The 124100-nt window shown below is 39.3% G+C and overlaps 3 protein-coding genes across 8 annotated transcripts; 2 read left to right on the top strand and 1 right to left on the bottom strand.

Annotated features, from left to right (window-relative positions):
• The first annotated feature begins 8892 nt into the window (after positions 1–8892).
• On the top strand, positions 8893–24939 carry TMEM233 (transmembrane protein 233). 5 transcript variants are annotated; one of them, XR_014618933.1, is made up of 5 exons: positions 8893–9144; positions 16934–17068; positions 21905–21977; positions 23066–23130; positions 24633–24939. XR_014618933.1 is itself a non-coding variant. In XM_084297365.1 (4 exons), exons 1-3 carry the CDS (start codon positions 8956–8958, stop codon positions 21974–21976), a joined length of 396 nt encoding a protein of 131 aa, XP_084153491.1. In that variant the 5' UTR covers positions 8893–8955; the 3' UTR covers position 21977; positions 23066–24939. The 5 variants fall into 5 exon arrangements, 2 of the variants coding, with proteins under 2 accessions (XP_084153491.1, XP_084153492.1); XR_014618934.1 differs by having other exon boundaries at positions 23066–23195; XR_014618932.1 differs by lacking the exon at positions 21905–21977.
• A 7116-nt stretch (positions 24940–32055) lies between these two features.
• PRKAB1 (protein kinase AMP-activated non-catalytic subunit beta 1) lies at positions 32056–40471 on the top strand. The gene is made up of 8 exons (XM_084297169.1): positions 32056–32214; positions 33062–33236; positions 34090–34256; positions 35688–35781; positions 36764–36878; positions 38135–38268; positions 38752–38820; positions 38903–40471. The coding sequence occupies exons 2-8, from the start codon at positions 33072–33074 to the stop codon at positions 38978–38980; spliced, it is 822 nt and encodes a 273-aa protein (XP_084153295.1). The 5' UTR covers positions 32056–32214; positions 33062–33071; the 3' UTR covers positions 38981–40471.
• Positions 40472–45375: 4904 nt separating this feature from the next.
• On the bottom strand, positions 45376–116150 carry CIT (citron rho-interacting serine/threonine kinase; the record flags this gene model as incomplete). Of its 2 annotated transcripts, XM_084297024.1 has the most annotated exons (47): positions 45376–45399; positions 45895–46198; positions 46806–46985; positions 47107–47185; positions 47805–47885; positions 48609–48737; positions 48862–48970; positions 51260–51352; positions 52208–52347; positions 53745–53880; positions 54090–54170; positions 55137–55306; positions 56171–56275; positions 56555–56646; positions 56853–57033; positions 57307–57444; positions 58527–58691; positions 58935–59097; positions 59789–59896; positions 60078–60218; positions 61579–61683; positions 62888–63023; positions 63499–63692; positions 64167–64364; positions 72249–72302; positions 74490–74687; positions 76043–76217; positions 79151–79260; positions 79697–79813; positions 81616–81711; positions 84597–84722; positions 85057–85197; positions 86362–86415; positions 87049–87102; positions 87373–87543; positions 90968–91087; positions 92408–92551; positions 93429–93534; positions 100748–100928; positions 108125–108278; positions 109450–109653; positions 110851–110944; positions 111992–112134; positions 112342–112443; positions 113787–113962; positions 115156–115297; positions 116055–116150. In XM_084297024.1, the coding sequence occupies 47 exons, from the start codon at positions 116148–116150 to the stop codon at positions 45376–45378; spliced, it is 6210 nt and encodes a 2069-aa protein (XP_084153150.1). The 2 variants fall into 2 exon arrangements, with proteins under 2 accessions (XP_084153150.1, XP_084153151.1); XM_084297025.1 differs by lacking the exon at positions 84597–84722.
• Positions 116151–124100: the final 7950 nt, after the last annotated feature.

The raw sequence follows: 124100 nt of genomic DNA, 5'->3' as shown, positions 1-124100 counted from the left end.
AATCTTTTATTCAAGGCACTGAGTGTCTGTAGCCATACTTTTTGTTATGCAGCAAGCCTACACAAAATAAAAGACACTTCCCAGTAGAAAAACTGGCAGACCACCAAAAGAAAGGGATCAAAGAAAATAAAAAAGATGTCACAGAAGGAATGCAGCTAGAAAGGATTCTCAGAAACCCCAACCTTAATTTCCTGTCTCTGGTGAGATTTCTTCTCACGTGCCTGTAAACAGCTTCCAAAGAAAGACCAGTGCTGAACTCATAGCAAAGGCAAGAGGTCATTGATCTGGACAAATCCTTTAGCTGTTCATTGGCACTGAGGTTTCTGTACAGACCCATTCTTGCTGAAGTCTCCATCCTATTTCTCTGACTATAGACTTCCAAACATTCTGTGTGTGCTAAAAGGCTCAGAGACCCCTTCATAATGCATTTTACTGGAAGCCTTTAAGAGTGCTATTAAAGGCTGGTTTATGGAAAATAAAATCAGAGCTATTTTGAATCATCAGAGAAGAAATACTGATGCAAATGTATGTGTAGATAGGATTGTTCTCCATCCAGAGCCTGGAAATTGGTGAGTGGAAGTAAAGCTTAATCTTTCGTACTTTGTCTGGAACTGAATTGCACCTTTGAAGGTAATAGCCTTCCCTGATATGGAGTCTGCTACCTTAGCCAGCCTATCAGGCTCATCACGTAGAGAACCTGGAAGAAAAGATTTCAGAAGCAGACATTTTACCCTTCTGTTCTCCTACAACCAACGCAAGGGTTAATTAACATGGCTTGTTCCATCTCACTCTTCATTTGTTCTAGGTAAGAAACACATTTCCTTCTACTTTTAAATTTATGGTCCTGTATTTGAGGTATTTACCAAAGGTAAGGTTGTAAAGGTGTTTACCTTTACCAAAACCTTTGCTTCTGTAATTTAACTGACTACTGGCTGAAATAAATCAATGTCTAACCTCCTCCTTGAAAAGTCCATAACCAGCTGATTGCAGGAAGCTGGAAGGACGTGGTGGGGCCAGAAGCACCATGTGACTTGTTTCTTGTATTCTACTTAATCATCTGTTAGTGGTCCATGTCAAAAATGGAACATAGATGGATTTTGATCTACCCAGTGCTTGTGTTTTATAACAGTATTGGAGAGGGAGGGTAAAGTTGAGCCTGTTGGGTAAAAGTCCAATATAGCAGTGTCACTGTAGCATGTTTCTTGTTGTATTTGTCTATTCACCAGGGTAACAGTAAGCAGGAAGGATGTTCATTCAGGAGACCTTTTGACAGTGAGAAGAGGGGAATGCTCTTTTGTTGCTGTGCCAGAAGGGCAGGAAAGCAATGGCATTTATCACATTAAACCAGCTACTGAGTTCCATGTTTCGAGCAAGACACCACAGCTGGTAGTGACTCTTACTCTTCAAGGTAAGTGGTCTTTTCCATACTAAAAGACAATTCTGGGGAAGAAAAGTCAGATTCTAAATTATTCTGCAGTTGGGCAGAAGGGAAATAAAAGACGTATTCCACCAGAAAAGAAAGAATGTCACAAGAATCTCTGCACAAACCAGAGCAAGCTCAAAGGTAACTCTTTCTCATGATAATATGAATTCCAAAGGAGCTGCATGCTGTAGCTACGCAAATGTCCTGCAGGTTTTGGTCTGGTTACTGCAGCATCCGCACACAATTACATTATTTTCAACTGTGTCAGTCCTGATTAACAACAGTTAACAATGTCAGCTTTCAAGATTCCAATTTTCCATTGTTGAACTGGACTTTTGCAGTTCAGTTTGCAAGAATACGAATAAAATTCTGAAGGAGGGAAAGGCTGAGAAAGAGTTTTTTCTTGTTGACATTTCTTTCCTTTTTTTCTGACAAAGAATTGTTCATTTTCTGTATGATTTTTGTTAGGGTGGCTGTGCTTTAGTACACAGCATTGTAAGTTGCACCTAACTATATATGATGGATTTAGTCATTGTACTATAAATTGTAGTTGACAAATGTGGCATTTAATTTATTTCCAGTGCTAGATTACTGTAACAGTCATTGAAACATTGTCTTTTGTAGATAATTTATTAGAATGTTTCCCAGAATGTTCTAAAAAATGTTTGCCTTTAACAGGCTATTTCCTACCTATGGTTCTTTAAACCATATTTACAAAGTAGGTCAGGTTACAGCTAAGGGAAATACGTATGGTCTATAATGGAAACTCCACACAAAAAGCGTGGAGGAAAGATTACAATGCCCAACTGTTCCCATTTGTTGTAGGAAAAGAGGAACAACTATGACCCATATAATATAAGAGGCTGAGATAAAAATTACAAAAAGCGATCTTTTGCTTTTGGAAAAAAAAAAAAAAAAGAAAAGAAAAAAAAAGACTTTATTACTGCAGGCTTGCAGTGCATCCTGCTACAACCTTGCAAAAAGAATTCAGAAGATGAGGAAGGACAGAATGTTGTTCAGCTTTCTGAGAAGCCCTCTCCAAATCCTTCAAGAGGATTACCAGATTTTTTCAAGCATGAAGTGTAAAGAGAAAACACTGTAATTTTTAAACAAAACAGTCACTTAGCATGAGAAGCTGCATGGGGATGAGCAGTGGACAGTCAGACTCCTCCTTCACAGGCTAGGAACATTAACTAGCTAGTCCTTCTCTACAGTTACAGCTCCCTCTATAGTCAAAGGGGATGAGAAGCCCTTCTCAAGGGTACCCACACAAGTTAGTGTAAGTACTCTGTATTCCAGTCACGTTTGGAGAAGCAGTTATGTCTCTTAGCTGTGGAGGGGGCTAAGATAAGTTACCTGAGTAGAGGCATACAGCTAAAGCTCAGTTTTCCAAGTACCCTTCAAGGTGCATTCTGAGACATCTTTTCTGAGATAGTTTTGTACCAGGATTTTTGACATCCATAGAGAGTAGTGTGGCAATTCTGTCCCTAAATGGAGTATTTGCATATTTATCAACCTGATGTACTCGAGTCAACACAGTTGTTTTATCAGTGCTACAACTTGACTTTACATCACAGGACAAAAGCGAACACTGAGTTTATACACTTGAACAGATTTTTTAAATAGTCATCCAATGTAATGTATAAATAAGGAAAAAGAATAATGTCCTGTTACCTGTACATCCAGACTATTTCCTGGTGGGTTACACATCGCATTGTCTTGGTTGCCATTTTTACCTGTTAAATGATCTCTCAATGAGTTCTGGGCTGTGTTCACCAGTGTGTTCTAGGACACTGCAATTTCATTGAAGTAAAGCTGCAGGGGTGTTGATCAGTCAGATCCAAATTAGATGACTGTTCTAATTACTCTATTTCTCCTTAATGAAAGGGGAGTACGTGAGTATATGTGTGAGAAAAGGAGAGATGGTTCTTCGGGATGCTACACAGCAGAAAAGTGCTAAATATATTAATAATTTATAGAACGATTGGTATTCAGCTTATTCCACAAGTTCAGATCTGAATCCAGATCCAGACTTTCCCTACTGGGTGCATTTAGCCTTTTGGTTTAACCCCTACTCTATTTGTTGGTAACGTTACTGACCTAGTCCAGCCATAGAACAATATGCAGAGCCATGCCTGTGTCTTGCTCTTGTTTGTTCCTGTGTGAAGCTGGAGCTGGTTCAGAGTAGTCAGTGAAAAGATTACAGACTCACCCTGTGGTGAGTGAGAACTAATTTAATTCATTGTCTGCATCAAAAGCCTTAATTAACAGAATGAGATGAAACAATAAATAATCTTAAAACACTTTCATAAAGCGCTTTCAGAGAATTTATGAAAATTATTCAAAACAGCAATTTTCTGTTATTTGCTAAGTAAGAATTAGACAGCAAATTACCATTGCCGTTTCTTTGATAACACAAATACCTCACAAATTGCAGAATTGCTCAAGTTCTGCTATGAACACTTATTAGCATGGTAATGGATTCAAAATGTGCTTTACAAGTGACTTATAAGCAAAATTCCTGGCTGGAATTTCTCTCCCCTAACATTAATCATAATACACACAGAGTCTCTTTGGGTGCTGCCTTCTCCATGGATTCTAAAAGAAGTCAGACTTCGGTGAGCTTTGATGCTCAGCTTTGAGATGTTTACAGTGAGGTAAGATAAATCGTGCCATTTCAGTGCTTCAAGGGGACTGCTACAACAGACTGTCTTGTCAATCATAAGGAGAAAAACTTCCAAGAATATGAACTCATTTCCAGGAAAATGGAACAGTGAGATAAAATAAGGACTTCTCACAGCACAACGCAGGTCACCCACAGCACTGAGCAGATGCCCGTTGCTGTCTGAGCTGCGTTAACAGATTCTTTGATGCTGATGTGCGATGAGATCAGGCACGTCAGAAGCTGAGAGATGGAATAGAAGAAGGATAGATCATGACAAACATGTAAAGACGTCTTCACATGTGTTTAGGCACTAGCGGGTTTGTACAAACAACTTATTTATTGGCTTCAACTTATGATAGTATTTCAGAAGTTTAACAATGAATGAAAAAAGTCTCAGACTGCAAAGGAAACTTTAGTTTTTATCTGGACATTTCCCTGATCACACATTAATTTACCATGAATAATTTACCAAAGCAACAGCCCATCAGGGATGTTTGATGTTTGCAAAGCCACAGCCTACTGTTACAATCCACAGTGAAAAGTAAGAGTATATAGCTGCAAGGGTAAAATAGGAAAGTTATGTTTAAGCTAAGAAAAGCATTTCTCTCGTGATACCTATTAGAACATCAGCAGAAACTAGTCCCAGTGGTAGAATAATGCATCAGCCCCTCAGGCACTGCTGACTCAGTAACACCCACAAAATACAATAGCAAAAAAAAGTCCTGATCCACGTTTTTAAGGAAGAGAACATGCATACTTCCAGCTAGTACACTTCCAGCTATTAAATATGACACGTATTAAACCTTGCCCACTTCAAAAGCAGAAAAGATGAGACATGCCCCCGTTGTGACCTAACTGGTTATATACTAGAAGAAATAATGACAGTGATATGAACAGACTTCGGGAAAGGTCTGAATTGATTCTTGAAGTGCAGGGTAATGCAAATATATGCAAGTTGGCCAAAAATAAAGCAAGTTGTTTTTTGGCCTTTGATTCCTGAATGTTCTAATTTGTTTATGACAAAGAGTTAAAGGGCAGATATACCTCTTGACTCAACACCTTGTGCCATGCACAGATGTTGACTCTTTCTGTTTTTCAAGGAAAATAAGTAATTTTCAGACAAGTTGTCTCTATCTTCTTTATAAGCCCACCCACTACTGTCATGATGAGAAATCACCATCAAAATTATTCTTGTAACATCTTGACTACCGTATTCAGTTAAATAATACGGCAGTTCTCTGTCTAAGGAAAAGTATAACTGTGTGAATATTTAATATGTATGAAAACCAATGAGCTCAACCTATCTGATTCAACATCATAAATTAATAACACCTTTGCTAGGCTCCCACTAAATCAATGGGAATGTAAGGGCCCTCAAGAAAGCTTAGTTTCAGTCTCCTGGATAAAGGGTTATTAGTTTGTCATTATCCTGGATGCTACATTCTCTTAAAAACCTTCAGTTTCTCTTTTTTTTTTCTAAGAGCAGTTGGAAAAGGGCAGTGTGCTCATCTTTGCCATCGTGAGTGCAGATAGCATGATCTAGGCCCTCACCAGCTCTGCTGTTGTAGGGATTGAGTGTGCCATGTAAGGTCAGTTTGATGGTGATGCATCACCATGCTGTCCCAGAAAGAACTACATTGCTAGAAATGCCTCCTTTACCTTACACTGAGCTAGGGAAGCCCAGCTTATCTGACCAGCCTCTCAGGCCAGTACAACATCTCACCAGGTCCTTCTGGCATGATGTCAAGTGCACTTGAGAAGAGTTCATTGTGATTTGCAAAATCTCTACTCCCTTAATGCTGTGGAGAACCAATGAGGAATCTCCTTTTATCATGTTGTCTGGACATATACATGAGGCCCAAACAACCTCTGAGCATTAAACTCTTATTTTTGATCATTCTCTGGACTTTGACTTGTGCGTGCAGACATTACAACTTCTTTTCAGAACTGTGAGCCATGAGCATGCTTTTGAGGAGAGCTCCACCAGTCAGCAATACAGCAAAGCATGGTGGAGAGATCATATTCTGTATTATGACAAATCCTGCTGTCAATATATAGCACCATCCAAAATCAGGGGAAGAAGACCTTTAACAAAAAATCTTGAAACTGCATGTCTGTAGCCCATCTGCTTTGCCCATCATGATAAGCAATTTATCCAACATGTTGCCTTACTCATATCACTGGGAAAATCTCTGCTCTGTGCAGAGTGATCAGACAGAAAATTGTTTCTTTTTCAAGACTCAGCTTCAAGTGCAAGGCTGCAAGCAAGTATATTGGGCGCTCTGACTCATTCTCTTGGAGGGCTGTTTTTATGATTCCTTTCCACAGAGCTATACCTTAAAACTCTCAGTTAATGCTTTTAAAGAATTTTCACAGCTTTCTGCTGAGCTACCTCAGCACCTCTTCTCTCTGAGATAAGAACCTTTCCCAGGTTCTTGGGAATATAACCACCCTCCATCACTGCACTATGTGAAACCAAGCTATTGGCTGAATATCTTTTTTTTCTTAACCTCAGTAAGTGGCTACAACTCAGTACCATTTAAAATTTAAGCCAGCTTGTCCTAGCGTGATATATTTCTTAGATTTCAACCCATCTTCTACATAAAACAAACCACTAAATTCAGCTACACTAACTGCCTTATGACAGAACCTTTGTCTCACAAACCTCTTAATGAGCTCTCATTATCACAAATTGCCCCTGAATATCTTATAACATCTTTCATAGCTACATGCATCTCACCACTTCCTGTCCCTTGCTTCCTTTCCAATCCATTAGCATGCCTTAGCAGCATCATTTGCACAATGAGACTTTGCTGTTCCTAGAAATGCACAAAGAATCCTGGCTTCTACTTTTAGGTCTGCATCTTTGAGAGACGTGGGAAGGGATTCACATAGTCCAGCTTAACAGAGCCCAAATTGCTCCTGTAGTTCATGCTCCACAGTGGAAAATTGTTAACCTTCAGTGGCTGGTAATTCCACCACTCTCTGAATCACCTTCTCTGAGGTTCCCATAAAGGCACTTAAATTAAATGTCTGACATAAGATAGTAAGAATATATATCCCATCTTCCTACCCCAGTTGCAAGACTCCCTGGCTAGTCTCTGCACACAACTTTGCCTTCTCTTTAGAGTTGATTTGCTCACAGCTTTTTGTTGTGCTTGTTATTTTCAATGCTAGTGGCTCAACTTGTCCCACATAAATGAGATATTTACATTCACATGCCTCATAGTAGATTCTTATTTACCTGTGAGCATTTCAACTAAAACCAGACACACCAGACTCATAAAGCCATTGCAGTGTTTCTCAGAAAATGTTTTCATGGATTAAAGGTTTGTGTGGCCCTGAAAGATGCTGGTCACTTGCTGAAGGTAGGTCCATGGTCTCCACCCCTACTGAAATCAATTATAAAAGTAATTGTGCAATGTGATGCAAACGGTGTTTTCTGAGCTTGTCTCATGTATGTTTAAAGTCCCCTGAGAACAGGGGAGAATCAAAGATTTTACAGCTACAAAGAGCCTGTGCTCTTTACACTAATGGGTAAACTGGCAAGCAGATTTAATTTTGGTATTTCTTACTGTTTCCTAAAGATACAGAATCTTTTCTTTCAACATCTTGATAGATCAGTAAATTCTCATTCCATGTGATATTCTATGGATGCAGCCTGAGAGGTGATTAATGTTTATGGAAGTAAAAATACTGCACTTGTATAGGTCTTTACTATGTTGTCTGTGTTATATCTTGTAGGATGACAGACACGAACAGAAAACACAGCGTGCATTCAAGTCAATTGCAAAACTCCCAATAATAAAGGTAGCTCCTTCACAAAGCTCTAAGTATACCTTACTGTTTGCTGTAACTTGAATTAATGAAGTATTTCTGGTAGGAGCCAAACACAGTGCAAATGTTCAACTCCAACCTTCATCTGCCCAGAAGTCCCTCCGTTTGGCTGAATCTTCATGCGGATATAAAGTTGTTTGTTTGTTTTTTTTAGTGATACATGGCATGATCAGACATGATCAGAGCCCATTCCTTTCTGGATACTGGCTGTTTTCCTCACCAGCTTCAAAGCCATAATGGAAGCAGATCTTTGTTTGACTTGTGTTTGGTTTTGGTTTATTGATTTCCATGCTCCCCCTCAAGCTTTCCCCACAGTGGATTTCACCTTACAGGTATAATGTTTAGTAGGGACTGAATCACTTGGTAAAAATTTGCCAAAATACTCTGAGCCTGAGCCACCAAACTTCTTAAGTAGGCTATTTTCAGCCAAACTTTAATATTTTTGCTAAATTTAGGAAGTCACTTGGGTTAGATGACAAATTCTCATCAATTCCCCATTCCCTTGATCAAAGGAAAATACCTTTGCAGACCTTATGCCACTTGCTGATGGAGCTCACTGACACCAGAAACGAGAATCTGAGAAGACAGCGAAGTTCTCCCCAGGGACAACACAGAGTTAAAGTCTTTTAACTGTACCGGTTAAAGTTTCAGAAAAACGGGGGAGCAGCCAAGGGCCATGTGGCTCCGGGCCCTGCTGTGCCAGCAGCAGCAGCATGTCCTGGGGGACGCTTTGAAGAGTGGGACAGCGACAGCTCGGGACCCCTCGCCGTGCCTCCAGCCATCCGCAGCCCGACCACGCTGCCACCCTCGACGGCTTGGTTTTGTATGTATTCCCTCCTTGAATTTGCTGTGTTAAAACACATGGCAGGAGAGGAGCTGTCTGCGGGCTGCCCCCCCCATACACACACCCCCCCCTGCAGGCGTCGCACCGCACCGGGCGGCTCCCTTGGCTCGGTGCCGCCGTGGGTGCCGCCTGCCCGGTGCGCGGCGCTGGGCTTTCCGAGCCGCCCGCCCGCCGCGCCGCAGCCTCATGTCCGCTCTCCCCGCAGGCACCGACATCAAGAGGGCTTTGGAGAACAGCCCCGAGACCAACATCGAGGATGAGCTCCCCGACGGACCGCCGCAGCCGCGGCCCAAGAACTACCTGCTCCTCAGCATCCTCGCTTGTTTCTGCCCCGCCTATCCCGTCAACATCGTAGCCTTCGTTTTCGCCGTCATGGTAAGTTGTGGACCGGCCCGAGAACGCGATCCCCCCTCCCGGTTTGGGGTTCTGTGTATGTGGCAGGTGACCCCCAGCTGTCTGCTCCTGCACGGAGCCGGTCTGGCTGGGGCTCTCTCTGTCGGGAGCTGCAGGAGCAGAGTGGGGCTGGAGGAACTATCTGGATAAAGAGCATCCAACTGCTTCTGTAAGCACTAGTCCCCGGTGTGTGGACAAAGTTCGGTGAGGTAGAGAGCATGAGAAAGGGCTCCATCAGGGTTTTGTACAGCTATCCCAGCAGGTATCAGCTCAAAAATTTATCAGGCGTAAAACGCAGAGGGAAAGGCAGTTCAAATCAAGTTTTCAATGTCAGGCTATGTGAGGGAGGGAAGTTTATCCCAGTTAATGAGATTTGTTGCATCAACTAACTTGCACGCTGAATTGGACATACAAAGTATGTGGAAAAGCAGCTGGGGAGCAGAAATTAGATTTGCAAAGGAGTGGATGTGTTTTCTGGTTCAACTAACCAAATTTGATAGTGTGTTTATTATTTTTTCAGTAAATAAGCCCTTTGGCATGATGGTGATCTTATTTGCAAGAAAAGTAGACAAACCAATGATAATTTTAGTTTATTGGCCAAAACCCTTATAGAATAAGTACCAAGTATGCTGAGAGAACAGACTTATTCCTATGTAATTCATTCACATAGTCCTAAATAATGCAGTAGTCCTGTTAAAGTTAAAAGGACTGTTAGAACAGAATCTTTTTCTCTCAGTTAAAAGTTGCACAGTCAGGTCCAGATTTCTCTAATAGGATATATGATCAGTGTAATCAGTAATACTGCAATGTATTTCTGTTGTTTAGGAGCTGAAAAGGGTTTAAAACATGTTGTGTATTTTCATCCTTTTCTCTGACAGACAGGCTGAAAAGGTAAGCAAAAATATAGCTTTTTTTTTTTTTTTTTTTTGCCAATAGCTATTACAATAATTACCTATATCCAAAATATACACAAGCATAATCTTTTAAAACTAGTAAGTTTGACTAGTAATCACACCTTGATACTAGGATACATGCTTAAAAAAAAAATACTTAAAGAAGCCATTCCCAAACCATCTTCACAACCATTTTTGTCCAGAAAAGAAAAGTATTATCTGTCATTTTATTTTTTTTCACTTTGTTTGTTTTCTCTGTTATTGATTATACAATATGTTCTTTTCCTTGATTTAGAAAGATCAAATCTACTGGTTTTGGTACCCAGCAACCTTTCTTTCAGTGGACACTTAGGGCGCTTTATAAACTAATGAGCTGACAATCTGGGGCTGGGGGCATCTGTTCACTTTCACCAAAGCACTGGGGTTGCACAGAAGTTAACTGTCAAGGACAGAACCTGTCCTCTAAAGGTTTTTGCACCCCATATGGAGAAATGTCTACCCACGCCCTAGTTGAAGTTTGTGCAGGCTTCTGGAGTCAGGCTTAAGTAACTGTCTCCGTGGGATATATAGAAACCAGGGTGGGAAGAGCACTTCCTGAATGCTAAGCAGTCTGTGCAGGTCACAGCTGCCCATTCCCTTAAAGAGAGGAAACCACAACTAAACCAATAACCACCACTGTGTGATTGTCTTCTGTTTCAACATTATTCATACCTAAAATCTCACCTTTTCCATGAAGATAACACATCCAAACTTATTTTCCATAGCCCTACTCCCCTGCCTTTTGGAGCTGCAACTTGTAACTGCTCTATTCACCACTAGTCCTGGTTCTCCATTTTAACTTGTGCTGGTTTCATCTCTCCTTTTGCTGGGACGTACATCCTCCCTCTCTCTCAGTGTATTTCCTAGAGCTGCTAAGGGTTAATGCTGGCATGTTTTTTTTTTTCTTTTCTTGTAGAAGATACCTTTGTAGTCTGCACCGGTTGCCTGAGACCTTGTGTTAGAAGAGGTGTAGACCCATAAAAGCAGAATTCTCTATAACAATTTCCACTGCCTAGAATGAACCTGAAAGGAAAAGTCATGTTGGCCTCCAGAGGGGCACGGTTCAGCACCCTGTTTGTCTGTGTGTGTCATGTCCTCTTTAAGTGTTCTCAATTCAGACAATGAAAATAGCATTCACACTAAAAGTAGAGTCTGGGCTCTAACACACCCCCAAATTAAATGACAGACTTGTCTTCAGGCTCTTCTGTTGCCCTGCTTACAGCTCTGGCACTGGTTTCTTTGCTCTGTTCTCACCTGTGAGAGCACAAATCTTACCATTCTAGATCTATCTCCTTGACTTTATTTTTGGAACCAACTTCTCCCAGGTCCTCCATATTGTGACAATAAACTTCTTGTGCCTTACCCACTTTGTGAAATCTATTTCTCATAACAGAAATAAGAGGATAGCCAATGAAATGAGCAGTAAACGGCCTCAGTGTGTTGATATTTTGGTATTTCAAGAGCTGCCCCCTCAAACTAGGTCCTGGCCTCTTGTAGATGTAAGGTGTACTTAGCAGCTTTCAGCAAATGGAAATCTGTTTTCCTCAGCAAGGAGAGCCCTTTCCAGAGCCCTTTGCCTAGGGCTCCTGGCTGTAGGATTGCTGTTCTCTTTGGTGCTCTTCTGCCTTTCCAACCAGATGCTGTTATTTCTCCTGCTTCCTGTTGCTTCCAACAGTTGTGTTGTATTGCTGTAATATCTGCAGGCTTACTCAACCCCAGAGGTGCCTAGCTCAGACTTTCCCTGTTCTTTCTCACATAGGTGAGACCACAGGCATCAAGACAGGAGGGTGAAGTGCAGGTGCCAGGTCAGGAGGCTCGTGTGACAGAATAGACTTCTCTGGCGTGAGTCTGTGGCTAGGTAGGGTGCCACTGAGCTTTTTGATTCCTTATCTGCAGTGGTGTCTTTCCCCCTACCATGAACTCAGACAACGCTTAGTTGGCAGTGGATTGCCAGCTGTATCTGAGGATTGGTTTGGGTGAACTTGTATCTGACACATGGAATCAAAGCTAAGTGGTAGTTGTGGAACAGGATGAAAAAATGAATCGTGGATATTTCTGATACCACCAGGTCTCGTAGTTGAATGAACCTTGTTGGCCTTTCTCAGTACAGCACCTTCAGCTACCTTTATTTCAAAGATTTGTGTGGCAGACTGGTCATCTAACCCTGTGTGGCTTTTCTAAGCAGCTTGTAGGTATGTGGATGCGTAACACCATATGGAACATTTTGTACTTAATTCAGTAATATTAAACAAGACTTGACAGCTGTTCTTAAGCATGTTCACACAGACCTCATCTCTGCAAACTGGTTATGCCTTTCCTCTGCACGGATACTTTCAACCTGTCCCCAGAGTTGCAGAGGTACAATGTCTGCATGCAGCTATACAGCCTGCAAAACAAACTCTCCTTTCATTGTGTCCTCTTCATCACATGCCTGCTTCATTTGTCAAAAAGCAGAGATCAAGCCTGGCTCTGAGTTGTTCCCCAGGTCCCTCTTCTTGCTCCTTCCCCATTTGTTGTTCACAGTGAGGAGTCATATTGAGCCAGCACATCTCGTTCTTCCTTTGGTCTGAGTTAGAGAGAGTATCTCATTTCCAGGCACAGCCAAATAGGGTTTGTTGCAGCCTGGCTCATCCAAAGCATAGCAAATGTTGATCAGAGCACCTCAGTCTGTTCTGCCCAGATTTGTTAAAGACATGGAAGAAGATTTCTGTAGTAATTTAGTAGTCTTTCTGTTTTTGCTATAAATGGTCTTCTGGGGGTGTGGAACAGAAAATGCATGTTAAAAGGGATGAATAGTCTGTAGCTAATTCAACATATTTCTGGTCATATGAGGTTAAGTTGCTTCATTGTTGAACTGAGAATATCTTTTGTAAATAGATGTGTCTGAACCTGGTGAAGTCGTTAAGATTGCTCAAGTAAATAAGCAGCTGCAGAACTGTGGCTTTAATTTAGTTTTTGGCTTCACAGAGAATGAGGTAGCAGAAACTTGAGAAATCGTCTGGTATTAGGCTGAAAATGGCTGAAATTTGTTCTAGAAGTTAGACCAAATGTTGCATGCAGATACTGTGTTCTGCATATATGGCATAGCTACTGGAAATGTAGCATTTAAAGCTTTAACAGTTAATGTTGTCTACCATGTTGAAAACTGAAAGCTAGATCCATGGGTTCTTTGAGGTACATGGAAACAAGTCAATTTCAAAGAGCTTTACGTCAGACCCCAACCACTCCCCAAACCTCTTATTTTTTCTTGAATGCTGTCTAAATTGCACCATTTCATTTAAGCCTCTTAATAAAACAGCTTTTGTCTCCTTCCTGTCTCACCCAAATCCTCTTCTTTATCATTAATGCTATTTTCCTCCTCTTCATTGTGGATTTGTATTAAAATGACAGTACTTATTAAAGTGCACAGGGTGAATTATTTATGTGGTACCTGCAGGAATTGCATGGACATTCTCCAGGCTTCCTCAATACATTATCAAAATGCTCCAGAACTGCAAGTTTATTGCTATCACGTGTTGTTTACAACTCTGTTCCTGCTTTGAGACCTCATGGGGATCTGAGTTTAGATTGTTTGCAGGACCACTGTCTAGATGTCATGGAAAGCTTGTCCTTTGGTGGGCGAGGGAAGCAAAATCAGGGCTGGGGTGTAAGTGATGTTTTTGCAATATTCCTCCCTGTAGCCACAGTCACATTCATAGCTGCTATAGTTGCTGGCAGAGGCAGGAGGAGAAGTCAGCCTGCTCAAGACCAAGCCAGGCCATTTTCCTTTCATTGACCTTCCTGAAAGTTTTTTTTTTTTTTTTTTTTTTTTTTTCTGGAGGAAAAAAAAAAGAATAAACAAGAAAGGTCTTGTCCTGTAGACAGGCCTGTTGAGGACAGGGGTGTAACAGGTGAGAGGAACTGTGCCAGCCAGCTCTTGTAACAGGAGGCTGCACTGGTGGAGAATCAGGGGTGACTGTGCCTGAATGATGAGGTGTAGCTAGGCTAATACTCTAAGGAAACAAGGCTTGGGTGGTCATCCTATTTGTTTGTGTATGTCTCTCATCTCCATCTCTTCCCACTTTCCCCATTATATATCGTTTAAGTCCACTATCCAACCTCAACAAAATTTGACAGCAAAGCAGAGGTATTAGAGATATTCTTTAGGGAACTGTAACAGAGAAATATTTAGGCATGTGGGCTGCCAGGAAGAGATGTATCAGTGCTCTCTTTAAGGGCAAAAGCACATCAGCAGCTCAGACTCTCTTAGACACAAGAGAATATGTACCTGTACTTATCCTTGAGATGCAATTCTAGGAATACAGGCTTCAGTGCTCTGGGACTGCCTTGGCACGAGAGATCTTACTGCAGTGCTAACACCAAGATGCATCTAGCCCATTAACTTCTGTGTACGCTAATTGACAGAACATACACAGATAATGTCCCTAATTATTTTTCTGCCTGGCAAAAAGGCTCTTCCTGGTATTCCATGAAGTCTAAGTATACTTTAGCAGCCAAAGTGCTTTTCTTTGAAAAGCAACAAAGCTATCTAGTGAGGTGTTTTGTTTTTTCAAGCTTACCATAGCCGTTCATGGTTATACATGTCTGGACACAGAATAGTATAGGAAATGGAATAGCATTAAAAGAAAATGAAATTCAGCATTAAGGCTAAACTGAATAGAAGCACAAATTTTTGAAAGCATGTAGCGTAGTGATCATGTAACTAAATGATGTTCCTTGTGTCATTTTGAGGAAAATCTCAGCAACTCTTGATACGTTACTGTGGTAGTGTTTATGACCTGAGTGAAAGCCCATGGAAGCTAATAAATCAACCAGCATTGGATAAGACTGTGGGATTTCCTGTTTGTACAGTGGTAACCCAAGTCTCCTTAGAGCTAACAACACCAGGGTTTCCTAAGTTTGAGATGGTTACATTTCCATGCAGTGGCAAAAGTATGCTAACTTGTTGTGCTTGATGTGGGAGAGGTGTATGACGCTGAAGCTGTCCTGTAGCCAGTGAATATCATTGGCAACGTCACCTTTAAAATCCCATGTACTTTGAAGAGACTAATTTTCACAAGAAGGAAATCACTGAGTGCCTTTGGTCCTTTGCTCTTGTTCTCATCAGACCTTTCAAATGAGCTTTACTCTGAAGGATCTCAGCCAAACTCTTACAGAAATAAATGATGGCAAAATATTAGAAGTAATTTCCTCTCTGCAGAGCAGCTCTTCTTTCTTTTGGTTTAGTGCAACTGCTGTAAAATGATTTGTCTGAATAATCTCAAATTAGGTTTAAAACCTCTCTAGCTATAAAGTGTGTGTGACAATAAAGGCACTTCTATTGCCATAGCAGGGGTAGAACTAGGCTTTTATTGGGGGGGGGGAAATGACCTATAGAGGGGGCATATTGCTGCTCTAACTCTGTGTCGTTATCACCAGTGTTCATTCATTTCCAGCTCTCAAGTCTCAGATCTGGTGAATTAACTGTTGTCCTACCTTTGCTACAAAAAATGATTTGTAACCAGAGCACTTTAATAACAGAAGCTGGCAATACCTCGTGTGGTCATTTTCTAAAGACAACTTGTATTATTTAGTCCAAAGAACAGTTCATTTGATCAGGTCCTCATATCCCCCCACTTCCACCCTCCACCTTTTTGGGATACTTCCTATAATAAGATACTAAAGAACAGGTCATGACTAATCTGATTCCCTGAGGAAATATACTGAGATAGTGCAATGGTGTAATCTGATAAAGAAATCTGGACTCAGTGTCATGGCTTATGAATTCAAAGTCTCCTGATCTTTTAAAATAAATTCTTAGTAATAACACCCTTCTTAAAAACTCTTGGATAGCATCTTATTTTGGGGAAATTGTTGCTACAAACTCTTTTAGACTCATATACTGGAGTATTTCAGTGTCCACTGAATCTTCTATTTTAAAAATATTCCCTGGTTTAAAAAAAAAAAAAAAAGTTCAAAAAACCATACAGTCTGTCTCACAGAAGACTAGAAAATCAAGAGTGTTCTTATCATACCTTGCAATCTTTACATGTGATGAATTGACAGCATCTGCCACATCATGGGTGGATAAAGATAAACTTAGGCTGTTGAGAAAATATCTGTATTTCTTATCCACACCTCTGAATTTACATGATAATAATTATCAGCACATTCTAAAAATGCAAAGGGAAAGAATTTCTAGCCTGTGAAGATGGCACTCATGTGTTGTTCAGATGATCTAGTTTTCTTTGTTTTGTTTTCTCCATCACCTGCAAACTGCCTACTGCTTTGAAATTAAAACATTGGTAAAACAGGAATTTAGTAAGCCTACTTGAACCAGTTTTACTGAGGCCTTCTGTAAAAACTGCAGCTTATTTATACTCATTTTCCTGCTTATGGCCCTGCAGAGGGTAAGAGTTTATTTCATTGCGGGTGAAGTGGCCAGCTTCTGTTCAGCTGTATACACTTAACAGTTCACATATCCTACAGAAATATTTTCAGAGATAAAAGCCACTGATTTATGCAAGTGGGTGGATTAGCGCTGATATGACAGCTCTTACGCTAGTGTGTGCAAGAGAACTAATCATATGAGTATAGCTTCACTACTGAAATAAAACGCATCTAGGTACAATGAAAGGTACCGAAAATGAGTGGAACAGAAAGCTGGACTCCCTGTTTACCATGGACTGTTATCAGTGGAAATTTATTTTTACAAAGCGAATAACCATTTTCAGAAGTTCTTTCTACAGCGTCAATGTGCATAGAACTTATCATTAGTTCAAAGCAGTTACTTTGGTTTGTGTACAGATTTCCATTTTGTTTTTGTTTTAAATCACGAACTCTCTGTTTCTCTTCTACAGGCTTTAAACAGTTATAATCAAGGAGATATAGAAGGGTCAAAAAGACTGGGTCGCAATGCACTCTGGGTTGCTGTTGCATCAATTATCATTGGACTTGTCATCATTGGAATCTACTGTGTAGTTCATTTCACAACGGTAAGCAAAATACTGTCGGTTCCATTGCAAACAGTTCTTCTCTGTGCAAGGGCTTCAGAGTTAGAAACTAAAGACTGTCAGAGTCTGACTCTGTTAAACACGTACAGGGTTTCCAAAAGATCAATTTTTGCTCTTTCTCATTTTGAATATTAGAAAAATGCTATTTTCTGTGGAGAACTACAAAAGATTGTGCTAGCAGAAGTGGATTTTCTGGAAACTCTTGCAGCTCCCATAGATTTTTTTTTAATTTATGCCAGTTTAATTTAGTCAGTTTCTCCATCTGCAAGACCAAGTGCATAGAGATCCCTACATTCCAAGCAGTGGAGCCCATAGGTGCTAATTTTCAGTCTCATAATCTGTCCAACATTTCTTTTTTTAACTTTGTAAGCAGAAAACAGTCAATTACTATTTCACCATTTGATATTAAGGTGGTCATAACTATATCAAAAGTGACCACAAATGTAATTTTGACTTGGCTTGCTGTGGGTGAAAGTTGTTCACTCTCGATGCATTGTAAGTAACCTTCATTCAGATATCTGGAGTGGTAGTGAAGAGACTCAGCAAATGAGTCTCAGTGGTTATGCAGATGGATTGCAAGCGTATTAGCAGAACAGGACAAAAGTAATAGGGCATCAATATCCTTTCTTAAGGTTGTGCAACATACATTGCACATATTCTTTGCAACAATGTCTTCTTAGTAATGTGCACTCTCTGATAAAATAGCCAATTGAAATCAATTTATTGGTGGCTGTTTAGGTTGGCAAACCTTTTTTCCCTAACACTTCCAATGCACATGTTCAAACTTACGTATAAACTATAAATAGAGATCGCCTCAGTCACCACCGAAATGCAAACATATCTGGGGAGTGGAATGAAGTAGCTGGTTAAACATGTGCAACGTTTTCAGGCACAAACTTAAAAGTATGAGCTGTAGGGAAGTTAGTGGTACTAGGGTCCATTTCTGTAGGACATTAGTGGGTGGTGCCACAAAGTCAAAAGCTTACTGTATCATTCAGTAGTTTCCCTTGCATCTTGCAAGCAGGAATCTCTTTTCAGTACAGCTTGTGTTCGGTTTGTTCAGCCCTCACAAATTTAAAACCAAGTCACTTCAGGCTGGGAGTGCCAAGTTTTGTAACTGACAGCAGCAGTAAATTCCTCTGTTCACTTCTACTACCTTACTCATCATTTCTCAGACAAGGATAGCAGCCCAGGCTTTTTTTTTTTTTAAAGTAGGAGGAGCGAAAGGCAGTATGAGGAGTGGTAGAAAACACTGCCTTGAAGCATTCACATTAACTAGGGCACAAATGCCTATATTTAATTGCTGTCAATATTTCACTTCCCCTACAGTGAGACCCTGTGTGCTGAATGTGAATGCTTCTTTGTGCCTGCTGCCAGATATTAGGAGTAGTTAGCACTTTACGCCTAGGTACTATTTGTAAGTACTTCTAGCCTACCCTCAAGGAAATAAGCAGCAGTAAATCAGTATAATACGTCTTCATTGCTTTTCTTCTTCAGTTTTGTCTTTTCAAAATATCTGCATTAGATAAAAGCATTGTCAGAAACCTGGGAACCCTCAGCATACTACTGGGGTATTACTTATTATTACTAATTATTATACTTCCTGTAAGACAGCAAGATTAGATGTGCATGTTGCTGCAGTTCACTTGGACTATTCTAGCCAAATCTGTTGCTTCTGAACTGTGAAATGAATAGGAAGGAACAAGATACAGTTAAGTTGTGGTGCCCATAACTCATCACTGCAGTAGCTCGTCATCTGAGTGACACTCAGATCGCATGCGAAGGAGAGTGAGTCTGACCTCAAAGCTCTGTCTGGGATCTGGTGGATGAGATCATGGACCTGTGTCTGTTAATTCACAGACTACAGGAACACCCGAAAGGCTGTTTTGCATCTGACTGAAATAAGATTGGAAGGGACTGGTGGACTCAGGAGGAAGATGATCCTTTCACTTTTCAGAAAGTTCCTACCTTGTGAGCCCTGAGCGTCCTTGCATGCCTTGCTTGGTTTACTGACTTGCACAGTAATGGTGACACAGGAAGAACAGCAGGAGACACCTACGTCTGCATGGAAGAAACAGCACTGGCTTTTCATTTTGAAGATCTTGTCAGTGCTAAGCCATTTCTGGGCTCGTGCTGCTGCCTTGGAGAGCCTCATTTGTCTTTAATACTAGCATGTTACCTTTAGCAAACTTACATTAAGGTATATGTTTACACATAGGCCTATAGCCTGGAATAGGGCCCATCCAACACTTGGAAATCACCTACTTTCTGCAGTCTTAACCCTGAAAGTAGACAAGGGGAAGCCTTGCATCACTGCAGTCAAGCACCCAGTGATGAAACTCATCTCTTTTGATCAATGTAAACTGGTGTGTTGCTTGCTACATGGAGGAATCACAAAGTGTTAAGCTGCAGCCTGGCTGTCACCCATTCCACACTAGGCCCAATTTCTTATTACTCCATTCTTTAACCTCCTATCCACTTCTCCTGCACACTTGCCTTGCTGGTCCATTGCACTGAATTACACTTTCACTGATTGCTCAGATGAACTTAAAACAGTATTTGTGTCATCACTAGGTCTAGCCATGAATAGGTGCTCGTAGGCATGTTGTCTGTCAAGAACTGCAGTAAGAGAGGAGCCGTATTTATCTTCCATGAGGAGACATCTCTGTGAACTGAAACAGTGCAGAGAGCTGCATGCCACAGCCTGTGTGTGACCTTAGTCTGCTGTGATATGCCTGGTTTGAAAGTAAATGGCAAGATACCTAATGGCAGGTGACACTGAGCTGCGTACCACATTCTGAATTCTGCCTCTAGTTCTGATATTCTTGACTCAAAAAAAGATGTGGTAGACAAAAAATAATGATGGAGAATGGCTGAAAGGTATGAAAAAAAACTCTGTTGTGGAAAGACAAAATAGACACAATCTCTTTGGCTTGGGAGATCTGGTAGTTGAAGACAGGTAGTTAAAGACAGTGAAAGGAGGTAAACAAAGAGTGGTTATTTGATGTCTCTTCTGGACGAGGTCAAGAGATATCAGAGGAAAGCAGCTTCAAATGAGATGGAGGTACTTTTCCACAATGCAGCTGTGGAACTTATTTCTGCCCTTTGCAATGGATACCAACAATACAAATCATTTGAAAGAGTAACCAGAGAAGTTACAAAAGAAAGCTTAAATGCAAAGATGCAGATATTATGTCAGGCTCAGAGAGTTTCTAAGCTGCAGATTGCCAGAGTAGGAAGATAATAAAGAGAGAAATGTCACCCTGGATTTAGTCTTCTCATACACACTCCCTGTAGGCATCTGCAACATGTCACTGTCAGAGACAGGATGCTGCAGAGGTGGCTGTTTGCTCCAACCCAGTACCATCAGTTTTATATTCTTTCATGAAGCCTGTTAGCAGCCTTTCCACTGACTTGAATGGATTTGGAGTAAGCCTTCCTGTTTCTTGCAAAGTATTTTGATCAGTGAAGGTTGATAATTTCATCAGTGAAGTGTTCTCCAGTAATTGAAGATCTGGGTTTTCAGATCAGTCTCCAGATTTTTGGACCAGTCTCCAAATTATGTTTTGTTTTACTTTTTGATAACACAAGACGCTTGGTGTCTCTGGATTTTATTTGAGTCTCCCTAGCAGAATACAGGAAAACATAATCCTGGGCTAGGACCTCCTTAGTTAAGGAAGCCTCAGGTATCCCAAGCCCTGATTGTAGCTGGATTGCAACATGATATTATACTTCCTGCTTGTATTCTTGTATTTTTACTCCATTACCAGTCTTGCTGCTTAATAGTCTGAAACAATACACAGCTTCTAATAGCACATGCTTTTAGGCTTTCTAGTGTCTGAGTGATGCTTGAGATCAGGGCAAAACTAGAGGTCGCATGAGTTTTACTTCCCAGATGAGCAACGAAGCATGTATCATCGGAAGCACATGCCTCTTGTGCTGCTCTCCAGTGATTCTCTGCAGTCTAGGCAAGTGGGAGTGAGTCAGTTGAAAATGTGGAGATCTAGTAAGAGGTTTTGGAGTGTAGTAAATATACAAGCTTCTCTGCATAGCTCTGTATGAGATAAGGGACTGTTTTGGTATGAGGAAAGGTATCCGAAGCACTGAAGGAAAGAAATGAGAGAAACTCCTGGCAATGGACCAGAGTCCAAGGCTTTTTCATTCGCATCAGGAGCCCTTTGTCTTTACCTTGAACCCCAGGGATACGTGCAGGGTGAAGTTACCTTCTGGTAAGAGCCTGGGTGAGAAGGGTAGTCATGTTCAGTGACTTCAGAATTTCATGCAAACCATTATGATATTTTAATGTTTGTGTAGGGGAGTGTGAACTTCTGACCCCTTCTGTAATCTCACTTGAGCTAGAACTTCACCCCAAGGAAGGCACAGAAATACCACCTGTCAGCATAGCTTTGAAGAACACAGAGGCTGTTCACACAGTCAAGCTGTTCAGAAAACACTAACTCATAATGCTTCATGATCAGAAGGGCCTTAAATCAAGCATATTTGTGTATGTAGCATTGGTAATTAATGGTAGAGAGAAAAGAAGTAAGCATTTATACTTTGCACCAGGGACAGATGTATACTTATATTCTTCTTACTAACTTTTAAATAGTTCTTAAAGAGAAAAAAAAAAAACATGCAAAATTATTTTAAACATCTCTGCTTTCCCCTTTCTGAGGCTCTCAAACACCTTGCTACCATTTCACTGAGTGACTCTCTTTCACAGATAGAATAAATGGAGTGCCAGCAAGATCACAGGAATTATGCAGCCAGCTTGCAAATCTTTACATTGCCCGTTCTGCTTTCTGTACCTTTTCATAGCAAAGATTCAAGGAAGTCTACCTGTCTTTGGCTGCAAGGATTGACCTGCCAGTAACTGAGCACAAGACCTGAGGTCAGGGCATTCCTGTTGTCTTTTATCCACATTAATTTTTGGCATCCACCTAACTAGTGAGCTCACACTGCTGCTTCTTCTATTTGTAAAGGCACTAACCAATTCTTTCCTTCATCGCCTGCCTCTTTACTGGATTTGTAAAAACATAAGAGCTTAAAGTCGACTGACTACTACTGAAGTCTGACACTATATCAAGCATGTTCAGTGAGCTCAACAGCTGGGTAGTGGGCAGACACACATGTAGAGGTACAGAGGCAATATGATTGCTTTAGCCTCATTCCTTTAGCAATCCACATATAAAAATCTGGTCAAGTTTTTTTTTTTTTTTTTTATCTGTGTATGGAGAGAACGTTCCCACAATAGATTCAGCCCATTGGAGCCCTCAGTAGTGTCCAAGACAAAATCAGCAAATGAGTTAATGTTACCTGCCCCATATATTTAGTGTTGAGTGCCGAATGTATTGAGTCCTCTTTTAAGGAGCTGCTAAGAAGTAGCTGCTTGATGGAAAAGATATCTCAGGATTCCAGGAGAGAGCCCATAATCCAGAGACAAGTCAGTGAGATCAGTACAACCATGGGTAATGTCTGACAGCTACCCACAACAAAAGAATTTGAAGGAATTTCTCAGATCTTCCTCTCCTAACACAGATGCACAAGAGAAGAGGTATCCCAGTCTTTTTGAAAACTGTCATGTATAGCTGTTGTATTTACCAAGTTGTCTACTACTGAAAGTATTGTTCCTGCCTGACTGTTTTTATGTACCACTTTAAGGAAGCAGAGATGCTCTTGCCCTTACAAAACTATGGCAAATAAGAGACCATTTCCTGGCAATGAAAGATCCTAACTTGCATTGATTCAGGTAACCCAGTTTAAAAATTCAGTTCAGATTGACAGATGACTGGTGCCATTAGAAGCTTAGTGCTTTGATTCAAAACTGTATTGAACCACTAATCTAGAGGGCTGTTTGTTAAGGGAACAAGTGCCACTAAATAATGCATCCATTAGATCTGTAGAATTAATAATTTAAACTCACAGGGCAAACTCTGTCTCTTCCTTCTTTAAAAATACATATTTTTTGTGTCCTTGCAGCATGCTATCTGAAGACCAGGACTGCACTTGGAGTATATCACCATGTAAATCTCAGAAGGGGAAAAGTAAGAAGAAGAGAAGGAACCCCTTCTTTCCAGACTGTTAGATTTGACCCTACAAGTCTGCAGAGGCATGTTGCTGGTGGATGAAATGATAGCCCAGTTAGTTAATCAGCATGGCGTGACCAGGTTTTCAAAATTATTTATTTATAATGAATCTCAGTATAAAGCAGCATTTTCTCTTTTACCCTAATATATAATGTGATTTGCCCTAACTACTCCTTTTTTTTTTTTTCATTTACATGGAGTAATGTATGCTGGGTCCATGATGTTCCCTGGCTGAGCCTACCCAAAGCCTAATTATCCAGACTGTTTGTAGTGTGCAATGTAAGATCTGATACACAGCCCACTGAAGCCAGTAGAAATCATGTCACCTCCAGTGGGTTTTGGATCAGGCCCTTAAGGATTTTTTATTCCTGTAAAATAGTCTCAATATAGCATAATCATAACAATGGGTTTGTGATTTTATCCTGATATGTGATTTTATAATGCTGTGGGTGTACTCTGACTCAGTGGCTGCTTTCTTCTGTCACCCTCAGCTTTTAGGTCTTTCCATTGGACTTTTCACCGTCTGGGACCGATGCCAATCACCTAATTGTTAGAAGACGCTTTTGTTCCATAGCATCTATATTTTTATTAATTATTTCTTCTTGTTTTGCTGTCTTTCATTGTTGAACTCCCTTGACTTAGCTCCAGTCCTGCATTAGAGTTGCATTGATCGTATTTTCCTCTTTAAACTTCATGCAAGAAGTTTTTCTTTTTTTAATCTCACAAACAATCTTTTTAAATAGTTGTCCTTCTTCATCCCTTTGTTGTTGTTCCTCTAGCAAGTCACATACTTCCATTGTGTTCTGCTTTGTTCATGCCTTTTTTTGTTTAGTTCATCCTCTCGTCTTGCTATGAATAGTCTATATATCAATGCAGTTAGAGATGGACAGACTATTCTACACTTACTGACATTATGTAGACTCTTGCTGATCCTGAGTTATTTCTCAGTGAACAGCCTTAGATTACAGAATTGATGGCCTCTAAATTACAGCAGTTTCTTGACACTTTATGAAAACTTAGCATGGGACAACTGGTTTTTATTAGCTGAAAATTGTTTGAAAGAACACGTTTGTTGTATTGGTTAACACCAATATTCCATTTTCAAAGGAGTAAACTCTGTGAACATTAACACAGATGACTACATCCTCAGTGGCGGTTGCTCCATTTGCTTTAATTGTTACTACATCTTTAAGCAAGCTATGCCAACTTACACTTACTCTCCTTGCACTAATGTAGATCTGGATCGACTGGATCTTTATCCAGAAATGCATGGGAGTTTCACAGGTGCATGTGAGCAATGCATCATGCCTGGCAGGAGTACACCTATTGACAAAAAAAAAATAAATAAAAAAAGCTCCCAGAAATCTGTACCTGTTAAAGCATATGCCTGGAAGTAGCATGTATTTTCTGTGCCTTGGTATTATACTTTTAATGTGCTTTTTCACTTTTCTTTCTGCCAGATTCTGTTTTTCATTGAAGTCAGTGATGCACAGCCTATCCTTAATTGCTCCAGTATAAAACCTCACTCACATCAGTGAAATCAGTTGATTTCTTCAGCATTTACACTGATCTAATTTGTCAATGTGAGAATCTTGCCACTGATTTTGAGGATCACAAGAATTGGCTGTCCTGTGAACTTCTCTGTTTTTTGAATACTATTTCAACAGTCTGATATGTCTTGTGGGACTTTTAGTAGCTTGCCTTATTATCAAATATGATAGAACTGTCATTGAGAAGTGGAATAAAATTACTTTTAATTCACGTCCATTCTGGTATGTGGGAAGTTCTTTCCTAACTTTTGTTGCCTCTCCTATTTTAAAGAGTAATTTCCCTGTCTCAAACCTACTGGACAATTTCAGAATGAAATCAGTGAAAACAAAAACAAGACTTCTGACCTACGTGATACTGTTCAACCAGTCTGTACTGCAGCTAATACATGCGGAAGTTGTTTGAGATAAGGTAGCGCTCAAAATATCAGCAGGGCAGGCTTTGTGCTTCATTTTCAAAATGCCATCCAAAGAAAGAGTCTTGAGGCCTTTTCAAAGTGGGCCTTCAGTGGTTTCTTTAGGGCTTTGGTCAAATGAGTTCACTAAAGGAGGTCACGCAACAGGTAACAGAGGTCAGAGGCCCACTACCTTGCGTTGCTGGCATCAAAGCAAACACCCCTACATCGCTGTAGTAAAACTTCTGTACATCAACGTACTAAAAATCAAAGCATGCATAAAAAGTTTCAGCATTCTGCAAAACATTAAATTCCTGCACTGTAAACTAAACCAACAATAGAGGGCTGATGGGGAGAAAGAATTTCAAAGATATTTAAGCATTAGAGGGTAGGGATATGTGACTTGAAGTATTTTTTCAAAGTTCCTAACAAGCATTTAAATCAATAGGAGTTAGACAGCTGCCTTGTGCAGATGCTTTTGAAAACCATGCTGGAAATCTAACTTGCATCTTGGTGTTTGTAAGTATCTTTGAAGTCTCACTCTTAATATAAGTGAGAATTGAGCCATTGTATCTTCAGTACTTCTGAAGGGAAATGTTGCTACCTTACAGTGCTATTGATTGGTATAAAAATAAAAGCATTATATTAAACCACTTAAAGTGACAGATAGGGAAAAATGTAGCAATTCCTCTAATGTCCTTTAGTGCTTCTATGTCATAGGTAATCTTATTTTTGCTTTACTAATATATTGGTATCAGTTCTCTTCATTTATTTATGCTTCTATACATTTTCAAGCGTGTTTGAGAAATGCAGTTGAACTCAGGTCCTTCTCCAGCTTCACCTCACTTGTGCTGCAAACAGAAGTGGTGCTTGTATGACCAAATCATTCTGTGATAGACCCAAAGTGAGGTATCCAATGTTTTGGTAAAGAAAAAAGATGAACAAATGCCCAAATCAGCAAGACCCCTGGGTGATAGCAGTAGTTATGGAAGGCAAAATGCAGTTGTCCAGCTGAGGAATTAGTACCTGCTTTATATTTTAAGGGCCATACAAAAAATTTTCAGTATCTATGATAGGCACTGGAAATTACTTCTTCATCATCATCCCTCTAGGTTTGGGTTTGACCCATTACCATTATACATTGCACCTGCCAAGGTTGATGAAGAAAAAAAAAAAAAAGAGCTCTCATGTATGCTCTGAATTATGCTAATTCATGAAATAGGGGGGAGAAAAAACAGTAAAATGTATTTCAACTCAATGTCTGTGCCCTGGGGAAAACAATAGTGTCTTCCTTTCACAAATCTGCTCCAAGCTTCCATTTTTTTTCTGCAGTCTTCCTGCATGCTGAAGGCACCGACTAATGTCTGAAGTCCAGCTCTCTTTTCTTTCCTGCATGTATTACAGGCAGAGACAGATGGAAACTTGAAATTGCTGGCCTCAGCTCCTGGATCAGATTAGCATCTTTCGCTTCTTACAGGGCAGCTGCATTCTGCAAAACAGCAGTGTGTATGTATCTTGATATGTAACCCTAGAACAGGGCTTCTAAATATAAGAGGAGTTTCTTTGCTGCTGTATGAAGGGGGCCAGCCAGACGTTTAAGCAGCATGTGGTGTATGTTTCATCAGATTGCACAGAAAAAAAAAAAAATCACATCAAGAGGAGAATATGAAATTCTTAGGGTGCCTCCCTGCAAGCACACCCAAGAGTCTGTATCTTGTGACTTCAAGATCAGCACTGGCTCCTCAATTTATGTGGTCGCAACTATAATTCATGAACAGTGTGCCTCAGGGGTCCAGAAGCTATTGCCTCTATATCCATATCTATGGATATGTGCTCACAGTATGAGCTGTGTTCTGCCTCTCAGCCTGGAGACAGGTTGTATCTGACTGCTACCACAGTGTCTGTCACTCTCAAAATCAGCCCAGATACCTCTGCTGGGACAGTGTGTGCACATCTCTGTAGGCTCATTTCCCTACCTGGATGCTGAGTTCCTCAGTTATTTAAGATGGATTTTATTCCTGATTTGCATCAGTAGGGAAGAGACTGTGCCATCTTCCAGGTTATTTTGTATTTCAGTGCACTGTGTATGCATATATAAACAAGAGGATACATTTGAAGTACTGGATTTCCCAAAGCGAGATTTAAATACAAAAAAAAAGTCGCTGGGCTGATTTGGGGCCAAGGTGGTGCCACATCCCGGTAACCTGACAGCTTTTCAGGGGCCTTTATAGAATGTGTTTCATGGGGGGAAAGGTCCATATAACCAAACCTTCACTCCCGCTGATGTAACTAAGAGGAAGCCAAAGAAATGTGGAGCCTGCACTGCCTTTGGAGAAGATACCTCCAGGCAAAGTCACATGGGGAAGGCCTGTGCAGGACAGTCTGTGTGGCTTCTGCCTAACCTACAGCTCTTCTGAGACTGAGCCCTCAGTCTTTCATAGGCAGTACCTTCAGGCTGAAACACTATTTAAAAGTTGGCTTTCTGTTACTATCCTCCCATCTCCTACCTCGTTCTTAATTAGTAGGTCACTAAAGGTGTGCAGTGCTGTGTTGGAGTAGAGGAGTTGAGAAGGGATGCAGTGGGCTGTCTACGAGTGATTTTTTATGTGCACTCACTATTTTCCGTTTCCCAAGCACAACGGCATGTTCTGCACGCACAGCAACGGCATGCGCTCCTGAAATGTGAGTGAGCCTTTAAGGAGGCCGCCCGACTTCCTCTGCATCACTCCCTGGCAACCTGGCGAAATGGGCTAAATTCAGAAGTGACATAAATGGAGGAGCGCAGTAGGAGACGGATCTTTCAGCCACTATAAGGGTGTAAGAACAAACTTGGGAGCCCAGGGTAAGAAGGAAGATTATAGTAAGAATTTTAGTGGGGAGGTTTCTGCAGTTTAATTTTTCCTGTCTTGAACTCCAGGATAAGTTCTGCTGCTGCTACCAACTAACTGACTTGTCTCTATGGCACAGAAGCTAAGAGAAGCACTTGCTCATATATCCTTTTTAATGCAGTCTGTGTCATGTCTGAATTTGATCTACCAGCTCATGACTGAGGATAGCTCTTCAGTTTTTGTCATATCAAGCTGCAGAGCTGAGTGAGCTTCCACTTAGCTTGCTGCTACGTCTCTCTGGCTAAGTAAGCTTGTGTCATGTCAAGGGAAAAGAACTTTGCCAGATACCAACAGATTCATCAGGACTTTAAACTGCACAGTTGGAGACTTGGCCATTGCACTTTTTTCAACACATACTCTGGTGTAAGAGGAAGGGACATTCCACTGAAATTAAGGGATGCACAGCAGCTTGAGGGGTAGTGGTCAGCTGTAGCAGCCTCATGCACTTACATCTCAACGAGTGTGTGATGTCAGCTTAATTGCCTTTTGATTTTAACTAACTCCAGTAGATAACCCAACCCAAACAGGGAAACTGGGATTTTGACCTAGAGCACAGGCTGGTGAGTGCTATCCCTTCACAAGGGCTAGCACAGGAGTTCAGCTTTGACTTTTTGTGCCTACAAGGCTATTGTCTTCACCCCATTTAATCAAAGACACATGTACCCATAATACAGTTCTCTCCTGACATAATTTCCATTCTTTTTTGGCCCTTATTTTCTTTAAAAATTAGTTATCTGATGAAGACAGATGATAAGTTACAGCTTTAGAGGGTAGAGTGACTCAGTAGTAAAGGTGACACTTCACTTGACTCCTCAGCCTGTACTGCATGGAAAGTGCTCTGTCATGACTCTTAGATCTTAGGCAAAGTCTGCCAAGTCTCACAAGTTTATGAGCCAACAACCAAAATCCCTTAAAATTAATTTATGTCTATGATGGTCTGTGTGAGTTTTAATAGGCCATGTCTAGTTCATATTTATTAAAGAAAGTAGATGTGAGTAAGGGAAGAAGGAGCTGACCATTCTGTGTGGCCAGTGATATGATAACACAAAGACCACCTAACTCCTAATATCCTGCAGGTGTTTTACAAGTATCTCCTGTTAGAATGTCACTGCCATATGCAGTGGTATAGCACAGTCATGACACCTGAGAAAGCATTCATTGTTTTATGGTTTTATGGAAAATCTGAAAGTGGACTGAGCTCTTTTTTTTTTTCCAAGTGAATTTCTTCTTTAAAATTATTAAGTTACATTTTCCTCTGATTTTTTTTTATTACCTTGAAGCTGTCATTTGCAATTTAAACTCTCGTTGTGATTCACTGTGCAATTTCCATAATACCACTCTTTTCCTGAGCAGACAACCATAAATCTTAGGGTATTCAAATTGTCGTTGTGATCAATAATACCAAAGTAATTTTGTATTTGTTTTCTGTGATGTCTAAATTTAAAGTTTACTTAAGATGAGTACTCGTTTCCTGGAAATGTGGGTAGTTAACACAAGCTGGGTCCTGAATATGCCAGAACAAAATATTTTTCAGTTCTTTATTTGTATTTAACTAAAAGATATTGCAGTAGTCACTCTGCCTAGCGTCATCTCTATTTGGCTGATGGAAAGCTAATAGCTAAAGGCAAAAGTGATTAAGAGTCTTCTCAAAAGTTATGCTCACAGTTAGCGTTAGAAGCAAGAAAATTTTTTTTTGTTTGTTTAATTCTTCTCAGTGAAAGTACTCTGTCTCAAAAATATGTCAGTTTAGAAAACCAAAGTTTGTTAGTTGTTAACAGTTGTAATAGTAAACGATTTCAGTAGCAAGTGACACCTCTGACATTCTCACTAGGGAAGTTAACCAGAAACCTCGTTTGTGATGCAAGAAATAAAGAAGTTTTGATGGAAGAATGTGAACCCATTCCCCATCTGACAGTAACAAAAGGAAGGTTAAGACAGGTATGTTAAGGGGCAGGAGTAGAAAAGGTGTTTCGTAGTCTTCGTTTGGGATGTGGAGACAGACATGTCCTGGGTGAAGTGGCAGAAGGGGAGTTTTTCTGACCTTCAGGTTACAGATCATGGAAGGAGGCAAAAAATCACAGATGCTATTACAGGGAGAAGCAAAACTCCTGTGTTCCAGAAAATCAGTGGGCAGATGATCTTTGCTGGGCCATCATGGCATGTCTTCAGCTAATCTCTTGCTTCCTACGTCTCCTTTATGAACAGCTGTAAGGGAATTGGGCTCCCACTTAAGCTGATAGGAGAAAACAATACTCAAGTGCTTGTGAGGACCATACATACAGACATGATGATTTACTGGGCAGCCACTCATGTAAGACTGATTGTTTATGGTATAAAGACAGCCAGCCCTCATAATTTGTGGGGACCAGGCACTTAACAAAAAGTTACAGGCTGGTTCCTCCAGGACTGTGCTGCTCCCACCTGTCCCAGCTGTGGCAGTGCAGGAAGACAATCAGTTGGAGAAAGCAGTCATGGGGATAAGGCGGGGAGAAGGTAGCAACATTGAAGCCCAGTTACCAAGAGGCTGAGAAGCCTGTGCCCATTGCCTCTGTCCTGTCCACAGTAACTCCCAAAGGTTTTGGCGTGTAGCACACCACGAGGTGGTTCCTCACTGTGTGGGGAGGAACCATGATATTTTAATACCAAGACTTTGAACTGAGTGATGCTTGGACCTACCATAAACCACTTAATGACAGCCTCATGAGCTATTAGCAGTCCCTATCCAGAGTTCATTACTGGTCTATGCTCATTACACATAACAGAAACCATTGCAAAGCAGAGAATGGGCCCTAACAGGAATGTGCCTTTAGGTACAATGATTCTGTCTGGCTGTTGTGCGGGTCATTGCGATGGTCCCACTGGCAAGTGGTGTGCAGGACAAGGCAGCGTGTGGTGCATCTCCAGCCTGCGCCGCAGCCAGCTCTGCAGACACTACCAGCACAGGCAGAGGTATGGGTGTTAGTGCCGGCCAAAAAAGAACCGGGGAAACAAAACAATCAGGTTTGCAGACAAAGAATTTAAGAGTGCTAAGCTGTGTTAAATATCAAAATAACAACAGCTGCATTTTATAGCAGTGTAACTGTTCTGCAGGAGCTAGGCAAGAGCTGCCCACACACATTCCACTCTCAGCCCCTCTGACAGGCTGTCCCGTGCCGAGGTATTCCACCCATGAATGACAAATTAGCAGCAGCTGTTCCTCAAAACATGCTGCAGGAGCCAGTCCTCAGGGCAGCACACGGTGAATCCATGAATCCGTCTGTCCCGGCAGAATTCCTCCCACCACACCACAGCGTGCCACTAGGACATGCTCTGAGTTGGTACCAAACCTTCTGTCTGTTTGCAGGTTGCATCGACTGGGTAAGGAAAAACGAACCAAAAATCAAAAAACCAGAACAGCACCACCACCAAAAGCAATTCCCTTGTGACGAGAACTACCAACCCGGCAACTTACAGCCCTCGCAGCTTCGTGCCTGTCACAAAAGTAGAAAAAAGACAGCGGCAGCAGATGGAGAGCCCAGGGTAACAGGAGATAGTGCAGTTGGGAGTGCTTAGAGAAGCACATTAGAGAAACGCACACGTATAATTTAATTTGGGAAACATTTATTAGTTCGGGACTTTGCGGGACGCAGAGCCGGGTGCTGTTGCTTTATGGTCCTTGTCGCGTTCACACGGCCGGCTCTCGCTCCGGATTCACCCGGAGCAGCAGCAGCGCCTTTCCCCTAGCTCAGCGCCCCGGGGCTCGCTCCCCCCATCCCTAAAACCCCGTGGTGGAGACTGAGGGGGAAAAAAACAGCCCCAGGAGGCCGGCACAGAGCCGGGGGCAGGGGCCGGGGCCTGCAGGGCCCGGCAGCTCCGCGGGGCGGCAGCGGGGACGGGGCCGGGGACGCGGAAGCGGAAGCGAGGGCGGCGGGGCCGGGGCCGGGCCGGGAGGGCGGTGGGTGCCGGGGGCGCCTCTGGGTGCTGGGGGGGCCGGGGGGCTCCGGGGGGACCCTGCTGCTCGTCCCGGGGGCCGTGGGGGGGTCCCGGGTAGGGGCAGCCCCCTCCGGCGCCGTTGGCAGGAGCAGCGGCGTGCGCCCAGCGGTGGGCACGCTCCCCCGTGGTGGTGGTGTTGTTTTTACAGCGCCAGGTGAATCCTTTGCTGCTTTGTTTGCTTCCCCAGGTCCCGCACGCCGAGACTGGTCTCAGAGTAGGACTGGGCTGAGATCTCTGCAGGTAAAAGTCAGGCACCGTCTGAAATAGGAGGCTACGGGGGCAATGGCCTGTGTACGTACACGCATCCCGTGTGCTCTGCACAAGGCCCTGCTTGCATGGCTCCTCATGGCCCCCTGGGACATCTCCCAGTCACTGCCCTGCAGCCGAATGCATCCTCTCAGTAGGATGGGCCGTGTGAATGCAGGGGGCAGAGAGCACCCACTGTCACCCCTCTCCCTGCTGGGGGGCTGCACAGGCTCTGGAGCCGGAGGGTTTGGACTCTGGAGCAGGAGGATTTGTCACACTGCCCGCACAGCAGGCCCTGGCTGTCCCAGAGAAGAGTGGAGACTGGAGGCAGCCTCATCAGTGGGGCCGTGCCAGCTGTGCTTCCTGACCCCAGTCAGCTGCTGTAACGATCCTTCAGCAGGTCACCACCAGAGCTAACTTTTTATTTTCTACTGAAGTCACATTTTTAACAGGCCGCTTTTGAAGCACTCTGACAGTTAAGTTCTGCTGATGTTTTGACTGATGTAGTAGAACATTGTATGTATGGGTGTTTCAAAAGACAGAACAAGTACTCAGCTTGTGAAGGCAGAATACGAGTGCTGCAGTGACAGATACCTGCCTGCCGAGCTTTTAGAGTGGCTGAATCTTGCAGGGATATTAGGATATTGAATTGTAACACAATTCAAGGGTAGTTAAAAGTCATCATTTACTGTCAGTGTTCTGAGATGCAAGTACATTGGATTAATGGAGGTTCTTAGACTTTAACTCAGAACCCAGGACTACTGATGATCCTGCTTTCCTGCCTAATGGTGTTCTGGCTTCAAAAGTACATGTGCCAATCTGGCTTTTCTTGCTCTTTTAGATCCTTAAAAATGGGGAACACAAGCAGCGAGCGAGCTGGACTGGAGCGTCATGGGCATAAAGCATCCCGAGGTGATAACTCAGGAGGAGCCATCAGTACAAAAGAAGGTGATAGACCAAAAATCTTAATGGATAGTCCTGAAGACGCAGACTTGTTCCATTCAGAGGAAATGAAGGTATGGCTGGTTCTTGCCTTCTGACATTACTTGCTTGGGCACCCTGTCCAGCTGTAATGCCACACAGCTGTTAGCAATCTACAGTTATTCTGTGACTGAATTTATACACAAAATGGACTGCTTCCCTCGCTTCCCACACTAAGGAAAAATATACCATTGATATTCAAACAGATAAAATGTGTAATGTCTTGTTTTTCAGCGAGAATTAATTGTAAAAAAAAAAAAATAAATATTAAATGTCTCCGCTTTTGCCCAGCTAACTACAGTGACCCATATTCCTTCAAATCCTTAATGGTCTTGCAGCCACCCACAATGTTTAATCTATTATTTTCCTTATTAAAAGATCTGTTAACTGCCTTTTTGCTCATTATTAGGTGACTGGTAGAAACTTCTTGCTGTGCAACGTGTTTCATGAGAATATCTAACAATAAATTACACTGTTAGATTTTTACTGTTGTACAAAGCCGTGTCCTGTAAACAACTTGTAACCTTTCTGGATCCAACTACAAATGTTGTGCCTACCACGTTTGTGCAATCTAAATACTTCTTAAGTGTATTTCTTCTTAATTATATTTCTTTCATCTCTCTTTTTAACCTAAGTTAGGCTTCAGAGAGAAGGGCTATTTTGCCTTCCACTCTTTCAGTAAATTTGGAAAGTTTTAACAGCTTTGAAAAATCCTTGCAAATGAACAGTATCTAGAAATGCCCACTTTCTAATGTTCTTCTGACGAAAGCTACATTAAACTTATACCTTAGAGAATCATGCCTGAGTGCAAAAATATGTATAGTGAAATATCGGCTGTCGAAGGCTGCCAAGAAGGAATTCATATTGATTAAAATGTTGTGCTTGTAGGCTCCACTGGAGAAAGAGGAATTCCTAGCTTGGCAACAAGATCTGGAAGTGAGTGATAAAACCCCTACTCAAGCTCGACCAACAGTCTTTCGCTGGACTGGAGGAGGGAAAGAAGTTTATTTATCTGGGTCCTTCAATAACTGGAGTAAAATTCCTTTGACAAGGAGGTAATAAACTTCTTTTGCAGTATCAGTGATACTCCCTGAGGATGGGGAATGCTTACAGAAGTGAGAAAGATAGTCAGCTGATAGATTGGTATAGCGCTCGGATATGGATCAGCATAGTGCTTACCACTTTGCAGCTTCTCTCTTCAAGCTCTTGGTGAGAATCTGAGTTTCTCTTCATTTTTTGACTTTTGGATGGCTGGGAATGACAGTTGGGTTGTGTATCAATTTTAAGGAGAGGTCTGTTATCCATTTGCTATGTTTAAATGACCCAAAACAGTTCTTGCTGCACAGTCTGCTGTCTGGGACGGACTTGGGCTATATAAAATGAGGCTTCTTTTAAGCATAGTGTCTCTCATGGCACATATACTTTCTTGTCGTATGATTGGTTTTTGTCCAGCTTTGTGACAGTTTGCTCTCCTGCCATTTTCTGGAGTTTCTCATCTCAGTGGGTGTCTGCTTGCACTGTAATTGTTGCAGAAGTGTCTTAATCTTAGGAAACTTGAGGGAGGAGCATGGTGGCCTGATGAAATAAATGGTATTGGATGGGGAAAAAAAGGGTACTGTAGCAGTATTATAGTCATTCTCTAAGTAGAAAGCCTAGGAGATGGGAAATGGTGAAATCAATCTGGAAGAAGGCCAAAAACAGATCTTTACAAAATCTGAAAAAAGCAGGTTCATCTCTTGTCAGGTTACATACTGTGGGGAAGGAGATATCTGAACCTCTTTAAAGGCTGAATAAAATATGTGTTACAGAATCAAATATGCTGAAGTAGAAGAGTTCATTGTGCTCCTTACTTGAACAGAAGTAAAGAGAAATACTGGCACTGCATGGCTTGTTTGAATTGCTCACATAACTTCAACTGCTTCTCAGCTTCTTTGAGATGCCTATAAAGAATCCTGAAGAATCAGGAAGTTCACAGCACAAGAGTATGAAAATTGCTACGCAGCAGCTATTCTAACCCCAAATACCTCAGAAGTACTGAGTTGCTGCTTTCGTCTTCCAGTTGCTGTTCATTTAATTTCTGAAATGCAGTTTGTGATGACAAATACGGAAAGACAAGGCAATATAAGTAAGCTGAACTTGTTCCCTTAACAGGAGACTGGCAGATAAAATGAGGTCTTGAATACTAACAAGTAACACAAAGGTGTGAGAATGACTTTTAAAAAGCCCAGTGCTAATAATTCCTGGATTTCAGGAATGTGGATGCTAATTTTGAATGTGTTGTCACAGAATAAATTATTATTATTAACGTTAACTCTAGTTTGAGTATTTACCTTAGATTTTATCAGAGTCTCTTAAACGTGGTGTTGCCTTTTTAAGTTTTCACATATTAAGGAGATTTGTATTCTGTGTTACAATGTTTGTCATAGTTTATACATTGATGCAATATTCAGAGTATTTTAGGAGAGGTTGTTTGTTTTAAATTCCAGTCACAACAACTTTGTGGCGATCCTGGACCTGCCAGAAGGAGAGCACCAATACAAGTTCTTTGTGGATGGGCAGTGGACACACGATCCTTCAGAGGTAATGCTTTCTTCAATTTGCTATATTTAATCATTGGGGCATCTGAAGAGGAGAAACTGAGGGGTTTCTGCACCAGTAGCTGGTCTTTTCAGAGAGAAGGCATTTATTAACAGAAACGGATTGTTTAAGCTGCTGAGATAGCTCTGATCCCTGCTGGCCTAGGTGGTGGTGTCAGACTGACAGCCTCAAAGGACAGGAGATTTTGTAACAACTGGGTGACAAGGTCTCTTGGGTCTTCATTTTTAAGAGATTGTGAGCTGATCTTGTCTGGTCCTAAATCATCCTTTAAAGCACTATAGCACTGCTGACAGCCCAAATCCCCGTGCTACACTTGCTGTCTGTGCCAGAAAGTTGATCTTGCTGGTCTAGAATTTTCCATCGTCCAGTAATTGTGCCAGTTGTGCCAAAACTTACCAGGTCATTTCCTCCTCCTCCGCTATAAAACGAGTGTTAACCCTGTCCCACCCAGCAGTCCCTACCTGCCTCAGAACTAATGCACAGCTGGTTGCTGTCTTCTTGCTGCTTTGGTAAAACCTTGCAGAATTTACCTTACAGTAAAATTAGTTCCTAGAACCCTCTGCGCTGGACTCTAGTCCTAGCTTTAGCAGTACACCTGCAATACCAACCATACCAGACACCAGCCTGGCTCTGAAAGGCCTGCAGAAACTAAAAGTAAAGCCTAGCTCCTTCTGTCCTCACTGTTAGCTTTAGCCCAAACCTAACCCTTGCCTTGTCTATAGCCAAAGAATTTCTCAATGTCACGTGGACCTAGCAAGTTCAACTGACATGAGTCCCTGTCTGGTTCTAAGTCCTGCACCTGGCCCTTAACCCAACACTGAGCACTAGTGAGCTCCTAATCTGGTACCAGCCTATTTTAAAAGCAAAATACTTCTTTCTTGTTAATGCTGATTGCATAGTTTTGAGAATTCTAATAGTCCTGCAAGCTTTTTTATTCTGACTTTTGTATCCTGTTTCTTCCCAGCCAGTAGTAACCAGCCAGCTAGGAACTGTCAACAACATCATCCAGGTGAAGAAAACTGACTTTGAAGTATTCGATGCTTTGATGGTGGACTCCCAGAAATGTTCAGACATGTCTGGTATGAGCAGTACAAAATAGTAATTTTATATCACACTTCTTAGAGCTGTTAAAACTTCTGTCTTCCTTTATGTCTGGAGTTAAAGCTCCAGTATAGATTAATCTCCCCTTTTGTCAGGCCCTTTGGACACAAAGAAAGAATGTGGAATGCACAAAAGACGCCTCTGACAGAGCACTACAGCTCATAGTAGATGTGATTGAGGAGGAAGTCATGTGTGCTTAATAGTTGTTTTCCTGTGAAATGTGAAATGACTGTTTTTAGCATGCTCAGTACTGCATCAGTCTGTACATTACAACATCAAACCGATGTTGACAGCCTATATTGTTCCCAGTAACATCTTGTTCTGCTAAGGAGATGGGCTGAGGAGGTTACAAATTGTGTGTCAATAGGAAGAAATTCGGTACATCTTAGTAATGCTACTATGGGCTGAGGAATATCTCGTATCCTATCAGTTTAGTATAAGTGATCCATATCTTAGATCAGAACACTATGAAAAAGTTACTTTAGTCTGATGATTCAGGTTCTGGTATAACAGAAGAGAGGTAAGATTGAGCTTAATCATCTCTGAAATCAACCTTGCCAGCTATCCTTTGTAGGCCTTTGTAGGGATAGAGACTGTGACTATTCAGTGTTCAGATCTGTCCTTTGGGCCTGAGGCAGAAGATGCTTTTGGCTTGTTTTTGCTGTATACCACTTTGCCCTGGACAAAGCCTTTTTGGAGAAAGTGTAACTTGTGAGACTTGGGCAGTACAAGAATCCAGGAGATTCTAGAACTTGAAGCCCTACCATGCCCCTGCACCTCCTACACGTTGTAAAAGCCTTTCATTATTTTGCTTTAAATTCTGAAAAGCGCTTTCCATTAAGCTGTCCCTGCACTGCAGTAACACTTACCTTTTACATGTGCGTTCCTTTGTGTTTGGTACTTCCCTTGCAGGTAACGTCGTGGCTCAATGCTTAATATTAAGTGTTTGCTGCAGAAGTGACAGGCAGAGTTGACAGTGAAGGGCTGGAGTGCAGTAGGCACTTAGAACTCAGCCTCCTAAATCTGCACAGCTACTCTCAGACAGGCTTTGGTCATCTTGTTGGACAGCGACTGATCCTGTTTTATTGCATCAACTGCTGCAGCTCATGTATTTACATGCCATTGATTTATTTTGGTCACGTGTTCCTGGATGTGCAAATCCACTTCGTACCTGTAATGAGCAGATATTCTTACAGAGTATTTTAAGAGTAAATATTTAACATCTCTCTGGCAGAGTTGTCGAGTTCACCTCCAGGACCTTACCACCAGGAGCCCTATGTTTGTAAGGCAGAGGAGCGCTTTAAGTCTCCACCCATTCTTCCTCCACACCTACTGCAGGTCATCCTGAATAAGGACACAGGCATTTCTGTAAGTACATCAGTCTGTTTTTCTGAATAAGGGCTTTGAGGGTGTGAACGCATGGGGAAAAATCTGGAAGACTGAAGGAAAAGCCTTACAGTGGTTGCCGTGTTTGTAAGTTTCATATTATATTAAAACCAGGTGGATCCATCTGAAGTAACTTATCTTTCTACTTGACTTAAGAGAACTGGATTGTTGTTTTATGCCATCAAACCCTAATCTTCCTACTGCAACACTACTTAAATGTCACGAGCACGTAAGAAGTAACTGAAATGTGTTTCATGATGGCAGTGAGGATGCAGAGGGTTTCACCCTGGAGGGATCTTGTATCGTTCTGAAACTTTGTTTTTTTTTGATGGACTGTGTGCAAGAAGCAGTACGATGCATTTGACCGTGTGGCTAGTTGCAGATGGTGTTTATCACCCATCAGCTCTGACAAGTAAGCTGTGAGTTCTGTTATTTTCACACTGTCTCACTTTCTCTTTTTTCCAGTGCGATCCTGCTTTACTCCCTGAACCCAACCATGTCATGCTGAACCACCTCTACGCACTTTCTATCAAGGTGAGAGGCCAGGACACATACTTCACACTAGCAGGTTTTAGATAATTATATAATATGCTCACTTGTTTTCAATCTCCTGTAGGATGGAGTGATGGTGCTTAGTGCTACGCATCGTTACAAGAAGAAATACGTGACTACTTTGCTGTACAAGCCAATATGAACATCGTAGTACTTTGTGACCAAGTATTCTGGGCCAGTGCAGTCTCAGAAAAAAAAAAATGCTTCTCTTACCAAATGTATTCCTGCTCTGTGCTGTAGCAAATGAACTCTAATTTCATATTGTTTCTGAGACTTCCAGGTTCTCCTATATTTGCCTTATTTTCCCAGTCCCACCTTGGATGTTCTTGGAGACGGCAGCTCCATGGCAACGAGACTGATGGCAAAGGTGTCACTGCCCATTGTCAATTCAGTTGAAAAACACACTGATTCAATAAGGCTGAGAAATGTGAGGGCAGCAACAGATTAAGGACCTTCAGAGAGCCAGATTATAGGAAATAAACAAGCCAGCCCAAAGTCTAGAGAGTTCAGGATTCTTGTGGAATCTTATCTGAGCTCAACATCAGCAAAGGCAAGCCCATGACTGCTTTCATAACTTATGTGCATCAAAGCCACAATTATTTCAGTAGCAAGTTTCACACTTGTATGGCTGAAATAAGGGTGAGGAGTGATGATTATTTTGTAGCGTCTTTTCTAGGGAAAATCATTGACACAATCACCTGCACGTTCCTTTTTATTTTACAGTAGATTGGGGTGCTCTCTTTCTACTGTGAATAGCTCTGTAGTTTTTCTCTTCGTGAGAACTGAAATATAACTTTTCCCCTGTGGAATTTCTGTAATTGAAACAATTTCAGTTGTTTTTACTGGCTGGGTTTTTGTGTAAATCATAAATGTGTCTTGCAGTAATCTACTTTTGTAACCACTTTCCCTTGCTGTCTGATAAATTCCTCAAGCTGGGCTAGGTAGCTGTAATGAAATCAGGAGATTCCATTTAAGGGTTAGTACTTCAGTAACAGCCGCTGTCAGCCGACTCAGAGGTGACTGCAAGTTACCTGCATCCCAGCGGCCAACCTCCTGCTGTGAGTGGCTGTGACGTGCTGGATGCAGCAGCACTGCACCTCCTGTACCCAGGGCTGGAGCTGGGCCTCCTTGGCAGCAGCATGGACCACAGGTGTAAAACCCCTGGTGCTTCCAAAGCCAGGGCTGTGGTAAGTGCTGCAAAGTTTATTCTATTTTCTCAGTGATTATAGTAATGTAATGTCAGGTTGCCCGTATGCGGTATTCAGAGCCTGCTTAATCCCCAAATAAATGCAACACTAATGCAAAACTTCCTGCTCGTGTGCCTCGGGCCTGCCTGGAGAACCCACCTCAGGAGCTGACCTGCTGAGTCTGCTCCTGATCAGGGCTGGTGCCTGTGCCAATGACAGGCAGCCCCAGTCCCAAGGGGGAAGAGCACGTGGAACAAAGCAGGAGGGACAGAAGCTGCAGCAGCCAGCATTCAGCAGAACCACAGGGGAGGGTGGTTTGGCATCCTCCTGTCTGTTCACCAGCCTTGTTGCAATACTCTGAGTTGCTCAGTAGATCTGGGTCTAGTGCAATGGTTTTCTTGGAAAACTTTCTTCATTCTGTGCTTTTTATGGAATTGCTTTTGTTTTCAGCCTCTTTAGAACCAAATAAAACATTTTCAAGAAAAGTGGATGATGCTGTTATTAGCCTTCTCATTTCTGGTGACCTTAGCTTCCTTGTGTTGTTACTTGTTACAAGTGGTGCTTGGCTGATTGGCATTTTTATGCCTTGGTAGACTGGGCAAGCTTTTTGTCCAGGGATGCAGCTTGGTCATTTGCAGTTACTGAGTTGCTGAAGGATGTGTTAGTGTGTATTTGTGATGCAATGTTTACAGTTTGATGATTTGTTACAGGCTGCAGTGATCAGGTAAGAAAAAAAAAATAAATTGATCTTGGCCTTTAGCCTTGCTAGTTTTGTTAAAGTGACCCATGTTGTAAGCAAACTGCTGTTCTGAGCCTTTCTCCTGGGCAGTGAGTAATGCAGGGGGGCTGGGGCTTGTGGTGTCAGAGGCACACCAGGTACAGCATTGGAGTCAGCTGTGCAATGGAACAGCCTGCACCCTCTGTAAGTTTATTAACATCAGACAATACTAAGTCTGGGACGAGGCTGGGGGTTGCATGAGCAGAGCTGCTAGAAGTGTATGCTGTAGTCTGCCTGAGTGTAGAGGGGCTGTTGAGCTCAAGCTAGTTAGGTCAGGGCTTAAAAACAAACAAACAAACAAAAAAAACAACATTGAAAGAACAGCAAAGGGCAATGGCAAGCAGGTCAGAACAATTCCAGTTAACTAATTTTAACAGGATCGCCTTTTGTTGAAATGTAAGCTCAGTCAAAACTGCCATTTTGCTATATGCATGACAGCAGTATTTCTGGCCATAGTTTCATTAGTTCTTGCTAACCTTTGTGGATTTTTTTTCCTAATTACATATCTGCATGACTCACTCCAGGCTTTTCATCAGTGCTGAGATGATGGAACGACAGGACAGAGCCAAACGTTTTATAGAAAACTGCTTCATTTTTTAAATGTACAGCTTATAGCAAGCTCTCAGAAGGCAAAGGGTACTTATGACATGGGGTACACCTGGCAGTGTTTTATTGCCCCTCCCTTCACACTCTCCCTTCCCCCCCAAAAAAAAGTTTGCTTGTGCCCTTCAGAGCCCAAGGTGAAGGGCCCCATTTTTTTTTTTTGGCCAAGCAATCCAGCCCAGCCCACCAGGGGCTTGCAAGAGTGATAATTCTGTCAGCACATCTAGCTGTGCTTGTTCTGGGTGGGTGAGCACAGCTGCCCAAAGGCTGGGGGCCAATGGGGGGGAGGTCTCCCTCCCAACCCCAAGGAACAGGGTGGTGATGTGTTGTCATCCAGCACCTGCAGCTTCACCAGACCTCTCCCAGGAGCCACAGCCTTCCTCCAGGTGAGCCCCTGACACACCGCGGCTCCCCAGAATCCCTTCCTCCTCAGCAGGAGGACTGAGGACTCAGGCCCGAGGTAAGCAGAGGTAAGTGGTGGTGGGGTGGTTTCTTTTTGAAGGTGGTGAGGGGCGAGTTGTCTGCCTGACAGGTGAATGAATTGGCTGATCACACATACAGTCCCTTATTATAACGGCATGAATCAAATCCCTCCAAAGGCAAAAGCTGGATGAAGAGTTGGATTTATTAGCTCGCTTACATTCCCCACCCACCTCTCACAGTCTGTGCTGTTATGTTTATTCTTGGCTGTTGCTAGGAGAGCACTTTTTTTTTTTTAAGGTAGATGCAGAGCCTTTTGTTACTCTCATTCTGGGACTCTGGAGTAAGCCATTACATTCTATAAATAACAGGAACTCTCTTCCCCCAGCCCCCCACCCCCCTAAATTTCAGCATGACATGGGGTGGTCGTGCTGAAGTGGATTTGTGCAGGGTTCTTGATAATCAAAAGGCTCAATAAGTAATTTTTTTTTACTCCACCAGTTTCTGGATTATTTTAGTTTTGTTACAATTCTGATCATGCATCATAGGACTGCAACAATGAGCTTTAAATAAGTATTCTTTGTGCACAGTAAAATAGAAATAAAGGAACATTTAACAAGTTAGCATTTCATCATATACATCAGATAGTAGGCACAATAGATAAATCAAGCAGCTTGGTTTTTATGTAGAGCATTTTCATGAAGAATGTCATGTAGACCAAAATGTAATAGGAGCTATTAGTAACCCTCCCACACACCCTCCAACAAGCCCTTTATTGGGGGTAAGGGGGCGGCTATGTGCACAAAACCAAAAACACTGAACAGTAGGAGGACAAATTAAGTTACTGTAGGCAGCAGTGTGAATATTAAAAACCTCTTCCTGTGAAAGAATACTTCAGACCCTGTAAAAACTGGTTCAGTTAAAAATAGATGTATTTACATTTAAGTCTGATCTAGCAAGTTTTCCCAGCAGGTGTAAGTTAAGATGTACAGCAACTCTGCAGGTTGTACTCAATCTGAATTAGATTTGTGAATGTTTCTTTTTTTAAAAAGTTGCAGCTATTAGGCCTTAAAGCACCAGCATAATACAGCAGTGGGATGAGTAACTATCTGTCCCCTTTGCTACCAGTACTCTGCTGGGATAAATCCCAAAACCTGTCATTAGATCACACTATTGTTAATTAAGATGTTTTTTTTTCCAGCTCAAAATGCACGGGTCATTTAGCAGGGCCACATTCTTTTTCCATATACTCACACGTGTCTTACCTCTACCCACATCGCCAGTTAAGTACGTGAGGGCAGAATTTAGCTGTAGGTGTTCGCAGCTGACTGCTGCTAGAGTAAAAGAGTTGGAAAGATCCCTCTGGTTTAGTTCATATGAACATGCTTTGCCTTTGTGAAGCCACTTATGCTACTAGTTCAGGGCATAACGACTATTAAAATGCTAAATAGTCACGGTTAGCTCTTTGGTAAGCTCTGACGCCTATAGATTACACAGCCTCAAATGCTGGGTGCAATATTGGGATGGCTACGGGTTTCTCTGTATAGAAGGAAGCGTTCATTTCACCATGCCAGTCAAGATAGTTATTTGTTTTATTTGGTTATTGTTCAACAACAAAGTTCAATACTTTCCAGATGGAGCTTTGAACTGTCCCTCTAGTTCCCTCCCTTATCAATAATAAAAAGGTAATGAAGAAAATTCCTGTACTTTTAGATACCTAAAACCTCATTTATGCTAACAAGCTTCAGTTGCAATTTAATGTTACAATATTTCTTCATGGGAGCTAGGAGGATTGAGCTGAGGCCCCTCCAGTGTCTGAAGATGGCTGTCCACAACCACCATTAAAACAAAAAAGCTAGTGTTGAAAAACACACAGTTTACAATAAAAAAGTAGAAACCAATTCAATTCCCTTTTGTTACGAATATAAAGTTTCTTGTAAATATGTACAGTCCTTTGAGCTATTTCTATAGCAGGAAGCATTTCACAAACAAGACACAAGATATACACTTTCAGGACTCAACAAGCCCGTTTCTGAGGTCTTGAAGATCTTCCATGAGATGCAAAGATTTAAAGACTGATCTCAGTGACCTTTCAAAATATTCAGACCAGAAGACAAAACTTTCAGCAAGTTTCCTGCCATATCATCTGACCTAAAACAACCCAACAGACAAGAGAACAGAATACAATATTCATGAAACCTGCCAAAGGACACTGACAAGGCATTTGACTTCTTAGGGATTTTTAGAACAGGTTAGCACGGGCTTGCAAGGGACTAGCAGAAGTTTAAGAGGGTGGCCAAGGGAAGATTGGATGCAGTTTTGCTCTTTCCAGTTGTAAAGAACATGGTTGTTCACTTCGAATGTTGCTATTGCAGACTGAATGGTCAAAAATCTGCTTTGAAAATCTTTTGCTCTCTGCTTCATGTTCACAGCAAAAGAGAATAGAAAGCAATAAATGGCTCGAGGTTAGATACGCAGAAGCGAAGGCGAAGGTGTGTTCAGTAACCGCTAAAGCTGTTCATTGTGAGTATCCTCTTGTGCCATGACATTTGGTGCTTATTGTACGGCAAGTTACAGCTCACAGGGACGAGCCAGCTCTGGGCTGCTCCTCTCCCTGGGGAACGTGGGCTCCTCGTGGGCTTTGAGACGGGGCTGTGGTGTAATTTCTGAAAGGACCACGTTTAATGCTGAGAGGAGAACACAACTGTGACTGTAATTCTTGTCATAGAATAAGGCTTGTTAACTCTTCATTGCCAAATTTCCAGAGTAATTAACGATTATTTTGCAGCGTAATCTAGAGGTTTCAGTTAATTTACAAGTGAGGTACAATACACTACTCAGCAAAGCAACCTAAAAGGAGAGAGCAGCCAGTGATGGTGCAGCAGCATGCAGTGAACTGTCATGCAGAAGACCTGGATAAAGTCTTAACACCCCAGTAGCTTATAGATAATGCACTTTGTCTTGGGGTAGGGCACGTGGGATCACTTAAAGCGGGGTTCTTCCCTCCCCAGAGCTGCTCTAGAGCAAGTTTAGTGAGAACAAAATAACTCTCAGAAGTGGCAGGTGAACGGACTACAGAAGTAATTTTTTTGTGTTCTGTAAAGAATATCCAATCACACCTACTGAACGACCTTGGCCCTTCTGTTTCCAGGCCACCAGGAATTCCCAGCACATCTCAGAACTATGATCAATTATCTGGTAAGGGGTGCTAACCACATTGAAGATCTGGGGTGGGACTCTAGTCCCATTTAATTTCCTTGATGAAGCACTAGGGACTAAAGTGAATACAAAAAGTTCATGAACTGCTTGAAAGAGTAACAGTAGTACAAAGTGCAAAAACAGGAGTGCAGGAAGGTGCAGAGAAATTAACTGAGATGCGAACAATCTTCAGAAGCGTCACATCTCCTGATGCGGAGCTAGCTTTGGCCCAGAAATGCTGTTTGGTAACTGGGCAGCAGACATGGAGTGCATATACTCAGTATATTTCCTTTTTTCTTTTTTTTTTTTTTTTCCTGCAGGTCAAGATGAATAACTTTGTCTAGCTGAGACTTACACTGAAGACTGGTCCCAGACCTGGCAGGGAAATAAAATGACAGTTAACGTTGCACATATTTTCCTCATATACGCACAGGTGCCAGAAGCAGTACATCATCTAACTACTGCTCAGCAAGTGCTGCATGCCTACTTGCTTCTAGGTGGCATCATTCTTAAACCACTGACAACAGCAAGCAACAGCACTACCCTGATCACAGCAGGCTCCCACATTCATTTCTCCAGAAACAACCTCCCCCTCAAGTCCTCAGTAACTCAATTGATGTTAGTAAATGCACCTGCACTTTCACATCTGAAGGACTTCAGCCTGTCCCAGGGTCAAGCTGCTTTTGCAATTACAGAACTAGCACACAGGAGGGTGTTCACAGTGCCAGTGAGTTGCACAACTTGTGTGTATGTTTTGACAGAAATGAAGTGGGGTGAAATTTGATTTGCTCTTATGCTTTACAGTCACCAGCCCTTCTGAAGTCCATGTCTTTTCACAAGAACAGAAAAGTTTCCGAGCTCCTGACTTACCTTGTTGACTTGAGCAAGAGGAGTTCTGGCACCACTCACGGGCATTCGTCCTCGGCTGCTCTCGTCAAACAGTCTTCCAGGGGACCTTTCTCTGCGGGTGCTCAGAAGCCGGCCTGGAGATTTCTCCCTCTCCAGTGGTCGCCCAGGTGACTTGTCCCTCCGCAGCTCTGTCCTTCCCTCGCGGTACCGATGTGGTGTGCTTGGTTCTCGAGGGTGGCTTGGACCTTCCGGTGGTCCTGGGCTTGATGCAACCCGCTTGGTTATGTGCTCGTTGTATGTGGGCGGACCTCTCTTGTTAGGGCTACTGTCATTCAAAAATAATGGACGCGAACAGCTGAGCGACAAAAACCTCACGTTAAATTTTCTTTTAGCAAAAATAAAGCTTTATCCTAACAGCCAGCAGTGTTTATGTGAAAAATCATCAGACCTCCTTAGGCCAAGCTGAAAAGTGCAAAGAAGTTTTGATGGCTGAGCATTCCTTACATTAGCGACACTGGTAGGGTGCCTTAATAAATTGCTACTGCCTTAATAAATTGCTAATTGCTAGACATCCATGCTCTTTTAAGAGGAAGGGGTCTTGATTTAGAGATTCTTAAAGTCAATTTTTAGTGTCACATCAGTATCATCTAAGGTCACCAAGTTTTGAAGTCACAGTGGACCAACATTAACAGCTGAAGATCGCAAAACATCTTTTACTGTATCTCTTTTTTGTAGAAGAGATTACCCACATGCTCCTACAGAGTTAATGTTTCTTAGTGCTCTGGATTCTAAAAGACGAGTGACTCCAGACCTTGTTCCATTCCAGAATTACAATAACTCCAAGAATGGAAGGAGGCCAAACATTTGGGGGTAAAAGCTCTCTGGAGTGAGTTTGCTTACACAAGGACCATAACACATTGACTTTTTCATACCTGCGTGTAGCAGAAGATCCTCTGTGATGCTCATTGTTGGTCTCCTTCACCAGATTGCCCTTACAGCAAATCACTCTTAATTTGTCTTGGTAGGAGGAGGCCAAGTAGATAGCTCCAGATGAAATTGCAGGCCCTAGGTACCGTGGATTTGGTATCTCCAAGTGGGCTCGTGCAGGAGTTCTGTGTAAAATTGCAGAAAAAAGTCTTTACAATGACAATTGCCTGCACATTTTCCTGGGCAGTACAAATACATGTATTCTTCAGCACATACTGTTCAAAACAATGAAAAAAAACTACTTACCCTAGAGACGCTCGTGCCTGAATCTCTATCACTTCAAGGGAATTGAAGTGGGTCACAAAGAGATAGGGCTCCCTGTAGGCTGAAAGAACATCATAGAAACGAGTAAAACACAATGTAAAATTCTCTATTAAAAACTTCTAAAAAGCATCAGTGAACACAACAGAGCCCTGCAGCCCATTGGAGAAAAAACAGGAAAACTAGGTTTCCTGTAATAAGACAGATAATATTACTAAACAGAGAGAGAGAAGCTTAGAGAATTGCTCTGAAACTACCTGCATCCCAATAATTTTACTAACTGAAGTATTATGAATTAGGCATTAAATTGTGCTATTAACTGCACAAAATCCATTACATAGAACGAAAGGCCTGAAGGATCCGCACTGGAATGATATATTCTTGACTATTTCAGAAACTTTCAAGCATCATTAAAAAATCCACTAGCCAGTTTAGTCACTGACAGACTAGGAACATTAAGGAAATACATCATTTAGGTTTATTTTTCCCTAATTGTTTACACCTCAAGTGGTCTGCCATTAGGATTTATTCTAATCTTAAATCATGTGAAAATTTCCATAGCTTCTGGGAGCACTGGGAGAGGGAGGAAGAAAACTGCTTAGAGTGAAGAATGCCTTTCCCACGGGAGTGTTTTCTTCTTTCAGTTATGTCTGTAATCCAAGCGAATGTCCCTCTGCACCTACCAAAAGCTAAAGGTAAGCGATTCCATTTCAGGTCATCTGTCCTACTGCGTCTTCCATAGGAATCCACAAAGACCCCGAACTCTGCCAAGAAAAGTCGTGTTATGTCATAAGCAAGTGCCTGGATATTGACACAGTGAGGTGCTCGCTGTCTTGCATGTCCTACAGTGCCTTGACATTGCATTGTCTAGATTTAGGAGAACTTGCAGTACCAAAAGGTACTTAACTTCTAGGTCTCTTTATACCAATTAAGGTAAGGTCATTATTTCATCTGTTTTTACAGCTGGGAACACTATGAGATTCCTACTGTAACTCGCTCAGAATTGCTGCTACTGGGCTTTTGAAGATTTTCTGTGCGTTTCCAGGACACTATGCTAGAGAGCCAATAAAAGCAGCTATATGAAAAAACAATACACCCTCTTTTTATCAGCACAAGAAAATTAAAAGGTCTCGTCTATATGTATGGAAATCAGACAAGAATTCCAAAGCTTGAAAACCCCCTAGTGTTTTATCAGGCTGATCAAACACCTGTCTGCACTGAACACTGACTACAATCCCTTCTTTTCTGGGCACAGAAGACTATTTGTGGTAACTGATCCACAGGCACAGAGAACTTTTAAGTCAGAATCAAGCTGATCAAAAGTGCTTCAGCAGACTGGATCAGGAACAGTTATTGTAGCATCAACATCCTGTGCATCTTACTGTTTAAATCATGGGAAGTAAACTGTTCAGCTTTCTATTCCAACAGTACCTTCTGACAGTTCACAAACCAAGAGCAGGTGTAGTACAATCATACAACAAACTTACCATGGAAACACAGCAGATATTCCTCCCTCTGCCCCGTTGGGTTCACCTGGATGATACTGACTGGGAAACTGTTGGTGGATGCAGCAAACACAGCAGAGGCCAAAGTATGATCATTTTTATCCAGAAACTCTGCAAAGAGAATGGGAAAACCAGCTTGATCAGCACATTTTTCTCCCCCCCAAAGCCGTACTTCCATCTCCACCAAAAGAATCTGTGGAGCCATTTGGTACATTCCTTAGGAAATGCCTCCTACCCTCCAGCGTATACTGTTTCATCTCAATTTCATAGAACTTGTTGGTTCCAATGATGATGCTGTAAGTGGTCAAATGTATGCAGCTGCAAGGCTCTGAGGTTTCAATCTCCTGGAGAAGAGGAAAGTATAGACCAATATTAGTTTCCTGTAATTCTTTACAGCTATTAATTATTCTGGAAGATTATACATTGCCACAATTACAAAACAGAGAGTCAGCAACCCCAAAGTCATTAACCATCTCTCAAAAACATGGAAAAGTAATCATTAGAAGGACATGTTTTTATTTTGTTGCAAGTGACATTTGCTTGAATATAGAATTGTAGGTCAGCTCAACTCCGGGTGCTGACCTTACTGAGAAACTCTTCCTTTTTTTAAAGATACACCATCCTGGAAGACATTCTGCTGTGTAGCTCAGTTTTCTGTAGCAGCAGGGAGTGGCTTGCTGCTTATTTATAGTAGACCACAGCCACACCAACAACTGCACATCTGAACAGTGTGTCTGGAGATGACATATGAGCAGGACTGAGCAGTTAAGAGTTGAATCAGAGAGACATCACTATATCAGCTAAATTTGCCCCAGCTCCTCAATAGCTGTGCTAAAACAATCACTTCCTAGCCTGGAAGTCACTAGCATTCAGAGCAGCTGCTAGAAAGGCAGACAGAAGATCCTAAAACAACTGCAGTAGGATTGACCCAATCAAGTCCCAGACTCTTAAAAGGAACAAAACTTTTGTCAGTAGTCATGCCCACCACTGTGATTTGCCCAACAGAAAGAATCAACTCAGTAATGCATCTCTGCTGTGAACATGGATAAGAAATTAGCTCAATGGCTCATTAACGACAATGACAAACATACACAGCCTTCCTTCCTTGTACAAAGTAACACAGTACATTGTCCACCAAGATTTGTATTATGACTGAATACCTAGGAAAGCTCTGCAGACTAGACTGACAACACAGACTCTAAGATCTTCTGAGGATAAGGCTCCTTGCATAACCCACATTTGCTCCCCAAGCTGCTTCAATTAATCCATAACAGTCCCTGATGGAAAGGTCTCAGAAAACAGAATCCTTTCATGAAAGTTGCTGTTCTCCATTCTACAGTAATGTGTGGCTACTGCCACATTCATTGGGATTTCATTGGATCACAGAATTGGTATGTTTATGAATTAGGATGTTCTAACATCTGTACATTCCAGCCCAGCATTTTATCCAGAAACCTTATAGCAATCATTTTGATTTGCCTCCATCCTAAGCTGTAAAGATCACTTCAAATACTTCTCTCCAGAGTCATGCATTTGATCTAGACTTCTTTAATCTCTACTGTCTATTGTTTACCCTAGTTTATCTAGAAATTTAGTTGGCAGCACAGAAGAGTATATTCTGGGCTTTCTGCCATCTTGTTAGGATCTAAATTAAGTTGTCTGGATCAGTGAAGATAAGGAAAACCTGCCTTCTAAAGCACGCCTTTGCACATTCTTCCTGTAAGCCCTTGTCAAGGCACTCCGCACCATGGAGAAGCTGAATGGCAGCACCAGCAGAGTGGTGGCTGTGCATCTTCAGAGTTTCCTGTCAGCTTGTACTCCATTGTAAGCAGGACTCAATATCTGCTACAAAGCTTGTACATGTTCCAAGTTTGCTGGTATCCTCATTGTCTGTGCCAAGATTTTCTCCAGCAAATGTATATTAACTTCCCAGGAGGCCAGCACGAAGAATGCGTGCCTGCAACTGGTAGTCTGAAGGAGTTGCAGTGGATCTGCTTTTCATATCCACAGTTGGCAGAATGAAGCAATACAGGTGCCAGTACCACGCAGTACCAGTGGTGCAGGCAGACATGGTTCCACACACAGGAGGTGTGCACACAGGTATATAAGGTCTGGATCTTCCTGCCTTGTTGGCTGGCCAGGAGAAAGGACACGTATATCAGGGCAAGTATAGCAAACAGCTGCCTGTCCTGTGATGGGATAATACCAAATGCACTTTGATTTCCCTCGGAACAGTAAACAAATTCAGATACCCATCACTTCTTTAATTGCAAAGAAGAGAGGTCATTTGTTGAGGATTTCTCCAAAGGCAATAAAGGTGAAAAAACACTGCTGGATAACTAAGAAGAAAGCCTTTCTTGGGTAAACAGGGGTACAATTACAGCTGTATCCAGTATCTCAAAAAATCCCAATTCCCTGTTCTGCATCTCTCCAAATATGCCAACCCTTGGTGTAGGAACTTGCTGCCTGCTTTCTTTGTAGCCTGTGCACATTGCAGTTTGCTATCATTTTAGCTGGAAAGCAAATGTCCTTATGGATGCACAAAAAGTTTAAGGTGTTCACTCCAGAGCAAAGCAAAGTCTTAGTGCAGGGTGTCAATTGCCTTACCTACTGAAGAGCATTACTAAGCTTACCTTTCTGATGCAGAACTTGTTCAAGCTCTCATTATATCGCAGAACAACCACTTTATTGGGCATGGCTGCACAGATACAAAGACCATTCTCCACCTGTAGGGAAGTTTACAGGCAAGGTTTAGGATGGTAATGGAGTAAATTCTAATGCTGAGTGTATGGAACAGATCCAAATATCTCTCAACACAAAAAGAAGTTTGCAGAGTAATAAGGTAGTTATTGCTAAGTGGTGAAATACTGAAAAGCCTCTTCAAACTCAAAAGAGAATGTGAATTTGAACTGCTTCTATCATTTCTTTTATACTTGAAACAAGTTAATAAAAATCAGAAGCTTTTCCACAGAAAAATGTTTCATTAGAAGGAATAAAAACTGACACAGGTTAGGTTTAATTTTACCCCCTCAAGCTGTTACCTTAAACATCTCTTTGAACTGAATGATGTTTAGTTTGTTATCAAAGTAGTCTGCAGAATTAATTGTTAATGAGATTTTTTTTTTTTTAATACCGTGGCTAGATGTTCCATAATGAAACGGGCAATTAGCAGAAATATCAAACGTTGTCAACTGACACAAGCACATAAATAAATTTGCTAACCTGGAAACTGTTACATGACATTCAAGAACAAATAGCAGATGAATTTCACTAAGTATAAATCTTAAAATTGAAGTCAACTGTGAGGAGGCATGCTGTGCTTTGCTGGATTTCTTATTATGTAGAAGTTTAGGATATACCATCACGCCATCCTGACTATTTGTATTTGTAGTAGATCCTCCAAACTGGCTCCAGCTCAGTCTCTTTTCCACCTGTATTCGTCTTATTTCAAGGAAAATATTTTAAAACAGGAATACAGACCCTGAATTTGTTGCCAGTGAAATAAAGATGCTGATTTGATTAATATTAAACTCGGTACAGACTAAAGGGTGGTCTGGGAACAGGAGGGAACTCTATCCTACCTTGCCAGCAGCAAAAAGGTGACATCCTTTGACAGCCTCAAAGACATTTGGTGAGATATCAGGCTGGGCTGGGAGGTGAGACTGGGCTAGCGATTGCTTCACTTTTTTTACATCCACCAGACACAGAGCCCTTTCTTCTCCTGCAGACAAAAGCGGTTACATTTTGTCAAGGGAAAGCTCCCTGTTCTCTACAGGTCTGTTCTGTTACCTAAGCAGCAGCTTATCATTACGGGCTGTTACCACAGTAACAGCCACAATGTACCATGTACAATTCATTTAATATAATTCTTATTAAAAGTGAAACAGAAAACTTAACAAAAAATACAAACCACCACACAACCAGCAGTAAATCCACAGGGATAACAACCATGGATTATTAATGTTGCTAAGGTCTGGTAGAACATCATTAATAATGACCTCATTAGGACACTATCCAAAATTAGCCAGGAAGTTTTCTTTTATTCTTTAGAACTTCTTAAAGCGAAAGGTTCGTTAACCTTTCTGTGCCAACATAAGTTGCAATGTGTTTCCAAGTGCTCCAATAAACTGCATTACAGACCAAGCCTGATTTCTCACAAACAGCCCAGGGACTCAGGAACACAGCCTTCTCCTAAAAGAGAGAATGCTAGTGTTCCTTTCATAAGGCAATCTTAAACAAGCACAAGTCCCCATTTTGTTACATGTACTAGCATTTAGAGCAAGAAAGGTTGAAAGTTGTTGTCAGCCTTAGGCCACAGAGATCATATGATGGTCCTCAGTTTGTTAACTGTGTTAAAACAATGGTAGGCACAGATTAGGAAGGAGTGTGCTCAGTAGCCAGATTGACACTTTTTAAGCATGCATTGGACTGTTTGCTCTAAGACAGAGTCAGAGACCCTTCTCCAGCCTCCATCACTTTCTGTGGAGCCCCAGTGAGGAGACGAACACTCCAGGCAGGTTCTGATCCTCCTTTACTGCAGCTGCTCTGCAGTGTCTCCTCCTGCTGTATAGCAGGGGAAGAAGGAACAGGCTGATTTTCTTTCTGGACTGCAAAGGGCTCAGAATGGCTACCCAGTTCCATCTGATTTCAGCCTAGCTGAATTACCTAGCTGCTCCACTCACATGCCTATGAAAGTCATATAAAAGGAGAAAATGTAACAAAACAGGTAACTGCAGCTCAAATCCACGGACACCATGAGTGCTAAGATAACAAAGAAAACAGGGACACTTTTTGGAACTAAAACCAATGAAGACTGACCTGTTTACAAACCAAAGCTGGAAACATTTTGTCTCTGTTCCTCACTCCCTCAGCTTTGGAAATCGAGAAATCACTTTCTGTCACTTGAAGGGTTAACTAAGCCTTCAATCAGATATTCATTTACATCAGACAATGCTGCGTTAAGCACAGTAATTGATTCCTGATGATATGCTGATTTAAATAAATACATAAATAAAAAATCTGTAATTAATCTAAAGGAAGGGCAGTGAGTTTCCTCCTACCAATACACAGTTACCACAAAGTTACTGCAGGCATATATGGAAGCAGATAGCCCCCTACCTGCTATCATGAGTAGCTTCTCCAGATCCTTGATGAGGTGAATTTGGAAGACAGCACCCACTCCTGGGATGTGCGTTAAGGAATTCTTTAATACATTCAGGGCATAGAGACCTTCCTCTGCACCCACAAGTACTACCTGCAGTGACAACAAGAAAAAGAGAAAAATAGCACATGTGGTAAACAAGGAATGCTCCAAGAGCAAGCTTGAATAATTTCATTTACCAGTGAAGAGGAAAAAAACAAACCAATAACAAAGTATACAATTGCACACACAGATGTTAAGTTACAATTTTCATGAAAGAACAATAAAATATTCAGTAAGGTTCAACTGACCATTGTCATTACCTGGTCACTAAATGGCATTGTGCAATTTATATCCAAACGGTCTTCACCTTCTAGCTTTAGCAGGGAGTTTCCAAGCAATTTCTGCAAATGACAGAAAGAATTTTTTTTTGTTGAGTTCATCTTGATCTCTTTCTCTACAAGTATTTGAACAACGTAAAATCATCATTTCAGATGGGAGAAAAGTTTAGCTTTCTCAGAAAAGGAAATCTGTACTAAAAGTTGCAGGGTTTCCTCCTACAAAAGAATTAGTATACTTTCATCTAGAGGAAATACAATTAGAATTAACCTAAACTCAGACAGAACCCATTGTTGTCCCTATCCTTTCCATTTACCTCCACCTCCTGTAATGGAGCAGTGACATTTTTTGAGAAGGATTAAAAAAAAGCCCAAATGTCAGTGGGAGCTTATATATTTTCTCAGAGATGGAAGAAATGTTAGCATGAGAGATGATTTCCCCCTCATCAGATGTTCACTACTTCCAGAGCTATCATTTTAACATATAATGCCATAGAATCAATTCTCCCTTTATCAGAAAATAAGGAGTTATCAGTACAACAATGTTAAAAAAAGGCAATCCAGATACAAAACAACTCAATTTAACCTCTTATTCTAATCAGAAATAAAACTAAAAGTAAAAAACAAACACACAGTTCCCCCCCCCAAGAACCAAAAGGAAAACCCATCTCCCTAAGAATGGAAGAAGGAGCTTTTTGGTTTTTATTTTTTTCTTTCAAGGTTTGCTCATTCCATGTGGTACATTAGATTTAAACCACATCCCAATTGCTGTTTCTTCCTTCTGTTTGCTGGAATTAGAGATCGTTTTGGGGTCCTCTTATTATATGCCCCAAGTCTAATGAAAGCTATTGTAATATAAAACTTCAGTCTCACAAGGAACTAGTTCCTGTTACTCATACTGTCCATCTCAAGGCAGAAATAACTTACCTTCAGTTAAACCTCAGTGTGTCAAATACCAAAAAAAAAAGTAATTTTCAAACACTCTGCTCCCTCCCAGAATATTTTATTATTAAAAGAAACTTTTATACTCACAGCATCAGCCTCAGCTTTTTCTCTGGAAACTCTCCCACCTGCCACTATTGATTCCAGTGCTGTGACCCAGCGCTGTTTGTCAGGGAAGCTGGGTGCTAACAGGTAGAGTGTTCTACCAGGCCAGCAAGTGGTGTGTGGATGAGACTCCAATTTTAGGATATATGGCACATCTGAGATGTTGTATAGATAGAATAAGACTTAGATTAGTTTTCAGAATATTGTCAGTGGACTTATATCAACACCTTTCAGCGTCATTGGAAAGAAGTTGTATTTAGCAGGATGTGTTACCATGGCAATTTATACATAGGTTTCTCCTTTACAGGTCCTGAATAGGCTAGCCACTTAAAGCTAAGTATTAGACAGAGGTATGCAAACCATACGTACAAGGCTGTCTCTAATAAATAAGAATCATTTCTTGTCTTTTATTCAGAAAAGAAACTTAATGGGAAAGAAGTACAAAACCAGGCACTCAACTAAAGTTTTCCCTGTACTGTTCAAGAAAAATCTGTAAAAATTGCTTGTGGAAACCTTTGTTTTTAACAGTCTGTATCCTTTAATGTTGAAGTCAAGACATACATAATCTTTTCATCAGTTCTATTGAATACATACAAATCAAAACATTAACATTTTTTAATAATGAGATTGTATATACACCCCACAGTGTTTCTAAGTTAATAACTTTTTGGTTAGAGTACAATGGTGGCATGAATTACAAAATTTCACAGTTTATAGCGAGCACTGAGCAAAGAAATTTGAAATAAATCAAGTATGCCTTTAAGTATGTTACAAAATACTAATATTTACTTCCATTTGGCTTGATGGTTATCTTATTCACAGCTCAAGTACCATGACAGAAGCAACCGCCTGTGTATCTAGATGACTGACCTATTCACCTAATTCAGAGAGAGGTAACCTCATAATTGCACAGTTACAAAATGAAAGTTAAAGAGAGAAAAATCTGTTCAGCCAAACAGAATGCCAACTGATGTCAAGCCAGATGAAATCCATTTGACCTCACGTACATAGATTCTCACCTGTCTTTGCTGTATTGGTAAGTTCAGTAGCTCCTACAGCTCCATGAACAGTTACATCACCATCAGGAAGGCAGAGCTCAAATTCTTCCAGAGGCCTCTGTCCAGCTGCAGAGAGAATGGGGAGATGGACTAAGAAGAGCAAATCAGTGAGAAACTACCTGTGATAGCAAAATGAAGCGCATACACCCTGGATATTTCCCAGCTGGATTGTAATGACATACCAGCCAATAAAACCATTACGGATCTAAAAAAAAAAATCAACTATGTTGCTTTATTACAAAGGATTAACTTAATTAGGAATAGCCACAGCAAACAATCTTTAGGCCTCTCCAAACAATATATGAATATTGCAAGAAAAATTGTTCTTCCTAGAAATGCTGTTACCTTCTCTTGCTTCTGCATCATAAATGAGCACTTTTGTTCCTTCCAGGACAATATACTTCCTGTCCCAGCCCTGCTGCCCACGTTTATTATTCCTGAAGAAAATAAGCACAAAACCACATTGGATTTTCTATCTGGATTATGAACAAAACAAACATGCAAATTGTAGGAAGAGATTTCAGTAACAGTAAGAAACTGTAATGGGCATGTACCAATTATCACCTCACAAGAGCCAGGATAATATATAAAGCTTTTCCAAATGTTTCAGCACCTGATATGGCACCAAGATTCATGTTTATACCTTGGCACTTTCATCCACCCTTCAAGACGTAGACTGCTGCTTGGCTCCTTCAGCTGCAGACCGGGAGAATTCATTTTATCCCGGCAGAATGCTTCAGAAAAGTGTGTGGCATATTCTGCTGGCAGTCCACAAGTAGCTGGCAAGCAAGTTGAGCATTTTGGGTGACACATCACCTGGCATTCTGACAGAAGGACGGAGAAAAACTTATGTAAAATGACAAAAAAAAGCACGGTACAGTTGCTTCAACTTCTAATGCACAACCCCCAGCTTTTATAAGAATTTCCTTCTACTCTAAACCATCTGATGTTTTCTAATGTAGAATGTTTGCACCAAGAAGTTTCAAAATTTTCATGCTTGGTCATTTATTCAACTTTCACTGAAATTCTATTCTAGACAGCTTATCCTTTTTCATTCTACTGCCATGTTACACTCTGCACACACGCTCTGCTCTTACCAAGACATTTAGATGCTTGCCGTCCAAAGTGCACAGTATCCAGACATACTGCACATTTCGTTGCTCTCATATTTAGCCCCACATTAAAACGATGTGGGATATTGTGATGCATTCGCTCTTTCAGGCGCCGACTGTACTCTAAAAGGGACAAAATCTATGATCAGGATGCAAACTGTAACAAGCATGAAAATTATAGTAAGTTTGGGCATTTTAAAGTCAAAGGAATTAAAAAGTGATTGAATATCCCTATCAAAGCCCCAATTAAAATAGACCCTGTCCATTTTTCTTTGCAATCTGCAAATCTTAAACTACATCTCCACCTCAGTAACTACCTTATACAGGTGCACAGAATGTGCCACTTGAGAGCAGACTATAGAGCTGAAACTGCTACTGTTTGGTGTAGCAAGATTATGCCAATCAATCCAGCTGAATTTCAAGTCTGCACTTAACTGCAATTCTTACAATGTGCTAGACTAATCACAGTTTTGCTTATAGCTAACAAACCCTTCAGCACCTATACTTTTGTAGTCAATATACAGCAGGCCTTTTCCATACAGCCTTCATACTAACCATCGGTGCCAGCATATCTAAAAGCATACCTAAAATCCCTGTTAGTGGATCTATTCTGTATTTTTGATCGTTAAGGAACAAAGTTAATCCTTCAAGGCATGCTCTTTTACTGAATAACATGATTCTATTTCCTGACCATGATCTGCCACGGAAGACATCTTCCTATGCTGATGCTATCCATCCTTACAGCACCCTGTGCCTCCCCAGTATCTGTGATGGTGGGACCTACTTGTGCTTTTGGCTTTTCCATTTTCTTCTAAAGACTGGAGGTTGTAGCTCAGAGTCTCTAGGTTTGACACTCATTCCTGAATACCAGTTAAGAATAAAAGAGCAGAGCCCTTAATCCCTTTACTTTTTCTGATGACCCTCTCCCCTCCATCCTTAGTAATATGGAAGGGTATCCCCTTCTTCTAGCTAATAGGGTGTCAATATCTTTGACCTGGTAACTTCCATTTATGCCTAACCCAAGTCTTTTCCTATTACCAAAAATCTTGATTGAATCTTTCTGCTCAGCAGAACAAATCTGTATGCAGCTTAGATAAGTAAAAACCTTAATTGCTAAGGAAACAGCCATAAATCCTTTTGATCAATGCACAGAATAGTACAGAAAACATACTCGTTTGAAAAACAGAAGTTCACCAAGGACCTACCTTCTGGTGTGGAAGATTCCTTCCTGCGACTGGAGGGTGGAGCTAGCAGACTGATTGGAGTAGGCTGATGCTCTGGTGAGCGGACTATGGCAGACATGATGATCTGCTGCCTGGCTGTGGCTGGAGTGGATGGATGAGGGTGGTCTGATATTTTCCGATGAGCAGCTACAGATGAGATAAATATCACTGATCAACATAACCAATATGAAGCACTAGTTCACAGCAGTGGTTCTGTGCAACCATTCAATGGTTACAACCAGCAGAAAACCGTGTAGCCTTACTGCATCTTCACAGCAGTAGGTAAGACTTAAACAACACATTACTGCTCTAGCGGCATACAATTAAAGGCATGTTTTCAGACCAAAAATGTGCGTCTCCTCCAGATTCACCTTTTCTGCTAACTCCTACCTTCTTCACGAGCAGATCTGAGCTCAATGCGTGTTTTCTGTAGAGCCTCCTCCAGCTCAGCAGAACGAGCTTTCTCCTTCTCCAGTGCCACTTTCAGCTCATTGTATTGCAGGGGAACCTGTGTGGGTAAAGAAGGGTCCTCTTTCCGCCGACTAAACAGGCCCTAGCAACAGAAACACACAGACAACTCCTAACTCCTAGTAAGAGATGGCTTAAACTAGGCAAAGTGAAACTAGCTAGTGGCAGTCCGGCCAGAGGGCCTAACGGTAATTCTGATATAAGTACGGATGGATTTTTATCTCATACTGGCACTGGAGAAAAAGTGTTGCGATATGGATTAATTTAAAGAGGGACAAACATTACCTGTTAGTACTCACACCTTGAGTTTCCGAAAGCATCTAGACAGAGGATCTCAAAATATGTGGTTAAAATTAATTTAAATTCAAAATGACAGAACTGCTTATGACACAGATGTGACAAGCCATGTCACCTAACTAATCAATCCTATGCTACAAGACAACCACTCTAGATACAAAATATGTTCATACACACGTACATACTGTTATAAAAAAGAAAAAAGCATGATAAAATTAAATTAAAACTCTGTATTCTACAGCCTCATTGATGTGTAGCTACTGGATTGTAACCTAAGTATTGTGGGAATAACAAAATACCAGAAAGGCCATGTGAAAGACATTCTGCCTTGTAAAGCTTGTGCTCAGTGACTCGAATACTTAGATGAGGACACATTTGTGTTGCACAAAGAAAGATAAAACAGAATATTTTGAATACACAGCACATAACTAATCACAAAGCCATCATTTAACTCCATGCCTCAAACCTTTTTCACCCACCTTTTTCTTTTTTGCCGGTTGGTCCATCTTTGCCTGCAGGAAATCAATGAGTTTGGTTTGCTGAGAAATAGTGCCCTCCATTTTCACTTTTTCATGGGAATAGAGAACCTGTGAAATAAACAAATACGTAAGCAATTTCATCCTAACAGTAGAAACAAATAGACAACTCAATAGAATGAAGTTAAAAATAGTGTATTAGGAAGTGTCACACAGAAACAGTAAGCCACACGCCCAAAGTCCACATTAAATAGGAAGCACAGAGTCCTGCCCACTGTTTCCTCACCCTCACCTGAATGTTTTCCAGCTGATATTCCAGATCACTTCTTTCAGTCTTCAGAAGATCTGCTCGATCTAGAGCCTCCTGTAGTCCTTGAGTTAGGCGGAAGATGTGATTCTTTTGCAGATCCATTTGCTGCTGCAGCTTTGCCTGCTGTTAATAGGAAAACAAAGGCCAGTGTTTGTTTGTTTTTTTAAAAAAAGTTATTGCATGTTAACATTCCTAGTAAATTAAGCATATTGTACAACTTGAAACCAAACCGACACTTTAAAAGCTAAAAAGCTACAATATTCCAATTTTCCTTCCCTTCAAAGTGCAATATGACTATTTCCATGTAGTGTATTGACATTAATTCATAGCAACAGAATTTCTTTCAACTATGTGTTCAAGCTAATTGCTTTTTAAGCACTTTAAAATTTTGTAATTATTAATTGTACTGCACACACATGAAGTAATTTGCATGCCGTTTCTCAAGTCCTTTATGCAATCACCAAAAGCCATCTCAGCTGTTCCTAGTGAAAACGATCTTTCCTATAAACCAGGATAAACTCCTGCCTCTATTCGCATGAGATGAGGAAATTTAAGTCCAAAAGTTTACATCTTTGTCTCCAAACAACAACAGAAAAGAGCACATGATACAACTACTCCTAAGTAGTTTTCTTGATGAGAAAATCTCATCCCAGGTATGAAAACCATCAATGCTGAGATATTATTAAGAGCCAGAAATTTTTCACTGCAATTCATAACGGAATTATCAACTCTATGGTAACTTGTCTGTGCCCCAGGTACATCAACGGGCTCTAACTGCCCTGTGTAGCCTGCAACCACCTTTCCTCCAAAATCTTCCTCTACAAACTCTTCCCCCACTACCTAGGTTTTGGCCTGCATTCAACATCTCTCTGATACGGTGCAGGTGTGTAACCTTGGATCAGACCTCTGTGAACCCAGCTGAATTATTAAAAAAAGAGCCATGAAAAGCCTCACCTGTGGCCTCCACCCCCATGCACCCTCAGCACATTGGCTCCAGAGCTGGTTTTGAGCTATGGTCTTTGCCCTTGCTGCATCCGAACTATGGTGTATGAATGCTGTGCCTGGGCATGGACACTGCCTTGCAGAGGTGACCTAGGATGTACCTTATCACTACAGGCTTCTCTGATGACCATCAGGGAACCAGCTTAACCCAGTTACTGTCACCAGCCCTGATCTGGTCTTCTTGTGCAGGTACTGTGGGACTGTGCCTACGGGCTGCAAAGTCCCTGTCCTTGCCCACCTTGCTGGCAGCTCTTGGCTCCCAGCTCACCTTTCCTTGTGCAGCAGTTCACCTTTACCGCTCCCTGCTGCAGCCATCCATTTTGCAAAGTCTTAAGTAAAAACAAAGCCCCTATCTTCATTAATTCTCCACAGTCGTATATGAGAAGAACAGATATGTAATAACTGCTATCCACACAACTTTCTCCCTTCTTCCCCACACTATGGAGCCTTCTTTAGTTATAACTTGAATTTACAAGGTTACCTCTTCCAGAAGCCTCTGCTTGAGCTCCCTTTCTGTCTCAAGCTTCTGTTGTAAACTGCGTGCATTCATCTCCAACATAGCATGCTTCTTCTCCAGGTCATTGAGCTAGGCAGGTGGGATAGATGATCAGGACAAGGCTAATAAACAATGCTTCACAATCTTAAAATCCAACTTCACAAAACATACACAAAAGAGAAATGGTACAACTACCGTTTACTTACTATAATGGGCTGTGGGGGGACAACAATTTGGTATGTTACTGCTCAAATTAAAAATGTGGACATCAAGTTATTGACAGAATGCATTGTACGCTCCTGGCACAGGTTGTTTTTACCTTCAATTTTTCTCAAAATGGGCACAAGTACAGACTGGGAGATGAGTGGCTGGAGAGCAGCGCTGCAGAAAGAGATCTGGGGTGGGGGCTGGTTGCAGGAGGCTCAGTGTGAGAGGACAAACTGTATTTTGGGGTGCATCACACACAGCACAGCCAGCCAGGCAAAAGAGATGATTATCCCACTATACTTAGCATTGGTGCAGCCTCACCTGGAGGTACTGTGTGAAGTTTTGGGCTCCACAATAAAAGTGTGTGTGTGTGTATGTATATATATATGATTATTTTTAATTTATAAATATAAATAATATTATATATACACATGTATATATAAATATAAAAAAAATACTTGACTGCATCCAGAGGAGGGCAACAAAGTTAGTAAAAGGGCTGGAAGGCATATCCTATGAGGAGAGCCTGAGGACACTTGGTTTGTCTAGAATGGAGAAAAGTAGGCCAAGAAGCGACCTCATTGCTGTCTGCAACTTCCTGTGCAAAGGAAGAAGAGAGGGAGGTGCTCTTCTCCCTGCAAACCGACGACAGGATGTGCAGGAGTGGCACAAAGCTGTATGAGGGGAGGTTCAGACTGCATGTTAGAAAAAAATTCGTTACCATGTGGGTCATCGTGCACTGGAACAGGCTTCCGAGCAAGGTGGATGATGTCCCATGCCTGCCAGTGGGCAAGAGGCATTTGGATAATGCCCTCAGTGATATGCTTTAACTTTAGGTTAGCCCTGAAGTGGTCAGGCAGTCAGATTGAATGATCTTTGTAGGTCCTTTCCAACTGAATTAATCTATTGTAAAATGAAATCCCAAGTCTTTGGCTTGAAGACAGAATTCTATCCTATTGACCTCCTATCTTTAATCTGCCCCAGCACCTTGAAAAAGCTGCTCAAGACCACATTTCTAGAAGTAACATCTCAATAAAAGACAAATATCTCAGCTAATAATAAAAGTCTCAGGCTGGAAGTTACTTACCTTATCAGAAAGGCTCTCAGCTTTGAGTTTTTGTTCCTTTAGTGCTTGCTGGAGGGCTAGAATCTCTGCCTTGTGTTCTTTGACAGCTAGTTCTACCACCTGGCGAGATTCAGTAATACGCTGATCTGCTCGCACTCTGCATTAAAATGCAAAACACTGTTACCTAACTCCTTTCTGGGTTTGACCTCTTCCTAGCATGCAGTGGCATCAATAACTTTCAGGGATTTGCCTCAAATTCAAGATGTTGCTTTATAAAGCCTGTTTGTTGCGACACTTATATAACCCTGTTCCTGCCCCTGCTAGAAAAGCAGCCTGAAGACCCCACAGTAACAGTTTGGAGCAAGGATTAATTTTCCATATAACAAAGTAGAAGTAAAAGAAAAGCAAGACTTTTATAAATTGCAATGATAAATACCGTTCCCCTTGAATTGCTCACTTGTAAAGAAACAAAAGGAATAATATTACTGGTGAATGACTATTAACTAGTATACCATTTTTAGAACTACCTCACAAGAATTTATATTTAGTTCCAACTCCCATATCCTATTCTAAAAATGCTTTGTAGAAGCTCATACAAGTTAATAAAAACGTGCAATAGAGAGAGAAAAGACCTGCTCTGTTTCTCAGTATCCAGCATCCTCTGCAACTCTCTGACACGACATTCAAACTGAGACTTCTCATCCCCTAGAACGTTTCTCCATGCTTCCCACTGACGCTCTTTCTCCAAGAGTTCATCATTCAGGGCCTCCAAGTCCATTACTTGCTCTTCCAGCATTGTACATGTTGTCTTCAAGGCCTCCATAGTCTAAAAATAAATCCTCCTATCAATTCTCACATCCCACATCAAGCATGCACTTTAAGCTTCAGCCTTACCATTTAACTTACAGTACATGCAAATTGGCAGCAAACATTAGCTGGTAAATCACAACCCATTTATTTCAAGGCTTCCATACATTTACTTGTGATTGCCTTTAATGTCATTTCTATCACATTATGAAGATTTTGGAATTGCCAGGGTCACAAACTTAAAACAAATAATTCTAAGTTACAATAACCTCACAGTGCTAAGCATCTAAATAAAATTGCATAAAAAAAACAAAGGGAAATAACAAAAAATTTCAATTCATTCAAGTACATGGGGAAGGAAGGCTTAAACAATAATCGGTCCAATCGCCCCTAGAGGCATATTCATTCCCTGCAGGCTTTCAGATTTAAAAGAATTTTTAGCATTTCAGATAATCATCTAGCTCGACTGTGATTCCAGATTTATGTTGCTTACTTGTTTCTGACTGGTAAGCTGCATCTCTCTCTCCGTGATCTCTCGACGGAGATGGTCAACTTCACTTCGCAACTGGACAACCTCATCATTGGCCCCTGAGGCCTCATCAAGTTGTTTGGACAAGAAGAAATTCTGATTGTTCAGTTCTGCATTGTCTTCACTGAGCTGGTTCAGCTGCTCTTCCAAATCTGTTATCACCTAGAAATAAAAATAAATTGGATTATATGTCAGTGAGTACAGCTTTATAGAAAAAGTGTTCTCCTCTTGCAGAACCATTTATTGCTCAGCAAGCAGACAATACAAGATGCTTTCTTTTGCAGATTTACACGCAGGCTATATTATAATGGCAGATTTTATGCATGGGAGTGTACTTAGATTAGGAATAGCTTTGTTTCTTACGCAAAATGCTGTGAATTATTTTTGATTGGGTTTACAGTATAAATATGCTCCAATGCAATTTAAACGTGACAGTTCTCTCTCAAATAATAAAGTATTGTGTTGGGAGTCAGGAGTTCTGGTTGTATTCTCAGATCTCCTGCTGACTCAGTGTGCCTCTGCCAAAGCAACTCATCTTTTTTGCCTCAATTTCCCCTTAAGTGAAATGAGGCTAACGTTTCTCATAGAGACTTTTGAAGCATGGTATTTAAGAAAACTGAGTAAGAGGTGCAATAAAGGCAGTATAATCTGATGAATCTTCCTAGAAATGTTGTTTAGATTACTATAAGTAGCACTATATATAGCCAGAAAAAGTGGAAAAATGCAAGAAATATTTTATCCAAGCGACATCAGCATAGGATATATGAAGAAAGAAAAAAACATGGCAGCACAACAGACTAATAGAAAATCAGTGAAAAGCAAAACCTCAACAAGCACAATAGCCTTGCCTTTAATGAAGTGCAACCATCCATTTGTTAAATCAGAATAGCATTAAACTATGATGCTTTAAACCACATTCCCCTTCATTTTAAAGACAAATACAAACAACAGCGGGCCCTTTTTACAATCCCTTTTCATTTTTATGAATGAAAGGCCATAAACACTGGATGGATGAATACCTGTACCTCTGCCTAACTGAAAAGCAATGTCATCACAACAGAAGGGAAAGGATCCTCAGAATAATCTTGAAAACAGCTTAATAAATAGAATTTCAGAAACAATTAACATTCAACTAAATCTGTTCAAGAGGCATTTTTGCCTAGATGTCAAAGAAAAGTGAATAATATACTTCATTAAATGGGACAAACTAAAATCCCAGAACACAGTTGGCCACACATTCAAATTTAAATGTTCCAATTTCCTACACAAGCCAAGCACTTAAATATATAAAGCAGTAGAGCATAGCACATACGTCTCTTCTCAGCTATCTGGAAAGATGACAACCATTTCGTTTTGAAGAATCTGTAACACATATATTGGCTGCCTTTTACCATGCCTCTCCTAGATCTAAATTAACGCCATTTGATTTTTAAACTGTTGGCAGAAAAAGTCCAACTGCCATTACTCCCTGCTGGGTGAAGGGGAGATTCCCATGTGTTGGGTCAAATCAAAGTGATTCATAATCTAAAATACAACATTGCTGATGAAAATCTGATCATGTGGTTGTTCCTTGAGCAGTCTTACTGTTCAAAATATGCATTTTATTCTGTATCATGCATCAAGTTTTTGAAGAACCCAGACTGTATCATAAGGATGTCTTAGTGTCGTATTGCTGTAGGGATAAAAGCTTGCAAATATACTTAAACAAAATGCTTGCTTTTCCAGTGTTTTACCTACCATTTTTACAAATGACATTGTAATTTCTACTAGCTGCCAGATCAGATAATCTGTTTCTTTTTCTTCTATTTTTATTTTATGTTTAATTACACCACGTATCTTGGGAATTTTACGGAACCTGTTATACAGCTAAGGTTTCTTCCACTTTCATTGCATAAACTAATGCAAGTACTTTCTATAAAGCATATTAAGCTATTTTTGAAATAGAAGAAAGTAGAGATGGGATGGAAACAAAATGAATAAGGTGGCATGCAGATCTAATACTTCAAACTACTTGACTCATATTTAAAATTAGCTGTATTTCAAGTCAGTTTTATCCCTTTAGGACTGGAAGCTAAGCTCCCATTGACCTTTATTCTAGGTTCTAAGATTCTGACTTCTTTCTCTAGACATAACTGAAATTAAACCACCCGGTATTTCACTGTTACATTTAATCTAGTAGGATATTTCTGGAAAATTTCAGACAAAGAACTAAGCAATTAAGAAGGAAGGGTTCCAGAAGTAGTAATGTGATCATCTCTCTTGAAGATTTTCCTAACTGTTTATTTATCAAAAATTCCTAAATGGCTTGTCTTAAATTCCAAATATATTATAACCTATGTAACGTAATCTAGATAGATAAACTGTATTTATTTATTTTAAAGAGAGATAATTGGTTCTTCTCAGTATAATATCCATTTTTTTCATGGAGAAAGGGAAAATTTATTGACTAAATTTAAAAAACCTATCTATTGATATATATAACCCGATAAGGTTACAGAATTTATAAATACTGTAAAGCCTAAATGGTGACAGGTAATAGTGTCACAGGAAAATGGGGCAAGGTGTGATGTAAATGACTGTCCTATGAACCAAGAAGGAAGAAAACAGATCAGGAAAACACATGTGATAGTAGATATCATCTTAGGCATACATACACACAAACTATACCAGAATCCTGTAACTGAAGAGAGTCAATAGTTTTAGGTATTTTTCTTTTTAGTTAAGGAAATCCCCAGGCAAAACAAACAAACAAACAAAAACCTGAGCTATGCTGGATTTAAATTTGTAAGTATATTAAAGGAAAGCCTACAAGGAAAAACTATTATATCCACTGTTATAACCTTCTGAAATTACAAAAGTCTTCAAATTTAAAACAACTAAATACTTGAAAACTTCGAAAAGCACTTCCAGGCAGTACAGGCAGCCTTATCTGTGGCACTGTATCACCTCTCACAAAGCCACTGAAATTTTCTCCTCAATCTATGAACATCTTCATCACAGCAAATACAGAAGATTGTGATTATAATCTAACTGGACCGCGCTAATCTTGACAGACTGTTCAATACATGCTACATCTAAGCACACAATTTATCTTTTCTAAGCACACAATTTATCTTTATATTGGTATAGAAGATGGTATCTCATTCTTAAATATTATGGAGCATCCCAAGCATAACAACTCTTCAGCAAAGTGATTATATTCAGCACAATTCCCTCCCCACTGCATGGTATCAGAGAGGCAGTGTTTTCTATATTGTGAGATTACACAGAGGTATTATATCTGGCCCAAAAAACTTCTCCAGCCAGAGATCACAAATTAAATTGTATAGCAGTCAGCAGTTCAGGACTGTGAAGATTACGTTTGTATATCAGACACAATGTACAAAATTTAATCCACACGCTCCATGTGTCAAAACCACAGGCAAAATAATGAGGGAAAGAAAGAAAGGAAGCAGTTCTAGAATACTCCCAACTACAGTTCGCAACCTTCTCCAAAACCTTATTCAGATCCTTCAGGAAGATGTCTCAGTTCTCAGATGCTACTGACAAATGTGCAGGAAAACGTTAGGACACACCAAGGTTAACTGCTTCAGAATGCCATCAGCAGTACGTTCTCTGGGGTTTAATTCAATCTTTAGTACAATCTTAATTCAGAACTTCTAAACTAATGCATAGTTTTACCCTACCCATTTCCACTCCCCCCACCATCACTGAGCTTTACCAGAAAGTTAGCTGTCAGAAAGAAGAAAAAAGAAAAAGCCATCTCTCACCCCTAAATTATCATGAGGAGAATGTGGAGCAGGCACCAGCTTCACTTAGTCTTAACTTATTTGCATTTGGACCTGAGATACCAAGCTGTTCTAGCTGAAAATTACCGAGCCTCTTCATGACCACAGCCACAGATGCAGACTTGTATGCAGACAAGCTTGTGTGTCTGCCTGTATGATGGATATTTAATAATCAACTCCTTGCTTTTGTCCTCTTCCCATAATCAGAGAACTTCTGTGACTTGAAACATACCTTACACTGTGAGAGATCTCAGTCTCCAAAAATACAACACAGCTTAGCTTGGGGGACATCGCTCATTAGGAGCTGCAAAGCAGGAGGACACTGCATGGTCTGGGTTCCCTTCCTTCCCACAACAATTCAGTCTTAAAACATACACTCCTGTACTCCTCAATCCTAGTCCTCAGAAGATTAGCTGCCTCTTCTAACCATGAACCTGTCCTCAAAGCATGATGATGTTGTCCATAAAGAAGGCCCCATTAACACCACAGCAACACCCTAAAAGTCTCAGACTTTTTGTTAGATACAAAAACTACAACGCTCCATTTTTGCCTATAAGAAGCAGCTGTCATAACATTTTCTGTGAAACTAAAATCAGGAACAACCCCTCCCAACCAACAGCTAATAACGTAAATATACATACGTGAGTGCATGTATGTATGTGTGTGGATATTCTTGTTTGTTTGTTTGTTTTTCAAATTTAACTAAGCCATATAAAACTTTTTGCCTGGGTATTAGCCTTGTTACAGTGGGCAAGATCTCTTCACTCCAACAGATAATTTAGCAAAGTATGTAACATGCCTGAATATAATTTTGGAAGTTCTCAAGAATATGTAAAGATTTTTTCCTGTATGCCAGCTAATTGAGCCAATGTGGGTCAGGATCTCATACTCAAGTCAGAAGGACTTCGTGCATGACTAAAGTGGTATGTGTGCCTAAGGCTTGTTGTAGTTTTAATGCCCCACTATCCCATCTCATAGACAAGTGCAGAATCAAGCATCTCAATGCTTATGATAGCAACACAAGACAATCACAAAGGAACCTCAGGGAGGGGAGATAAACCTTACTTTAATGGTGAAATCTTGAATAAATGGAAGTGCACTATCCAATTAGTACTAAAAATGGCATTCTCCTTTCTAGAGTAAAAGCAATAGCCTATACCTGAAAAAAAATAAAGATTCAGGCAGTGGATTCCTGGAACAGCAATAGTATTTTATACTAAGCTGATTGTAAATACTTTATGAGATAAATTTTCTTCTATTTTTTTATAGACATTGCCACTTCCTTACTGAATGTTTTCTTTTTGAAAGAATTCTATGATTACTTAGATAACTTAGTATCATTTTTAACATCAAATGTGCTGATGATCCAACAACAAGCCATAATTAAAATCCAGATGGAAACAACTGACAGAAATGTAAATCTTCCTATTTAAGAAAATGTATTTTATTTCAAGTGTTCTTGCTGATTGCCAGGGAAATAACTTGAATTTTAAAACTCAAATAGATCATATGGTTAATATTTTTGATAGAACAATTCTTTAAAGGTAGGGAACTAGTCCTTCACCCCCTCAACAGATTTGCTGGATAAACTATAATTGTGAGAAGATCATGATAAAATATCACTCTTCATGTGCAGCCATGTGCATCTGTATGTGTGTAGAGCAGGTGCTACAATTTGCAATCTTTATTGTAATTATGTATCTTATTATTTTTTGCACAACTGAGGTCTTTGTACAAGAAAGCAAAAGCTTTTTTTTTTTGACCTCAACAGTAAAAAAAAAAAAAAAAAAAAAAAAAAAGATATGTTACAAGATAAAACAATGCAAAGCTTCAAAGCAATTAAATATGAACTCAGAAAGACGTAAGAAATTAAGACCAACAATATAGAAATGGTCTTTATGTACACACCACAAAAGACAGCAAATTTAAAAATAGGAGAACCTAAAAGAGTATTGACTTGGGTCAGAGGCCTCAGCAAAAGAAAGGACAGAAGTGCAATTGGAGTACAAGGAAAGCAGATGCACATTTGAGGTGTGAGCCTCCTCTATAACTGGAAGCTGTGACCTTTGTAAAGCTAGAGTACAGAAGTAGAGTATTTTTATTTATCTTTCGAACACTAAGAAAAATATCAAAGTACTGCAGTCATTCAATGATGTACTTTTTTCCCTCTCTAATCTTATTTTCATTTTTTCTTATGCTGTCCTGGGTTACTTAATAAGATTAACTAAAAATTTATTCCATACCAGAATTCCATACCAAAAATTAATTCCATACCATACTAAGTTTGCCAGAATAGCTCAAGGAGTTTGTTTCACCTCAAAATGGATGTATTTTAAAAACTTGCTAAAAGAATAAACCTACTCATTGCTATGCTGCATAAGTAGCATCATATTACAATTATTCTCTTGAAGTGCTATTTTAAAATGAGTATATATTCTAACCACCTTCCATTAGAATCAAATGGTCACCACGAAGAGAAACCTGCATCATATCGGTCACTATTCAATTAAAATAAGGTTGAAATATCTGGTGAAGACACCATAATAAACGTTACCTGATCCCTCACTGTCAACAGAAGGCTGTCCTATCATTTATCTCAATGGCCCACTGTAAAGAGGATGGACAGCTAGAACTACAACAGAGAAAGTTTCTATCCATGGTCAATTAAATTATACATACATTCTCCCAAGCTGGAAAGAGAATGTATGATGAGCATGTATTATACATGTAGGAACTGTTTCATTAATTTCTTATTGATGAAGATGTTTTCTGATGCCTGATCCCACTTATCCCACTAAAGGGCATACAATGCACAACATTTAAAATCTTTTCATGCAGAACATTCAAAGCTCTTGACATTCTTGTAATCCTATGGGTCACTCCTCACTGCTGGAGATTGCTCGCCACACTTATGGAGCCAAAATCCTACAGCAGTGAGATAATGAGTTACAACCTCTGAAAGGCAGCCTACCACGCAGCGAAAAGAAGGTACAGATTTTCCACGCAACTGATTTTTGCCTGCATGCAGATCACATAAGTATTTTCATAGAAAGCTGTCATTCTTTACAAAGGCCAAGACAGAACAAAAGAACAGAAAAAATAGCTATGGATGTAGGATACACGACAACACATATGGAACCAAAATATCAACTTGAGCAAGTGAAGAGGACTACAAAAAGCAAAGTTTCTTTTGCAGACTTTCTTTTAGATGGAGGTTAATACATTTTGGTGAGCTCTACTTCCTCATTCCTTCAACAGAATATAGTGATATTCTATTAACAGAAGAGAAGTTAAGCACTGCTTAGTGCTGAAGAGTAACTGAGGGGAACAGAATAACTCTTAAAAGATATTTTTGAAAGATGAAAACTTAACCGTTAGATACTTATTTAATCCTTTATTTAGTCCTACAGCATAAAAAAAATAATAGGTTTGAGGAAATTACTGGAAGTGGGGAAACAATCGAGATAAAAAAACAGCAGTTAAGCCTTGCTTACAGGGTGGTGTAAGGAGAAAAAGCCTAAGGAGATCAGCAACCAATGCTGATCCAGAAGACTCAACACTTCTGCAGTTCATGTCATTGGAAGTCAGATGTTCTCATCAAGCATCATAAGCAAGTTTGACGATAGTGGTAATCTGCAGGAATACCTACTAATACACAAAGCCTAGGACATCTCTCCTGGACTGATGAAATGAATACAAAAACACATCAAAAGATCTCAAGCAATATAAGGTGCAAATTAAGATCCTAGAGTCCTTTCTGCTCTTTGAGCAGATGACCACATGTCATTGCATCATCTGGAACCATAAATTTTCTTGTCTCTTCAAACAGGCTTGAAATCCTCCTTAAAACCCAGAGTAGCATAAATGCTCTCCCATTCACTCTGGCCTAGATCTACAATGCAGCTCAGGATTTGGACAGGTAGATCTTTCCTTCTCCTTGAGAGTAGAAAAAATCTTTACCTACAATCGCTTTTGCAGCTGCTACACCATTCTTATTAGCTGCACTGCAATGAGATATTTTAATTTTCTTTCTTCTCCAAAAAGAAGAATAGTATTAATTTCATAATCCAAATAAAACCTCACAAGTGAGGTTTACCTAAAGCCTAAAAGGAATCAAATCCAATCACTATCTCCTACTAACACCTTGAAGACAGGAGTCCACATTAGTAACTAATGTCATCAAGGAGTAAATCAGTAAATTGTTTAGTTCCTTATCCTTAATTTCAAAATAATTCAATGATCTGTATTTAATACTCACTGTGCAGCTATTACGAAGGGCTTCAAATTTACGCTGGATTTCATCTCTATGTGCCTAAAGGAGGTAAGAAGTTAATCATCAATTTTTCATACATTAGAATTAGAATCCAATAGCTGTTGCTAAACAAACTGCAGAACAATCTACCAGCAAGCAAAGTTTGGAAGGCAGATGCTGCACACTATGAAAGCACTCTGTAGTGGCAAAGAACTGATTAGCAAAAGTCACATCCTACTTAATCAAATGCTCCTAATTCTGAACTGCTTTAGGAAAATGTACAAACTCAGGAACTGAATTATATAAAAAGTTCCATCATAAATGGTCACCTGATGATATATAGATTCCATGTTAAGTTTGTACATTCATGAGTTGCTTTTACTTCCATACCCAGATCATTGTTTTGTATAAAATAAATACCGCATACAATTTAATGCTTGCAAAGAAAAACTACAATGAAGCATTATGCAAGCTATCCCAAACAGCTCTGCCAATCTACCTGAATCCTACCATGAAGTACCATTTAATCCTAAGCCTCTCTAAGCAGCAGTGGTGAAACACAATAATCAATTCTTTGGAACACAGCATCCAAAGCACTGAAAAGGGCAAATGCTTATTTTAAAGAAAGCAGTATTGCATGCACCATTTTACCTCCTCATTTACAAGCAAAGCATGACAAAGCAAAAGTTCTTGTTTCAGCCTCATGGCCCCTCTCAAAATTAATTTAGACTAACAAAGTGATTTAACAAGTGTAAAATATCATATGCTATCTGAAACCTTAACAAATGAAAGGTCAGTGCACTAGCACTAGTGCACCAGCTACCTTTCTTTATTCAGAACATTTTTGTTAGAGCCAAGAGACTAAACAGGACAAACTCTTTAGCAGAAATCAAATATGAGAGCTAAAAAATTACCTTACCACAATGTGAAAAATAAAAAAAGTATATACAAAAATTCCATATCAGAAATTCTCCAAGCCCACTGAACTCGACTATCTTACAACAGCTGGTCCAAAAGCACTACTATTTTGCCTAATTAACAGAAGCAGTAACTGCGTGAACACAGGTCATATACATTCATCTGTTTCACTGGTAGCATAGGGTAAAGACATCAAGCACATCATTATCCTGTTAGCAGTGATATTAGCAGTTATGCAAAGCTTTCAGCTGGGAGGAAGATGACCTCAATTTTGAGCAGGAAGAAACCGATGCCAGCCATGTTCTGTTCAGTTTCTCTTACGGCCTGGTATTGCTGCCGTGCTTTCCCAGCACATACCTGCTTAAGAACAGCTCTGCATAATACCCCCATTCACCCACCAAAAGCATCAATCTAATAGAAGCACTATCTCAGCAAAGCCTACTATCCCTTCTAAAAAACAGCAATGGCAGAAATATCCAGAATAATAGTTCTTTTATCAAATATCACTGCAGCAAGAGAATGCACATTTTCAACACTTCAAAATAACTGGATTCAGAGGTCATTGAAGGCTGCTTCTTCAATGAGGGTTAGCTGTCAGTCGAAGTAGCAGGTCATACACTTCTCTCCTCTCTCTCCCCCCACTGCCCTGAGAATCCTTTCTGAAGAAAATATTTCTTAGAATCAAGCACTGTGAAAGCATCTTTTTGTATTCAAGAGACAGCAACCAGCAGCATATAATTTAGAATTTTGTTTCCTGGGAGGGAAAGAGGGGGAAGGAAGGAATTTCTTTTATCCTTTATAGCATTCACACACCCCACCAGAGACTGTAGGATACAGGTGACAATTTTTAATGAAATAAAATTAGTGTGGAATAAAATTAGGGTGTTGTTACCATTATTTTCATAGGATTTATTTTTTTTTTTCCAAAGCAAGTATAAAGCAGGTTAACTCGTAGAAAGAAATCATCAAATCATTTATGATCATCAAGTACCTTCAAACTTGTGATAAATTATTTAAATAAGTAAATAAAAGAGCAGAACTCTGTCAATAATAACTTCATATGCAACTTTTACCTCATCACAAATCAGTAACGCACTTGCAAAGAGTCAAGCAGTTTTGGCACCAATCAACCACTAATAGGAAGCACACATGGTTAACGATAATAAGAGAAAGTTTGACATTTTAGCCATTCCTGCCTCTATTAACACAAGGCATAATTCATGTCTTCTTCTGAAAATTAAAAAAAATATATAGTAAAAATTGATATTTAACTTCATTATGAAATGTGCACCTAAATAATTCTAATCGAGTGCCAATTTCAGGGCTCACCGTGAGAGCTTGAATCTCTTCCTCTGCTTCAGCTGTAGTCTCTTCTAGTTCAGTTTTGGCTTCACGGAGCTGATTCTCCAGGGCTGTCCGTGCAGCCTGCAGCCCAGTAATTTGAGATTCCCGCTCCTGGAGCGTCAGCTGCAATTCTGTCAACTGCCTTTTGAGTTCCAGCTTTTGTTCTTCATGCTCTAGACCAACCTGAAGAATGCAAAAGCAGCATCCAGATATAAGTTACTAACAGAGAAAATACAAGCAATGTAATCTCATTTCAAACCTCACTTTAGGATGACATTGCCATTTCTATCCCAAAATCACATCTTCACAGATTGCTTAAGTGACTGAGAAGTCAAGGATGCAGCATTGCCTACTGCCTAATAAAAATAACTTGTTTGCTTTGGAAAAGATCAAAAACAATATGGCATTTTTAAATGAAAATATGGGCACAAGAACAGTTCCAGCTGTGACTCAAATATCACATATTATATGTTGATATAAAAAGCAGAAAAGCTGAAGTGGTTTGTGATGACCTTTCTTCACTGAAGTTATTTTATTTAAGAATCTTTAGGCATAAACATCAATACTAATCTTTATGTGCATGTAGACATTTAGATTCTTTTTGAAGAAACCAACCAAATCCCCTTGCTCTGGGTTTTCTTGAGGCATCCTCAGTGATAAACATGTCATTTCCAGAAATGGATAAGAAATGAAAAAGCAGCAGAACAGATCTCAGTGCTCAAAATCAATTCCAAACCTTAATACCTTCTTCAGGCTGTTTGCTATCCCTTGTGAATCTGTCTGTTGTGCTGCAGATGCAAGACAAGACCAACAGAAATCTTACAGTGGTCCCAACCAAATTTCCAGCCAAACAAGGACACATGTTAGTCATCCAACCCTCTTAGCTAAAGGCAAAATTTCAGTCTTAGCTGAAAATTAGTGAAGTGAGACTGGAGAAGGTAAAAAGAAGACCTGAAGTGGATCCAAACTAGTTGATACAAAACTAAAAAACTAAAAATAAAGCAAAGCTCACAATTTATTTAAAAATAAATAAACTTTTTCATATTACTGTTATTTTTCTCAAAAACTTTTGCAAAATGTGCATGAAGCAATACAACTCCTGTGTTCTTATAGCACTTCTGTAGTGCCGTTTGATTTCTATTCTGTAGATTCTTTAAGTAAAGCTGGCCACTGCACATAGCTAAGCTTTATTTCTCTACCCCATTACCACTCTAGCTAGAAAACATTATAAGGACATTGTACAAAAAAATTATACTCTGAGATAGCAAGATGATCTAAAAGCTTAATACTTATTCTAATGAGCAATCTTTTTTATTTTGTTATTATTTTTTTATTGAAAATTGTAATGAAAATTAAAAAAATAATAACCTCTGGGGGGAACATACTGCTAGACTATAATAAATAATTACATCTTAAAACAGCATTTTTAAGATACATAGAACTACGACAGCTTATTTCTACCTGTTACTATAATAGTCCAAATGGGTTACATTAAAGCAAATGGGATACATTGGGAAGGATTAAACCCAAGCCTTCACCTCTCGTAGCCTAGTCTCTAACTCCAGCAGGCGGTTCTTGTCAGTGTGATCTTGGTGACTCATCTTCTCCAATTGTTCCTCTAACTTTCGATTCTGGGCCTCTAACTTTCCAGCTTGTGTTTCCAAGTAGAACTTCTGTTGCCTGAGCTCTGAAATCATCTCCTCCTGGGCTTTCCTGACAGGAGAAAAACACAAGTGACAAACATGAAATGTCCTTAAAATATGTCCTTTCACTGGAGTGAAGTCGGGAAGAACACACCACAAGCTCCCTATTAAGTAGAACAGTTAGTTAATAGTCTAAATTCTACACCCTTGTACTCTATTACCATCTAACTCTATTACCATCTGCAAAACATCTACATACTAGTGGATTCATTGACATATGCCCAGAGCACAAATATTTCATATTTGCAAGTTGCACAGAAAAATAAGTTCTACATGTGGTTGTCTACAACAGTATTTAAGCTGTACTTAATTGCTTTCATTTCACCAATTTCTTGTTATGTATTTTCCTACGCAGGAAAAATAAATGCTAAGAATAGTTGTTTTCACATTATATATTTCCATGAGATAAGGAAATCCTATGGTTCACTTTTTTTTTTTTTTTGGAGGGGTGTTTAGTTTGTTTGTTCTTTAAAGCTGTAATGGACCCAGAACAAGTTCTAAACTTGACCTATATTGAAGCAAAGCTTTGTTGTCTCTGATCAAAGTCTCCATCTATAAAGTGAATGAAAATAATTACTTGTGTGCATAAGAATTTTGAGAGCTGGCAATATCTGCTAAAAGCAGCAATTAGAATTTGAAATGCATATCCTCATGCATAACAAACAAACAAAAAACACCCCTACGTTATTTACAACTCCTGGAAACATTTTATCGTGCATTGGAAAATTCTGTCTCAGGGTGCTTTCTATTTAGAAATCTCACAAAGCTTTACATATATTAATGAATTAATATTTTAAGAAGTTCACTGTGAGATAAACTGTTATTAATCCAATTCCAGAGAAATTATGTGGGTTGCCCAAGATCAAATAGGAAGACTTAACAAAACTAAAAATGGAACTTGTCTTCTGACTCACATTTTTGTGCTTTGCACACAAAATCCTAGTCACTTTTTTTTCTCCCCGTTTTCTCTTTTTTCTTTTATTTATCTCTACAGACTATTGGCAGCAAGAGCTGTCAATCACAGTTATTTTGCTTTCTACTGGTTCCTGGGCTGCCTGCTCAGGTACTCAGATACTGGAAGAACAAAAGCTAACCAAGTTCCACAAGCCTTTGAAAGGTTTAATCACTAGTTCATCTCTTCAAACATGCTCAGATTAGTTGTAGCTTTTGTAGATTCAAAATGAAGTCCAACAGATTTATACATATTCACCACCACAATTCATAAAATAAGAAGAAACTCACTAGCTATCTGCATATATAAACATGGGCATAATAAAGCATTTTTTTCTTAAAATGACGTTGATTCTGTAATATTACCTACCAATCCTGCAAAATTAAGTTATTTGACAATATTTCTTACCATAAACTATTCAGCCTTTTTTTAAAGCATTATTATATTTTTTTCTTGTTATCTATTCATCTCAAGGAAAGTGTCCTGCTATCAGAGGACGCATCTATCTCAGCTGAGTTCTTACACTCATTTCAGCAGCGATGACTACTCTGCATATGCTTCCCAGGTACATGTTGAGATACTGCTTGTGTTTTATTTCAGGCTGAAGGTGAGTTATGGCTTTTGCCACCTCAACAGATTTCCTGGGTGATTAACTAGAAGTCATCTGGAGCATAAAGCAACTCAGTTAATTTTTTCAGTTACTTCTGTGGATATTTTTGGCTGTTCAAGCCAGAATAACTTGCCAGATATTTGAAATATAACAAAAATTGGAGCCACTACAAATCTGGAGGCATAATCAGCCCTGAAAAGATCAAAAACAAAACAATTCTGCGCCAAAATTCAATCTTGCTTGATTCTATTCAATATTATAAGTGAATCTGTCCAAGAGCTGCCCACAGAGATACTGCCTAACATTGCATCCAGCAGTTGATGGACACTGAAAACATTTATGCAGACAGCCAAACGTGATGAATCTTTTAACTCAGTAAGAGCATATACTACTTTAGCCCTATCTTGCAAGGCATATCGAACAATCTGTGCTTCTTCCTGTACTTCAAGTAGAATGTCTATATCATTTAGGAAGGAAAAGCATTTTAAAGACAATAAAGAAACTGAACTAAAATGAACAGCAAAATGAAGTTCAAATAGACAGGAAGACACAAAAGAGAAAAGGTCTAAGACTTCCTCTGTGTTAATAAACAAGAAAAATTCACCACAAGAATAATTGCTGATGACACAGCAACACAAGATGACATTAGAGTTTGTCCAGTAGTATCCCCTAAAATACTGAACTATTACACTGGTCATTGATGAGGAGAATTAAAGAGAGGCTCAAGTTGAGAGAACAACAAATATACTCGAGTACTAGCTGAGTTATGTAGAAAAAATGAATTGAAACATCATTCTGAAGTTGAAGCTGAGATATCTCCTGTTCCACATTATTTCTGCCCATTGCAGTAAAAAAGATCTCACTCTTTCAAACAGCAATTCAAAAACATACAGGAAAACTCTTGGCTTAAAATCCAGTTTTCATTTTGTTTTCTCAGCCATTGGGTGGGACAGAATGTTTACAATGAAAGGTATGTAATGTTTTCAATTTCAACACTGAGTAACTTCCACAAGAACCGAGGAAAATATAAATATATTAACAATATGCATGTTAAATAAGAATATATGCTTCTATAGAGGTTAGATATTTAATGTATTGGTATTCATTTAATGTTTGGTAAACCTGCATAAAGCACCAACCTCAAGAAAGGCTCCAAAGTAGACACTGTAATACAAATCAGTTTTGCTTGTCACATTTCGGAAAACACAAAATAAGCAGAGAACCAAAGCTATTTGGAGAACAAGCACATTTTCTGCATTACAGGAAAACAAGCAAGGAAGTGCATCAAGCCTGTAACAAAGAATAACTTTAACATTTTGAGAACAGATCTCACTGAGAAATGTTCAGTAGTGACCAATATGATAGCGGTTGCTGTACTTACATGTTCCTCTGGGTAAAAAGGCTGCTATTTGCTGCCAGTTTATTGGCCTCAGACAATTCCACTATTCTTTGCTCCAGTGACCTAATCTTTGAATCCATTGCATTGATCATCTGAAACAGAGCAACATGCCTTTGAGACTGCACAACGGAAGTGATTTTAAAAGCAATGTTTAAAAACAAAGAAGTCTCAGAATTTCCAGAAACAAAAATAAAAGAATATTGATCAAATGACCAAGAAAAATAGTATCACATATACAATTACTGGAGCTGTTTGGTGCTGCTTTCCACTGCTTAAATATTAGGGAAAAACAATCATTAGGTCAGTGCACAAAATGAGTGGTATACAGCAACTTATGCAGCCATTTTCAGAAAGTATTCTTGAAGATTCCTTGTAATAAAATCAACATCTTTAAAATAGCTTTTAATCAGTACATTTCCTTCAAGACAGGAATAATGAGAAACCTCTAACAAGATTATCTTGCTTAGAAATCACAGCCTCAAAAAGCTACTCTTCAAACACTTTGATTTCCAATTCAACTACACATACCGCCTTCTGTTCAGCCAGGACTTTACATTTCTCACGTGCTTCTTCTTCATGTCTTCTGAGCATATTCTCAAGTGCTTCCTTATCAGCAAGATCTTTCTTCATCTGATTTTCCAAAACCTAAATGAAGATATTTATTTTATCTAAATTATATCCATTTCACTGGGCAGAGGGCAAGCAGAGAGAAAATCATCAAGAAAGACAGAATTTTTAAGGAATTCATCACATCTCAAGCAACATTAGACCCAGGAAGCGATGGCATGAAACCCTGGAACAGCAAATTCCAAAAAAGAATCCTCCCTCAGTTACCTCTGATGACTGAATTTAATGATGGTGTTTTATGAAGACATGAGACAATAAATAATAATAATAACAACAACAATAATAATAATAATGTATAATCTATGCTCAAGAAATATTCCAGAGTACTGCAACAGAAAACAAATAAAAAAACCCGTATCCCAGTGTATAAGGCAGAGGAGGTAAAGAATTGTGCATCCTTTGGTTGCCCTAACAACATGGCTCAAAAGTGATTTTTAAGTTCTGTAAATATGCATGAGAACGTAACTGAGACCCCACGAATTCTTCAGGTCAGAGACACCAAAGCGGTAAGATTTCTTTTTGTGACACAAACATCTGTCATTAGGAACAGGACTAAAGTAAATTAACTGTCTTCTTATCTTCCTTTTTTTTTTTTTTTTTTTTTAAGGTATGTGTGTTCTGTACACAAGTCCAGAATTTTAAATTGGTTGTTAAACTGAATGTCATTTCCTTCAAGGACAGTTTTCAAAGGCACAAAGAACTATTATGGACATGGCTCTTATTAGAGCTTGCTTCATCAGTATCTCTCAGGATACTCTTTAATGTCCCAGTCATAAACATTCAATGTCTTGAAATTCTTTTGTCTAGCTTCCTGATCTACTAAACCCTATATCGTATGATTCCATAAATCACCATCTCTCTGTCTCTTTTTCTTTTAACTTTTTTCCCAAGCCCTATCTTGTTCTCCAGTTTTTATGTCAGCACTTCTCCTTTACCCAAGATCTACTTCTGCTTCCTCCTGCTTTCTGTCAACCTCCTCTCATTACTGAACAGACATGCTCTGATCTGCCAGGAAATCTTTCTTTTTTTTTGTTTTCCCATCATGTTTCTCCCACAGGAATTCCTTCTTTCCTCTTAAATACTACATCCTCACATATTTAAGCTAAAATGTAAAAGTAAAGTCCTAGGTAAAGGTAATAGAGAAAAATTGCTGAAAATAGATTATGTTTAGTAGAAACAAAGATCCTTACAAAATGCATTTACTGGCTGACGCACTGTAGATTCTATAGAAAAATCCTTAACTACAGCACATACTCCCATTTCCCAATTTGTTTTTCCTAGTTTTAGATCGTGTCTATAATTCTATTTCTAACTGTATGTTAAAGTCTTATGCTACCCTGGAAAAGACAAAAACAAAGTGGGTGGTTTCGCTGGCTTCTTGGCAGATGTTACAGCTCCATGAAGATGGAAATTCAGAAACGCTCTATTATTTACTGAATTTAAAACTTGCAGGTAGGCTGTATGAATACTCTTAAATAAATCAGAAAATCATCAGTAGGAACTGAAATCTTTTTCAGGATGATAGATCCAACACCATTAAGAAAGAATTATTTAGTCAGCAATGAACAAGTTACAATCAGCAACTGGTCTCTGTAATTCTGATTTCAAATGTCACCTGTTTTAATACAATGTTAAAAACAGATGAGGTATAATAACGTGGACTAGAAGAAAAACTCACTCATTTTTCACTATTCTCTCTGAAGATTTCAGCAGCAGTAAGCAAGAAGGCAACTCATAAGACAAAGAAAAGCCTAAAGGCAACAGTTTTTCCCTGAACCCATTCTAACCACAAAAGCTTGTAGGAAGATAAGATATTTTACTTTGAGTTTTTCTTCATAGAATTGCTCCTTTTGTTTCAGCTGCAACTCCAGATGTTGTGCTGCAATCTGAGCCTCGCGATGCTTTTCTTCCAGCTCCTAAAAGTAGCAGAGATTCATATTCAGACAAAGAAATAGGTGTTGTGCGTATGGGTTGCACAGGTAGTGCATATTTGTTGTCATTTTTAAGACTCCCCACTATGAAAATCTCTGGACCATGGCTGTCAGTGAAATGACGTAAGAGCAGTATGTGATCAGTTTTAAGCCTTGCATTATTGCTGCTGACCCATCCACTGCAGAGCCAACACACTGCTGAAGACAATGTTTTCTACTTCCATAATAAGAATTTGTTTCCCAGTAGCTTATTCCCAAAGCCAGGCCAAGCATGTTTAATGAAAACAAGTGGTTATAAACACTTTATAGCCGCAGTGGCATCACAGGAAGTTCAGACCTATTTTTATCAAGGTCTCTCACTTGTTTTCTCACAGAAGGACTCAATAACGGGGTATTGCTGTCTCCGCTTTTCATTCTATATTCATAGAGTGGGAATAGTATTTACTTTGCCACATTTCTCAGATGAGTGTTGTCAGAATAACTGTTTATAAATTACTTGGAAAATGAGAAGTACAGGATGCAATATACATAGTAGATGGTACCAGAGTATTTTTAACCTCTTTACCTCATAGCTGATAGTTTTAGCTGTGCACAGTAAGGACTTCGATAATTCTGCATCTCCAAAATTAGCTGTTTTAGTACGAGGAACATTCTGCTGTCTGCATATATTATTGGGGATTTATCTATAAACACCTTTCAACATGACACCTCACAAAAGCTGAGCTTAGAGCTTTATGCTCCTTCATTTTCATATTTGCCATCCTAACAATTTCTTCAGTACAACATGCAGATCCAGGTCTGTCATTCACGACCACTGGGCTGACTGTTGCACAGACAAGTTCAGTTTTTGGGATGCATCCAGGTCTCCTGCCTACCCCCACTACTGCACAGCACAGGAAAATTTCCTGATATTTCTACTTGAGCATTTTCCATATTTTCTCTCTTCCCTCTCTCATCTTGAAAACATACTAAGACTTCCTCGCTCCAGTAATTGCAGTAGACCTCTTTTTCCAGAAGTGAAAATCAAAAAGGAGGTTCACCAAAAGTAGGTCATCTACAGTGCCTGGTACCCGACACTTCTGCAAGGAATGGAGATTGCTGCTTTTTGCAATTGAAATATGTCTCCCAGCAACAAGAAGGACAATTCACCTCCTCCAGAAGCCCACACGTTTCAGGTCCTGGCATAGAATCAGACAACCAGATCAGCAGCAGCTTCAAAGCTACCAGCATCAGACTGCTCATATTGTAGAAGATTCACCAGCTTCTGAAGTGGCACTTAACAGCCAGTGTGGGCTTAAAAGGTAATCTCTAACTGTTCCAGTTCTCACTGTTCTCTATGTAGCTGTAACTTTCAATTGTTATTAGCATCATAGCCATGATCTACTCTTTCAAGTAGTATCTTCCCTAACTTATTTCTTACTTCTTATTTAATTCTCTACAGACAAATCAGCAAGTCTTCTAAAATACCACTAAAGGAGTAGTACACAAAACCAATCCAACTTATTCAACAATTTCTACCTTATTCTATACAATTCTATTTAATTGTATTCTGTATTGCCAGCTCCTTTGCTATCTTTCTGTCCTTTCTATACCAAGAAATGTCAAAAGTGTTTGAGGAGATCAACTTGAGGGAATGAAGAGGGCAGAAGCGGAGAAAAGAAAGGTATTACCCATGGCTCCCAAATCCGAGATGCAAGGGACTAGGAAAGACTATCCAACATTCTGTCAGAAGTCCATTGAAACTGTCTATGAGAACTGCTAAACATATCCCATGGAGTAAAACAATTAGTTAGGTATTTCTGCATTCCCTTCTGGATTTCCCTCCACAGAAAACATAATTGAAACCAAGGAACAATCCCCATATATACAAAAGAGGCTTATGAAACTATTTGAAGTTTTTCACTATTTCTAAACGTAAAGTTGTCTCTGTGCCCATAGTCTCCTACTTAGCATGCACTGATGTTATCAAAACAGTTTGAAAGAAACTCCCCCACCAAAGATCTGATTCTATGTTTTCTTGAGACCCTTCAGATATTCTGATGCTAAAGTTTGCCTGTGCAGCTATTACTCAGAACATGCATGGGTCATGCTTGTCCAAACATGGTTCTTTTTTATATTTCCATTTGGCCTTCCTCAGGTCTGTCTATGCTCAGAATTACTACCAAGAAAAAGTAATACCTTTTTGTCCTTATCATATTAGCAACACAGAAAGAAATGGAAATCAATGTAATTGCTCCAAGATTATGCTTCCTCTCCCAGGGAAGCAAAAGTATTAGAGACACCATCTGTTTGGTTCACTGTAGACTCAGGTACCAACTGACTATAAAGTCTTAATAGGTTTAACAAGGAGAGAAACAAGAAATTGCCAACAAAGCTGTGGAAACGGATTCCTGACAAATATTATCTTTGGAGAAGAACAGTTTAGATGACTTATTTCTTTCCGCTACAAGCTATAAGCACTTCAGGTAGACTTGACCACTAAAATCCTTTTGCAATTTAGTTTAAAATCTAGATATCAATGCTTTTATTATTCCAGTGTCCTGTACAGTATCCTGTTCTGAAACAAAACATTAGGTAATTAATTAAAATACTGATAAGTTGACTTTTAAGTGCTTCTACTTAGACAATTAGAATTTCATAGTCTTAAGATTACAGGTACAGGAGTTAGATTGTAACTAAAGGCGCAAACAGAATTTGCAAACTTAAGGTTTAACAGTATTATTGTATACAAAAGCAATCCCTTTACCCTTTATTCAACAATTTCCACTTTATTCAATGTGATTCTATGTCTTCTCTTCCATTTTTACTCTTTTTTTTTTTTTTTTTTTACCAGCTTTTAACCTTCATCTTTCATTTTCACCTCTGCTCACCAGAATTTTTTCTGCCATCTGTTGAATCTGTTGAGATTTAGTCTGAATATCTTCCTTTAGACGGTTTTCTCTTCGTTCCACAGTCTCTAATCTCTTCACTTGATTCTCCAGAGAATGGCGCCGCTCCTGCAGAGCAATTATTAACTGTTATTTAGGCTAACCAACTTTGCATTACCACAGAGCAATGAGCGGTCTTTTATATTTGAAAACCTCATCATGGCTCAAATCCCTCATCCTAACCACAAGTCCTTATTGGCTCCTCACTGAAAATGAAATCAACCTCAGTAAGTTTTCCTCAAATTAATTAATTAAAACTTTAATTAATTAAAAATGGATTAATGTCTAACGTCTCTTTCTTGTTAAGAGTTACAGGAATACAAGTTGTTTACAGTCATCCAGATGAGGGTTCCCAGACACATCCCAGGAACTAATTTATACTAGCTAGATATTCTCCATTCACCTCTGCTTCAAGCAATTTCTTCTTCATGCTTTCATTAGAATCCTCCCGATTTTGCAGTTTCTCTAACTCCTTCTCAGCTCTCTCCTTTGCTTGACGGATATTCTGGAGAAGTTCTGTTGCCTCTGAGCTAGCCTTCACAGCCTAGGTCCAATTTAAAGAAAAAAAAAATTAAGAAACACACACATACAAAAATTTGTAACCTCAAGATGGTCAATGTACTGTCCAAAATTGCTATGGAACTTTGACCTAGCAGTCTAAAATTAAGACAGCCTACAAACGTTCAGGAACCCAAATTCTAATTTCTGTTAGCTAATTCTTTTCTGTTTCATAAAAAACAGAAAATCCAGATCTACACATTTGTCTTGCTGTACTGCAATTTCTAGTTTTCACTGTGTATTATGAAGTGTGCCCCTAAATTCAGCTCAAGTTTTTGCAAAGGGCTCACAAAATATTCCTGCTAAAACATTAGGAAAATAACCTTTTGGCCTCCTGATAATTGATAATAGAATTAATTAAAAGAGAAAAAGAGGATAAAACAAGTCCACGTTGAAATATTAAAAATAAAATTTCTAAATAGTTTTGACTGTCTGTTCATATCTCAGACCTTTGGAAATGGTCCACTAACCCTTGGAAATGCCCTTTCTGAGCAGCTGTCAAGGTGAGGATAAAGCTCTCTCGGTGGATTGTTATGACAACCTTTTTCTTTTCTGATAAAAGATCCCCCAAAAAAGCATAAGATCTAGAACAAACAGGTTCTCACATTGTTCTCAGTGACTGACTGACCACAATTGCAAACATTATATTTAATGTACTTCCTTCAGCTTGTATCATTGATGTATTTTAATTCTGTTGTGAAGCCTTATAATTCAACCATTTTACCATAAATACCTTAACTGGAAAATGATTTTGCAATTAAAAGAGACTTTGCTGGGACACTAAATCAAATCCAACTTTTTTTTTTTTTTTACACTAGTGAGATAAAAAGATTTGTCTTCAGAAGCATGGGGCCAGTGCATTGCATACAACACACCCAAACTGGCCTTTCTAATTAGAATTTCTCTACACTACTCCAGTTCTGACTCAGCTTCATTTGTAAAAATAAACACTGTTGACATGTCTCAAGAACCAAAAGCATATCGAGAACACCAATGATTTCAGATACCAGCTCCCACCCCCTTTTCCTTATCATCCCCCATGCTATGACTAATTCTATTTTTGAGGATAAAACAAAGTGCATCCCTCCTCTGCATTAAGGTTTCACTGGAAAATCTCGTGGAAAATTCACTGTCACCACCCAGACATTACCTTTGTCAGCTTTTCCTGCAGCTCCTGGATTTTGGCCTGCTGCTCTGTGTTGATCTACAGTTAAATAGAAAGAAGTGGGGTGAGGGGGAGGGAACGAGGACGGGAAAGGCAAGTGGTAAAACCAAACAGAGAAAATTCTCTCGACTTATGATACCTTATTTATTTTAGTTCACTTTTTAAAAATCTTTGTTTCTCCCTATAAATTCCAATGCCCAAAACATCCCTTCGCAAATCCGCTCCCATTTTATTAACCTCTGGTTGTTTTCATATTTTTGTCACCAACTAGATTGTTCAATGTGACAGGCTATACTCAGCGTTATTTTTATTTTTGATTTTCTATTTTATTTTTTTTTTCTATTTCTATTTATTTTCTATTCATGAACAAAACTCTTATGTATCACAACGACAAATTCAGATTAAACATAATGGCCTGTCTTTGCCTTACTTGAGAGCACAACCCATCAAGCACAGGACACCAGAAAGGAGCTTTATATCAAATCAGTAATAATAATGAGCCACACCAAGAACAAAAACTCCAGAAAAAAAGGGGCTGTGGGTGTGTGTGCAGGGATAGTGGGGGGAGGATGTGAGGCTGTGAATGCCACTGGCTAATCAAAGACATTCTTCGTTTCTGTGCATAGTACAAAAGACCCAGGAAGCAAACTCCAGGACATTAAAGTAGCATACCTTCTCTAATTTGCAATACAACTCTCCTGCTTCATTTTTTCCTTGATCTTTAACCTGTAACTTAAATATAAAATATATAAAAGTCTCAGGAAAAGTTTTAGTGCACTGGTTTTCTACCCAGGCATCACCTCATGCAAATTAAACACAAGCAGTTACACAAAGCATTAATTATGCTGTTTCAAGAGTAGAACCGAAAGACTTTCTGTATTAGTTGTGCAATGCCACACTAATCTTTAGAGAACTCGCATACAACTTGTGTGTGTAAAATAACACTAGAAAAGCAAGCAAGCATCAACCCCCCTCTCCCATGAAGCCTTAAACTACCTTTTGCAATTTGTTGTGACATTCAGTAGCTTTACGTTTAAATTCTTCAGCTGCCATTCGGGACTCTCTTAACTCCGACTCATAAAGATCACTACGCCTGCGAGCTGAAATCAGATCCTCTTCTAATTGATTCATCATCAGCCTCATTTCTTCTACTTGAGCTTGATATTCCTGTGGTTGTGGCAGAAGGGTAGGAAAAGGCATTGCATTTTATAGGCAACAGAAAATATATGGAACTGCACATCACAGAATGTACTATTTGCCTGATTGCAAACAAGAAGTCCATATAAAAACATGTAGAAGAAAAAGAAAAGTGTTAAATAAAACAATGAGAGCTAAATAAAAATAGTCATCGTGTTCTGGTTTGAGTCTTTCCATTTTCAAGCTAATACATCATAGAAGTTAAAAACACTGCCTTTTTGTGAGTGGCTTCACTATAGAAACACATACATATATCTTCATAAAAGTGATTAAAATTATTTATATTTCTGATCTGTGAAACAGAAACGTGCCCTTGAGTTGATGTCTCTACTAAAGGCACAGATACTCCCTCAAGATATATTTTCCTCAGGCTAATAACATGATAATTACCACAGATCTGCAGTGTTCGGATAAAAGAAAACAGGAGAAGCAGAGGAGTAGCAAGTATACTGTAGCTCCTAGCCATAAGTTATTTTCTCTTGACAGAGTTAAAGAGGAATGCATTGTTCTGTATGGGAAACAACCTAACTCAAATACTAAGAATTGTCTAAAAGATAATAAGTAAATAAATAAACACACATTTCCCATAGAAGGCATTTGTCTATATAGACAAAAATAATGATTTGCCATGCAGCACACTGCAAGAAAGGGCATTTGGATGGGGAAGGTGTGAGAAGAACGTTTGAACTGATCATCTCAGTTGCAACTGGGTACTCAAACTGACATGAGCTCATAAGATTTCTTCTTATGTCTTCATTGGAAACACAAGTCCAGTAAGTATACATTTTTATAAAACGACTGTATGCAAAAAGTATTTTTACAAAGCTAAGAACAAGTAGAAAATAAGCATATCAGGAGTTGGGGAAAAAAAAAAAAGATTTTGAAGAACTGACAGTGGGGGAGTCCATCTTTCTTTCTATTTTAATATCTTACAATATTCCTGACTACCCCCATATTCAAAAGACTAATTGTCTCGTGACAAACTCAAGTTTGTCATCACTCCTTCCAGACAGCCAGCTGCCTTCAGATAGACGAGTGATTGCTTGAACACTGACCCTAATGTCAGCCTGTGATTCTCTAGCAACACAAGGACCTTACACTGCTGTTTAAAGAAGTTAGGCCTTTAACAGACAGCTTTACTGACCATTAAAGGGAGCGTGGCAGAAGGGAGTCTTAGGGTTCTAATCCCCAAACTGGCTCTGATTCACAAGGCAAACAGGAATTCTCTCTTTCCAGGCAGTCTCCCTATGGATGATCTTATTTTCTTGCTGGAAGCAATTAGAGCCTTTTTATATTAAGTGAGCTCAAATACATTAGCTCAAAATTTGCTTCACACAATTACATTTGTGAATGAAAGAAGCAGAATAGCTTGAAGGAATACATGGTCTGCTCAGAAATCATTATTTTTGAAGACTCTTCCTAAAATACTCAACTTTTATATCATCAAACACTTGACCAAAGAATTACAAGTATGACTACAGTTGCCAATGTGAAAATTAGTGTTTGGGAAGTCAGGAAAACGGAAAGAGGAAAGCAGAGATAATAAGTAATATTTCAGTTTTTCTTGCTTCTTGATGTTTTCAAGACCATCTTTGAATAAATCTCATGGCCAGCTCAGAAAAACAGGCTACTTCACTCATTGAAGACAAAACGATACCTCTTGAATATGCATTTGTCTCAGTTTTAAAACCACAATAATGTATTTAAGCACTTACTAATGGACAGGCAAGGCTTAGGGCAACTACCTGAACCAAAACGAGTCACAGTAGCTACATATGAATGAGCAGACCATATGAATAGACCTTTCTAAAACTATAAAGGTTCTGACACGTTGTAAGTCGATCCATTTGTTCAGGTCTTCACCATGTAATGACCAGTTAATGCTGAGTTAAAAATAAATAAATAAATAAATAGCCACAACACTCTTCAAGTATTCCAGTGAAGTTGAACCTACTGTCCTGCCCTGAAAATACCAAATGCTTAATTACTGCTTTTGAAGGTTCTGATACGCTCTGAGTTTTACTGGTTCTCAAAAGCTTGGGGTTTTCAACAGCAAAACTCTAAGGGACTCATCTATTTCACCTCCTATTTCCCCCAACATAAAAATAACGATCCATGTCTTTACTGGCCAAGATCCACCTGCCGTTATGAGTCAGCAAAAACATTTCTGCATATCTTGTTGTGGTGTTATTGCACACAGGTTTCAGATAGCTCACAAGATCCCCCAGATATGAAAGTCTACAACATATTACAGATCCATTTGTTGACCTAAGCAGCATTTTTATGTCATTATGAATCTTCACGAGATAAGTTAAAAGATTCTGGGACAAAATATTTGATTAAAAAGTACTTGCATTAGACTCATTTAACAAAGAAAAAAATATACTGCTCAACAAGCTATTGATATTTATGATTACCAAAAACCTTCAACATTTCAACATTTAAAGCAATTTTGCTAATGAAGCACCAGAACACAGAGTGATGAATTTAGATCCCTTGTATTACATAAAACAACCATCCAGAAGAATGCTGTAGAAGTCTTTGGAGGCCTGCTCCATCCAGCGGGTTGTTTTTGCATTTCATTACTTTTTACATAAGTGTTGCTCCTATCTGGAGAATTATTACCAAGGTTTCTGGGCTTCCTTGTCTCAAACCCTATGAAATTATTCTGTTAACATTTGTAAAGCGCTTTGAAGATGAAACCCAGCAGATAATTGCAAGAATTGTTTGAACTCCATAGCAAATTTCAATTTCGTTTTCTTAATATAATGTGTTAATTCACAAAACTGAATGGGTTCTGTCTTGTAGATTATTTTTAATCCTAAAAGTGTCCACGTCTGTCACCATATTTTCATTTAATTTTGACATTTTCTTCTTTATGAACAACACTACGGATTAATGAATTTTCACCCTTCTTCTGGTGGGATAAAATTATGAACACCTTTGCAAATGAATAGAGTTATGAAAGGCACAGTTAGACACCACAGATGCTATTTTGAAAGACTACTAATTAAGCATTTTAAATGGCCGGATAAGGAAAAAAATTCAAAGCTAGTTCAGTGCTTTCCAAGGTTACGATTTATGAAATCTATTGTTTTGAAATCTATACAGCTTGACCATTTAAAGCTGACAGTTCATTTCTAATGCAGCATACTAGTAAAGCATTTCAGCTTTCTCCTGAACTGCCTTTACAAAGTACCTTCAGGTTCAGGAAGAGAAAAACTGGAGGTTTAGAGTTTGTGCTTTCTTAAGTAGCTTCCCATTTTGTTTAAAACACAGACTGGGAATCATTGCAGTCCACCAACATTCAATGCAATCCTGACAACAGAGCTAGAATGTGCCAAGAGTGCATATTTGTAGATAGCCACTCTGCTCCCCAAAGAAGCAGGTATACCTGTTCTTTGATCTCTTGCAGTTTTCGGCTCTGCTCTCTGATATCATGAAGTAGCTGTAGTGCCTTATCATCTTCCTGAGACACCTCCATCCGTGCCTGTTCCAGGCTTCGCTTTAAGCTCTGCAGAAAGTGAAATGTTCAAAATACAGTATTTTTTTTCAGATGGCTGTATAATAAAGACTTTTAACTATGAAAATTCCTCTTTGACCATAGAGAAGCGTTAAAAAAAGGCAGCAATGATGGAACCATAAAAAAATAATGGCCAGCGTGTCTTTTATCTGGATAGAAGCAGCCCGTTTTATAAACAGCGTTTACTACACTGAAATCTTAGTTCAAATCTCTACTTCCTCACATCAGTTTAGAGACAGAAACCAAACAGAGATCATAAAAGGCATCTATTATTGACAGCATTTATCCATCTTTTATCCAGAACTATTAATTCACAACCTAGATACAATTCATCTTCATGTTACTAACAACCTTGTCCATTTTTCTTGTTACTGTTAAGTGAGTTAAATCCTTTAAATCATCGTTAAACTTTCACAAAGGACAGAATTGCTTCAATATCTCACCACATACTTTACCTGCAAATTTCAACAGACCAGTAGTCCTCCTAACAACTGTGGATTAATCTTCACCAGAAAGACATAAACTTAGTTTTATTTATTTACTTATTTGGCATAGGAAAGTCACTCAACCCAGTTTTAAGACATGCTTCCCAACAAACAAGCCCATCAGAAATGCTTCTCAATTCTCTGAAACAGTGCATTATCTGGATTTTTGTTCTTGCTAGGATTGAGGAAACAGACTAATAAATCCAACTTAAAATACAAAGACTATTAAATGGAATGAAAATACCCTCCCTGGAATCATGCCAGGACAACTGGGCAGACATTCCCACTCCTATGAAAAGTGCCAAATGATATTTGAAGACATGGTTTTAAAGCCTCATTTTTATATTGTATCTGAAAAATAGCAGCTGTCCTAGCATCATCCCTGACGTTATGCTGAGGAACTCGATCTGTCTGTACTCAGAATACCACGGCTTGAGGCAACACCTTCATTTCCTAATCATCTTATTTGCCCTTGAAGACGTCTGTCTAGGTAGTGATTAGGCCCCATCCTCTTCTGGCTAAGAAACCTGTAAGAAGCCAAACCCAAGTATGCTCTAGCACAGCTAGACAAAAAAAAAACACAGATATTTTCAGCAAGACCAGAACATTAGTTATTCCTGTACATTTTAAGCAAATAAGCATGAAACAGTTTGAATAAAATTATCAAACAAGCCTCTGCAAACAATTTAGCGCTCCATTTTCAACAGAGAGCCTCTTGCTTATCTTCTCTCCATCATGCACCCTGCTGAAACCATGATGGAAGAGAAAGACAAAGACCACCAGATTTCAGGCCTTCAGAGGGGAAAGGACTGATATAAGGGCTCACACTGCATTCTGTGATATATGTGGCCAGGTCCTGCTCCAGGAGGGATCGCTGGGTCTCAGAGGCTTTCAGTTCCACCTCCTTTTGGCTAAGTACAGCCTCCACCTCTGACACTCTCCGGTGCAACCGCGTCATTTCCTGCTCCATCTGCAATAAATATCAAGAGGTTATAAAGGGGTCTCCAAAAGCTTTGTTAACTGCTACTTTCAGAGCTCTGTTTGTCAGGAATTTGTCTCCAAGAGACCTCTAAGCTATATTTCTCCAAAAGGTGTTTAAATTCCAATACCATTGTCTCTGCTCCAGGAATGCACAGTTCTTCTTAAGGACAAGTAGTAAGTCTAAGTCACCCCATTCATTCAAGCTGCTTGTTCATATTCAGTCATTCTTCGAACCCCAGTTAGCAAAGAAGCCACAATCATTTTTCACCTGACTTGCAGAGATGGGTCACTTTAACCTTATCCCAAATCCATGCTGGACCAGGAGATGGTTTCCCCCCATCTCCTTGTCAGGAGCAAACGGTCAAATCCAGAACAGAGCAAGGAGAAAAGTAATTGAACTCTCATAAAAGTCTCAAACAAGCAGTGAGTTTCAAAAGACTCCACCAGGTTCCCTTTATTGGAGCACAGCAACTGTTACAAGATGTTCACCGTAACCAGTGACGTGACAGCAGTTATATAAGCAGAAGCTGATGAGTTAGGAAGAGAGAACCTCAGAACAGTGCTGCTGTAATTGTGCATATGATGAAGAGGAGGCACGGCCTGCAGGAAGCAGCAGTCGTCTGTGTCACGCTGAGAAATGGACTGTTTAAAATCCAGAGCCTCTTCTTGTTAAGATAAAAGGATCTAGAGCAACAGCATGGCCTAAATTCATCTCCCTTCGTATTGGACAGGAAGCCACCTCACTGAAGGAAAAGCACTTTGCCCACCACGAATCTGGATGATCAGCAGCATCTGACAGATCCCTGGACATACAGTGGTTGCAGATTCCTTGAGCAATGGAGACGGTCAACTGCATAAATAAATACCTTGTGACACTTGTCCTGTGCGTCTTGGAGTTCTTTGCTCTTGAGAAGAAGTTTCTTTTCCATGGAGCTGACCTTGACTGGAGAGTCCACACTTGAAAAAACAGATCTAAAAGAGCAAAGCCAAACAGCACGTGAATATAGGCAAAAGGTGAAGAAATCTGCATCTATGCAGCCTTGGTAAAGTCATCGGACACTTACACAACAGTTAGAAGAATGGTGCAGCAACCACGTGCTAACAGCTGTCATTTCAGATCAAATATACCATAAAACCTGATGATACTATATCATTATTAAATAATCCATGCATACTTTAGTTAAATATTAATATTTTCCATCAGTGACTTATGTTAGAGCACTAAACAATAAATCAGAGCCACATTTTTGCATAACTCTTGTACAGATTCGTAAGTGTAACAGAAAAAGCTTTATGGTCAATTTAACCATTTTGGAAGGATAACGTTTTCAGAGTAGTGCTAATTTTTTGTACATCATTGTTAAACAGAATTTTAAAACTATAATTAAAATATGAGAGCCCTAGAAATTTTGTGTCACAATCTGCACCATAAGGAGAATTTCATATCCTTAATTACCTTCCACAACTCAAAATAGAAGTAAAACAATAGAAGTGACCCTTTCTGTTAGTCTAAATTCATTCTAGAAAAGGAAAGGAAGCCCCTCAATGTTGTGGAACATATTTAATGATTTGCAGTCTTAAATATGTACATTTTAGCAAAAAAAAAAAGAAAAAGAAAGTACACACATCAAAACATAACTTCAAAAATCATATTTTGCCTCACATAAAGTGATTCAAACTAGATACTGAAGCAGTTAATGATGGAACCAGCGTTAACTAATGTGTAAAAACACAGAAGTACAATGAAGGTGCTAATAAAAGATCATACAGTCTGCCCACACATTGCTTTCTGCTTCTCCTGGCCATAGTTTGGTATGCAGCCAGTTATCCCCACGGAGAAAAATGAGCTTTGAGCAGCTCTCTGCATATAGCCACACACCCACACACAGCAGCAGTCTCTTCTTAACACCAAGGAAAGTTTGATTCCATCACCACCATTTTCTGAGAAAAAATCCGTTCCTAAATCCAAATATATATGCAGCATAGTCACAAAAAAATTGATTTTTATGAAAATGGCAAACCAACATGTATGTATCAAAAATAGATCTTCACTACCACCACCTTAAGTTGTCATTAGGAAACACAGCTTTGATATTAGAAAACAAATACATCAAAATGCGCCAACGGTGCCTTGAAAGTTCTAATCTTAATCATTTCTTCAGAAACCTAGTGTGGAAAAACTTAAAAGAAAAAGTCCTGCATGTCAGGACTTAGTAAAAAACAAAAGTTAGAAGTGAAAGCTTTAGTAAAGCATTCCTTTAGACCTGGTGCAATCAGTCCGATCTGTCAGATTATCATATTTAAAAATCAATTTATAAAGCGTGTCTATACTCCTACAGAGAAAAGGCAACCATCTGAGAAAGTTGCATATTAAATCCCTTAACAGCTGGGTGTACAAACAAGGCTAAAAATGAATAGTTGAGAAAAGCAGTCTAAAAATACAAATTAAAGCTCACATTAACTAAAAAAGACACTAAGGAATCTGCTTTAAAATGTAAATCAAATATATGTAAATAGCTGCAAATGTATATTGAGACAAGTCTGGAAATCTTTTGATAACTAAAAGTTAGCTTTACAGGCCTGAACTGTACTGGCTAAAGCAAACTTTGTTTTCAAAGAATCATAGTTTCAACACCAGGCACCACCTTTTTATTTTTTTTCAAATCTGAGAGATTACCTAAGAAAACTCTAGTCAGTATTCACAAAACTGATTTTATTTGTTGTTTCTATTTTACCTTCCCAAAGGGGCCCATTTTATTTGTTATTTTCCCTTATTTATTTTATTTGTTATTAAAGCAATCAAAACATAATAGTGCAGGCACCATTTTGCATTTCAAAAATATCTCCTAACCAGCCAGCATAAAGCCCCAACGTGCACTGCAGCCCAGGAAGTACCGGGACAGATTCAGACAAGAAGACCCAGAGCTCGCTCAGCAAAGACACGATGCTCAGTCGCAAGGGATGGCTTTGGGACAGGATGGCACGCAGCAGAATCGCGCTGACCGAAGTTTGAATTTCATGAGGTGACTCTAGAGGGAGCTGCTCCTCAGGGCTGGTGTCAGGAAGGAAGGAGAAGGATACAGAGTAGGACTACAGTCTTTCCTTCTCACTCCTGTCTAAAGAGGGGAAGAAATTCCCTTAAAAATACACATCCTAGTAACACAACCGTTTTCCTGCCATGGAAACTAGTATATCTTACCCCCAAGAGCAGCTGATTTCAGTTAGCATTGGACACGCTGCTTTTCAGAGATAGCCTTCCCCAGTAATACTTTTCTTTGTACAAATTATATTGGAACGACTTCATGAACATCCACATAATCTTCAAAGTATCAGAAAGGGGACAGAGAGAGGAAATCAAGAGAAATGGAAGAGTGATTAAATTAATAAGCCTTGTCATGGTGATATAAGCTCTCAACACAGCATGACAAGGTGGAAAATGCCCACCTTGCTGGGGCACTTACGTTCTTCCTCAGTCAGCAGCAACTCCAAAATTAAACGCAAAGTCCAACATCAAAAGCCATGTTGGAAAGCTATCATCTAGGTTGGTACCGTCTCAGAGTATTTCATTTAATTAACTGCTACATCTGGATCAATTATTTTAGCACAACAGAGCAATTTCTGCTGTTTCCTCCGAAGTGTGAAAAATAGATTAACAAAAGGTAACCAGCATACATCAACAAGAACATTGCAATAGAAGATGGAAGAAAAAAAAAAAAGTCTATAGTACCAAGTGCTGATAGCGCTGGCTGTGCCAATTTACTTTCAAAGGAAGCACTGCCCACACGTCTAAAAAAACAAGTTAACTTACAGCTGATTATCTAGCGATTTCACAGCTAGATCAGCAACAGCCTCAACCAGCAGAGCTATCAGAAATGGTGCTAGTTGTGTAAAAGCGCCTCCAGTCTTAACATGGCTGAGGAGAAAAACATCGGTATGGGAAAAGCTATAGGATGATTCTGGGGCATGGAACTCTCTTGAGCCTCTCCTGTACATCTTACCTCTTACCTTCCTTTGTTCTTTTATGCCCCTCTCAAGCAACCAGCTCACCTGTGCTTCTTCCTGCTCACAATGATTGACACCATCTGTCCTAATCCTGGCCCCCACACAGCATGCCTATAATCTCATCCCCCATCCCTCATGCTCTATTCTTTTTAGCATTATACTCATCTGTACCTTCCGCCCCCTCGTAAATGCTTGCTCAGGCCTAAAAAAAACAACCAAAACCAAACAGTGATACCATCAATCTGTGAATAGAGCAAGCTGAAGCAAAGCATATTTTCGGTTTGCTCTTCCTCTGTTTCCTCTCTAATCTATCTTTGGTGAAAGAGTTTACCAGAACCTACAAACTGTTGGATGAAATCAGTGATCTTTCCTTTTGGAGAAATGGCCTCATTTTAACTCTCAGTATCTGGTAACGATGATCATGAATCCACTTCAAATCTTAAATAATTTTTAAAATCTTGAAAAATGCCACTTCTTATGATTCTACAGAAAAGATCTGGGCCATCTACCGTAGCCTTACAGACCACTTACAATAAATATTAAGATTATATTTATTCTGTGCTGAAAGATAATTTTGAAAAGTAAAAACCCTTATCAGCAACTGAGCTGGGGTACTAGTCCCACTTCTGGCTGTGCCTATTAATATCTCTGAGTTCTGGTATTAACCTAATTTTGTATCATAAGTAGTCAGGGCCCTTCAGTTCTTTACTCCACATAAGAGACAAGAGAGAAAGGCAAAATTTTACATCATAAACTACTTTTTGTTAGAGTTTTATTATTGTATATTTGGTTAGTCCTATTTTTTGTATGCCTTAGGGCTTCTGCTAGTCACCTGCAGGGGACAAGAATAATTTTCTTTCACCACCTGATGCATAACTCTAGCATCTAAGGGTTTTTCTCACTTGTTCTAAGCGCTGGAGATCAGCTACAGTTAGGGACAGGAAATGAGGTGGGGCCAGCTTTTAATGGAATTAAACTCTCAGTTGCCTGTTATCTTGTCACAGTCACATGCTCGCAGCCAAACCAGCAGCCAGACAAGTATTTCTCTCCCAGATCAAGAATTCTGAGGCCATGATGGGAGGAGTTAGTTGGATAGATCCCCTGCAGCCTGATCCCACTTAGAATCATACTGGAGATTTATTTAACCAACGCTCCACTAGAACAGGAACTTATGGCATAAGCTATGCCCTTGTTTTCATAGAATGGTTTGGGTTAGAAGGGACCTTGAAGATCATCTTACTCCAACCCCTGCCATGGGCAGGAACAACTCCCACCACACCAGGTTGCCCAAAGCCCCATCCAAGGGAGCCTTGGGCACCTCCAGGGATGGGGCATCCACAGCTTCTCTGGGCAGCCTGTGCCAGTGCCTCAGTTTAAAGCCATTCCCCCTTGTCCAATCACTGCACTCCCTGACAAAGAGCCCCTCCCCAGCTTTCCTGTAGCCCCCTTTAGGAACTACAAAGTTTCTGTAAGGTGTTGGAAAATCATGATTTCCCTTGATTGCTTCTTATGACCCATTATTGTTGTGCCTTTTGCTCTTCTGTTTGCTCTCACATTTGTCATGGGGCCACAAATTCTTCCTAGAACTCTTGGTATGGGACAACACACCAAATATTATCATTCGGTAGACCCTTCTAAACTACACGGTGACTATGTCATTTCTGTCAATAGGTCTAAGTGACTTAAGGTGAACCCTTCTAACACTAAGTGGTTAGGAGAAAGAAGATTATGGGAAATGAGAACGTTTTATGCTTCTGTCCGGTTTTTTGAACTGTCCTTTCCCTAAAGGAATTGAAATTCCTATCTCTACTGCAGCTTCTTACTATCCAATGAACAGGGTTTAACCCAAAACTTGGCTTGACAGGTTTTAAATTATGAGCAAGGAAAGTTTCAAGGACCTTGTTAACGACACCCTGCAGTTGCCTGGCCTAACTGTGAGCAGCACTAGAGGCATTAGTTGTCATGCTGCAGACACAGGAAAACAGATCTGCATCACTTAGCAACCATAAGGGATAGACTTTTCAAGGAAAGGTTTTAAAAAGAAAAGATGTGCTCAGATAAACTTGATGACTTAGGACTTTGCAGAGAAAGCATCCCAGGATTCACAACAGATAAGCCTGACCTCCATTTACTGCTTTGTTCCCCATCAAGAATGTGATTTTCATGATAGTGTGGACAGAAACAATACTGTAATTTCCTCAGTAAAACACATACCCAAACAATATCTTCTAAGTATGAAGTTATCTTTACCTCCCAGGGTTGCAGCAATACTGAGAATAAACTAGTCACTGCATTATTTAAATACAGACATATGCAAGTCTATGTATATTCTTTGCCACACTTAAATCGCCTTCTTAGAACATCAAAGTATTTACACCTTTTGACATAAAAACAAATTTATCAAGATTGTATTTAAAAAAAAAAAAAGAAAAAAAAAACACTAAGATCTACTCCTATCAAAGTCATTTTGGAGGAAATTAAGTACATTAATTTTAGCTCAGGAAAGACCAGGCCACACGAAGAAGAAATTTGACTTCAGTCATAATTTCGCCAGAACACATTAATCTCAATATTCTTTTGCTGTAGCCCTTCTATCTATTGCCAAAATCCAAATATAACTCCAATATGCATCTTCGGTACTAGGTCCCCTAAGAAAACGTATCAGTCAATTTGCTACTCCTCTTTTAGTTTTCAGCCTTCAACCTCCAGCACAGTTACACCACTGTTCATGAGACTTTACCTCGGGCTCCTCTCCAGTTGCAGTCCTGGACCCCGTTACATACACGTTTTTACCATACATGTGTGTTCATTGAGCCTCTTCTGACTGATACATGAATGGTCTAGCCTTGATAGATGGATTGCAGAACCCCAGGCAGAAAAGATAACACCATAAGTTATTTCACTTGTAAATCACCGTAGATTTTAACCCTAGGTATCACAGATACAACATTCAATTTTCCCAATTCTGCTGACAATATTAGATCATTTCACCAAAACAATACTTTTTTGGTTGCTACATCCTCTCCCTTCCTTCCTCATTTATCGTAAAAGCAACTCTACTGAAGAGGGACAGCCAAAGACTCCCATTTTATTACTGGCATAACCATCATATAACCTTGATTCACGGTGTGGGCAAGATCAAAGATGTCAACAGTGTCACCAGATTTGGTTGCACACTTCCCCTAGAAGCAACTATCACAACCAATACGATAGGAAAATGAAAACTCAGTTAAGACAGATCAACAACAAAGTCCCTTATGGGAACTAACTAGCAGCAACGAACGATGGTTAACACGAAAACACAGCACAGCGCCTTAGTGCATCGAGTCACTAACCCAGCTAAAGACATCGCATCCCTGAGAGGCCTCTCGGTACTGAGGGAAGGACTTCTCAACTTAACATACTGCACTAATACTTTTTCAATAGCTCTATCATCAGGAACTAACCACCCGCCACACCAAATGGTTTATACCACACTATTTATATTCTTCTTTTTCCTGACTCTATTCTCTATGAAATCACATTTTCTTTTGATTGAAAACCTTTTCTTCTGCATCTTTACCCCTCTCCACAAATATAAACCCTGCATGCTTCACCCGAATCTACAGTCTCTTAACACACAGTGCAGCTCTATCCAATCTTCATATTTAACTCAACACAGTCAGCTGCCGTGGAGCTCTTGTTCCCTGACCCACCACCGCACATTCCCAGATCAGGGGAGCTCCATTTCTGTGTATCACTGATTCAGCCTTACATATCCCCAGCACTGAGGTGCCCACTTTCTGACCCAATAAAATGCCCTCCCCGCTTTTCCATCTTCGAACTCTTTAGGTATTTTCCTTCTTTCAGAGATCTGCAATACCAGTAATGCAATCACCTACTGCTCCCTGGTTAATAGCAGCAACTAATTCAAAGTATTTGAAAAACAATTTTAACAATAACTGTTCTAGAATCAATCCTTCAATTCCTTTCCCTTTCCCTCACCCCAGAAATAATCACAGAACGGAACGACATGCACAACACACAGCAGCAACAGATAAAGCCAGAATCTGGCACCTTCCCTAAAGCACAGCGCAGGCCAGTTAAAACAGCTTTTTTCCCCACACACACAACATCCTCACTGTAACAAGCCTTCGTATTTTTCCAGTGGTCATATGCACCTAAGCAATAATTTCCTACTTACTCTGATCTGAGGGCTCCCAATGCCTTGATGAATGAAAACCCCACAAATGGCAAATCTTCACCCGAGAAACCTGCCGGGTTCAACTGGCGCGCAGAGGATAAAACCCGCGAATTCTTCTCTGGTTCATCAAAATTTGAGGTGTCATCATCAGACTTGAGAGTAGGAACGAAGGGGGGAGGAGCTGGTGAAAAAAGCAAGGAGAAAAGACAAAATTCAGCTACAGTTCACTCTGCAACAGTCCCACTCATTCAGTGCTCGCAATGGCACTGCAGCTCCTGCTTTTAATCTTGCTAACACAAGCAGACTGAGCTGCTGCTCTCAAATCGTATTACAGCAACAAGAGATTAACCCTTCCGCTACCAACATGGCTTCCACTCTGCAGGCAGAGTATCTTCTACACTGATTAAGCTGGGTTTTAGGTTTGGGACTTCAGGTTGGTATTTTCTTGTGGATTTTTTTTTCATTTTGTTTTCCCAAACATACACTGAATCAAATCAAAACACCAGGCTAATGAAATCATTACTGCAATATAGCTAGAAGTCATTCAATTCCGATTCATCTAGAAAATGTCTCCAGCCTATCCATTTAATGAAGACTCTATATGAGAACGTAGCCTGAGCTTTTGCTAGTTAGATAAGGGATAATATCTACCCTTTAATATGCCAAGAATCTCCCCAGCATGGGCTTCTAAGCAGCAGTAAACTAGTCTTTCTCCTGGAAGCTTTTAATAAATTACAGCTACTGAAATCTGATTAGTCTTTAAGAAGAGAAGAAATATCAGCAAGATTTTATTTATCCAGAAGAGCTTGCTAAAGATCTGGAACTCTTGTTGGGACACCACTGCAGTCTGGCTCTGATACAATCAGCTCAGAAGAGAGGTATATATAGCTGGAATTACAATGTATTTTCTACTACAGTTTCTAAATTGGTACAATTTAACTTGCTAAGCAGCTGCTGGATTTCAGCTGATTTTCTAACATTTACCTCAGTTTAATTAACCAAGGGAACAAAAGGACAAGTAATTCTCATTGATGTGCAGCACCCCAGCTACCTGCTGGCTTGGCTACGTGTGTGAAAGGAATGAATGCAAAAGCCTGCTGTGCAATTCCTACCTCACTAAATCACATTTTCTTTTTTTTTTTTTTCTTTTTATTTCATCACTCAGGTCCTCACTCACTGCAAATCCACTAATCTCTTTTTTTGCTCTATGAAGGAGACAGCTCTTCAGTCCGTAACTAGAACACAGCCCATTGTCACAAGCTGATGGAAGTGTAGTGTGCTAAAACCGTTACCATGGATCCAGTATAGATCTCCTGTAGCTGAAGGGCTGATGAGAATTGAAGAACCAGGAACAAACATTACAACCCCTGCAGTGCAGGCTCCCTGCTCCTCACTCTCTGCATGCTCCGAGTTTAACCCTACCTGCCTGCATTCGTGACAGATGCTGATGCTTATCTGACTGACACAGGCAGAATGAGTCACGGCTGGAGCTTGCTAGCTCCCTCTAGGTTGCCAAAGCCTTTCACAGCCTGCTTTTTAACTCTTAATTCTCTAGACAAACCTATGCTTAAACTACCCACCAGACCAGTATTAATAGCCAAAAAAATCCGTCTCTGTAAACTGCCAAATCACAACTGCACACGCATGCTTCGTTAGCAGCTCCCCGAGGAGCCATTCTGACGCTGCCGCCGAGCAGGGACGAGAGAAGGAATTCCATGAAGCCGATAGGATGCTGCTCACGTACAGTAGTTCCAAGCACATCAGAATGAGATAAATGGGGGAAAATATACAAATTTAAAAGGTTCAGCAGTAAGCACTTTTACTTACTGGCCCCAGAACATTTAGATTTTCTGTCAATATCATGCATTTATTAAGTTCTGCTATTTTATTGGTTACAATGTGTATTTAGATCCAGTATAATACTAACATCTATGTATTGTAAACATATTTTTGGAACATAGATTGTTTATTAGGATCTTTTTTTTAAATTCACTTAATGTCAGGACAACATCAAGCTACTCTTTCATATGCTCTTTATTAAAAAGATGGAAGCAACATAACACAATTCATAAGTATATCATCTTTAATGCAGATATAAGCCTAAAGTTACAGTTAATTCATAGCAGAGGAGGATAATTACAGGAATTAATATTTTTTAGTTTAGCACCTCTGTTTAAAGAACTTTGCACATCCTCTCAGAGGAAGGGGTTGCCATGAGGTTTTTAGTGTTGTCTTTGAAGACAGATTGAGTTGATGAAGCAACGTAATTGAGAAAACAGCAAACTATTCCCTTCATTTGGGGAAATCTAGAATCTTTCTTAAAGAGGTAGCAAAAACCAATATAGCCATGTTTTTATAATGGTATAACATCCCTGTTATATACTCCTCAGATTCTGACAGTTAACTTCAACTTATAAAGAGAGATCTAGTGTCTTCCTTCTCACCAGAAGGTAGCTAAGGAGCACTAAAGAGTCATCTTCAAGCCATTACAATTAAAAAGAAAGTCTTTCTTCTTACCAAGAATAAGAATACCTAGCCAAATTACATGCATAAAAATATACAATTTAAATATGCCTATGATCAGCACGCGGATAAAAAGATAAAATAGATTCAATAGGGGAACAATGGATGCAAAAATGAAAAACTGAATGTGAGGCAGACTAAACCCTTGGGGCTGGTGGGTATCTCATTTAAAGGGCACAGAATTTTACACTACGGTTTCTTGTAATGTTTAATAGATGGGCACAAATAAGAGGAATTTTGAACACTATTTTGAAAAATATTGAAAATGCATTTGCTCTCTATTTTACATTCACTGAAATTCTATGACTGACAGTCCATAAACTGCAACTTTGCAGTATAACCTTGTTACAATACTTTTATCAAGAAACAGTAGTGACTAACGAAAAAAAAAATAGAACAGTCATTAAAAAAAGGGGAGAAGCAAAAAAAAAAAACACCTCAAGATGTTAAGTCATTCTGAACTGTCAACAGTGATTGAAATCAAGATTCAGAGCTTCTTCCGAAGTTTCAGGACACTGGAGAAAACCCACTTAGGAATCAGAGGGAATATGTTTATGGGAAAAAATGCTAGGTCCATTCTGTCTGATTACTTGGTAGCTTCTTCTTAGTCTGTTATTCCTAAGACTAAGAAGTCCTCCACCTGATGTCCAAAATGCCTACAGAATAAACAGAGGAGTCTTGTAAAAGCAAGCTAATATGGATATCAATTTGGTTCTCAATGAGGGTCACATGGTGACACAATCTCTAGCCAATCTCTAATAATCCATTATTATTTCTTGCTTAGAATCACAGGACTCACACAGTTATTGTATTTTTAGAACAAGAATGAATGCAAATGGATAGATGTGCTTATCAGTTCCTTCTTTAAAAAGAAGAATCCTTCAGCAGAGGTCAAGATAAGCCTAAAAGAACTAAATGCTAAAACCACACCATCACATCTGACAAGGTGAAAAATTTGCCTTTCTTTCAGGCTTACCCAAAAGGAAGGCAAAACTATTAGTCAAAAAAGACAGTAGACCTGATGCTTCTACTGTTACAAACTGTATAAAGACCTCTTTCTTCCTTTGATTTGTTTCAAATGAACGTATATGTTCTGTTTACCATTTAAAGTATCTTGGAAGGAACTGCATGCTTTAAAAAAAGCCAGTTGCTTGCCTAGATACCTCCCTACTTGTGGAAGGATGTAACCCTCTTCCATCTGTTCCAAAGAATGACTTTCAGAGGAAAAGGGGGTGTTGTAGGTTGCTAAGTTAAACCAAAACCACAATGCAGTACTTTAACCAGTTTATCGTCAAGATTGGATAAAATGTCTCTTCTGGAAAAAAAGGGGGATTCGTTTGGTTAGGTTTTGGTGGGGAAGGGGAGGCCTGGTTTGTTTGTTTTCCCTGCACTAGTGGGTATTTCTGAGTAGTTCAAGGAATATTGCCTTAATTAGGTCCTTCCCTCCTTTCAAAATATTTTCGTGTGAATTCAGAGAAGAGAGCACATTTCCCCTGGGACAGTGAGAGACTTAAATGAAATAGGAAATTTACAGGAAATACAAAACACTTCTAAAAAATAAAAGTGTGTCTTCTCTTGATCTACGAGGTGATCTATATATACTTGCTGGGGAGAAGCATCTGCACAGCCTTTTTAAGTAGGTTAGACATTACTATCTCGTGTTTTAAGAGGCCTATTTCAGTACAGCGTTATGGAAGAAAAAGAGAAAATAGCAGGTCTAACGGACATAATTTAAGGATGTTTTGTCTAAGGCCACTTGAACAAAGACTTTATATTAGTTCTAAGCCATCTATGTAACAGTATCTTAACATCTTCTCTGTTCTCTCAAGGCAATGATCCAACACATACAGTTCTGTTAATAAAAGTCATCTTCAAGCTGACATGAAAGTGATCTCCACTTAGAGAGACAAGTCAACACATTTTTTCTGAAGGCAAACAGATAAAGGAAACATCAGAACGTTTAACTGTTAGCATACTCAACGACAATTTGGGGTTTAGGATGAATTGCAGAATTATTACAGGAGATTTAGGTTACTGCCTGTTTGATTTTAGGCTGTCTTCTGCTATTAATCTTCAACACTTTCTGAAGTCCTCATTTGTACAAGACCTTCATTCCTTTTTTCTCATATATTTAGCTTCCCAATGCAAGACCAAATACACCATTCCAATTTCAAGACTTCTTGGAATACAGTTACAAAACAGTTCTTAAAATGAATGACTCTTATATATAAAAATATATAAATATGTGTATATATATATCAGATTGCAACAGAATCTTCTGACAATCTCTCAGATAACCTCTATTAGACAAATTTTTCATTTCAGATTAAACAGCTGATACGATTTCTGGTTTTCAGACAACAAGAGGTGGTTAGCAATATTATTATTAATATTGACAGATTATACAGATTGTATAAAAATTCAAAATATTTTTTTTATTTTGTATAAAATCCAAAATATTTTTGGAAAGTTCTGTCAAATTAAACAGTCTTCTGAATTATTAAAAAGAAAAAAAAAAAAAAAGAAAAAAAAAACTTTTGAAGTCATTAAATAGGAAAAGTTGGTGAGTACAGACAGCAAAATCTGCAAACATGTTTCAATAAAACATTTCTAAGGAAGGACAAAATTACCAGCTGACAGATTTGGTTGAAGTTCACCTTTGGTTAATGACTGGATTCTCCTTCTGTAACTTAAGAGCTGCTTCTGTGGACATGTTAACCGAACCCAAGAAAGATGGGAGCTTTTTGGAAGGTAACTATCTTTTGGAAAGGAGTTTACTTAAAAGTCAAATGTTTCATAGGTTACCATAACAACAAAATATAACACAGAAAACCCCCTGAATTGCACATTCTTAACCAAAAGTGGTGCATTAAGAATGGTTATCCTGGAGCACCCAGCATGATAATTTAAATACTTGCAAGGCATGGGTACCAATTTTTTCCCTACCTTTCTCAGTCTGAAATGGAAATAAAATCATTACTTTTATAGAGTAGAGGGAAGTCTGAGTGTGTTGACACAGAATTGATTTAACAATGACCTGTTAGAGATAAATTCATATTCTATACCCCCAAAATCTTACCATATTAACTTGAGGAAGTGAGATTCCTTAGTTTAACAATAAATCCTGTGACCCCTTCCAGCACTCACTGGCTTCCTAATTTTCTCAGGCTGCCATTGCTCCAGTTAAACCACACTATCATAGGAGGTCAAGATAAGAAAGAAACCTCTTAGATAGCCTAGGCTGAACCCATCGAGGCTTTTGAATAGAACTACGGTGACACTGCCCTGAATAGGCCAGCAAATGGAGAACCACTGCAGAGAGCAAAGCAATAGGTGACACATTGAATCTGCTACTAAAATCAAGAGGACTGCTGTGTTTTGTGCTAGTTACAATGAGGTTTTTAAGATGTATGAGACATAACAACCAAGTCAGGGGTCAAAACTGCATGAATCTTCACCATAGGTGGATCTGGATATTACAGGGAATGATGCAATCCACTGGACAGCTGCAGGCGAAAACAGGATTTAAAAAAAAATCCAAATGACTATTTTAACCTTTATAATGACATCAGGGCTTGCCCATCAAAATTACTGTTATTACATGAAATGGCAAAAAGACTCTCAATTAACCTGTGCAGTTGTGTAAATGCTGGACAGGCAATTGCCAGGGAAACACAGCATATGCTCAAATACCATTTTTTTTCCAGATATAAGATAATATGATAAAAATGCAATACAAAAATTTCAGAAATGGAAACTGGTTGCTTAGACAGGATTCTGGGTAAAGAAGGCAGAGCTAGCTGAAGCCTGGGAAACATACGTTGAAACGATGAGAAAGATTTCTCACTCAGGGCTCAATGGCTCTCAACGGGCAGAAACAATGGCATTTACCAGAACGGCAGCTCCACAAGTTCAGAATTAATGAATCAACAGAAAAGTGAGTAAACACATTCTGTGGAGCTGACAGCTGAAGTGCTGAGATAGTCATCAAAAGCAGAAGCATTGGTTTAGCAATTTATGGCAATTAGAGCACAATCATTGCTCTTACTACAGGGCAGCGTATTTTATAAGGAATATACATATGGAAGACATGTTCTTTGCGCCGATAATTTTACAGTCCAAATAACTTAAAGGATATCCAACATAAGTTGGGCAGATACCGCTGATGACCTTGGAAATACTTGTTTTTGCCACAATGCTGATGCCTCAATACTTCCAAATACTAAATTCTGTTATTTCCTTTGTATTATAAACTACTTTCTGCATAGAAAGTTATCTGCTTCACTGATTTTATTCCATTCCTTTTTTTACCATAAAAATTAGTCATTTATTAGTCACATTAACTTTGAGAAAAAACACCAATGCCCCCTACAACCTCTGACATTTTATCACCTACAGAAGATTAAAAAAAATATATATATGTATCTAGAAATTGGATCACAAGCAATGAGAGAAAGATAAAGATACAATTAAAAAAAAAAAAAGACAAAATTAATTAAACCGAAATGCAAAAGGCCTGAAAGAACACACCGATGCATTTTAATCTGATAAAAGACATGTAAAGGCCACTGATTTTCTAGTCTACTGCCTACAGTAATATGGCAATTGCATCAGAAATTCATGTAGAAACATATTAAACTTCATCTTACCTTACAATTTTCATCTAAGAGATGTTAACACATCCTATCCAAAAACCAGAACAAATTGTTTTGTTAAAAACACATACTCCAGAACACAGTCTTGTTTCAATATTAATGGCTCATATCAAACACACTTAAATACTCACATTGCACACAATTTCATGTCATCCAAGAAATCAGGAATTGTTTATGAATGCAGTGTTATTCTACTTACAGTTACGGATATTATTCCAGTCAATTTTAGCAAAGAATGGATGGCAGCAGAGTCCCTCATAACCCAGCCTTTCCTTCTGCCCACAAAGCAAGCTCTGGATCAGATCGAAAAATTCACCACTGACTTTCACGTCCTCTGGGAACTTCAGAAACCTCTGGGATAGAAAGAAAATAATTTTGTTCAGTAGCAAAACAGTCTCAGAACAGTAAGACTCTTAAACTTCAATAATCAGAGATACATCAGGCAAAAGGGATGAATATTAGATAAATATTACATCAGACAAATAGTAGACCCAGTTCACCATCTTATGCTGAGCAATGGTCAATGGCATACAAAAATAGAAGAGTACAAGACACTTCCCCAGAGAATCCTCCCAAGCTTTCAAGAATTTGTGGCTTAGGATTTTGTGAACCAAGGACAATCTCTTTGTATTTGCCAGATCTCAATGCATTCTTCTTTAAAAATTCTTCTGGATTTGTTTAGTTACTTCTTGAAACCATATAAATGTTCAGTAACTGCAAACTTATGCTGGGGAGATCTTTGTCATAATGTGCTGTGTGAAGTATCCTTCTGGGTTTGCTCTGTAGTCACTGCTGGCTACTTTCATTTGATGCCCCTAATTCTCATACTAGAGGATATAATAGCCAATCATTCTTCTTTCACTTTTTTCCCAGATTTTTTTTCCTATTAACTCCTACCATTCGATGTACTATTTTTGTTCTGTTACTAAGAACTAAATGAGCATTTTTCTAGATCATAATTTCAAAATATTTTTCTTGAGCCCACCACTAGGTAAAATTGGGATATTTTTCATTTCACATGCACTAGTTTGAATTTATTTACACTAAATTTCACATGACATTTCAATCCTGCAGACACTCAATATCCTCAAGTCTTTTTGCAGCTCTTCATAGCTAGCCCTTACTTTACGATCCAGAAATACTTAAGTCTCATTTGAAAACTTTATCAATTCATAATTCATCCTTCCCATTTTTCTCCTAGATTATTTTGGAGATGCTACAGTTATAGGTCCCTAAAATGGACAGCTATATCTTTCTTAATTCCTGTATTGCAGATGGCTATTTTTGGACGGCTGTTATAAAAAATAACTTTATATCTGCAATACAGAGGTACGTATAAATAAAATACTAAAATCTTTATAAAGCATATATATATATATATATATACACACACACACACTAAATATTTCATGAACATGTAAAAGTAAGAAACATCCATAAGCTCCTTTTCCCAACTGTAAAAAAAAAAATATAGTCTTTAGTGACAACCTTTTTACCCAGGAACATGGAAGGAATTCTTTCTACCTGGAAATTCATGATGTTATTGAAAGTTTTTGCTGATGTTCCCTCAGTGAATGGAGATCTTCCATAAATCATTTCATATGCAATGACTCCTAAGGACCACCAGTCACATTCTGGGCCATAAGAAGCTTTGCCATCCCCATTCAGTCCTGTCAGCATTTCTGGTGCCATGTAGTCAGGTGTACCAACAGGCAGCTTGGCATTTACCTAGAAGCAGTAGAAGTAAAGATATTCCAAGTGAAGTTACAGAAAGAGAGCTATTTGATACAAAAAAGGAGTCAAATTATTAGAGCTGTCACTGCAAACTATATGCAGCTGAAGTAAAATAGCAGCATTATAAAAAGCACAGCATTACCGAACACTGATGTTTTGAGCAGTATGCATACTCTAGCATTACCTACTGCTTCAACTGCTATTAATGGGAACAACAGAGCTCAATTTTCAAAAAAGAGTCAAATTTAGACATAAATATTCCCTGCTTTCATTCCATTATGTGTCATCTGTACCTTTTTGCCCTGTGTTCAGGATCAGCTAGTATTCAAATTTCACGAGTGCTTAGGAAAGGTAATTCAGAAACCAAAACTGAAATCATATTTACACTGTCATAAAAAAGTGAAACAAACAAGCAGGGAAACTAACACAGAAACCTGAAGAAGACTGAAAAAACAGATAACGTGAAGAAAAAAAAATTACAAGAAAAATGCAATGCAGAGAAACACTGAAAAGGGAAGAACGAAGAAAAATTAAAAAATGATGTAAATGTGATTTGTTCTATGATTGTAAATCATAGAACAAATGAGTAATCTGTTCTATAACTTCATATTCTCACTTAGGTCTATTTCAAAATATTGTTTGAAATTGTATGCAGTTCACTAATTTTAGAATCAACTTATTAAAAAGTTCAACTTATTCACAGCATTGAATACAGTGCCTTTTGGTGGGTAAAGCTGAATCCCTGAACATCGGAATGTGACTCAGTTTAATTAAGAGCTCCCTGTCCTCAAAACTATGCCAGCTTAGTTACAGCAAACATAACTTTCAATCCAATTGCAAACAATTGTAGATCCATAACCTTCTTTAAACACAGCATTCAACAGTTGTGAAAATCTCTAAAAATATGATTTTGTATTGCAATACAGCACCATCAGAAAGACTTGCCTTTACCCTACTTACATATTAAAATTTGAATACACAAATATGTATTTATTGAGAGCTGCAAAAGATAGCCAAGCTCATGTTTGAAAAGACATTCATGAATGGAAAAAAATCATTGTGAATAGACTCCACATTGGACAAGAAAGGCAGAAGAACAAGGTGTAATCAATGAACACGTATAACATCAGGTCTCTTTTTGACTGGAATATCCAAACAAGACATAGACAAATCTTAAATCCACATTGTTACCGTTTTGTTTATTGTCATTTTGGCAGCTGACCCAAAGTCCACCAGTTTAATGTGTCCTATTCGGTCAATAAGAACATTCTCTGGCTTGATATCTCTGTAAGTAAAGAATAAAGCAATCAGTACCTTTTTATTCTGTTCCCCACTGACACATCTGAACATCAGTACCTCCCTTTTCAGCTGCACTAAACCATATGCTCAGCTGCATAAAACTTTAACAATGGATTAGGATTTGAGTCTTACTTCCAGTCGTTATTCTGCTTCCAAGTTAATATGAAATTAGTGAAGTTCCCCGTATTTCATGGAAATTTAACAGTCGTTGACAAAAGATGGAAAGAAAAGATGGTATTGCACTAACCTATTGTGATACTTTGACTATGTTATAACTGAGTTACAGCAAAGTATTACGTAGCTTTCATCCTAAATTTCCTCCAAACTTATTCCGTGCATCTTTCAAATCCAGGCAGCCACCTTGCATTAGAAAGCCACAGCCTGTATGCTCTAAGTGTAACCACTACCGCTGCTTGGAACGTAAAATGCAACATAACATTTTCAAAGTCTCAGAATTGAATATATTTATGGAATAAGTCTTTCTTAAAAAGGGACACCTACAAAAAACGAAGTGTTCAGTTACACCCATCAATAAATGGGATAAATCACCAATGCGATTTTAAAAATGAATGCAGTTTTAGCCTCCATGCCTTGATATGATCTTTAGAAAACTCAGTGATGTTTAACTATTCCAACATACTATACTGCCCTGTTCACCAGTCAGGGTACAACAAGCTTTACCAATTATACTACTTTCCTGTAATGTTTGGTTCTAATAACAACAAGCCTTCAGTTCTGGAAAAGATTTTTCTTCCATAGTGCAACATTAAGGCCTCTTTTTACTAAGCCTCCAGAAAATGTATGTAACAATTCCCTTCTAATTTCAGTTTGAACTTTATATCAAAGTTAATGCTTTTAGCTGCAATTACAGTTGGAGTATGATTAACTTTCTAATTTTCTCTCCTGATACAGCACGTGAAATACTGTCCTTGAAGAGGACAGAATATAAAAAACAAGAATGCATCATTCCAGAACACTATCTGGAACAATACTGATTAAATACTATGTGCAATGCAAAGCAATCTTTACCTACCGGTGTACATAACCCATCTGATGGACACTGTGAATAGCCAGAACCAGCTCTGCAAGATAAAACTGCACCATAGCCTCATCCAGGTGGTCCTCATATCGGTTTAAGAGTGACAGTAAGTCCCCTCCAGGCTGATATTCCATAACCTACATAAAAATTTAGAGGAAGAGATACAGTTTATATGTATCAAAGACACTCAGTTCAACTATCCCATATTATACTGGACACCTATCAAAAAGCAGAATGGAATGCAGGAAAATTTACAGAAGGTAAGTACATTTCAGCCATCACATTCTTCTTAAGTATAACAATGGTAACAGTGTTCTATAGAGAAGAAACAAAGTATTCTTTACCAAGTAGAGATTTTTCTTGTCTTGAAACGCATACTGTAACTGTGGAATCCATGGACTGGTACTCTGAGATAATATACTGCGTTCTTCTTCAAAAAATGACACCTATAAAAAAAGAAAACATTCAGTTACATCCTGATCAAAATGGGTTAGAATGTATCAGAATTCCCTAGCTTTAGAAAGATGAAAGTTTGTGCCAAAGACACATATCACACAACCACCAAAAAATACTTAGAAACCATTAAATGCCATTTCCTTGTGATATGCACCTCTAAAAGTAATTTTACACCTTCGGCTTTCAGTTCCCCTCACACCTTTTGTTTAGTTCCTTTGCAACTGAATAGTCCCTGCAGCAAAACTCAGCTCTCCTGTCAAACTGGAGAAGCATCTACCAGTTAGGAGTGCCATCCTGACCTAATCTGGATTGGCCCTAATAAAATAAAAGTAATCTCAAAAAGCAAAAAGATGCTGGGACAATTACAGGGTAGCATCTCACAGTTAATTCTGTAACAAATTCATGTAAGATATTGTAAGACAAGTTTATCTTGAAATCCTACTTTAGCAACTATTCCATTATTCATATATGCAGCCAGACAACAATGAATTAGTTTTATTACAGAAATATTGCTAGTTCATTGAGATCAGCGGTCCTTACTTTCACTGACTATGTGTCATATTGAGGGTAACATCGTAGTTTGCTTTTCTTGCCAACCTGTGCCACAGCAAGAGCAATTTCAATTTACTTTCATTTTTGACAGCCACAGACAACGCTAGAGAAACTCAGGAGCAGTGTAACTGTAGCCATATATTGGGAACAACTAATTTAGATATCGCTGTACAAGTTCATGAGGCCTTTCACAGAATCTGTCCTCCATGCCATCTCTCATCGGTGAAAGATTAACTTCTACTTCTCATCAACCCCTGGTAACAACCTCCATTAACTTTTTTTTTTTTTTTTAATTTAAGTTTTCAAGTAGCACATCTCTCAAGTTAACGAGAGGCTCTCCATAAAAATTCAGTCACCAGTTTGCTTTCACACCCACTCTTGACATTCTACATTGCTCTTTAAAATTAAAAAAAAGAATAGATTGCCTGAAAATTCAAGACATCAAGTTGTTCAACGAGCTGATCAATACAAATTTAATATTTTCTTCATCTATTGTTTCTTGTTTAATAATTACATAAGCTCTTTGAGACAAGGATTTTTTTTGTTTTGAGTGGCACCTCACCTAGTAGATTCATGGTCTAGGACGATGACTTTTAGCCACAGCAAAACTACAAACAAATGTGATACTTTACATAGAATGATTCTTCCCATTCCATTTTATATTAAATAAAAATTTGTAAATTTATAAAAATTAAATTAAGTATAATTGTAGTGACAAAAAGGAAATGCTTCACAACTTGTAGTTTATTGTACTACCATCATAACAACAAAATATACATACGTGCTCCTGCGCCAACAAAGACTCCTTGCTCATCACCTTCATAGCATACACATCACCTGTAGCTTTCTCTCTTACTACTTTTACATCTGCAAAGTGACCACAGCCAACCACACTCTTTACTTCAAAATCCTTTGCACTTGGTTGCAGTTCCCTTAATTCAGCTATAGTCTCTGCATCTATAAAAATAAAACACTTATTTTTACATTAAACATAAACACAACATCCGCAACAGGGAATAAAAAATAAAGCAGTCTTCTCATTCCAGTCTCTATAGAAATGTTAAATCATTCCAGAATATGCTTCTTTAAAAAAAGTGTATACAAGTACTAGAAAAAGACAGTATTAATGCATAGTTAAGACTGAAATATGGTGCATACAAAAGAATCAGGAAATGCTAAGACAGTTCCCATAGCAACCATAATTCTGTCCCATTCATAACATCAGAGGCTGATAGCCTCTTTTGTTTCTAATTTCTTTCCAACCATCCTTTGCCAACACAAAATATATTTGTTAAATCTGAGGGCTTTACCCAGTGAGTTCCACAAGTCAAGTGACAGGGTTCAGCCCTTTGCCTGTGGGAGGCACTAGTCTATTGTCTAACAAATAACCGTTGGCACTTATTTCAGATGTTTGGTTTAAGCTTCCCATTGACTAGTTTCCAACAGTATGCAATGTGATAAACAAGTGCTCTCTGTAGTGTTCTAAAAATTCTTCAGACTCCAGCAAAAAACTACTCTCAACCTAATTAATACCTAGAAAATGTTGGATGGAACTGTTACAGAGTACATAAGTTACCCTTTAACTAAATTTTTAGTGTATCCTAATAGAAAAGTTGATTAAGCTTTTTTTTTAAAAAAAAAAAAAAAAAAAAAAAAAAAAAGAATCTGAGCATGTTGTCAGTAAAATATTTCCTCCATCAGGAATTATTTCTGAAGTACAGGCTTACTACTTATAGGTCACACAGGCAAAATAGGCTAAGACATGGAATGTGAAATACTAATTCAAGCTGAAAGAGACATGTATTAGCACATTAATTTCTATACCTTTCCTCACCTTTAGTCACTGCCCTGCTTCAACTTCTGATATAATTCTGTTATATATACTCGGAACTTTATACTTTTATCGAAAGTGCCTCTTCAGCTGTAAGTAAAATACAAGCTATGAAGAGTGCGCTTTAGAGTCACAGCACTTCAAAAGCCAATGGGTTTTTGGACCTGACAAGGTTCCCCTTGTAACATCAAGTCTGTCCACAAGGTGCAAGTCCTACATTACAATCATTAACAAATAACTAGAGCATCATTTAAACACGTATATTTTCAAGCATTATCTTTTAAAATTACACTTGAAGATTAGTCTAAAAACCACTTACACTTCCTGACAAAGTTGCCCACAGGTTTAATTTTCATTAAAGAGGGATTTCTGCATTCTTCAAAAAGAACGAATAAAGAATCAAGGATGCCTTCCCGGGAGAGAGGAGACATCTGCTGTTGAGTCACAAAGAGTGGCTTCCCCTGGAATAAAAAAGAAGCAACAGCAGATGGAGTCTCAGACAACAATGAAAAGCCTCAAATCAATAACATATGTATAGAACAGATTATATATTATCTATTTAAAAATTACTACTTTAGAAATTAGACAAATAAGGCAAAAAGCATGAGGTAAATACATCAACTCACTACGTCTATCTGCAAGAGCTGTCACAGGTATTTGACTTTTAGACAAAGCTATCTTGTAAAGGTTGTTGAAGTTCAAATCACAGCTTTCCTGAAATCGCCTGCAATCTACTGCTGATTCTCATCTGACTGGCGTGTTCTTGACATTGTACCATATGTTTTTTTTTTTCCATGGCACAAATAGTTTAAGCAATCGGCATCAATATTAGCTCTGGAAGCAAAAGCTGTTGAACATCAGCTGATCAAATAGCAGCTGTTTAGGTAAACCCACCTCATGACAAACCCCGGGTTACATCACTATGAAAAAAACCTGCGGACTGGAAGCCACAAAATGCAATATTACACCTTTATGTGGGAAAAGCCCCTCAGGATAAAACATTAAGAGGTGCAGGTGAAAAGACCAGCTACTATCCCCTCAGTTTCGTGCAAACAAGGTGCACGCTTTGAACTCGAAGGAAGTATTGTTTCCTTTTGCCCCTTCCTCCCCAACCCCCCCGGGCATGCTTTGGGTGCCCACCCCGATAAGAAAAGCTGCGTTTGGCACACGGTACGGCCAAACCGGAGCTCGCCAAACCCCGGGCCAGCCGCTCTTTACCTGGAAGAGCAAATTGAGCCGGGAGACGCGGCTGGCGATGGGCTCCATGGGGCCGGCCTCTGCCGGCTGCCGGGCACCGCACTTAAACTTCAGCATCCCGTCAGCGCGGCTGCACGAGCAGAGCACCGCGGCCCCGCCGAGCCCCTTCCCTCAGCGCCGGCCCCGCGTGCCCGGCCCCTTCCCGCCCTGGCCGCGCGCCCCAGGCCCCGTTCCTGTTTTCCCGCCGCCCCGGTTTGAACGGCGCCCAAGGGCGGGGCCTCGCCGCCGCCGCTGACGCCAATGGCGGGGCCGCGGCGTCCCGTGAGGCGCTGCGGGACCAGGCCTGAGGGGGTGGGGGTGCTCCTGGCAGGGCGGGCGCTTAGCACCTGTTTTAACGCTTTTTCTGTGTTTTTTGTGATAAATCTACAAAGGCAGATGGCTCCTTGTGAGCAGCTCGGGCTGGAGCTGGTGCAAGGACAGAGTGGACGGCACAGCTGGCAGCACCGACCTGTCCCACGGCAAATAAAAACGTTTTCAGCAGCTTCGCATGTTGTTAGAGTGCTTATTTCACCTTTATTCCTTTTTTTTTTTTTTTTTTTTTCTTTTTTTTGATAACTGGCCCTTTTCTTCATGTATAGGGTCACCATGTTGCAAGTGAAGCCATGGTGGGAATGCTCCAGCTTGGCACCCCCTCCTGTGTGCCACCCATCCCAATGCCAAATGCCTGCAGCAAGACCTTGTTCAACGCCTCAGGCACAGGCATGGCAGTGCAGAACACTGCATGAAGCACTGATGCTGCCCGCAGTCACACAGAGTGCAGGACGCCCTCTCAAAGCCCTGATTCTTGTTACACAGCGTCTTGGCAGGGTTTGAGCTGGTAACAGAAATCTAGGTGATAGGGTTCCTTAAAAATAACTGTCATGCCGTGGAGTGACATAAAACGACGGTTCGCTATCCAGCAATCATCTTAATTGTGCTAATAGCGGCTTGGCAGCTAGCTGATAACGTAATGCACTGGTGGAGTGATTACATTATGGCTTTATACAAATCATTTTTACCAATTTGTGCTTCTTTCTACCTCTTCCAGTTCACCTCTGGAACACTGACATTTTTAGCATATTTCTTGTCTCAAAGTTTGGGTTCATTTCAAGTTATTAAACCTGAAAGAGCTTTTAAAATCTAATTTACTGTCCACCACCTGCACTGCCAATTTGTTTTTGGATTCCACTCAGGACACTGTCATTGTCTGTCTTACCACAGCTGCAAAGCACAGGAGTGATCAGCTCTTAAAAAGAAGCAATAAAGAGCTTCTTTTTCTTAAACCAGCCAATTTTAATGCTAGTTCATTTTAGTAAAATACCACCTTGATAATTGGAACCCCATCTTGCTTCTGCCCTAGATTTTGGGCAAGTCTCAGCTGTCTGCCATCCAACTAAAGAGAACTTTAGGCTCCTCTGACTTTCCCCTTCTCCAGCCTACCTTTTCCACAAATGCCATTAGCCCCAGCCCCCGTAACTGCCAAAATCACTGTTAAATATCCACACTATTTCTAATGCCACTTGGGAAATTATCATATCTGTACAATAGTTTAGATTTAGAAAATGGGGGAAGCAACAGAGCTGGGTTCTCTTTCTGACAGTTCATTCCCCTATTGAGTTCAAATAACAAGGTGTGTCTGAGTCTCTTTTCATCTCTGTGGGGTGGTGCAGAACAGCCAATCCACAAATTGGATGAGGATATGGGTCATTAAATGTTTCACTTCATCCACATTAGACTACCCTACTTCTACAAGAAGAACACGACCTCTGGGTGTCCCACACAATAACCTGAATTTGTTTAACCAGCCAGCTGAGCTGATTAACAAGTCTGCCTCAGTTTGATAACTGGCCTCTCAACTGCTCAGCAGGTTCAACTGAAGTATGAAGTTGGTTGCTACAATTTTCATGTTAATAACTTAATTTTCCCTAATAAATTTCTCCTTGTTTGTGTTCTGTTGTGTGTTTGCAAGAAAGGCAGCTGGCTATTCAAAGCATTCTTTGGGACATATTCATTTTTCCTAATAATTCAGGTGAGGGCTCAAGTTAGAGTGGTTCCCTTCAAGAAGGCCCTTAAACAAATACATTTGCTAGAAGCAGCCATGATGACATAAGCAGCAGAACATCACATACAGTTCTTTTCTTCTTTGTTGCTGCATAAGAGACTCACATAAACAAGAATATCTACCTATGAAATGAAATAGCAGCAAAAAATACAGCTGTACTAGAAGTGTTATCAAAACATTAAAAAAAAAAAAAAGCTGAAGATGGAATAAGTTGAGAAGCGAAGCTGTACAATTTCAGCAATAAAACCTTAGTAACCATTTCTGATGTCTCAAGTGAAAAGTACATACCCTTTCAGAGAAACATGTATTTATTTTTCCTCTAAGTTGGTGACTTGAAGTCTTCAGAGTGAAAGTGATGGTTCCTTTATATGTCTGATCTTTTTAATTGAGAGCAAACATAGTACACAATTTCTCTATCTTCAGAATGGCCAATGTATATATCACTTCTTGATCTTGGCAACTATTTCTGTGAATAACCTCACTTAACTTGAAGGATCATCAGCAGACCTGCAATTGTACAAAACAAGGGTTTACTTCCTGCTATTAAATTAATAGGTCATTCAAAAGCTTAACAGAATTTATAGTCCTATGATTTTCCCTAAACAGGTCCCAATACAGTGCTCAACATGTTTTGACATCTCACCATGCATTGATTTGGTTACCATCTGTCTGGCTTTTTTATTATTATTATTATTATGAAGTAGGAGTTTGCCTTTATTTCCTTGAGCAAAATTCTCTGCCCTTATACAGTGCACCAAAGTGACTGTGTTCCAAAGATTTCTTGTCAGTGTTTGTAACATCCTTCAGGCTTGCTTGGGGTATAAGACACTAAATAGATATAAAAGCAAAAGATCAGGTATGCAAGTATGCTAACTTTTCACCAAGAACCTGACACTCATATTCTCACCCAAACTAACATAGCTTTATTCTAATGGGCAGCAAGATGCCAAATCCCACCCTCCCCCCCAACAACATCTAGCTGGGAACCTCTGGATTTACAGCAGCATCACTCTTAAATATCGTCTCCGGAGCAGCTCCTGAGATGTACGTAAGGTTAGAAGGTAATAAAAGGGTTGTTGTATCACAGTTCTAAGAGCTGAGCATTACCAAAAAAACTTGTATCTTTTGTCCTACCCTGGAAATATCTCTTCAGCTCTGTTGTTTCAAATCTACTCTGTCCATACAGATTGGTGGCTGTTTGCAATCTAGGCTTCCAGAGTAAGTGAACCCCAGAAATAAATCAGGTTCTTCAGTGATTTTGTTGTTGTTGAATGTTATGGCTGGCATTAATCATAGCTATTCTATATGGATATGATTTATTTTTTTTTAATACATATGTTTATTTTCCCTTATTGGCTCTAGTCCTTTCTCTAACCCAACAGTACTTAAAAGATCCTGTAATAGACCAAGCTAACCTTGATCACAGCTGGGTGACCACTTTCTGCATCAAAGTAAAGCTTTAAACTTGTCTGACTTGTGTTCTGGCTTAAACCCTTGACAATAAGTAGTTCTCGCTTTTGATTATCAGGACTTAAATAAACCTTAGGTCTTAGGCACAGTTTTTCCACTTTGTTTCCCCAAATTATCACAAAATACCCAACTTAGCTGCAATAGTCATGCACACCTACAGGGAATATACATATTTGCAAAATATATATAATGAAAAATCACAGTTATGGAAGAAGTAAGTAACTTCCTTTTAAGATAAAGAGGAAAACAAAGAGAAATAATCACCAGGAAGACAATTATATTGTCTTTCCTCTGCAATATTTTTAAATTTCCTCTGCATAATTTTTGGAAAGAAAAAAAAAAAACAAAAACAAAAAACACTGCCATCATTCTCCTAGGATAACCAGAAAGGAAATGAAACTTTAAGACACCTGAATGGTTGCTAGGTGTTTCTTCCCTAGACTTCCACTAGTGAGCTACATCTGATAATATTCAAGGTTATTTTGATTGAAATATTAAAGGTGGTTTTTGTTTGCATTAGCATTGTGCTTATGCATTACGTAAGTGCTTATTTTCAGTGTTGTTTAATACAACGTTTCTATTTTCTTTACATTTGTATACCTAAAACCCATTCAAATAATGTTTAAAATAAATACTGTAGCTTTGCCATTAGTTACATGGCCATTATCTGTTTGTTTTTTTTTTTTAATTTTAAAAATGCAAACATTTACACATGATACTCTTCACACCTAATCCGAGCACAGAGGATTCCTCATTCCAGCTAACACTGTTCAGTGATTGTCCACATTCCCAAACTATCCTAACATTTCAACCCTAGGCTGAATTTCTCTTGCTGGTTCTGGTGCAACCAAAATGAAACAGTAAGTGAATTGAGTCACTAACAATCCTTTTTATAGGCAAACCAAGCATTTATAGAAGAAGCTGCAGGCGAGTCCCAGAATAATAAGGAATACTTATGTCTTAGACTGGTGTGAATATCCTAAGTGATGCTGCCCAGCTGTTCTCTGCAGAACACAGCCCCTGCTCCGAAGTAATCAGGCTATAAGCAAACTGAATAATACATAGAGGTATAGAGGTATAGTTTCTAAGGAATAAGAACTAAAATTCACGAGGCATTTCTTTACAGAGTAAAGTCTCTGTAGGGCTCTAAAAAGCAGCTTTCACTGCTAATATCCACCAAGCACATGTCTGTGTCTCTTACTGATATCGCCATAACATTGGAGAGCCATACTAAATAATTAGAAGAGCTGGTAGAAATTAAAGTTCTGATATCAATCACATAAATGATTTTTTTTTTCTTTTTTTTTTTTTTTTTTTGATAAAGTTTGGGTTAAGGCAATTGAAAGAAGCTGAGCTGAGAAAATGAGGTTATCTTCCTTTCTGAATGCTGTCCTACAGGTTTGCCACCTCAAGCACTCAGAAGCAATTTATACTGGAAAAATGTTCAGAATTTTCTTCCTTCTTGTTCATGAGCCTCACTCTCCTGGCTATAAGCTTCACTTTGGTCCCCTCCTTCTTATGATACAACACCATCTCACCTAACTTTGCAACTACATTAATCATTGTATTTCTATTTGGTTGTTTCACCACAACTTAAACTCAAAACTGTTGTTAGATTCTGGGGAGTCACATCTCAAGGCTAAAGTACCACCTGTCCCTGTCCTTGCCTCCTGACTGATTTGTAGTATTACTTTGATTAGTCCCGTGGGAATCTCCCCAAATTACACCAGTTGTTCAGCCTTAGACTGTGCTTTACTTTTAGTGTTATATAACATTCAATGAGAAAACTCTCATGCTGAGTCTGATGTTGTCAAATTCTTTTTTTCCTTGATAATGAGACTATTAGTTCCAGCAAAGCTCCATTAAAGTATTTTATACCACTGATGCCTTAAAACTATAAAACTTGTCTCAGATTCATAGAAAAAGGAACAGACTCTTGTACCCCATACCTATAGCTATAAGGTAGTATAGCTGGGTCCCAATAATGGAGATGGAAGATTTCCCCTGAGGTGGGCAAGAAAAAGAGACAGTGTGAAATGAGTGCATCTGGGAACATCAGAGGTGAAGATGCCACTAACCACATGAAAATGAACCTTTTTTTTCTCATAATTGTCTTCCACATCCACTTTTTTTTTTTTTTTTTTTTTTTAATATTTATCCTAAAGCAACTACATCATTAGTTACTGGAGAAATAATTTATTAATTTTTAGATACAGTGAAAAGCAAATGATTTTTTTTTTCAGACCTCAACCTCAGGCTTCCTTTGTGCTATTACAGGAACACCCCTGATTTCACAAAAAATTATTTTATAGAAAGCAATTTATTAAACCTCACGATCTGTCAAGACACATGAATATTGATGTGTTCACATTAACATTCCCTGCAGCAGCTGAAAACTAAATTTGTCATGACATAGTGGGAATTACGTGTTGCAGAGCAACAAGTGACAGGGGCTTAATTAAAGCAAAACTGACAAAGTATCTGAGCAATTACAGTAAACATATTTTTTGTTTGTTTTAAATGTAGCTAAAGAACTACTTGAATGTTTTTAGTGAAGTGGAAAGGAAGGCAATATTGAACTCTTTCAGAAGATAAAACCTAGAACAGTACAGGTGCAGTTTGTCACCTGGAAATTGCATATAACAAAATACTCCATTACTCTGGAATTTAGATACAGCAATGGCCATATCAAATTATATTTTACCTACATTCCCAAAGAAGATGCAAACTAAGATATCTTTATAATTAAGATAAGAAATCCTGTGAGAGCACAATTAAAAGTGATTAATAGAATTTAATCTGCAATTGGTCCTAAGACAAGTGAATTCCAGTGGTTTAAAGGAGGATTTTTTCCTTGCCCTAAATCAACAAATCCACTGGATAGACACCCTTTAGTTCATCACAGCAATAATTTGCTTGCTTGTGAGATGGTCCTCTACGTTTCAGTGCCATTTGCTGTAATCCCATCTAGAAAGCTGGCATTCCCCACCTTCCTGTGGGCTGCAGAGCAGCATGTATCCTGAAAGAAGTACTGACTCAATCCAATCCATGTGCTATATTTGGAAACTGGAAATCTGACCGTCATCAAGGGAAAGTGCCCCAGAAGATTAATTCCGTCTTAATATAAGTAGTAGGCTCTTCTTAGTTGATCTCCATCCCTGAGATCAGCCAGAAACAGAGATGTGCCAGACAGACATCTCCACATCCAATATTGATGAGTAGCAGAGCCATGCATACCCATAAATCTCTTTGGCTGACTTCCAGAAAGGTGGAAGAACGAATTAATTTAGGAGTTAGCTAGACAGTGTTGAAAGATACTCATATATCCCTATCCCATTGTGATTTTAGGGAGAAGAAGTCAAATTATTGTTTGGAGTTTTACGGAATAAAATAGGTTAGATTAATGTTGAACCTACACTACATAACAAAATGGCAGGCAGCCAGCTGGGGAGGGGAGCATCACTAAATCAATTTTCTACTGGAGTGGAAAACATCCCCCTTTTTGAAACAGGGACATTTGTTAGTTTGCTTGTTCAAGGTAGGTCAGCTCAGTACAAGTCAGACAGCACAGTTCATTCATTGTAAGTTCACTGTACCTATGCAGATGGGATCTGAAGACATGAAAGTAGAAAATCAGAGCATTACACATCAAAAGCTGGGAGGAGCCTGCTCACATTAAATCCATGCACTGGGACAATCATTCCAGTTGTCTCTGATGTAGAAGTCGTTGGGAAGCATAAGGTGCTTTTCTGCAGCCCAGCGTCAGCTGACAGATGTGGCTACAACATGCTTGATTAAGAGCCCCAAGATCCGTTATCTATCCGTTATCTAAAAGCAAAATAGAATCATTCACTCATACCTTTAGTAAAACAAATTTGTTTAGTAAAACAAATCATGTCAGACTGAAACATTAAAATTCAGTATTGAAATAAACAAATTTATTAAAATTATGCAAGCTCTTTTAAAAATATATCTTTTTACTACCTGATGAATAAAGATTTAGAGGTAGACTTGACTTATTCATATAACTGAATGTAGAGAAATTATATTTTTTTGAATAAATCTTCAAAAGAAAAAAAAAGATCCAGTAAACAATCTGTGTACAATAGCCATACAGGCATGATGGCAGGCATGAATAAGGTAGAAAAGAACAATAGCAGCAGTAGTTCAGTGTAAAAATAAAAGCATCAGATGGATTAAATGACAGCTTTAATGCAGAAGGACTTTTCCAGGTAAGACTAAAAGGAATTTAGATATGATTGCCTGTCTATTTTTTAATTTGGAATCACGATTTTGGTACTTTACAGATTTAAGATGTTCTTACTCTGAGTGGGTGTGTTCGTTCCTGTCTTGAAGAACTCAGCAATGGCAGCCTACATGTTACTTTATTTAATTCTTCTAGAATTACTTCTCTACTGTTTGCTTGGAGGCCAAGAAATATTTTACAGTGACTATTGTGGAATTGTGATTTTTAAACAGTTTTTCCATGATAAGAC

Source organism: Netta rufina (assembly GCF_964035555.1).
Source record: "Netta rufina genome assembly, chromosome: 17".
Taxonomy (NCBI): Eukaryota; Metazoa; Chordata; class Aves; order Anseriformes; family Anatidae; genus Netta; species Netta rufina.
This window is presented reverse-complemented; position numbering and strand designations above follow the sequence as displayed.

What these genes read in the sequence shown, in the direction of transcription:
- TMEM233 (XM_084297365.1), top strand. Translation starts at nt 8,956, where the DNA reads ATGTCCGCTCTCCCCGCAGGCACCGACATCAAGAGGGCTTTGGAGAAC. An exon ending in CCTTCGTTTTCGCCGTCATG is followed by an intron (nt 9,145 to 16,933) that starts GTAAGTTGTGGA and finishes TCTCTTCTACAG; the next exon opens with GCTTTAAACAGTTATAATCA. An exon ending in GTGTAGTTCATTTCACAACG is followed by an intron (nt 17,069 to 21,904) that starts GTAAGCAAAATA and finishes ACCTTTTCATAG; the next exon opens with CAAAGATTCAAGGAAGTCTA.
- PRKAB1 (XM_084297169.1), top strand. Translation starts at nt 33,072, where the DNA reads ATGGGGAACACAAGCAGCGAGCGAGCTGGACTGGAGCGTCATGGGCAT. An exon ending in GAAATGTTCAGACATGTCTG is followed by an intron (nt 36,879 to 38,134) that starts GTATGAGCAGTA and finishes TCTCTCTGGCAG; the next exon opens with AGTTGTCGAGTTCACCTCCA. An exon ending in TCTACGCACTTTCTATCAAG is followed by an intron (nt 38,821 to 38,902) that starts GTGAGAGGCCAG and finishes AATCTCCTGTAG; the next exon opens with GATGGAGTGATGGTGCTTAG.